This window comes from Astyanax mexicanus, chromosome 19, assembly GCF_023375975.1.
Source record: "Astyanax mexicanus isolate ESR-SI-001 chromosome 19, AstMex3_surface, whole genome shotgun sequence".
NCBI classification, from domain to species: domain Eukaryota; kingdom Metazoa; phylum Chordata; class Actinopteri; order Characiformes; family Acestrorhamphidae; genus Astyanax; species Astyanax mexicanus.
This window is the reverse complement of record NC_064426.1, coordinates 40269222-40413400: the sequence shown is the minus strand read 5'-3', so window position 1 is coordinate 40413400 and position 144179 is coordinate 40269222. Positions and strand designations below refer to the sequence as shown.

Sequence of the window (144179 nt, the reverse complement as noted above, 5' to 3'; positions counted from 1 at the left end):
TCTTAATTGTTATAAATATTTTTTATTCTACTTCTACGTTTTTTTTTAAATTATTTTTTTTATTGTTATTTTATAATTCAATTTAGCTATTATTTTTTGTCAATCCCTGTTTCTGTAAATGCTCGGCTACATGTACTTCTGTGTAAAAATAAAGGTTGATTGATTGATCGATTGATTGATTGTCTGCAGTAGCTAGTAAAAGAAAATCCTCAGAAATACAAGTCAATCACAAAATTTTGATTTGATGGCCTCGCCCACCTCGGCACACAGAAAGAGCTGAACCCGGGCTAAAGCATTAGGAGCTACAGCTAAGGTGGAGCTAACAGCTCTTTTTATAGCTTATGTTTACAGAGCTAGTTAGCGTTACCTGTCTTGTGTAAGTAACTGTGGGTTTAAATCGGATCTCCGGTTGATTCTGCATTTTACCGAGACCTTAAGTAAACACTAGGGAAGCACCGTTTGACAAGGCAGCACAACTTGACAGAACACCGGTCAAAGCGGGAGCCACTCATGTCGGATTTTATTATATAGAGCAGATTTTGAGGCTTCAATGTCCTTTTTAGTTTTAGTTTTAGGGCAATAAAATTCACTGTGAGGGGGAGGCAGGTAGGCGTTCTCTGCTGCAGTGCTGTTAGCCAATCAGAGGCGATATGTTTGCATGTATAAATATTCATGAGCAAGAGCCAAATCCTGTCTTTCTTCATAGACCGCTAATTCAGTGAACTAAAGCAGGGTTAAATAGAAACACCAGAGCTCTTTTTTTCATAAAAAAACGAAACATTTTAAAAGTAGATTTCCAAATATCAATATTTCGTCTCTTTTGAAATATCGTCTCTAAAAACACATTAAGAAAAACGTTTTTTGAAAGGATAAAAGATGTAATTATAACCGCAGGGCACTGGAAAAAACAGCAAAAAATAACCCCTCCAGTTTCCACAGTCTCCTCTAACCCAGCTGATAATGACGCTCTATAGTAAAGCTGCACAAAGGCACAAACAGCACAGTTAAAGAACAGGGACCTGCAGAAAAATGAGATTTGATATTTTTGACGCTGTTAGATTTAAGCTGACCCAGTATTTGGGGGAAAACATATCTTGTAAACAGCCGTTTTATTATTTTTTTTACACCATGTTCCTGCTGAAATTGGACTACTAGTCTTTACCTGAGGAACACTTCCTCCATGGTGGTCACAGAAGCTCCATAGCTCGCGATGCCCAGCTCCTCTCTGTTCATCTCCAACTCAGCAAAAAGCAGCTCAAACCTAAAAATAATAGACCAAAAGAACTGTTGATGGGGCTGAATTTATAAGCTAATAAATACATATATGAATGAATGAATGAATAAAGTGGTTGGTTGAGGTTTAAAAGTTTAGTAAAATGACCAGAGTTGTTTCTAAACTCTGGGGATGGACTGGGATGGATGAGAGGGATGGACTAGTGGTGAATAAATGAATAAATAAATGAATGAATGAATGAATGAATGAATGAATGGACTTTGATGAATGGATTGTATTGGATTATGACGGATGGATTCGGATAGTGGATGGATTGTAATGAATGGATGGGGATGGATTGAGATAGAAGGAATGGATTTTGATGGATTGTGATGAAGGGATTGGGATGGACAGATTGAGATGGATTGGGATGGATTGAGATGGATGGAATGGATTGGGATGAAATAATCGGGATGAATTGGGATGGAAGAAATGGATTGTGACGAAGGGATTGGAATGGACAGATTGAGATGAATTGGGATGAATTGAGACACATGGATGGATGGATGGATGGATAGGTTGTGATGAATGGACTGTAATAGATTGATCGGTTGGAAGAATTAGGAACGATAGATGGATGGATGGACAGATAGGGATAGATGAATGGATGGGGATGGACTGTAATGGATAGATAGGGAAGAACTGTGATGGATGAAAGGGGTGGATTGTGATGAATGGATTGTGATAGATGGATTGGTATGGAGTGAGAAGGGTTGTGATGGATGGATGGATGGATGGAAGGGGATGGATTGTGATGGATTGTGATGAATGAATGGGGATGGATTGGGAGAGACTGTGATGGACTGTGGTGGATGAGAAAGGTGGATTGTGATGGATGGATTGTGATGGATAAATGAATGGATGGATTTGGATGGAAGTATGTTATATGGAGCTCCACAGCACTCCCATCATTGTGTGTGTGTGTGTGTGTGTGTGTGTGTGTGAGCTATGCTACAAATATCTGTAAATAAGGTTCTTCAATAGCCTGAGGTAATGCTGAGTTAGCATAGTTAGCTACTTCAGACTGCATTTACAATAAAAAATTTGACCATAAACTATTAATAAAGATTATAAATGTAATACGTACTTGCTGGTGCTCTCTTTAGGCAGGATGTAGGAGAGTTCGGCGCCGGCGCTGCTCTCCAGGGAGGCGTTGGGGACGTACATGTGGACGAGGCGTGTGATCTCTGATACGTTACACAGAGCGTCCTTTACTATCACCATGTGATATCCAGCACCTGCACAGCACAGACAGGTCAGTGAATAAAACAGTCAAATTCATAAGTTATTATTATTATTATTATTATTATTTATTTTTACACGTAATCCCACCGTATTTGTTCTTGAGGAAGAGCGGCGAGCCGCAGCACTGGAGCTCCCCTCCCGCCATGATGGCGATGCGATCGCCCAGCAGGTCTGCCTCGTCCATGAAGTGTGTGGTGAGAAGGATGGTGCGGCCGCGTTTCTCGCCCTGCAGCAGGTCCCACGTGGCCCGTCGAGCTGACGGATCCATACCTGAGGTCGGCTCATCCAGCATTACCACCTAAAAAACAAACCAGCAACATTAAAAACTTAAATATGGCCCTATTTTACACCTCACCAACAGCCTATTGTCAATTAAATAGCAATGGTGCTTCTGGAAATTAGGTGTGTTCAGGAGTATTGCTATCTTTGCAACAAAAATAACAGGTGCTCCACTGACTGAATACAACCTAGACCAGGGGTCGGCAACCTTCAACCCCCAAAGAGCCATTTGGACCCGGTTTCGACGTAAAAGAAAACACTGGGAGCTGCAAATACTTTTTGGGCCCTATTTTAGCGTTCTATAGCGCACCGGTCATTTGCGTATTACGCAATTTGATTTAGGGCGTATCAATGTGTCTTTGGAATCGTGAGGGTGCAAAAATACGCCTTTGCACAGCTCAAAAAGGAATGTACTAATTCTCTTAATTAATAATGGGTGTTTTTAGGCGTAACGTGAAATAAACCAATCAGCGTGCCAGTCACATTCGTTTTAAGAGTCTCTGGGGTCTGGCCTACCTTGGGTTGAAAGTATCGATACATGGACGGCGTTTTGGCTGGTATACCGGCTTTCGCAAATGTGACGCTTATTTTGAGCGATGAAATATAATAAAATATCATTTTGTTTTAATATTTCAAGATTACAATAATCTTCCAATTTAGAACTTAAAAAAAAGCAAATACCTCAAAATAAAATACACTTCAATTAAATACTTATAATTTATTTTTACAAGCCACGTGGAGCCAGGTCAGGGGTTGCTGACCCCTGACCTAGACCGACGTCAACAGTCAGACGTTCATTGCTATCTTGGCAACACATTAACACGCAGCAGTGCACAAACCAAACTTTTACATCGACAATAAACAATAAACAATTTTTTGTGCATTTAAATCCACGCAAGGTGTACTTTTCCCGTCGTTACGATAGCAAAGACACACTGACACGCTGCACGGTGCACTGTAGGGGTGGGTATTATAGCCGTAAAGAAAAATAACAATATTTAAAGAATACACTACTGCAACAAAATAAAAATGTAATTGTATAATTGCATACGATATGATATGGCACACCGCTAACTAAAATATAAGAAATACAATTATTTTATATAAGATTTTAACAGAAGCCATTGATCCAGAATGTCATGATACTAATAATAATGAGAACAGTATGAATTTTTCTTTTGCTAAAAACAGTAAAAAAAAGTCGAACCCTGATGTGATAATTAGGGGTGGGTGATGTGGAACCATATTTCAGGGTATAATATTATTCATGATATTCAAAAATATATATTGTATTATTATATTGTATATAATAATTGGCAATATATGGCACACCCCTACTGCACGGTTGACAGCTCTACTACAGATCGCTAAAATAGGGGCCAATATGTTAATATCAGTTATAAAAAAGTGCTAAACAAAGTAAAGCTTATCATAAATACAGTAAAAACATAATTCTGACCTTTGAGTCTCCTATGAGGGCGATTCCAATGGAGAGCTTTCGCTTCATCCCACCAGAGAGAGTCTTGGACTGGGCGTTCCTCTTGTCCTCCAGGTTCAGGACTCGAATAATCCGATCCACCTCATCCGGAATTTTACTGCGGGGATAGCCCTTTAACTAGAGAGAGAGAGAGAGAGAAAGAAAGATAGAGAGTTATGAATATGATCTTTACTGTAAACTCTAAAGTAAAGCTCTGTAAAAAAATGAAGAGAGCACTTCAGTTTCTGAATCAGTTTCTCTGATTTTGCTGTTTATAGGTTTATGTTTGAGTAAAATGAACATTGTTGTTTTATTCTATAAACTACAGACAACATTTCTCCCAAATTCCACATAAAAATATTCTCATTTAGAGCTTTCAGACCTCAAATAATGCAGTCCTATTCATAAAGTTTTAAGAGCTCAGAAATCAATATTTGGTGGACTAATCCTGTTTTTTAATCACGGTTTTCATGCATCTTGGCATCATGTTCTCCTCCTCCACCAGTCTTACACACTGCTTTTGGATAACTTTATGCTGCTTTACTCCTGGTGCAAAAATTCAAGCAGTTCAGTTTGGTGGTTTGATGGCTTGTGATCATCCATCTTCCTCTTGATTATATTCCAAAACTCAGATTTTACTCGACTTCCCATCCACCTTACTAAAAAATAAACTACACAGAACAAAGAAATAGTTTAAAACTAGGTTTACCTGTTAAAAACATATACATTAAAACACGGTTTTCTGACTGAAAACTGAGAAATAACGCACTTAACAGTCACAGAAAAAACTTTGAAGGAGAGATTATTCTAGTTTTTCACAATAAATCACGAATCCTCACAGGAGAGCGAAGACTGCACTTGTTAGAAGCAGTGGGATTTATTTCTAGTTAAGTATATGCTTAGAATATGCAAATATATGCGTCAAAAGTGCTGGAACAGTGCTGTGAACTTTTTCCGGTACAAGCTTCTTCTCTCAGACTGAATTAATCGTGACAACTGCCCAGCACTACAACTAAGCAAAGAAAAGTAAACAATAACTTCGGTAGAATGCAATTTTAAGTCAATTTTAGGAACTTTGAGAGAACTGTCAAGTGCAGTCACAAGGAAAGACCATCAAAAACATAATAATGATGGAACTGGCACTCATCAGGAGCATCCCAGAAAAAGAATAGCAAGAGTTTCCTCTATTACACATGATTATTTATTAGTTTATTAGAGTGTTCAGCCTCAGAAACCACCTAAAAGCTTCTTTACAGAGTGATTTTGGTTTGTTTAACACTAGTTTGAGTTACTACATGATTCCTTATGTGTTCCTTCATAGTCTGGATCACTTTAATATTCTTTTATAATGTGAGAAAACATCTCCTTTGTCAGTATGAGAGCAGCACTGCTATCAGAGTGAAGCTATCTAGGACAGACGGGGTTAAATGATCTGTTGAGGAGGTTAAAAAAGGTCATATGATGGATTATGTAAATGAGAGAATGGGGAATACCTGGGTGTAGAAGAGCAGGTGTTCTCGAACGGTCAGGTTGTCGAAAAGCACATCATGCTGAGGACACAGACCCAGACTGCGGCGGATTAACGCCATGTCCTGGCAGATATCATACCCATTAATATAGGCTCGGCCACTACTGGGAGGAAACAAGCCTGGGAGGAGAGAAAGAAAGAAAGGATAACAGGATTAAAGGATGAAAACGGTGGGATATCAATATCAGTTACATTATCCAGCAAGTAAAATAAGTATTTAAATAAATAAAATCTATAATTTTGTATAAAACTTCGAAAAGTAGCTCAAGAGAACCAAATCAAACAAACGGGGCGGAAGTACAAGACCTGCATAATTATTTATTGAAGAAAATTATCCAATATTAAATACAGCTCTGGAAAAAATAAGAGACCACTTAAAAATTATGATTTTCTTTGATTTTACCAATTTAAAACACTCTGGAATATAATCAAGAGGGAGATTTTTGCACCAGGAGTAAAGCAGCATAAAGTTATCCTCCAAAAGCAGTGTGTAAGACTGGTGGAGGAGAACATGATGCCAAGATGCATGAAAAAAACTGTGATTAAAAACCAGGGTTATTCCACTAAATATTGATTATTTCTGAACTCTTAAAACTTTATGAATATGAACTTGTTTTCTTTGCATTATTTGGGTTCTGAAAGCTTTTCAGCATCTTTTTGTTATTTCAGTCATTCCTCATTTTCTGCAAATAAATGCTCCAAATTACAATATTTTTATTTGGAATTTGTGAGAAATTATGTCTGTAGTTTATAAAATAACAATGTTCATTTTACTCAAACATAAACCTATAAATAATACAATCAGAGAAACTGGAATTTTTTTTAAAAAAAGTAATGGACTCATCAATTAGAGTCACTATGTGTGAGTAAAACCCTGTATAATGGATCATATTTGGAGAAAGGAAAAAATGCGTTCCAGGATCTCATCTGTGAAAAAGAGTGGGGGTGGTATTGTCTATCTATAAGCTGAACCTCAAAAAGAACGTGGGTCATGCAACAGGACAATGACCCTAAGCAAACAAGCATTTCTAGCAATAAATTGTTCTTATTTTTGTCTCATTTGTTTGATTTTGCATCATGTGGTTCTCCTTACTACTTAATCAAAGATACTCAGAGATAAAGGAGAATCGTACCAGTCAGCATGGACAGTGTAGTGGTCTTCCCGGCTCCGTTATGTCCCAGCAGCACAGTGATTTGGCCTTCAAACATGTTCACAGTGAGATCCTTCACCGCTTTTTTGGACTTATTGCCCACTTTAAAAACCTACAGGGAGAAAACACGTCTCATTATTTTGTCTCTCGAATCAGTTATAAAAACTCAAAACAAAAAGATTTCCCGCAGTAGCACTCACACACTGACCTCGTTCTGTCTAACTACTCCCAACTATACAAATATAAATATATTTACCTATAAAGTTATTTAAACTAAAACTGTTAAATAAAATAATATGCATGTTACTAATTCCTGGCAGTGCATCCTAAAAAATATTATCCAATTTTACTCCTAATTTCATTAGCTGTCTAGCAGGTCTATGATATTGTATTACAGAAAAACAATAAAAAATAAGTAAAGAAATAACGTAATGATAAAAGAAATGGTCAGTAAGTCAGTAAGTAAATCAGTAAGTAAGTAAATCAGTAAGTCATTAAGTAAGTCGGTAAGTAAGCAGGTCAGTAAATCAGCCAGTCAGTAAGTACATAAGTCAGTAAGTAAGTAAGTCAGTCAGTCAATAAGTCAGTAAGCAAGTCAGTAAGCAAGTCAGTAAGCAAGTAAGTCAGACAGTAAGTCAGTGAATAAGTCAGTGAATAAGTCAGTGAATAAGTCAGTCAGTAAGTCAGTCAGTAAGTCAGTAAGCAAGTAAGTAAGCAAGTAAGTAAGTCAGTCAGTCAGTAAGTCAGTCAGTCAGTAAGTCAGTAAGTCAGTCAATAAGTCAGTCTCTAAGTCAGTAAGTCAGTAACTAAGTCAGTAAATCAGTAACTAAGTCAGTAAGTCAGTATGTAAGTAAGTAAGTCAGTAAGTCAGTAACTAAATCTATAAGTCAGTAAGTCAGTAACTAAGTCAGTAAGTCAGTATGTAAGTCAGTAAGTCAGTAAGTAAGTCAGTCAGTAAGTAAGTAAGTCAGTCAGTCAGTAAGTAAGTCAGTCAGTAAGTCAGTCTCTAAGTCAGTAAGTCAGTAACTAAGTCAGTAAGTCAGTAACTAAGTCTATAAGTCAGTAAGTCAGTAACTAAGTCAGTAAGTCAGTATGTAAGTCAGTAAGTCAGTATGTAAGTCAGTAAGTCAGTAAGTCAGTCAGTCAGTATGTAAGTCAGTATGTAAGTCAGTAAGTCAGTATGTAAGTCAGTATGTAAGTCAGTAAGTCAGTATGTAAGTCAGTATGTAAGTCAGTAAGTCAGTATGTAAGTCAGTATGTAAGTCAGTAAGTCAGTATGTAAGTCAGTATGTAAGTCAGTATGTAAGTCAGTAAGTCAGTATGTAAGTCAGTATGTAAGTCAGTATGTAAGTCAGTAAGTCAGTAAGTCAGTATGTAAGTCAGTATGTAAGTCAGTAAGTCAGTATGTAAGTCAGTATGTAAGTCAGTATGTAAGTCAGTAAGTCAGTATGTAAGTCAGTATGTAAGTCAGTAAGTAGGTATATATGTATCTCTATCTCTCTATGTATCGCTCTATCACTGTTTTATTAAATTAATAATTATAAAATGTAATTAATTATAAAAATAATAAAATGCTGGTGATGATGTCACACGCTTGTGATGATGTCACACGCTGGTGTATAGCGGTACCTTGGCTAGGTGTTTGATCTTGACTCCGGACACCAGTCCAGTCGGCTCTTCTTCTATAAACTCTCCCTTCAGCGCTTTCTCTGCATCCTCCTCTTCCTCCTTCTCCATCACCAGAGCCACGCGGGGGCTGCTGCACCAGTACGAGGGCTGAGGAGACACAAACACAGCTTATATTACACACTGCAGTTAAAAATCTAACTGCTCCATGCATTACTGAAGCATTATACAGTATTTATGTGTTTACATTAAGCTGCGGGTTTAAACAGATAAGCCTGGTTCTGAAACCTGTATTTCCAGTCGTTCAGGCTTTAGCAAGACAAGCAGACAGCTATAAATGAAGTCTTTCATTTGACAAATGAAATTTCACAAATTTAAAAGTGTTAAACAAACTGATGAACTTTTCCTTTCCCGTGGCACTCCTGATGAGCGCCAGTTTCATCATTATAACGTTTCTATAACATTTGAATGATATTTTATTAAAGAATTTGATCAGATTTGTAACAGAAGTCAATGATCCAGAATATCATGATCCTAATAATAATGCTCCAAATATCTCCATATATCCAGGATTAAAATAAAATAAATGATACAGTACAGATATAATCTGCCTCTAGTAGATATAAAATGGGAATTAGAACAGTAAAAAAGTAATTCCCTGATGTGATAATTAGGGGTGGGTGACATGGCTCAATATTTCAGGCTATAATATTGTTTAGGATATGCAAAAATGTTGCCGATATATTATAATAAACCTCATAAATCTGACTAAGAAAATTATTTATAAAGCTGTCATCTAAGCAAGAGATGCTACTTTAAATAATCTAAAATATAAAACATATTCTGGTTTGTTTAACACTTTTTACGTTTTTTCTTTATAGTTTGAATTACTTTAGTATTAATCTACAATGCTGAACATTTTAAAACAATATAAAACTGAATAAAACACTGAATTTATGTATTTATTTATGAAATGCATAGACCACCTACCAGCACAAAAAAGTACCATGGGCGTGGCATCCCGTACTCCCCAGGGAACACAGCCTCCACATACCAGGCCACCAGACCGTACAGCAGCGTGTCCAGCAGCAGCAGACCCAGAACCTGAGCTATCGAGAAATCATCGTCCACAGTTACCGAATCAAACAGGTTACTCCACTGGATCCCAGTACCTGAATACCAAACACACAGGACAGGAGTACAGCAGCTCAGCTGAGATATAGGACTAAAAAAACTCACATTTCAACATAAATAAAACCGTTATATTGTGATTATATATTATTATATAACAAAAACCTTAAAGAAGTATAATGTTATAAGTACCAGTATTTATTTATAGCACCAAAAACATCAAACACAGCATGCTATATATTTAAATAGTATTTTTTTTTTTTATGTTATTGCAAATTTTCTCCCATATTTAATTTTTTTTTTTTCTCAGAACAAGATCCAGGAAGGTAGCAAGGCCTTTATAAGTTATGGGATGGTTTAAAGCGTTTGACTCCATAATGGCCAAAAAATACATGATTTCTCGGCTTGCTTTGAACACTGTGCTTACGCAGATCTCCATGTCAAGGAGGGCGAGGCTTCCCTACTAATTTTATAGGACGGCGATATGTCTCTCATATTGTATAAAATAATTGTTTTAAATAATAATAAGAAGAAGAATCAAAATAAAATAAAAAAATAAACAAATAAATAAAATGAACACTGTTTTATTAATGTAAAAAGTAAGTGAAGAAAAGGATTTTAATTTTATTGGGCTGAGACATGTCTCTGATATTATATTAAAAGATAAACAGTAAAAAATATGCGAAGAAATGGTGTAATAATTCCAAACAGTGACCCAACTGCATAATGTTGCCTTGAGGCAATACTTTTACCTATAATTTTATTAGGCTGATAAAAATATGCAAAAAATGGTGTAATAATTCCAAAAAGTTGCCTAGCTGCATAAATAAAAAAAGACTGTTTTAGTAAAAAAAAAGAAAAAAAAAAGAATTTAAGAATTTTATTTTATTGTGCTGAGACATGTCTCTGATATTACATGAAAAGAAAAAGAGTAAAAAATAATTAATAATAATTCCAAAACTGCATAATAAATTTTTTTTTTTTTTTTTTTTTTTAATATTTTAATTTATCTTGACTGAGACATGTCTCTGATATTATATTAAAAGAAAAACATTTAAAAAAAGTAAAGGGATGGCATAATTAACAAAAAGCTGCACCATGCACCAGAGAGTTAATGAAAATTACACTGGCATGCCAACAAGCTGATTGGCTCCTTTTGGTGAAGGGTGGGACTTTACTTTTAAATGAATGCTCAGTCGTATTTTTTTTTAACACAGTTGCTGGTCTCTAATGCTAGTTTTATTATTAAATAGTTAAATTAAACTAAATTAAAATTAATGACTAACAGAAACAGAGAGATAAATGATGTACATAAGAAAACAGGGACTGACCTTTGCCCTCAAACATCCCGATAAGCTGGGCTCCCATAGCCATGGCCACGTTGGAGATGAGACAGGCGGAGACCTTCTGAGAGTGAGACAGCAGGTCGTAGCGGGGCCACAGGAACAGGTACGGCAGGTAGCTGAAGAAGTAGATGAAGCCGCCGGCTGCTGCGCCTACATTCGCTACGAGAGAGAGAGAGAGAGAGAGAGAGAGAGAGAGAGAGAGAGAGAGAGAGAGAGAGAGAGAGAGAGAGAGAAATAAAATAAAGACAACAGAAAAGACCACTGACCCTGAAATCCTTCCAATAATACACTGACAAGCCAATAATATAATATAATAAATATAAGTTGTGGCCTTCAAGCATGAAACATCTGGCCGGTGAGGTTGTTTGAACTATAATGAACGATAATTAAAAAACATTAATTTTTTCCTTTCTTCTTGGGTTTATTTCTTGGCTTTGAGATCAATTGTTCTGCAATTGGGTTCAACAACCCTCTGGGCTGGAGAGCTACTAATCTATAATCCATCCAAATACACTTCATTTTACAAAACAGATCTTTTTTTGTGGCCATGTAATGGCTTGGAAAATATCTGACTCACAGCCAAATTTTATTTGCCGACCCCTGGTTTCCATTCTTTGCCCCGAATGCGAGCCCGACCTGAACTCGGGCGAGTTTGTTATATTTATTTTATATAAAGCTATAGCGTGATCATCACAATACAGCAATAAAGTAACACAAATAAAATTGTGTTTTTAAAAAAAGAACACAGTGGAATATTTCAGGGAATTTTCGCAATAATAATACATAATGCGACATCACAAAACAGACTTTTTATATCAAATTAATTAATTAATTAAATAATTAATAAAAAAGAATACTGCAATAAAATAAATATTTAAGTTTCATTTAGTACAGTCTAACAGTGACTTACCAACACCCTGATTTTGTATTAAATAATAATGAAAAATGGACAAAAAAATGGACAAAAAATGGACAAATAAAAATGTTAAAAATTTGTTTTTTAGGGTTCTTAAGAACAGAATCTGCAGAAAAATATGAATATGGTTCAGCAACTCTGAAACACACCAACAACACTTTAAAAGCTTTTCTCCGTTTTGTTCTGTTTATACTGTAGAAGCACAACATTCAAAAATGCAGCTTTTCTTAATAAACACTGGTTTTAAATAACAGGTCTATGCTTCTTCAGTGCTGCAATGTTGCTCTACTAACTTAAAAAATGCGGGGTTTAAATCAGGCTCGGGCTCATAATGACCGTTTATGGGGCGGATCGGGTCGGGCTCAGCCAGAACTCCAAATTAAAGGTGAGAAAATAATTAGTGAATATAAGGTATAGCATCGGTAAGCAGTGTGAACACTACACTCTATCACTCGAAGCTCTTCACTACAGACCACCACCACATCCTGTTAGAGCTGCTGTCGTCACAGACCCTCACAAATACAGGACTTAAAAATAAACGACTGAGAAAGAAAAGAGGAGAAAAGGAGTGAATAAAAGAATGAAAATGACATGCTGGGCTATTTTTACTGCATCGTGTGAGAAGTGCTGGATAATGTGCGGCTCTGAGCTGAAACATGGTGTACTGAGAGAGTGCAGAGAGATATTGATTCAGCTCCATTTTCAGAGACTGCAGGGTGGAGGGAGGGTTTAAAAGCTCCATGTTTTTTTCATGACTTTTTCATGCCTTAAAGGCAAATTTTCATGACCATACGATTTTTAACCTTCCTATAATCTTTATTTGTCAGGAACAGCAATGGTGCTTTGGGGTTAATTTGAAACGGTGCATGTTTAATTATCCAAAAATCCTTACAAGCAGTGTGAATATATTTTTACTAACTCATTACTAATTATTTTATCAATATTTAGTGCACTAGTGTTCCTTACCTCTAACAGGTAATGATTCAATTAGGATAATTCACTCATTTTTCATAAAAAAAAATACATATTAAATTTTTTTTTTTAATGCTTCATTACTTTATTACTTTTAAAAAAGCAATATAAAAAACATTAGTTTTACATAACACTAAAACATAACATTGTAATTTTGTTTTAGTTTTAGTAGTGTTTGCAGGGGCATATTTGCAAATATGTGAGATGAACCATTTTCATATTATACTGCATGTTGATTACACTGATTAAGGTGAGCAAAAGACGTTTTATACTGAAAAAAATACTTTTAACTATTTTTCCTAGATCCTAAAACATAACAATGAAACCAAATAAACCAAATAAAACCAAAAATCAACTGAAACTATCATCAAAATTGATAATAGTAGGCTTAAAATTAATCAGATACACAATTTTAATACTAAAATGTCTCCATTGTTACGCTCCATTGTTTAGGACTAAATTACTGAATTAACTCTGAGCTGATGTATTTTTTTTTTAGCTCAAAATAGAGTTTTTCCCATTAACAGACCAAATTTTCATGACTTTTCCAAAATTTTCTGGGTTTTTTAATTTTTCCAAAACTTATCCAGGCCTGAAAATTTTATATTTTCAGTTTCCATGACTTTTCCAGGTTTTTCATAACCGACTACTTTAAGCATTCTCTCAAATCTCTTAATTTTTTTTATTTAATTTATTTTCTACATTGTAAATGAATATATATATATAAAGACAAGTGTTTGTCCTCCACATTAATCCCCGTATCTAAACCTGTTGATTGCATTTATATTTATATTAGTGGTGTCTAAAATTAAAATACTAGTGTATACTTGTATGTTTGAGGGGAGATAAAGCCCTGGACGTGGGGCGCTGGAATAAAGAATGCATGATACATTGGATAGAGGAAACTTGTTTTTAAACTTTGTTGTAAACTTCTCAGCTTAGTTGTGAGGATTACTGATTTAAAACATAATTTACATAAATATAAAAGAGCGTTTTCACACCTGTAGTTGGTTTCTATGGCCCAGATCAGCTGAACAGTGTTAGTCCTCCCCATTAATCCCCTGATCTAAATCTGATGAACTGAGATGTGTATATTTCTGTAGAGATTAAATATAATCTTCAATATTAAATTAAAAATTAAGAAAAAGAAAGAAAACTCTGAAAGGGAAGAGGTGTAACTTTTGACTGGTGCTGTATTTGGCGGGCAGGTAGTGGGTGAACAGGGCCGTTTCCTGTCTGCAGTCATCATGTGATTTGTAGTTTATTCACCACAGTTTATTCACGACACCAGTAGCCCCAACAAACAGAGAACACTTACTCAACTAATTTACTACTAGACCGTTATTCTCAAAAATCAACAAAAAAAGTTAAAGTTAAAATATAAGACTTGACTACATAAAATTTAATCTGGCCCTTTTTAAAGACTTTTTTCAAGACCCCACTTTTTAGGAACACGGTGGGCAATATGGTTATATAATAATAATATCACAATATTTCAGGGAAATTTCACAATAATAATATTTATTTTATATCAATTAATTACAAAAAAATAATGCAATAAAATAAATATTTAAATTTTATTTAGTATAGTCAAACAGTGACTTAAAATAAAAATAAAAAAGTTTTTTTTTTTGGTTTCTTAAAGAACAGAAACATTAAAACACACCTACAGCATTCTGAGCGTTTTTTTTTTTTTTTCTGGTTACAAAATGCTAACACTGATAACAACAATGAACCATGCCATTACTCCATCAGCAGCCGGAGTCAGAGAGAGACTCACAGGTGTCTGTTAGCTGATGTATCAGAGCAAGGCTTAGGTACAATACAGAGAAAACATCTACTAACTTTCATCAGCAATTAGCAATATAAACCCATTATTAACAAAACAACATGCAGTTATCTTATACAGTTAGCATGTTGATTTCTTCTAGTCTGCAGATTAATCTGCCTCAGAATTCACTCATCCTTTTAAAGCTCCTTCTCCCAGACTCCCAAAACACAAGATCTAACCTGTAACCTGATCTAATCTCATGAATTATTCAGCTCTCAGGAGGAACATTAGCTCACCTGGTGGAAGTAGAAAGAGGGAGGGGTAAAGGGAGGCAAACAAAACCAACAAAACAACAAAATAATCTCTGTTTTAACCTATTCTACATTTTCACAACATTATAATAAGCTAGTGTTAACACAATGTTAGTGTAAGTGTGAGGTTAAAGGAGAACTCTGGTGTAAAATAGACTTTTGGTGTAATAAAACATGATAAAAAGTACTTCACAAAGTTTACATCCCATTAAACTAGCTTTTTCTCCGTGATAATGTCATAGACATGTATATACATAGACTCCGCTTAGCCTGCATCCTGGTGCCAGCTGCTATGCTATGCAGAGTCTATGTGTATATATATGTCTATGTCATTATCAGTACAGTAATGGCGGCGCTCGGAGCTGAAGCTAGTAGCATTACAGGATGTAAACAGAGGTTTTAAATAAGCTTCTTCTGCACTTTTTAAGTTATTAATGCCTCGTTTTAAATGTCAGGGCTCTCCAGATTCTAGTAAGGAGGTGTGGAGCTACTTTGAGCTGGATAACGGTGTAAAAAGTGATTTATCAGGGTAAATTATGCCTCGTATCACCCAGTCTGAAGGGTGTTAGGACTGAACTGTTAAAATGTCTGGATCTCTGAACGCTGTGGGAGAACGGAGGTGTGCTATTCATCAAAGGTAAATACATTTTATCATGTTTTACTACAACAAAAGTCCATTTTACACCAGATTTCTCCTTTAAAACAACCTGTGCAATAATGTAGGGTTAGCTAGAATCACTTCTAGATGATTAGCTTAGCCTAGCTTAGCTAGCCATTCAACATATTAGTGCCAGTTCAATCAGCATATAAATGTAAATCTGTATCAAATTCCAGTTTTCAGCAAAATTACACCTTCTATATTGCTTAAAAGATGTACAATACTGTAAAAAAGTTTTGGTTACCTGCAAAAATGCGAATTTTAAAGCTCCTTTTTGAGCAAGAAGTGTTAAGATATTTTAAGACAAATTTTAGTAAAACACTAAAATTATTAAATTATTAAATACCAATACAATTCAGCCAGGACAATTCTAGCCAGAAACTGCCAGTCACCATCATTATCACCCACTGCACTGCACTGTCCACTGTCCACTAGTTTCCCGTGACTTTTGGCATGTCAGTGTATGTATATATATTGTGTTATAATGCTGAACAGCCTGAATATAATAAGAACACAATGATATTAGATTTTATTACCTCTGGAGAAGAAGGAGCTGATCATGAAGCTGAAGCTGATGGTGGACACGGCGAAGACCAGCAGGAAGACGAATACGAGAGAGGGGTCACTGTAGGTCAGAACCGCTCCGTTTGGACTCACCTGATCAGAAAGACAGATCAGAAATAAATCACGACCAGATACAGCTTTTCATATTCATTTTTATATTATATTATATTATATTCATTCATATTCATTATACACTGCAATTTAAAGTTGCCCAGTTTTGTCCAAAAGATTCATTAAATAAATTGGGACTTCATTTTTGCTTAATAGATAATCAGGATCTCATTTAACTAATGAGATAAACAAAAAATAACTAAAAACAATGAAAAGAAAATGTGTTGCTAATAGGGGTGGGCGATATGGCTCTAAAATAATATCACGATATTTCAGGGTATTTTTGTGATAACGATATACTTGGCGATATAGGAAAACTAAAATAATTCATTCATTTCAGGAATATAGAATAATAGTATAACAACATAATCATAATGTGGCAAAATAAATAATATAGCATAAAATAATATAATACAGCAAAAAATACTGCAGAATATTTACTGCATGCATATAAACTGCAAACTAAAACAATTATACAATAAATACACCTAAAGCTTCACAGTAAATAATAGACTAAGTTTAAGACAGAACAGCCCTGTTATCACGATATGGATTTTTAATATCACAATATTTCTGTGTCACGATATATTGTATACGATATAATATTGCCCACCCCTAGTGGCTACCAACCCTCTTTACCAGTACTCTATAAAGCAGGGGTTCTCAACTGGTCTTAGCCCGGGAACTACATTTTCTCAAGCTCAGGTTTCTCAGGGTTCCACTTTTATACATTAAAAATCTAACTTTTTTTTTATTTAAAAAAATATTTAATTTTGTAAGAAACTGGAACATAACAGTTACTAAAATAAAATTAGGGCCACAATATTTCATTTTTCTGTATATCTCAGCATTCAGTGTACATTAGTAAGAAACTCTCTCTCTGCCTCTTTTCCCCCCCTAATATAAAAAGACATCCACAAAATCAGATGAGCATTAATTATTTTTGTTATTATTATTTTTTAAATGTATATATATATATATATATATATATATATATTTTTTTTTTTTTTTTTTTTTTTTTTTTTAATTTTTTTTTTTTATACAAGCTGTCCGTGACCCTCTCAGATCTCAGAATGTGTCCACAATCCATTTTTGGGGCCCGACCCACCAGTTGAGAATCGCTGCACTATAGCCCCTATAGTGAAGTCTTACTTTGGAATAACTAGGATTTAATCATTAATAAATGTGCTGAATCCAGTAAGACCAGCAGGACTCACCCAAACACACAGCAGCACTGTGACGAAGATGATGGAAATGGAGAGGAAGAGGAAGAACATGAGGAACCAGGCACTCCAGTGCAGCCAGTTACTGAGACCCATCATACGCATGTACTCCTGCAAGACACACACACACACACACACACACACACATTAAAACAGTTGACTCGCATTGTCGTGCTCCCATTAGGAATCAAAATTTAAGAAAAGAACTGAGTCATTCTTCAGCATTTTGATTCACTCGATCACTGAAAAGTTGAAGTAACTAAAAAATAAGGCACTTAAAAGCTGGAAGACATTAAAAGTCTAAAATCCGCCACTTTTTTGTGAATTATCATGTGACCTGTGTGATGCTCGGACGCTTTCAGAAACTTTGGAACACAATAGGTTGAGTGTAGAGTTTAGAGACTCAATAAGTGAATCGGTTCACAAATCGAGTGCAAATTGGAATCAATGATTCAAAACACTGTTTAGAAGCCCATGTGTTGATATGAGGCTCTGAGACTCAGAGACGACACAGAGCTCTCCTAAAACACTGGATTGTAATTCAGAAAGCGGGTTTGTGCTAAAAACTGAGAAATAAAGCAGTAAACCAGTCACAAAAATTACTGTGGAATGAATTTTATAGCAGATATTATAATTGAGTGTTTTCCACAATAGATTAAATCAAGGATCCTCACTGGAGAGAGATGCTGCTGCAACTTTTATTAGCAATTTTTTACTGTGGTGTTTCTTTCTAGATCTTTCTAGAGATGTATTTGCTTTATACTGATGTATATGCTTTATACTTTCTTAAGTTATTAAGCTGAGAAAAAGGCAAGGTGTGATAAGTGTGCGAAATGCGGTGTCTGGTGCTGATTGGTTAAAGTATCTGTATTAGATAAATACGGTATTGTAAAATTTTAATGACAAAGTATTGAGATACTTTTCTAGTACTGTATATCGGAAACATATTGGCGGAAAGGCTTTGCAGTTGGGGACATATCAAGACGTTTTATTATAAAAAAAAATAATAATAATTACTTTAGGTAGAATTATAGATACTATGGTTTAATAAAACCATGGGGGGGCGTGTGCAGGTGTGATGGATCACAGTATGAACCAATAGGGAGTCGGAATGGTATATGTTTATACTTCTCTACATCCAATCACAATCAGGTTCACTCTATCTGGATGGAGAGATTTATCTGGATAGGGGTTTTATTGAACGATGAGAAGCCGAAACGAAAACCAGCTGAAATTAAATAGGAGTAACGAGGCTGTTTTTATTAAGATATAAGGAGTAGAAAGTTTATATGGGGTCTCCGCCCTCACCTTGAGCTTCCGCTCCTTCTCCTGCACCACGGCGCGGACGATGTTGAGGGAGGTGTAGGTGAAGCTGAGCACCAGCAGCAGGGGCAGCTGGTTCTGAATGGCCAGAATGAAGACGTCGTAGATGAAGGCTGGGTACGGGAAGCGGGAGAGCAGCACTCGGGTCTGGGTGAGGAGGGTCGACGCTGCCGTCCTGTTATACGCCTTCATGATGGCTCGGTTCACGGCGTGCTGAATCGCCAGGAAGCCCTCCCTGTAGTAACCTTTTATCACAGAACAGAAAGGAATTAGAGGATAAATCTTCATTTATTAAAGATGCTCATACTGGAAGCTGCTTTAAACAGCATGAGAACAGATTTATGTATTCATTAGGATTTACATTCCTCTAAATAAATATTATTCCTTTAACTTCTGCTCATCTGTTTGGTAAAACAAAACAAAAAATCCACTAGAGGGCGCTAGTATTCCTTTTTTTTTTTTTAGTTCCTTTCGATAAACCGCTGAAATAATGTCAGATTATACACCAATAGAAATGCTCTAAAACTAAAATGATTTTGCAGCAACTTGTTTCTCCTGTATTGTTTTTTTGTTTTGGACTTGGACAATATGAATTGTTAATGAATTAGGACATTCACAAATCAAAGAAAGCAAGTTATCGCTACCACACTCTGTCTCGCTCTACCTCCAGCTTTGTTATATACATATCTTGTGTTAAGAAAATCCCTGCAATTTGTGATTCACAACTAGGAGTGGGCGATATGGCTCTAAAATAATATCAAGATATTTCAGGGTATTTTTGCGATAACGATATACTTAGCGATATAGGAAAACTAAAATAATTCAACAGTATAACAATAATGTGGCAAAATAAATAATATAGCATTAAATAATATTATGCAGCAAATAATATTGCAGAATATTTAGTGCATGCATATAAACTGCAAACTAAAACAATTATACAATAAATACACCTAAAGCTTCACAGTAAATAATAGACTACTTTTAAGACAGAACAGCCCTATTATCACAATATGGATTTTTAATATCTTGATATTTCTGTTTTTACGATATATTGTATACCATATAATATTGCCCACCCCTATTCACAACATTAAGAAAGTCAGCAGAAACGATTCAAAACGATTCTCATGGATTTGTGGAATAATGAGACGGACAGCACTTACATATTAGCTCACACAGCACACATGTTCAGAGCATTTCTATTGGTCTGTTCATCATTACTAACAAAAGAAAATTAAAAAGACATACTAGCGCCCTCTAATGGAATAATTTTTTTGGTTTATCTCAGAGACTGTAAAAAAAGACGGACGCCGTGTCGCCGTTCCCATTCATTCAATGAAAATGAAGCCAAAATCTTCCGCCATGTTGGCGATCCTGATACCCGAGTCTGCGCAGTAGAGACCAGAGGAGAGAGAAAGACTGTGGAGAGACAGCCTACTAATTTAAATAACCCCGCCCCTGAGGGCTGCCTCGAGGTCACAGGCTGCAGAGCAGAGTGGAGCCGAGCTGACGGTCTGTTATTGGTCCCGCCCATAACCAGCCCTTTTACAATAACCACACCTTTTTTGAATAGAGCTGAATAACGTTTTTAAAAACGAATTCTGTGGGGATATAAAAATATGACAATATAAGCAGAGGTTACACTAGCTGCTGCATTTAAATAAAGGAGGTAGAATTACAGTATATTAGAAAAAAACGTGATTGAAAGTTGTCTTGTTGTTTTGCCATTGAAACCTATGGGGATGGGTGGGGTTACACAGCTTTCTGAAACCGAACAGCAGGGGGCGGCCGACCTGTGGTGGCTTCACTTTTGAGAGACGATGCTCTGTCCAGCTATACACAGTCTATGGTTTACCTTAACACACTTCTGTTACTGGTAATTGATTAGTAGGGACGGTACAGGTTAAATAGGTTGAATTCACAGCATTTTGAACAGAGATTTCCCATTAAAAGGAAAATCAAGGATAAGTATACATTAATTTCTGTTCATAATATGAAGATCGACCCAATGCCCAACACCACAGATGGCTGTATGATCAGGAAACCTCAGCACAGGAATAACCTGCAATATGAGGAGTAATGCACAGTTCAGCACATTTTAATAAAGGCTCAGTAAAATGATATGAATACGTCTTGCTTCATTTCCTAATGGAGAGCATGTGATGTAATGGGATTCCTTCAAACAGGAATAGAGATTCAGAGATTCACTGGGAATCAGCACAGATCATATCATCTGTTGAGATCATCTTACTATCTCACGCCCATCTCACAGAGCTTTATTGATCTCCTCCTGTGGTGTGTTTTCTTAGAAAAATGATGATGAGCACTGGTGGCTGTTTGCCCAGTTATCACCAGAGCATGAACAGAACTCAGTAAGCCCCTATAAGCCCCCTGTAGTGGCTTACTAACAGATTACTGGCAACCAAACATTATCTTTACTGATTTACCACTGATTTACCTCATGTTGTTTACAAAACAAATAATAATGTTCTTGGAGAAAACTAGAACTAATGAAAACTAATTCTTCAGGTGATAAAATGTCCCAGAAATGATTGTGATGAACCATATGATTGTTATTTTAAGACTATTATAAATGACACTTATATGTAGGGCTGTATCCAACTTATAGGATTATCTTGAGATAAGAAAATCCCTCCAATCTGTGATTCACAACTTTAAGAGAATCAGCAGAAATTATTTAAAACCATTTTGAGCACATAATTAATGATCTGTTTAGTTACAGACATGTTATGTTGGGCTGTCTAATGAATTTGTGGAATAATGAGACGGACAGCACTCATGCACTTGCTTCAAAAAAGCTCATATCGAATACTTTTATAAACATACATGCAGCTCTGGAAAAAAACCAAGAAATCACTTAAAAATTATGAATTTCTTTGATTTTACCAAATTGAAAACCTGTGGAATATAATCAAGAGGAAGATGGATGATCACAAGCCATCAAACCACCAAACTGAACTGCTTGAATTTTTGCACCAGGAGTAAAGCAGCATAAAGTTATCCAAAAGCAGTGTGTAAGACTGGTGGAGGAGAACATGATGCCAAGATGCATTAAAACTGTGATTAAAACCAGGGTTATTCCAACAAATATGGATTTCTGAACTCTTAAAACTTTATGAATATGAACTTTTTTTCTTTGCATTATTTGAGGTCTATAAGTCATGCTGCTTCTCCCTCAGCAGCCGGAGTCCGAGAGAGAGAGTAGAGTAGACTGTGCTGTTTCTCTCTGAGTTGGTATAGTATCTTCCTTCATCACTCCTAGTCTGATGCTGATCAGTACCGGCGTCTGTTATCTGACGTATCAGAGATGGGCATCTGGCGCTTTCCTAATAGAATAGAAAATTGTGATAAAATGTGATAAAATAGTGAGACAGACCTGGAGTGCCTCCTTTGATATCATGCTGCTCTCGAGGTCCAGGCAGCTGGAAGAGTGGGAAAAGGCTGAGCGTGTGCCAGTCCAGGTCATTGTTGGGATTCAGCTCGAATTTCTCCCTGGCGGGAGCGTTTCTGGGGCTGTAGGTAAAGCGCAGGTGATAGCTGACCTGCAGGAGAAATGATGTACATTAAAATCACATGGTGAATAAAAGTAATGATGGATAGAACAAAAACGCTAATACACTGTAAACGAGTGAACTACTGACAGGGCCGTTTCATGGCATGTGGGGACCCCCAACAAAACAGACTATATGACATTTGTGATTTTTAATTTGTGGAATAATGAGACGGACAGCACTCACATATTTGAACAAAATAAGCTCATACAGACTATATTTTCTTTCTAAACAATAGATTCGACAAAATTGCAAAGATGAAGATACGCATGTTGCTCTGGACAGCGACAGTATAACGTACGCCTTATACTGCAAAAAAATACAGTAAATTGTTGCTAACTAAGCAAATTTTTCCAAATTATTTTCATTTACAGCCGTTTTTGTTTCTGAAGGTTCATATTTTGCCGGCTGCAGGAATGACGAACCTGTCTGTCTGGCTTCTGTCAGCAACTAGTGGGAGGCAGCGCCCCCTTGAGGGGGCATTGTGATAACAGCAGGGTTCTTGCACCATTTTAAAAGTCAAATTTACTGCTTTTTAAGACCTTTTTAAGACCTCAATAAATATAATTTCAGACCCAAAAAATATTTTGTCATAATTTTTTTCGTAGAAAATAATTTATTGTATCGGAAATCAAAACCTAAGTTATTTGTTCTAATTTATTTGTTCCATTGTGATGCAGACCAGAGCCAACATAACATTTGTAAAGTTGAATTACGTTAAACAACACACTGAACTGCATGTGGAAACCATAAAAAAAATGAAACAACACTTAAAGCAGTCTCTTATAAATAAGCTCAAAATGAAAAGCCTGTCCCAAGCCAATACATTGAAAAAAATATGTGCATATATGTTTGCAAAACATATATAAACAACACAAATGTTTCAGCCAGTCTTGTCCAGAATCTCTGTGTTTCCCCAACGGCATTAAATTCCATCTAAAAAAAATGAATTCCTACAGCAAATTTACAGAAAATGTAAGACTTTTAAGTAAGACCTTAATTATCCAGATTTTAATTTAAAACATTTGAAGATTTTTTAAGGACCTGTGGAAACCCATCACAGAATTTAAAGGGGCGCTCACACAGTTTTTTTCACTGTGGGCCCCAGGCCAACTCAGGGCCCTATAGGCAATTGATTGGTTTGCTTGCCCTGTTGAAACGGGTCTGACTACTGATGCTGAAGACCCTACATCATACACCGTATAAGAAAAACCCCTCACACTACAGTATACATGCCTTTATTTCTACACAAACTCTACAAAGGCATGGAATTCCAATGTAATTACAGGTATTACTGGGGCGCTGAAATAAATAGAGTAGAAGCAGCACCGGCTGAGCAAGTAACAGTCACTCTTAATGCACACAAACAAATTCCACCAAACCCGTTCAGCCAGAACTGGAGCACAGTGGTTCTACAGGCTGTAGGTTAGAAATGTGCTTCTGAATGGAATTTATGTTCTTTCAATGTTATCTCATCAACACACATGATTACCAATAAGGAATTATGCAGTAAACTTAAATGTGTTAAATAAACTAAAATTCTTATCCTGTGCAACAGTGGCACTCCTTTTCTGGAGTGGTCCTGATTAGAGCCAGTTTCATCATAACTTTTCCTTTTTACTTAGTTGAGTAGTTCTTGCTTCTCATAATCTGGATTAGAACATTACTCAAATATTCACTATTCACTGTATACCTGTAACTCTACCTCTTCACTACTTTACTTTAACTGATGCTCTCAAACCTTTACATTAAGAGACAAGAAATTCAAGTAATTAACTCTTGATAAGTTGATATAACAAAATACTTTGATTTTATTAATTAGAAAAATATACACTGCTGCAACCAAAAACTGTTTTATTTATTATTTTATTAACAAATTTGTATAAAATTATAAGAATCTAGCTAAATAAATAATGTACCATAAAAATAAATGTAATGCACAGTAGAGGTGTGCCATACGGTTTAATACACAATAATATTGACATGTCAATATACAGGGGTTGGACAATGAAACTGAAACACCTGGTTTTAGAGCACAATAATTGCTAGTGGTGACGGACAGTTCTGGTGGAAACAGGAGAGTTGAGGTGCACATTGAATTCTGCGTGATTTGATCAGCCGTGGTTTTATGTTTTTTGGGTACAATCCGGGTTAGCACCCGAACATCCCTTTCAGACAGCTTCCTCTTACAGCGTCCACAGTTAATCCTGTTGGATGTGGTTGGTCCTTCTTGGTGGTATGCTGACATTACCCTGGATACCGTGGCTCTTGATGCATCACAAAGACTTGCTGTCTTGGTCACAGATGCTCCAGCAAGACGTGCACCAACAATTTGTCCTCTTTTGAACTCTGGTATGTCACCCATAATGTTGTGTGCATTGCAATATTTAGAGCAGAACTGTGCTCTTACCCTGCTAATTGAACCTTCACACTCTGCTCTTACTGGTGAAATCCCACACTAAAATTACAGGTGTTTCAGTTTCATTGTCCAACCCCTGTATATCAGTAGTTTATATGCTGCATAGTGTTTTTATAATTAAACACAGTCCAAAGGATTTTCCAGAGATTTCTACAGTGCATTATGAGTCAGATTTAGCTCTTACCTGCAGTGGGAGAGGTTCATCATCATGAGTGAAGGAATGCTCAAACACCACTGCCGCCAGGATCTTCTCTGATTCAGGATCTGTCTTTACAAACTGCTCAAACTTCTCCTCAGTCTCAAATCCACGCACTGCAGATAAAACACACAAACACCCCAAATTATATTTAAATTATACCCATATTATATAGATGTATTACACACACAGTGATCTATTTTAAGCGTTTATTTATTTTATTGTTGATGATCATGGCTTAAAAAAAAAAACAAAATCAGTGTTTGAATATTATATAAGACCAATTGGAACTTTTGGCAGTGTGGGCAGTGTGCCAAGTCCTGCTGGAAAATGAAATCTGCAGATGACATGTCTCTCCAAACCATCACTGATTGGTAGAAACTTCACACTAGACCTCGAGCAGTTTGGACTGTGTGTCTCTCCACTCTTCCTCCAGACTCTGCTCCCTTGATTTACTTTAAATGAAATGTAAAATTTACTGATGATCAGTGATGGTTTGGAGAGACATGTCATCTGCTGGTGTTGATCCACTGTGTTTTATCATCAAGTCTAAAGTCAGTGCAGTTTTGTCTTCCCACAAAATCTTACAGCACTTCATGCTTCCCTCTGCTACTGACAACTTTTATAGAGGTGTGAATTTTTCAGCAGGACTTGGCACACTGCCCACACTGCCAAAAGGACCAATTGGTCTTATATTATATTCAAATTTTTCTGAGACACTGATTTTTAGGTTTTCACTGAATCATTGAATTCACAGATCACTCTGTGTTTAATACATCTACATAATATAGATGTTATATAGATGTTTCACATTAAATAAAGCAACTTTTTAATGATATTCTATTGGTTTTTATTGGTTACATGAGCAACCATGGTGCTGCTAATGATGCTGATTCATAAGCTACTGCGAACATGGAGATATCGGAACAACATACACATCTGCTTTATCTGCTCATTCATGCATTCATGCATAAACCAAATACATAGAATTAGAACTAAGGAGAGAGAGATATATAGATATTTTTTATATTTTTTGCTAAAAATCACCAGGTTCTAGTATAAACTAGTTTCAACACTGGTAATATTAAAGTCCCACAGGGTTCTATGTTGGAACCTATGAAGCTGGTGTTAATAATGAACTGAAGTGTATGAAGACTAATCTTAAGGGTTTAAACTGGTTAAACAAAGACAGACAGACAGATAGACACACAGAGTGGACAGACAGGTTTTTCCAGTCTATCCACTCTCTATCTGCCTGCTAGCTCCGCCCACTGCACGGTCCTGCCTGTTTTCCCTGTGGGATCTTGCCAACAGGTAAAATCAGTGGCAGCTGGAAGCATTGCTCAACCGTGCAACCAGCCTAATCCACAATCACATGACCTGCACGGCTCTCTCTGATTGGACAGGACTAAACGATACAGCAAGAAAAGAAGATCAGCATTCTGAATTTTCTTCCTCTTTCAGCCCAAAACAACAGAATCAGCTAAACGGAGATCAGCTGACCTGGATTCCTCTTTCCCACGAGCTAAAAACATCAAAAACAACTGAGCACACTTTAACTGTTCAGTAATCTCAGTAAACACTCTGACTGTAAGCAGAACTGATATTGTGTGGATCAGTTCTGGTAGGATTACAGCTCTAGAATAAGTATCTAGAATTAGGGGTTCTAGATTCAGATGTTCTGATTATGGGCGTTTTAATGAAAAACACATTAAAAAAGCTGTGATAACACTGTAAATAACAGCAATGTACTCATGTGCTCATGTAACATAACGAGACTGGAGGCAGAGTGAGGCAGAGTGAGGTACAGTGAGGAAAAGTGAAGCAGTGTAAGTTAGATAGATAGAGTTAGGCAGGCCACCATTACTCTACCTCAGTCTGTCTCATTTTTACTCACTCTACCTCATTCGCCTTACCTCGCTACTTCAGACTACCTCACTCCTTCTGCCTCGTTCTACCTCACTACTTTGCCCTATGTTGTGCTGTACCTCACCACTTCACTCTACCTCACATTGCCTTACTTCACTCTGCCTCACACGCTCTACCTCACTACTTCACTCTACCTTGCTGTACCTCACGACTTCACTCTACCTCACTTGTTCTAACTCACTACTTCACTGTACCTCACACGCTCTACCTCACTACTTCACTCTAGCTTGCTGTACCTCACATTGCCTCACTACTTCACTCTGCCTCACACGCTCTACCTCACTACTTTACTCTAAATCACTACTTCACTCTACCTTGCTTTACCTCACAACTTCACTCTACCTCATTCTTTCTAACGCACTACTTCACTCTACCTCACTACTACACGCTACCTCACTCGTTCTACCTCACTCTACTTCACACGCTCTACCTCACTACTTCACTCGCTCTACATCAATATTCATTCTACCAACCTCATTCTACCTCACTACTTCACTCTGCCTCACACGCTCTACCTCACTACTTCATTCTACCTCACTCATTCTACCTCACTACCTCACTCTACTTCACACGCTCTCCCTCACTACTTCACTCGTTCTACATCAATATTCATTCTAACATACTCATTCTACCTCATTACTTCACTCTGCCTCACCCATTCTACCACACTAGTTCACTCTACCTCACTCGTTCTACATCACTACTTTACTTACCTGGCTATACCTCACATTGCGTCACTATTTCACTCTCCCTAACTACTTTAGACTACCTCACTCATTTTGCCTTACTACTTCACTCTAACTTGCTGTACCTCACGACTTCACTCTACCTTACACGCTCTACCTCACTACTTTACCTCACTATTTCACACTACCTCCCTCGTTCTACCTCACTACTTCACCCCACCTTGCTGTACCTCACTAATTTAATCTACCTTACTCATTCTGCCTCACTACTTCACCCTCCCTCACGCCGTGCACGGTCACATCAGTGTTCAGTGTGAAGAACTCTCTCTGTAATTTTACTGCAGTTTGATTTAGCTGTTTTTCACAGTGTTACTGCAGCTCTTTTAATGTATTTATCATGAAAACTCAATTAAAATATGATTTATCTTACAGCCCTAATCAGAACAGCACCGTGTGTTTAGTTTTTGGTATCTCCAGTGTTGGTCTCACCAGCGCTGATGAAACCCTTCATCTGACTGAGCTGCACGTCCTGCGCCACCTGTCGCACCACGCTGGAGTTGGCGGGAACGTACGCCAGCTGCAGGCCATAGAGGTCTAAAGGCAGGTTCTCGGGAGTGAAGCTCCTGAAGTGCGTGGCGTTGGGGTAGTTGGTGAAGGGCACTATCTGACGCAGGTAGATCAGGATGGCGGAGAAGAGGAGGGGCAAGGCGATCTCCACAATCGTGACCAAGATCTGACGCTTCTGCAGGAGAGAGAGAAAGAAAGTGTAAAGTGAAAGCTGTAGTAAATCATAATGTAGCATAGCAATAATTGATTGTGGTGACGGACAGTTCTGGTGGAAACAGGAGAGTTGAGGTGCACATTGAATTCTGCGTGATTTGATCAGCCGTGGTTTTATGTTTTTTGGATACAATCCGGATTAGCACCCGAACATCCCTTTCAGACAGCTTCCTCTTACAGCGTCCACAGTTAATCCTGTTGGATGTGGTTGGTCCTTCTTGGTGGTATGCTGACATTACCCTGGATACCGTGGCTCTTGATGCATCACAAAGACTTGCTGTCTTGGTCACAGATGCTCCAGCAAGACGTGCACCAACAATTTGTCCTCTTGAACTCTGGTATGTCACCCATAATGTTGTGTGCATTGCAATATTTTGAGCAGAACTGTGCTCTTACCCTGCTAATTGAACCTTCACACTCTGCTCTTACTGGTGCAATAATGTGCAATTAATGAAGATTGAACACCAGGCTGCTCCAATTTAGCCGTGAAACCTAAAATCCCACACTAAAATGACAGGTGCTTCAGTTTCATTGTCCAACCCCTGTAAATCTTTTAAAAAAAAGCCCTAGTCTGAATTGACCTTATTTAATTCTACACTCTGAACTCTTGACCCATGTAAACATGTTCTCTCCTGGTCAAACACTGAGTCGATGGTTTTGACCGTAATGAGACCATGACAAGACCTTCCAGGTTTCCGCAGCATCCTCTGGGTCACGTCTCCTAGCAACCGTGACTGCAGCAGCAGCAGGAGGGTGGAGGACAATCATCCCACCCCGTCCCAGGAGAGCTGGAATATAGAGAGACGTCTTGCAACACTTCTGAGGCTATCTGACTCTGCACGTTCTGCTCACAGAGCGTAAATACTGTCTGTGTGATGCACGAGCCAGCAAAAACCACAGGACAAACATACAGGACAATACCAGCCAAATACACATCCCCCCAGTGGGCCTTGAGCTCGTCAGAGTGGGTGTTACGATGGCATTGTGGAGGAGGATGGAGTAATTCTCTGACTAATGCCCAGTTTTTTTCACACAGAGTATGATTTCTTCATTTTTCAACTCTGAAAAAAACTAAGAGAGCACTTCAGTTTCTGAATCAGTTTCTCTGGTTTTGCTATTTATAGGTTTATGTTTGAGTAAAATGAACATTGTTGTTTTATTCTACAAACTACAGACAACATTTCTCCCAAATTATAAATAAAAATATTGTAATTTAGAGCATTTATTTACAGAAAATGAGAAATGGCTGAAATAACAAGAAAAACCACAGAGTTTTCAGAAGTTCAGAGTTCAGAAATATACAATATTTGGTGGAATAACCCTGGTGGTTTTTAATCACAGTTTTTTTTTTTATGCATCTTGGCATCATGTTCTCCTCCACCAGTCTTACACACTGCTTTTGGATAACTTTATGCTTTACACTCCTGGTGCAAAAATTGGCTTCAATAACACCATATTGAAAAATGATATTAAACTTTTCTAACTTGTGAAATTGAGCTTTTAAGAAATATATATTAAAAAAATAAATATATACATGTATTTTAGGTCTGTTTGTAGTCCCTATGGAACTATTTATTAAAATATTTGGTTTTGTAAAGGAAGCCATATTAAAATGTTAAAGCTGTTGGTGTATGTCTTTTCAAGGTCTATTGTTTATATTCTTCAGCTGTTTTTTCTGCTAATTAAGTCAGATTTCTTCATATATTGTGTATATATTTTGTAGGACAAAGTGAACCCAATAGTAATCAAAGCCTTAATTTAAAGCCCTAATGTTTTATATTATATGTACTCCTAACAGTACAGTGACTCACAAAAAAAAAAATATATATATATATATATATATATATATGCATATATTTATATGTTTTATGTTTTGTATATATATATATTTTTTTTTTTTAATATATATAAAATATATTCAATATATATTTTAATATTTATTAAAGCCCAGTCATACAAAACATATAAATAAATAAATTATACTAAAAATACATTGAAACAGTTAGAACCTTGCAAAATACTGTGACATACATTTTTGGTCATACCGCCCAGCACTACAGTGACATCATTGTGATATTTAAGACTCATAATCATGATTTTTGATTTTATTAAAAAATAATATAAAGGAAAACTTTTTTCAATAAACAAACAGGAAACGTTTAAGACCATATAGGATCCATAAACTGAATCTATGTATATATTTCTAACCTGTGAGCAATCTAAAAAGAAAACTATTGCAGCATTATATCTCTATAACTCCAGTTAATAATTTACCCACAATTAACCCACATTTCACCCCAGTACTCCAGCGTCTGTACGCTGTAGCTCTGTGTTCCTGATTCCTACAGTGACCCAATACAGAAAACATATATATACTTTGGACGGCTGCTGATAGCGAGCCTTTACTCTTCAATAGATCAGAAAAAAAATCAAAGCAGACCTTTGCTTTTCTTTTCTTTTCTTTCAGGAGGGTAAAAGGGTTTATACTGCCGGGAATGACATCATTCCTGAATAAACTGTGTTCCAGTTAAACGTTCAGATATCAGCAGGTCTGTCACGATCGCCTTATTGTACAATAAATCAACATGTCTTTTTTTTTTTTTTTTACTGCCTTTCATGTTTAATCAAGCAATGCTCAAACATATCATATCATAACTTCAGTTTCAACGCAAGACCAACCAAAACTTCTTTCTGCTCACGTGTATGTTTCATATGCAACCAGTGATTATTTTGGTAGTCGACTAATCTGACGATTATTTTTTCGATTAGTCGATTAGTCAACGCTTTTTTTCTACCATGTCCTTTATCTCTTAAAACAATAGAAATAGCGTGAACAGTAAAAACACCACTAAATCCAATATTTTTTAATTCCGATTCAAATCAACTTCAATACACTATAAAAATTCTAAATGTATCCTATTTGCAGCAATACAACATAATCTGAAGATTTAACCAGATTTAAAGTCACGCAACTTCTGCGTTAAGCATTAGGGCTGCAACTAATGATCATTTTGGTAGTCGACTAATCTTATGATTATTTTTTTGATTAGTTGATTAGTCAACGATTATTTCTGCCTTCTTTAAAAACGATAGAAACAGCAGAACATGAGATTTAAATGGCATTTACAAATCTGAATGTTGTTTAAACATGAGAAGTTCTGATATTTAGTGATTAAATATGTAATCTGTTGTGTTTGGGCACTTCTGGAGACACAGACTAAGTTGACTGTAAACTGTGTGAGCAAACCATTTACTCATCTCCCATTGAGCTTTTGTCCCCAGCACTTTGTGTAATGTGGTAGCGTTACAAATAAACGATTAGTCGACAATTACATTTTTAGTCGACAAATTTAAATAATCGATATTGTCGATTATATCGACTAATCGTTGCTGGCCTACATGTATGAAGACCCAGAACTTCAGAACTTCAGGAAAGCAACGTCTGAAATGTTCTCATTCATGCACCAACACCAGACTGACCTTCATTTAGAACCACTGAGATCACACTGATCACACTGATATACAGACACTGTATAAGACACAGTCTAATAATAATATATCGCCCAAACAAACAAAAAATAGTAGTTGTGTCAATCGATTTTTTAAAAAAATGTAATCCGATTAATCATGAAAATATTCTGTGATAACCTGCGATTAATCTCTCTTGTTCTTGTTCTTTTTAAAACCCTAAAAGTTTTTATAGTGGATATTTAAATGTAAAAAAAGAATGCATGTAAAAAATGTGAAATGCAATTATACATTTCTGGAAAAAATAAAAATAAGAGACCACTTAAAAATGTTGAGTTTCTTTGATTTTATCAAATTGAAAATCTCTGAATTATAATCAAGAGGAAGATGGATGATCACAAACCATCAAACCACCAAACTGAACTGCTTGAATTTTTGCACCAGGAGTAAAGCAGCATAAAGTTATCCAAAAGCAGTGTGTAAGACTGGTGGAGGAGAACATGATGCCAAGATGCATACAAAACTGTGATTAAAAACAAAACAGGGTTATTCTACCAAATATTGATTTCTGAACTCTTAAAACTTTATGAATATGAACTTGTTTTTTTTTTTTGCATTTTTTGAGGAATAGTCTGAAAGCTCTGCATCTATTTTGTTATTTCAGCCATTTCTCATTTTCTGCTAATAAATGCTCTAATCCTGATGGGATTAGTTTCTCAGGGGGGTATTCTGAGGGGTAATTTTCTCTTTTATGGGGGGTTTTTATCCTCTGTGATTTAATTCCCATCCAGAACGACCATGTACATATTTTTCTCAGACGTCCTCCGCGGTAAAAAATTACAGGCTGAATTATTTACTGTTTTTCTCTAAACTCCGTGCTCCTCTGGTAATTTTAGTCCCGTCCGGACACACATCTCTGAGTTTCGTCTCCTCGCGTTATTACACTTTGGACGCGTTTCCACGGAGATCCACGTTAAAAACATAACAGTATGTGGAAATGGAGGAGCTACTGAACGCTGTAATGTCATGTGACCGAGAAAAAAAAAGTAAAAAAAAAAAAACTCACTGATCCTCCTGTTTTTTTTTAATTGCAGTCCAGATGCAAGAGTTTTATCACTGAGTAGAAGTGTGAAATATGGAAATATGGACTTGTGGCGGCGCTCTGTGTGCACTGTGATGCGATTACGGCAGAATATGGGGTAAAACTTGGTTGCGTAATTAATTAAGCAATAATACACTCAAGGTTCACGCTATAACGTGTAATATTGGCACTGCTGTGCTGCGATCGTAGACACGAGGCCAATGCAAGGCAGTATGCCAATATTACACGTTATAACACAAACCTCGAGTGTATTATTGCTTGTGATTATACCACAGTTCCCTTATCATTATTGAAAGATTTTGTGAGTTAAAGAGGATGAGAAAATAGGATCTGTTTGGTTATAAACACTCCGCCAGTTAAAATAGTTCCATTGCTGCTCTGTTTGTAGCTGCGCAGTTTGGCTTGTAAATGCTGCATCGTTGCTAGAGTACCTGTGTGTAGTGCATTACCGGCTGATAATGGCACTCACGGAACTCTTCTCAGCCAATCACATTGCAGGGTCGAAACTAACTGTGCTATAATTTGCGTTTAAAAAATAATAACACACTTCTGATTCCAAATTAATCACGTGTTAATGGTTCAACTTTGACAGCACTAAAAAAATAGCTATTAAAACAGGCCTACATCAAAGGAACGGACGTGTACCGTGAATAAAAAGGCCAAAATGTGTTGAATTGATCCTCCTCAGGTGAAAATCAGGTGATTCCCTTTTAGAAACACACTAAACTGGTTTAACCTGAATAACTAAAGAGTCAGATCAGCAGGCCTGCAGGTCCGACAGCGTGTTGTTCAGGATGAAGGAATGCAGCGGTTTCAGGAGAACTCTGTTTACCTGCTGCAGGTAATTCTTCCAGAGAAGGAGGCTGAACTGTCGCAGCAGCGCCATCCTGATAATCACAGCGTCACAACCTGGAACAGAGAGCAGAAACACAGTGGAGTTACTGAAAACAGCCTGAGAAACAACTCTATCTATTTATCTCAGTACAATTAAAAATATATATATATCATTTTATTTGATATTTTATAAACTCTTTACTTTTTATATCTTACTTTGTTTACGGTCATTTAATTTAGATTTTCCTATAAACATATATGAAAATTGATTTATTTAAAATTTGTATCTTTTTTCTTATTAATTTTAATTATTTATCTAATGTGGCTGCATTGTAAATAAGGATCACCCACAACATACTCCTGAGTAAAAATAAATGCTGATTGATGGATTGGTTAAATAATTAAATAAGTATTAAACCAATTATAAACCAAGTATTATATTTATGTACTTTTTGTTTAACTGAGTTCTCTTCATCTACTTCTATGGCTTTTTAGTGTAAAAATCTGATGATGTTTTGGAGTCATATTTATGCAGAAATATATACAATTCTAAATGCTTCACTAACTTTTAAGCTCCACTGCAAATGATTGCTTATCCTATTATTGTTACAGAGCGAGTCCACGCCCAGAGTTACATATCTTATCTATCACATTACCCATTTACCCTCTGTGCTTCCTCCTGACACACTGTAGAAATAACTAGATCATTTAATTTACTTTATTTAAGTTTAGGTTTTAAACTAAAACATTATTATGCCTAAATTGTAAAAAAAAAATAATAATAATAATAATAAAATAAGAGAGCACTTAAAAATGATGATTTTCAATTTTTCCAAATTGAAAAACCTCTGGAATATAATCAAGAGGAAGATGGATGATCACAAACCATCAAACCAAACTGAACTGCTTGAATTTCTGCACCAGGAGTAAAGCAGCATAAAGTTATCCAAAAGCAGTGTGTAAGACTGGTGGAGGAGAGCATGATGCCAAAATGCACGAAAACTGTGATTAAAACCAGGGTTATTCAACCAAATATTGACTACTGTACTCTTAAATTATTATATGAATATGAACTTGTTTTCGTTGCATTATTTGAGGTCTGAAAGCTCTGAATCTTTTTTTTTAATTTCAGTTATTTCTCATTTTCTGCAAATAAATGCTCTAAACGATAATATTTTTATTTGGAATTTGGGAGAAACGTTGTCTGTAGTTTATAAAATAAAACAACAATGTTCATTTTACTCAAACATAAACCTATAAATAGCAAAATCAGAGAAACTGATTCAGAAACTGAAGTGGTCTCTTATTTTTTTCTAGAGCTGCATATCATACAATATATCGCAATATCAATATATTGTCCCACCCCTATTTCTATTTTTGACACATGTGTTTTAGCTAAAGGGGCTTTAATTTGGGCCTTTAGAAGGAAAAGGTTTGAATACCTCTGGTTTGACTGGAATCATTACGCCAGTAGTTTTCTATGGAAAGCCCATTTATCCTAATAATGATAAAAACATGAGTAATTTCTCTGTTCTCTAAATTTCCCACACAAATTCCCCTTTATTCTGCGTTTCGATTAGAGTAACACTGGTCACTCAGACAGCAAAAGGACTATGCTGAATCAACATTCATTTATTTTTTATTTTATTTATTTATTTTTTACATTTTTTACTTGGGCACAACGATTTTACGTGGGTTTTATCTGTATGGTTTGTATTAAACTTAATACTTAATACATTAAATATGTATCTCTATTTTGTATTCTATTCATACAGCCCATACCTGGCCATTTTACAGCCCTTTACACTTTTACACCTCAGAAACTAAACCGGACTTATTGCACTTGTCTTAAAATATACAATGCATCCAAAATATTAACATTGATTCAACATCAGATTTTTTAATGCCTATTAGACAAAGTTAAATACAAGTTTGTTCCATTATCAACCTTGAAAGATGTAATGCAACCAAAACAGGAACGTTTATTCAACGTCTGATTGTCTGAATTTCAACATTAACCAATGATGCCTATTAGACAATGTCACATAAATGTGGTTTAAAGGTTGTTTTCCATCATCAACCTTAAATAATGTAATGCAAACAAAACATAAACGTTTATTTAACATCTGATTATCTAAAGTGGTTAATGTATAAAATTTTAATGTTAAACAGAAGTTGTTTTAAGGTTGCTTTTTAATAATCAACCTTAAAAGATGTAACTCTAAAAAAGCATTATTTAGAGACGTAATCCAAGCAAAACATTAACGTTTAATTAATGTCAGAAATTCAGCATTACCCGATGAGGACAAAACTAATTTTAAGGTCGTTTCTAACATTAACCTTAAAATATTTAATGCAACCAAAACAAGAACGTTTATTCAACGACTGATTGTCTGAATTTCAACACTAACCAATGATGCCCATTAGACATTTTCAAATAAACATTGTTTAAAGGCTGCTGTTCCATCATCAACCTTACATGATGTAATGCAAACAAAACATTAACGTTTATTCAATGTCAGAATTTCAACATTAACCAATGTTTGCCCATTAGAAAAATGTTACATAAACGTTATTTTAAGGTTGCTTTTCCATCATCAACCTTAAAAGATGTAACTCCAAAAAATGCATTATTTAGAGACGTAATCCAAACAAAATATTAACGTTTATTCAACGTCTGATTGTCTGAATTTCAACATTAACCAATGATGTTCATTAGACAATGTTAAATAAACGATGCTTTAAGGTTGTTTTTTTTCCATCATCAACCTTAAATGATGTAATGCAAACAAAACATAAACGTTTATTCAACGTCTGATTGTCTAATTTTTAACATTAACCAATAATGCCCATTAGACAATGTGAAATAGGCGTTGTTTAAAGGTTGCTTTTCCATCATCAACCTTAAAAGACGTAATGCAAACAAAAACGAACGTTTATTGAACGTTAAATTGCTGGTTCAGGAGGAACCAGGCCTCCAGGGATGGAGCTGCACACGGCCTGACAGCTTTAATTCCTGCTAAAAACACGGCTATAATGAGTCTGCGGGTATCTTTGTGAGTATGATCACATTATTAGTGTAATTTTACTGTAATAAAGAGAATAAAACAGCAGATTTCAGCTCAAATCTAAACCAAGAACAAAAGCAGCAGCTGAGCCTCAGCCTACCTTATAAACAAAGCGAGGATCCAGCTGATAAAACCCGGCTCTCCGGAACCAGAACCGACCGGTAAACCCGCTCTAATCCCGCTGTAAACCCGCTCTAGACCCGCCGGATCATCGGGCGCTGTGTCTGAGCGCTGACCGGGCGGAGTGCGGGGAGCTGCGGGTCCGGACCGGAGAACAACACCGCGGCGCTCCGGCCATTCTATTCTACTAACACACACACATACACACACACACACACACACACACACACACACACACACACACACACACACACACACACAGTCAACAAACACTGTCACGTGACAAATCCATGGTCACATGATCGTGCATCGTTTTATGTCATAAATATACTTAATTTATATAAATATAAATTACATGTACCAACAATTATTTAGCATTATTGTACTTATTAAAAGCATTTAAGGTGGGATAGTAAAATAATGATCAGAAATTAAAGTAAAATGGTACATTAGCGTTTAAGGTGGAATGGTAAATTAGCAGCATTTAAGGTGTGATGGTATTAAGCAGTATTTAAGGTGGAATTGTAGATAAGCAGCATTTAAGGGGTGGAATAATAAATTAACAGCATTTAAGTTAGGATGATAAATTAGCATCGTTTAAGATGGGAAGGTAAATTAGTACCATTTAAGTTGGAAATGTATATTAGCAGCATTTAAGGTGGAATTTTAAATTAGCAAAATTTAAAGTGGGAGTGGGGATTAGCAGCATTTAAGGTGGAATTGTAAATTAGCAGCAATTAAGGGGTGGAATAATAAATTAACAGCATTTAAGTTAGGATGGTAAATTAGCGTCGTTTAAGATGGGATGGTAAATTAGTACCATTTAAGGTGGAATTGTATATTAGCAGCATTTAAGGTACAATTGTAAATTAGCAGCATTTAAGATGGAGTAATAAATTAGCAGCATTTAAGGTGGAATTGTAAATTAGCAGCATTTAAGGTGGAACTGTACATTAGCAGCATTTAAGATGGCATGCTAAATTAGCAGCATCTAAGGTGGGATGGTATATTACATTACATTACATTACATTACATTTGGCAGATGCTTTTGTCCAAAGCGACTTACAATAGTCAAGTACAATGTAAAATAAGTTTAAAGGTAAAACATCTTTGGATAGGGATAAAAGGAGGTCAAAGGGGAATAATAGGATAGAGGAGTGAAGGAGGGGAAGAAGGAAATGAGGTTAGAAGTAGTTAGTGTGTTAGAGGTGTTAAGAGAGTAAGTGCTCTTTGAAGAGCTCTGTCTTCAGGAGTTTCTTAAAGATAGTGAGAGATTCTCCTGATCTGGTAGTGGAGGGTAGTTAGTTAGAGGTGTTAGGAGAGTAAGTGCTCTTTGAAGAGCTCTGTCTTCAGGAGTCTCTTAAAGATAGCGAGAGATTCTCCTGATCTGGTAGTGGAAGGTAGTTTGTTCCACCATTGGGGAACTCTGTATGAGAACAGTCTGGATTGCTTTGTGTGAATGTTTGGCAAAGCGAGGCGACGTTCATTGGAAGAGCGCAGCGGCCGGGAGGTAGCGTAAGCCTTCAGGGAGTGCAGGTAGGAAGGAGCCTGTTCTGTCATCACCTTGTATATGTATAGGATTTAAGGTTTAAGGTGGAATTGTAAATTAGCAGCATTTAAGATGGAGTAATACATTAGCAGCATTTAGGTGTGATGCTATATAAGCAGCAATTAGGTTAGAATAATAAATCACCAGCATTTAAGGTGGAATTGTATATTAGCAGTGTTTAAGGTGGAATAATTTATGAGCAGCATTTAAGTTGAGCTGGTACATTAGCAACATTAAATGTGGAATTGTACATTAGTAACGTTTAAGTTGGCATGGAATAGTAACAACATTTAAGGTGGATTGGTAAATTAGCATTTCAGGTGGAATTATAAATTAGCACTATTTAAGGTAGGATGGTATATTAGCAGTATTTAAAGTGAAATGGTAAATTAGCAGCATTTAAGGTGGAATTGTAGATTAGCTGCATTTAAGGTGGAATGGTAAATTAGCAGCATTTGAGGTGGAATCATAAATTATCAGCATTTAAGTTGGGATGCTAAATTGGCATCATATAAAACGGAATGGTAAAATTAGCAGAAATAAAGGGGGAATGGTAAACTAGTAGCATTTAAGGTGGAATTGGAAATGTGCACACAGATTCAATGTCATGTTTCTTTTCGCAAGGTTTCGCTATTCTTGTGTAGAGCATTAATTGTGAGTTGAATCAGAGCTCAAGCCAAACCATTCAAAACCTTTTAATACATAAATGTTGATTCAGTGTTAGACTTTTAACGTTAACCAATGATTATGACTAATAGACAATGCTAAATAAAGGTTGTTTACAAAAGGTTCTTAAAAGATTTAATGCAACCAATACAAAAAAACAAGTGAGCTACAGACTGCAGTATTTTATCATCTTTATTTACAAAATCGACACAGACAACTATTGTTTTCAAGTAGTGGAGGCTTTTCACAGTTTTCATCCCTTTACAGACGTACATAAACAAGCATGAACATTATATTTACAATCAGGACGTTACAGTACTGCCAAGATCCATCCAGTAATAATTTAATGCTTAGTGTCGACTTCCGTTTCAAAAGCTCAGGTAAACCTCTACCTGCAGAGCACAGCACTGAATATATACACTTAACTTGTTAATATACACTTGTGTTGATTGCTCCAGCAAATGTCACGTGACATTAGATAGATAGATATCGCACTTTTACAGCGCATGGTTAAAATAAAAAAGTGCTTTTTTTTGATTCAAGGTTGAGGAGAAACGGCACATCCAACAGCTCACATTAAATCACATTTAAACTGTCGCAACACAGATCTGTGTTAAATTCACACTAAAATATAAAGCACATGCTTCTTATTCTTCTTCTTATCGTCATTATAAGTCAGATCACAGCACCAGTCTCAAGCGTTCAAGTGTCTCAAACGTTACAGTACAGGAATCACTGTTTCAGTCAACTTCAGTTCACGAGAATAGCGGCTAATGCTAGCAGCTAATGCTACTAGCAGGGTTTAAGAAAGGGACCTTTGGCATTAGAGACACACACACAGGAAACGCTGGAGAGCATACAAAAATATATGTATATAAGAAAAATATATATAAAAAAAAAATACACAATCAGTGCCCTGAAAAAGTGGAGTAAACCAGTTCTGTTCAGTTAAACCAGTTTTTGGCAGCAAATACTACACAGTACCAGAATGTCGGAACAAATTTCTGCATTTTATGAAAATACTTGAAATACATGGATATTTGTTTTTGTAAAAAAAAAAAAAAAAAAAAAAGTAAGTAACAAAAGATATTACACAAATATACATATTAATGTACATATATATACATAAAAAAAAAAAAACTTCTTATACAAGTCCTTGATAGTCTTTTCTTTTTTCTTTTTTTGTCTTTTGGGCAGGATGATGTGAAACAGGTAGAGTTTAGTAAAGTTGAGGTGTAGATTTATAGCACAGGTCTCGTACAGAAAGAGAGGCTAGAGATATACTTGCTGTTTGCGTAGACAACCTTTCTACATTGTATGAATGTAACAGTCCATATACTTTATATACTCGCATAATGCTTATATGGCATGTTTGGTACTGGAGGCTTCCACTAGGGGGCTCCACTTGCCAACATGGAACAGACTCATATATATACACACACATATAGATATGACTTATTAGTCAGACACAGGTAGCCATTCTTTAAAGCAAATTTCCATCATGCTGACATTTTTGTGCATACTGCACCTTGCATGTGTATTACGTTCATTTCTAAATGGTGCGCAACACTCGTGCATGCAAAAATGCGTAGTTAACAGCAAGAATATCTCTAGCATAACATATTTCCAGTGGTTTGATATGGTTTGAGGATTGAGTTGTGTTTTTTTTTTGTCGTCAATGCTTAAAGCCTTAGTTATTCAACATTCATCCTTTATTCTTCATTAACTACACAGGAACGAAGTATTTAAGCATGGCAGCATTGCACTGCATGGTGGTCAGGTTTCCTCTTATCCTGTTATACATTAATAGTTAATTATATAATTCCCCTTTTCTGTTCTTATGTAAATGTGATGCTAATCACAAAATAAAAGCTAATAGAGGTCAATTAGGCTATTAACATAATGCTAAATGCCAATTACCGTCTATTAGCGTGCTTTTCTTCATATGTTTACGCATTTTTTGAAAGTTCAGTGAATAATCAATAGACTGATGTAAACTTATTCAGTTATGGAGTCTGTTAGCTGAGAAATGAGGCATTACTGACGCCCATCTCGATTTCCTCTTCGTCCACTTCCATCCCTTCTCCACTATGTGCCGCCGTGTTCTTCCTCTTTACCTGCCGGTGGGCGGAGTCACAGGGGCGCTGCATGGGCACCAGGAGGCGGAAGCCGGGCGAGGCGGAGGCGGACCCCAGGGTAACAGGGGAGAGCGAGCACGGCACCAGTGTGGATCCGGTGGAGGTAGAGGGGCTGCTGCTGCTGCTCTGGACGGAGGAGTAGCCGGAGCTGTGGAGGTCGATGCAGAGCAGCGGTTTGGAGTTGAAGGAGGAGGAGGACCCGGGCTGGCGGAACCGAGGTCTGCTGCAGACGCTCTCCGCAGACGCCGCATCGACGGTGGCGGTTGTTTCCTCTTCGCTCATGCTGTCGTCGCTGGAGAGAGCCCGGCAGTGCAGGGAGTCTGTGAACGGCTGCAGCTGGAAAGCGAGAGCTGAGGCTGAAAAAACAAGAAAAATAAGAGGAGCAATACATTAAATTCGAGAATACAAACAAATTTTTATATTTTAAGTTCTTTCAAAATTTCAAACAAATACATAAAAGCAAAGCATGCAATTTGAGGAGAATTGAAGATTGAATGCAAAAAAAAAAAGGCAAAAAACTGGTATAGTTGATACAGAACCCCTTTTCTCTGCAGTAAAATAAGTTATTTACATTCTAAAACCATTGCAGGATATGGACATCATCCTACAGGACACTTAGAGAAGCTGCCTGTTCACTCTACTCCACCTAATTTCAGATCAGTAAGAGAAATCAACCCTAAACACTGCATGTTTGATAATTAACAAAAAAAACTAGACAACTGTGGCCAAACGAACTGTTTGAAGGACACAAAATGTTTGTACTCAGGAAAAGGAGTGTTAAGCGGTTAAATCAATACTTTATTTTTTGCCTACATTGTAAATGAATACTAAAGTCATCAAGACTACGAAAGAATACATAAGGAATGATGTAGTAACTTAAGTGTTAATTTTTTTTTTACTTTGAAACATTTAGGTGCTTTTAATCGGAAAAGCTGTTAACTTGATGAAACTGGCACTCATCAGGGCTAGCCCAGATACCCACATCATAACATTTTTCAAGGTATTTTTCGCAACTGCACTTGAGGACACTTCCAAAGTTCTTGAAACTGACTTTCAGAATAACTGATCTTCATTTCTTCATTTTTTTTTTACTTTTCTTTATTTAGTTGAGTAGTTGTTGCTTCTCATAATCTGGATTAGAACATTACTCAAATATCCACTATTCACTGTATACCTGTAACTCTACCTCTTCACTACTTTACTTTAACTGATGCTCTCAAACCTTTACATTAAGAGACAAGAAATTCAAGTAATTAACTCTTGATGAGTTCAGCACAGCTGTTAACTGAAAGCCTGAATTCCAGGTGACTATCTCATAAAACTGACTGAGAAAATCCAGCAGAGATGTAAAAAACTGATCTGAGCAAGAGGTGCTACTATGAAGGAAGCAAAATATAGTTCTTGGAAGTTTAACATTAATTTTGTTCATATCGATATAGTAATATCATTTAAAAATTGATATATATTGAGATACAGGCCATATCGAACATATTGTAATTCTCCTTTCATATTTTATGCATTAATTGTACTGTGTATCATATGACCATGACGAACCGTAATTCAATATTACACTGCAATAGAACAGTTTCGATCACTTTAAAAAAAGACTTACTCTCAGCATCTCGCTCTCCTTCACTCTCTTGGTCGCCCTCATAGCCCGAGCATGAAGCGTCCAGACTCCAGTCCAGGATGTCTCCCAGCAGAGTCTCCTCCTGAGTGGACAGTTCGGCTGTAGGCGTGGCCATGAAGCTGCCCCGGTGATCCTGCAGGCTGTCCTCTCGCCTCCTGCAGTGAACAGAGACAGATTTTACAACTTAGTAACAGTGACAAAGATACAGGCTCTATACTGGCACAAATAATTGAAAAGAAAAAAGAAAAAAATTAATAAATAATGGAAAGAAAGAACCACGTAATAGAAAAAAATTGAAAAAGAAAATTGAACGATAAAGAAAGAATTGAAAGAAAAATATAAATAACTGAAGGAAACAAAAGAACGAAAATTTGAATGAAAAATAGACTGAAAGAGCAAAAGACAAAGTGAAAAAAAATACAATTTATGAAACAAATAAAATTGAAAGATAAAAAAAAATGGAAAAATAATTTAAGGAAACAAAGAAAATTGAGGGAAGAAAGAGTGAAAGAAAAAGATTGAATAGAAAAGAAAAAATACAGAAAGAAAGAAAGAAAAACAACAAAGGAAAAAAAAAGACCAAAAGAAAGAAAAATAATGGACCAAAGAAAGAGTGAAAGGAAGAGCAAAAGAAAGAAAATTGACAAAAAGAAAGAAAAATTGAAAAAGAAAATTGAAAGCTAAAAAAGAAAGTGAAAAAGACTTGAAGGAAACAAAGAAAATGGACTGAAAGAATAAAAGACAAAGAATTGAAAGGAAAAAGAAAATTAAAAAGAAAGAAAAGATATGAAAACAGTTCCTACCTCTTGCTGTTGCTCCCGGGAGAAGACAGGAAGCTGTGGATGTCGGCTGAGTGGCTGCTGGAAGTGGGAGGATCGATCTGAGGTTCTACCTCTGGAACCTGCAGCACCTGACACAGCTCCTTAAACCCAATCACCTGCAAATCACAATCAACCAATCAGTAATCAGTAACTCTATATTACATCTTTATGAGTTCTTCCTTAGATCCTCATATTACATCCTAAAATCCAACAGGACATAAAAACACCTGCAATTACACCAAATACATCTTAAACAACCACAACAGGACTGCAATGAGAACACCTCTGTTGGGATGGTTTGTGTGTGTGTGTGTGTGTGTAATATCTAAATTTGCATGTGACTCCTTTCCTTAGAAGAGCAGTCAACATTTACATAATGACAGACTAAAAGACCAAGAAGATTCAACTGTAGAGCTGAACGATATGACCGTTTTATCATATTGGTGATACAGAATGTGCAATCGTAATAGGAGTGCTGAATAATTGGATGGAGTGAAACTAGAGGTGGACAATATAATGATCTTTTATTGTATCGTAATAAATCTTTAGTGCATTGAAAATATACTTATTTAAGCATTAAACAGTGCTTTAACACCACTAATCTAACTGTATACTTTAATGCAGGGAGTGTTTTTAAATAAGTAACTAAAAATAAATCAGTTATATTGGATGATGTGCAGTAAAAACTGAACAGAAATCACTGTACTCACTGTCTCTTTGCTGATCTGATGATAGGCGTCGTTTTCAAACCTCTGCTTCACACCGATTAAGGAGACGTGCCTGTAGTCTTTGGGAGCATCTTGACTGAAACTGATAAAGAACAGGGGGAAAAAAAATCATAAATTATTTTGGTGACTGACCTTTTAGGAAATTATACATATATTTAATACATAAAAAATATAAAAATAAAAAGAAACTAAATCGGCAAAGAACCTACTTCTACAAGCGGCAAAAAAGCACTCAGTAACAACAAAAGCAATAATGCTTAAATGATATATAAAAAATAAATAAATACATACATAAAAAAAATAGTATTGCTATTAATCTCAAATTCTGTGGAAAAAAAAAAATCATGTTCTTTATTTGGTATGCCAAATGTATCATTTTGTTCAGTTTTAGCAAAAAAATAAAAAATAAATAAAATACTGTGACAAAAAAATAAATAAAATAAAAATAAAACAAACAGAATACCTATAGATTACAAAATCGTGAACATCCTCTACAGTCATGTGTATCCATCAAGTCAGTTTATCAAAAAGCATTAGAACTCACCACTTAATATAAAGCAGCAAAGCAGAGGACACCAGATCCTGTTTAGAGAAGCCAGTGTTCTCCACAAGCTGTACCGGCCAAACAGGAGCTGCGGAGAAACAGAGGAAATTAAGTACAATAAAAATAAATATATAAATAATAAAAAAAAAAATTATATATATATATATATATATATATATATATATATATATATATATATATATATATATATATATATATATATATATATATATATATATATATATTTTTTTTTTTTTTTTTTTTTTGAAAATGCAGGGTGTTATAGTTATATATATATATATATATACACCTGTTTAGCAAAAATATTAACGTGCAATAATATTATGGTCTGCAAAAAATAACTAAGGTCATGTCCAAACATCTTAAATATAATAGTATGGTAATATCCAGATATTTTTAAATAAATCAATAATATGAAAAGCATGAAAGGCCTTGGCACACCCAATTAAAACATTACATTTTTATGTACCATAATTGTGTATTGCCCGGGTGAGCAGCAGGATGGCACAGGCGAGGTGGGCAGGGCTGGGAACAGAGAGGGGTGAGCAGAGCAGAGACAGTTCACAGATGTAGCTGTAGAGATGGGTGCTCCTCCGTTCCATGGGCAGGAGAGACTGCAGCACCTCGCCGTAATCCAGCAGCGTGGGAATCTGAGGGATAAACAGCATTTCACACATTACATACTGTACTGGATTAGGGAATTAATTGGATTTATTGTTGTTTCAATGTAACAGAACCTAACCACCAATATTCTTCACCGCAGATTTATTAACCCTATTCATTGGATTATAGCACCACAACGCTCTTTTTGAAAGTTTAATATGTTTTTATTTAAAATACTGACCCTGATCTTCCCCTCCAGTACAGAGATGACCTCCCCCATCATCCGGACCAGATCCTCATACTGATAAGTGTTATCAGTGAGCCACACGGCCTCTCGGATGGTCAGAATGTCTTTACTGATATACCTGGAGAGAAGAGAGAAAAAAAAGAAAGAATAGTTAGTTTAAAATGTATTCTGTAAAATGTTTAAGTGTTTGAGTAATCAGTAATAACACATGAATGAACAATAACTGAATTAATGACTAAATAAATAAGAGAAAGGGAAAAATGTAAATCAATGAAAATATAGAAAAAGAAGTGGATGCAGAAGTAGAAGTAGAAGAATTAGAACTAAAAAAAAGAAGCAGAAGTAATAGAAGCAGAAGAACTAGAAGTAGAATTAGAACTAGAAAAAGTAGAACTAGGTGACAAACTGGAAAGCAGAAGAAGAAATAGAACTAGAAGAAATAGAACTAGAAGACAAAGAAGCAGAAGTAGTAGAAGTACAAGAAGTAGAATTAGAACTAGAAGGAAAACTAGAACTAGAAGGCGAAAAAGTAGAACATAGAAAGCAAAGTAGGAAGTAGAAGTATAAGAAGAATTAGAGCTAGAAGAAGCAGAATTTAGTTGAATTTGTTAAAGAAAAAACAAAATCCAGACTTCATTGGGCCCACACTGTAAACAAACCAAGACCCGACCATTTAAGCACATATTAGAAGTCTATCAAAAAAAACAAACAAAAAAAAAAACACACAAACACAGCTGCCCTAATAGCCCCCCAGGCTAGAACTCAACCATCAACCATCACTGAAAGATCTACATGTCCCTGGCCATTGATCATCGCTAACCACATCTCCACTGATTAAGTAGTAACTCAAATTACTCAAATTTAGGGGGAAAAAAACATAACCAAAAATAAAATACGCCATGCTGTGAGTCACAGTAAGGCAGAGATGTTTTGAAAAAAAAAAATGGAATTTGTAAATTCAGTGGAAAATGGCCATGCCAAATAAAGACAATGGCTCAGTCCCAAACCGGACACAATCATACCTAAATCATGGCATCTGTTAAATAGGATAAATGATAAATTCCAGCCCTTTAAGAAGAAAAAAAAAAAAAAAAAACAGCAGAGGAGATTCAGCATGTTAATGGGGTATCTGCGCAAGTGCAGCAGCCAGTACAAGCTGTTAAACATTTTTTTATGCCTTATTGATTTATTATCACTATAAATTGTTAATTATGTTTGTAGTGGCAAATCTGGCGGTGGCAATCTGACATTTGATTTTTCAGTATGTGTCTCTCTCCCTCTCTATTTAAGCAAATAAAAGGCTGGTGTTGCATGACTGGAAGTATGCGCTTGGTCATGTTAATAGTGAAATGTTACCTGAGAGACAGAGCTTTAGAATAAAACCATCTTTAGAAAGTTGACAAATTAATTTTTATTTTTATTTTTTTTTCCCACCACCACCCCCCCTCTTCGGAGGACCAATTTAACTTATTGTTTATTAGTGTTTATACAAAGTTTTTGGTACTGTGGGCATTGTGAGAAGAAAACAAAAATATTTAATAGAAAAAAAAGTAATAATAGAAAAAAAAAATAAAAATAAAAATAATAATAACAATAACAACAATAATAATAATAATAATAACAAATATATATATATATATATATATATATATATATATATATATATATATATATATATATATATATATATATATATATATATATAAAATAAAAAATAAGAAGTGGTGGATATTGGAGAAATGGGGGAAGAGAAAAATTTAATACATAGAAAAAAGAGAATTAATAATAATAATAATAATAATAATAATAATAATAATAATAACTGAACAATTTTTAAACCACAAGAGAAAAAGGAGAGGGGAAGAGAAAAAAAACAGATTATAGCAAACAAGATATATATTAGGAAACAACAACAAATAGATCTGAATATTTACAGAAAAAGAATGGAGAAATAGAAAAGGAAGATATATACATATATATTTGTTTCTTGTTTGATGTTATGTGGTAATAGATAGAGAGAGAAGAGAGACAAAGAGAGAGATAGTAAAGGTAGGTATCTGCCCTAAGTGTGTGTGTGTGTGTGTATGAAAGTTGTCAAATTAATTATAATAAAATATATATAAAAAAAAAAAAAAAAAAAAAATCAAGGTTGGTTGGTTTTATTGCCACTTTAGCATAAATTTGTCTATTTGGGGCATACACTTGGTTTTACATGTCTAGATAAAGTACAATTGTTCAAAGGTTATAGCATAAGGGAAACAAGCTGATGTGATAATATTAAAATCTTCCCTGGTGGTTTTTTTCCAAAAAGGTCTTTTATGTTCTTTTCTTGATAGTCAAATTGCCTTATATGGTTATAGGCAGGACAGTCGATAAGGATGCGTTTCATTGTTGGCGGGATGTTGCTTCGTCATGTGTTCATAAGGTGTGTGTTAGTTGTGAGTAACCTACGCGGCATCTCTTGTGTAGATTGTCCAATTTGATCTGGAGTTGTGCTTCTTCACAAGATTGTCCGTCTTCACAACGGCTGAATTTTTAATGCCGTTTATTTAAAAATCAAGGTAAAATGTATAAAAATGAAGGGAGGAAAAAAGCCATAGTGATCAGAGCCTCACCTGGTGCAGATCACCATGCAGGCGATGCCCAGCAGCTGCAGCCGAGTCTTAGCTACAGAACAGCGGGACAGGTAACGGTCCACACAGCCGACCGTCACGTGCAGAGCCAGACTGGAGAAATCCTTCATAGTGGTCACTTCCACCAACCAGTCCACCAGTATATACCTTACATAGGTAAAAAGGGGCGGGGTTAACTCTAGTCTGTGGTATGCAATAATTAAATCCAACCGTTCCCATTAAAAACACTTATACAAATCTGAAAGGATCAGAGTGATGAAGATTGAGAGGGTGAGGATGTACCTCATGGTGTCGTTGATGCTCTGTGTGTGCAGGTCACCGTTCTGTCGCACGCGAGAGGGGCAGGAGCGAAAGAGCTGAGCCACCAGTTCAGCACGACCTCGGGTCTCCAGACTCAGAGGATTCCCAGTAGCACAAGACTTCGCTAAAGACAGCTGTGAAAGTAGAGCAGAGATGAATGAAGTCATCTGATTGAAATATAATGTGGTTTGGAAAAGAAAAATAGCCAAATGCCATAAAAAAACGTAGCTAAAAATAAATACTTCAATCTTTGATACGCAGAGTGCATTATTAATACTTGGGAGTGTAGCCCAAGTTTGTTAACTAAGGCATTTCATTGTTGCAATCGAAGCTCTGATCAAAATATTATTTATTTTATTTCTATTTTTCCCCCCTTTTTTTTCTCAATTTAGCTATACCGACTGTCACCCATTCAGCTGCTACTCAGCTGTATATCCCCCCCTATCACTAGTGATGCCACAACACAAGGAGGGGGAAGACTAGCACACGCCTCCTCAGACACATGTGAAATCAGACTCCACCTCTTTTTTTTTTTTAACAGAGTACGCTTGGAGGAAAGCGCAGCGACTGGGTTCTGATACATCAGCTCACAGACGCAGCCTTGTGCTGATCCACATCACCCTAGGAGTGATTAAGGGAAAGAGTGCCATCTACAGTACCCACCCAGAGAGAGCAAGACCAACTGTGCTCTCTCAGGGCTCCAACAGCTGAAGGCAAACTGCATCACTGGGATTCGAATATAATGTTATGTTTTTCTGTCATGTTCATGTTTGGCTTTTTTTTTTTTTTTGGTAAAGACTAAACGTTCTAATCTGTAAACGTGCACCGTTTCATTAGTTGTAGACACTGAAGAAATTACTTAGTTCAGTCTTTGTTTTTAACCATAAAAAAAACCTATGCAAAAAAGCAAACATGTTCCTTTAAGAACACACATACTGTTAAATAACCAATCCAATTTTCCCTAATCCGATTTTTCCCACCCACTAACTAGAACTCCCCAATCACTCCAAAGCATCACTACAGCTTCAACACTCTCAGAGGAGGAAAGTGCTGAATCCCCAGCACTGATACACCAGCTAACAGATGCCTGCGCTGACCAGCATCACAATATGTGTGATGAGGGGAGAGAGGGCGCCACCTACTGTACCCACCCAGAGAGAAACAGCATGACCTACTGTACTCTCTCTCGAGCTCTCAGGGTCTGAACATAAAGATTTCCAAATTTAGAATGGTCATATACTGACATGTTTTAGCCAAAACTCAGTAGAGAAACAATAAAAAATAATATAATGGACACATACCTGAGCTTCCCAGCAGCCCTTGGCTGCATAGTCTCTGAGAGTTCTCAAACACTGCAGATATCTACCGGGGTCACTCATCTGTAGATCATAAACACAGCAGGTCAACAGAGGACTAATTTTGCACAACAGAAAAGATGATGATCAAGAAGTTCCTCTTACTGCTGAGCTGCGATTCTGCTCCCACAGCAGATACGAGCTCTGCACACTGCCACAGTTAGACGACTCCTCCAAAATCCTCACAGCTTCTGCCTGCTTTTCCTCATCCTTCAACAGAAAACATACAAAATGAATATACAATATAATATAATAGATACAAGAAACCTGGCACAAAACACTTAATCATAAACTTGGTGTTTTTTCATGATTCATTATGAATAACTCTTAATTAATTATGCTTTTCACACCCCTGCGTTTTCACACAACGCAATAAAAAAACAGGAACAGCATTCATCTACCAATGGTCTAATCAGAAGATACAGAGAAAGAGAGAGAGATTAACTGTATAATAAAAGGAGTTTTGGTCACAATATCTGCTGCTATTTGATTTAAGTCAAAAATAAGTCTTAAATACAGGGGTAACCTATGTGAATTTGTATTTTTTTAAAAGTTAAAAACAATCCAAATGTAGTTTAAAGTCTAAAGTCTAAAAACAGCTCAAAATTTAAGGTCTACTACCACTATACTGACTTTGGACCTGATAAAACACAGTGGATCAACACCAGCAGATGACATGTCTCTCCAACCATCACTCATTGGTGGAAACTTCACACTAGACCTCGAGCAGTTTGGACTGTGTGTCTCTCCACTCTTCCTCCAGACTCTGATCCCTTGATTTACAAATGAAATGATAAATTTACTGATGATCAGTGATGGTTTGGAGAGACATGTCTGTCATCTGCTGGTGTTGATCCACTGTGTTTTATCATCAAGTCTAAAGTCAGTGCAGTTTTGTTTTCCCACAAAATCTTACAGCACTTCATGCTTCCCTCTGCTGCTGATAACTTTTATGGAGATGCAGATTTCATTTTCCAGCAGGATTTGGCACACTGCCAAAAGTACCAATTGGTCTTATATAATATTCTAATTTACTGAGACAGTGATTTTGGGTTTTCATTGGCTGTGAGCCATAATCCTGTAAATATTGTGATAATATTGTGCCATATCGCCAAGCTCCATTAGGCGTGATTATGTATACCAATTAATTGTTTTTTTTTAAGTTCAAGAATAGTGACAAAGAAATATATTGTGATATAAATTTTGGCCATATTATCCATCACTATTGGACCTCAATGATTGCCACTCACAACATAGCCCGAAGTGAGATAATCAGCTGTGTTTTTTCACACCAATCCACCAAACTCAACATTTTTTTTTTACTTATACTCACATCAAACAGCCGCAGAACTCGAGCGAGGCAATGCAGTAACGCTCCTCTCCTCTCCTACAAAACAATAAATAAAGATCAGACAGAACCTCAGAATCACATTCTAATAACAGATTGTAATTTAGTTTAAATGTGATGATTCATGAAATGTTCATCTTGTTACCGAAGAGGATAAAATACTCCTCAATAAGCAAATACCAGGAATTATGGATTTATTGGTGTTTTAGTTTTACAGAAATTAATGACCAGTATTCTTCATAGCAGGTTTATTGCCTCTATACATTTTATTATAGCGCCACCATGTGAAGTAATGAAGCAGTAACTATAATTCGTCTAAATGGGCAGTGAATCTCAACGTTTATCTACTCATCTGCATTTTATACAGCAAAGACTTGGATTTTAGCCATTTTTATAAAATTTCATAGTTTAATTTCAAGCAGCTGATGAAAAAAAAAAAGAAAAAAAAAACAGAACCTTTTTCTGATTTTTAAATTTTTTGAATCTTGTAACAAATTATTAAGTAATTAAACCTACTTTTGTTACAAGATACAAAAAACATAAAAACAAAAAGAGATTGTTTTTTAATCTTCTTAAAATCCTGTAAGCAAAGGGCAGAAACAAAACAAAAAAATTAACATGAATGAAAACTCATTATCTGAAATAAGGTTTTCCATGACTTTTCCATGCCTTCAAGGCAGATTTTCATGACCATACGATTTTTTTTACATTTTTAAAACAATAAAACCGAAAATCAACTAAAACAATTACCAAAATTAATCATAGCAGGCCTAAATTTAATTTGATAAAAAAAATATATATATATATATTAGGGGTGTAACGGTATGCAAAAATCACGGTTCGGTACGTACCTCGGTTTTGGGGTCACGGTTCGGTACATTTTCGGTACAGTATAGGAACAAAATGCAGAACCATTTTCTTCCACAGCATGTTGTTTATTTAACCAAAAAATTGGCAATATACAAACTGAAACAGTAAACAAATATAAAGTGCTGCTTGGTACCATTAAGTTACCAGCCTTAAGCTATATACCATATTTGCACTACTGATATATACTATTTATACTGTCATTCCATCTCAATCACCATCAATATTGCACTATTGTCTTACGTATGTTTATTGTGTCTTGTTGTTTTGTACATATAGTGTCTCCCACTCTATTATATTATATATCTTTTTCTTTTTTTTACTTATATTTATATATCTATTTCTCCCCACACTACTGCACCTTGTTTTTGTCTAATGTATGTCTATTGTGTCCCTGCTGTATTGTACTCATAGTGTCTCCCATTCTCTTTTATTATATCTATTATCTGTACTTGCTGTAAAATTGGGAAGGAGAGTAACGTAATTTCAATTCTCTGTATGTCCTGTACATATGCAGTATTGACAACTACTTGACTTGACTTAAATGAAATATTCTCAAATGATTAACCAATGTTAAAAATTAAACAAAATAAAATTAAAAATAATAAATTGAATTCCCTTTAAACAGTAAACAAAACTTTCCACATGTAAAGTGCAGCACTCAGTTCCAGAATTCTAGTGTTACAGTATTCATTTTTACTCAATCTTCATATGTTTTGCCAAGAAAATCAGTTTGTCCACATTGTCAGCAGTGAGGGCAGATCTGCTGGCAGTTATAACGTCCCCAGCGCTTGAAAATACCCTCTATATACCCTCGATGCTATAAAAGCCCCAATGGATGCTGTAATGGCTTTTGCCCGATCTGAATTGTGATTGTAATGATGCCTGAACGCAGATATCAGTGGCGTTTGCACAACAGGGATTTTCTTTTTTGTCGCGGTAATTTTAGCACTTGGGTGGCTCTGTCTCAGATGACTTAGCATGTTTGAAGTTTTGCCCGAAACATAACCGACCTCAGCAAAACAATAACGACATACCGCTTTCGTTTTATCCACTTGTCTTTTTCCGTCGCAGGTTTTCACTGGGAAACCGCAGTGCTCCCAAACGGGAGATTTTAAAGACAGGGGAGGATTTTCTATCTCCGTTTGGTCGCTAGCTTCTGCCATAATGTCAAAATAGTCTCCACCATTCTCTGATACAGCAGACGCGTGCACCTCGCAAATGTGTTTTGAAGAGTGGTTAGGAAAGGCTCGACTGATTGGTTCGCCGTGCGACGTCGCCCCCACATGGTCACAAGAGCACGAATCACGAAAGAGTTGCTTTAAACATATCAAAGAACCTCCCCTTTACTACTACAATCACGTACTGGCATCTAATGAATATTAGATAGCCACATGTCGCGACAGCCACAGACCTAGGGTAGAACAGGCGCTGTGTAGAACATATAAACTGACTGTATTCGTTCGAAGGTCTGTTCGGTACGGTTCGGTACGAATACATTATACCGTTACAGGCCTAATATATATATATATATATATATATATATATATATATATATATATATATATATATATATATATATATATATATATATATATATATATATATATATATATATATTATTTTTTTATTTAAGCAATGTTGACACACAATCTTCAATAATAAAACGCATCAAATTCTGAGAGCTCCATCATGTACATCCAAAATACTGAACTAACTGAGCTTTTCTCCATCAATAGAAAGAAAAACAAACAAAACATTTGTAGACTGCAAATTTCCATGACCTTTCCAAAAGGTATAATAGCCTTTCCTAGGTTTTTTTTTTTCTCCAAAACTTAATTAGGGCTGAAAATTGCTATTTTGAAATGCCATGACTTTTCCAGTTTCACATTTTTTTTCTTCATGACCGTCCGAACCCTGAATTTTGCCCAAAACAGACAGAAAATCAAACTGAAACATTACTGTGACCTAATAATAATAATAATAATAATCTGATACTTACCAAGTTGGTATCACACTCTGCTTTCAGATGGTCATACACCACGGCCTTGCAGCAGCTCCCAGAGACGGACCAGGGCGGCCGGATGAAGAGCCAGATGAAGGGGTCGGCCAGGCTGGAGCGAACGCTCTCCGCCACGCTGAAGAACCGAGCCGCCATTTTTCCACACAGATCAGCCCGTCCCTCATCACTCAGCAGCGCTGGAGAGAAACAGCAGCAGAAACAAGATTTAACCAACTTTAACAGAACAAAAAACACAATTTCTTTCATTTTAAACACCTTTAACCACATGACGAGCCTTAAATCCATTCATTCAGATTCCTGACTGTTCACCTTCATAAATATTCTGTAAGTGAGCTCCATCTGTCTTTAAATGTAAGCTAAATTCACATAACAGGTAGAAGTGGCCCAAATTTGAGCTTCTGACCAAAAAAAGATATTTAGTATAGGCTGTCCACACTGTTAATCTTTTTATTGTACCCATATCTGACATCTGTCTTAAGAATTCATGTTTGGTAAGTGGCACATATGCTCTGCGACAGAGCCATGCTTCCCATTAAGTTTCACTTTAATTCTTCTTTCAGAATCTCAAGAGTGATTAATGAGTTCGGGCTGCAGCTGAGATTATCACTGAGAATTCATTCAAGATCACTGAAAAGGACCTGTTATTCAGCCACAGTCAGCTTTTTATTCATTTTAATTTTTTCTTTTACACCGCAGCCACATTTGGCCAATTCATTAGGAACACAAACATTTATGAGCTCTATTATCTTATTTTTCTGCCTCTGCAGCCATCACTTACTGCTGTTGTCCATTTTTCTGTCTACTTGCGCTCATTTTCCATTCTCTTCAAAGTGTTTTTTCCAGTTGTTCGTCATACAATTTCCAGATGTCGTGATGCCACACATCTAACTTCACACATGTAACTAAAAATTTCAGATTCAATGTGTTTTTTTTGCTGTTTACAAAACCATACAAACCACACACCTGTGTCACATATGAGGCAAAATATGGAATTTGGGCCACTTCTATATGCTGTGTGAAGGTAGCCAAATAGACTGCTTATTGGGTAAAATATGAATGGGAATTCCCAAAGCTCATCCAAATCCAATACAATCCAATAATGAGGTCAGGAAATCATATTTTATTAGTGACTCAATATTTTCAGAATTAATATTTTGATCTTCTGTTTAGAGTGTTTTGCTCTCTCCCCATTCAAAGAAATACAAGTCTGGTTTTGTGACTGGAAATAATAGCCAATCAGACCTAACGTAGGAACACGTATGGAAATTACTTGAATTGAAATTGAATTCTGGTAAAGTAAATATAGCTTCAATCTCATTTACATAAAGCTAACAGGCCTAAAACAACTTCCATTCATTAGTTGCATCATCAACAAACTACGATCAAACCAATTATAACTGATCTACTGCAATAATACTGCAGTGTAGACACTGATTAGAAACTTACGTCCTTCATTGTACAAATAAGCAATTCCCAGTTTCACAGCAGCCTCAAAGTTTCCTTTCTCTGCAGCTCTGAGGATAAAAAAAATGCAGGTTTAGAAGGACCAACAAATAAATTAAGATGAAACTATATTAATTTGTTGTGATAAGTAATTATCTGCATACTTCTCAAAAAGCCAGACAGTATCTGGAGCTGGCCAACGTTCCTTGAAGCTGACCCGTGCCCAGACACTCGAGTTGTTGTCGATGATATCACGGAGCTGAGGGTGCACCTACAGGAACAAAGCAACCCAAATTAAACATATAAACAGGCCTTTAGCAAGAATTATATATATATATATATATATATATATTATATTATTTTAAATTATATTACATAATATTATATTAAGCAAAATATTGGTTCTTTACACATACAAATATTTTCTCAAGTCAGGATATGGGAGGATAATATATAATCAATATATAATACAGGGTTCCTGCCGGTTTCAGTGAACTAGTGAATTTGTAAAATCTTTTAAATCAGTTCATCTTTAGAGCTGAGTAAAAAAGTAAGGTTTCGAATTTGACATTTTAAGAGTTCAAGACTTTGCAGAACCCTGTAACAGAAAAGGTTTCAATAACAGTGATGAGACATTTAGGCACATTTTTGATATTTAAACAATATAAAATATAACATTTACAGTAGTCACAGACCAACATCCCATATCAGCGTTTTTAACCCTTGTGTGGTGTTCATATTTTTGTTACTCGTTTACTTTGTTACTTGTATTTAATTCAGCAAAATTAAGCAATTTTACATTAAAATGCTTTACACATGCTTGCTTCACCTAAATTGCAGGCAATATAAACAGCTTACATGGTTAATATTTGCCCTTTACCTTTCTTATGTTACATTTCTTTTAAAAAAAGTGCTATTCTTTTTTTTTATTAGTTTTTTAATAAAATGTAAAAGAAAATGAATTTAACTCAAGATATGAGTAGAAAATTTGTTTAGTTTCAAATTTACAAATGAAGCAATGTTTATTAGCCCTTGGCCAAACATACTGTATGTAATATAAATGTGTAGGGGGGGTGTGTGTTTTGATATGTTTTTCACAAAAAAATGAGCCAATGCCAATGAGTTTGAGTTAGAAAAAATATTTTTTAGTATCATTTGATGAAAATGAACACCACACAAGGGTGCAAATGTTAATTTTAATATCTGATATTTTTTTAGCGATCTAAATTAGTAAAAAAGCTGATTAATATTGCCCATATTGTGCCTCCTTAAAACACCAGTTTTGCTTTGTTTCGCTTCATGTCTCCACTCACAGCTCGGACAGCCAGCAGATCCTCGGCGGAGAGGGACTGCAGAACATACAGCAGAACCTCCTCAGGAAGGGACAGCAGGGTCAGGGAGCGGGTCTGCTTTCGGACCCGTTTCCTCGCAGGCAGAGAATAACATTTAGAGCACCGACAGTGAAGCACTGGAAATTAAAAATGAGAAAAATTAGATTTAGACATTAATAAACATATATTAAGATTTTTTTTACATACAACTGAAATAGTTTTGCCATAGTAAACCATCAGCAGTAATAGCTTGATATGACATTAGTTCCCTAACTAGAAAAAGTCCTTCTGTTAAAAAAAAAAAAAAAAAAAGTTTCTGAAGAGACTTCATGATAGCCAAGTTAGCAAGGTTTGATTAACAAACTAACTACTTTTAACTACTTCCCTTCCTTCACTCCTCTATCCCATTATCTCCCTTTGACCTCCTTTAGGCCCTATATAAAGATGTTTTTAACATCTATTACTTTTGTACTTCACTACTGTAAGTCGCTTTTGGAAAAAAGCATCTGCCAAATGTAATGTAATTAATACAAGTTTTTATACGTTGTAAGTACTTCCTAATAGACGTCACAATAAAGAACTCCTATGATTTACAGGCATTCAAGGAAACTTTGTCACTCACATCACATGTGGTAAATAAGGTGGAACGAAATTGTAATCTTACAATCCAGTTCCACCCAAAAAACTATTTTTAACAAAATAAATATATAATAGAATGAAAGTAAAATAAGAGCAAAATATATATATATCAAGATGAATATACAAAATAAAACACATAATAGAAGTGTAGGGAAATAGCATTAACATGAAATCCAGAGTGTTAGTTTTGCCCTAGCATCATGGACAGACAGATATACAGATAATGTTACTTTATTGATAACGAAGAAAATTTAGCAATGATGATGGATGATAACTAACACAAATCATAGTTACCAACTGGATGAACCACCAGTTATAGTTCTAGATAGCTAGCCTGTATGTGTGAAAAGTGTTTGTTAGTTAGTTTAACTAAGTTATATAATCGGAAGTCATATGAAAAGTCCCTCCTTAAAAACAAGGCCTAGAGACTTTTAAAGCATTAGTTATTATATTAAAAATTAGTAGCTATTTATAAATTCTGGAGCGACTCCATAGCTAAACTAAGAAATACTCTTGTTTATTTCATATAAATATATGAAAGTAGTTAACTAGCTATGAAGCTACTTAAAAAAAACTATTATACATTATTATATTTTAACAATAAGAAAAGCATATGACTTAACGACTTAAAACACATTTACACTGCCTGTATTTAGTAAGATACCAACAGCTTTAGTGAGCTATAACTGGCTCTCCTAGATAGCTAGCAAGCTAAGCTACTTAGTTCCCTCCTTAAAATCTAGGGCTTAAGAGTTTTAAAGTATTACTTATTATTATATTTAAAATAATCAGCTGGTTATGAATTCTAAAGGAGACTCAATGACAGCTAAACTAACAAATACCCTACTTGGGGTTATTTCATAAAATGTTGCTTAGAAGCTTTAATATTATGCAAGATATAACGTTATTTAGTTCAGCTTCTTAAAGTCACACAGTCACATAGCCTGTTAATTACATCTCCCTAGCCATACGAAGATATAACTAATAACTACATATTCTAGTAGGTTATATTGTTAAAAAACATTTGAGTTAGCTCAAGTTATATTTAAAATGGTAATTATTGGTATTATTTGGAAGTTCCTGGCTGGGTTTTGGGTCCTTAGCTAGCTAAGTTAGCTAGGTTAACTAACAAACTGTTGCTTAGATCATTTGAAAAGTCCATCCTTACAAAAAACTAGGGCTACAGTGTTTTAAAGCATTAGCTAACTATCTTTATATCACTTAAAATGCTCATCTACTTAACCGAATTTTCATATGATGAGAGATATTTAGCCACATATTTAAACATAGTCACTTAGCCTGGATAAACCAACAACAGTTATAGCTAACTTACTTAGCTATGAAGCTGCATAATTAACTTAGTATTCCTTAGCCCACTTTAATAATAAGAAAATCATATGATTTAACTACTTAAAACACATTTATACAGCCTGTAATTATATGAACCAGCGGCAGCTATAACTTAGTTAGCTAGCTAAGCTATAGTTAGCTTACATCATTTGAAAAGTCCCTCCTTAAAAACTAGGGCTAAAGAGTTGTGAAGCATTAGCAATCATTATATTTAAAATGATTAATTTAATTTGGTTATAGTATTAGATTTCGATAGATTTTAAGAAAATTTCATACAAGTAAAAGTCTTTATATGATGTGGGATATATTTACTTATTTAAACCACCAACAGCTAACGTAAGGTTAACCTATAGCTTAGCTTCCTGGTTGAGAAGCTATAACTAGTAGGTTAACTATATTTGCGATTATATTGATTAGTATATTGTTTTAAAAGATTTGAGTAAGCTAAAGCTTTATTTAAAGTCATTATTTTTATATTCTTGGCTGTTTCTGTTTGAGTTTTGAGTCCTTAGCTAGCTAGTTAACGTTAACTACCTAACCTAGGTTACTTGTATGTTATCTGTAACCTACAATATAATGTTAGCTAAACAAAATCAGACCTTAAACAGAGTTATCAGCAACCCACATTAACAGAAATATGTTTTTGAAAATATAAACAAATACATAAATAGGCAGTTTGACTAAATAACACTAGGCATTGGAGCTGAATCAGTGCTAACGCTAGCTAACCTAAGCTAACTGTATCAACATAACTCAGATAAACTCATCTGAATCACTTACCGCCCGCTTTCATTTCAGTAGAAGATGAGCCCTGTTGGTAACTAGTCCCCGAAACTAGTGAATTATACACAATTTTCAGTTAAATTCTGAATATATATAAATATATTTATAAATATATTAAACAGTATAAGCTACAGGGAGCCGCTAACCCCAGTGCTGGGCTGTTGATTAATTTTAAGCACACCGCCTGAGCCTCAGATCCTGCCCCAGGCACTTAGCCCCGCCCATGCGCAAAGGTTTAAACATCAACCTCGGGAGCTCATAGGCTACAATCCGGGCCCGCCCCTCAAAACCCCGCCCCGCCGATTTGCGCAGACGCACAAGTCGGCGTACAATTGGTGTATGCCTCGAATACTGAAATCCGCTCCTCTGATTGGACAGACGGATGCTATTTCGAATTGCGCGTTTCCCATGTTGTTGCTATTGGTCGATACATTTAAAGGTATATTTTTGGGCGGGATTTACATTTGAAGTTTAAAAAAAGTTGTAAAAGTGTGTTGAATATAGATTTTAAATAGTAATCAGGATATTATAGAGCCTGAAACACGATGGATAGTTTAGATTAGATTACATCTATTGATCCATTCTTGATGAATGGACCAATAGAAATACTTTAAAATGGAAAACAATATTTTTACATTGACATCCAATGAAAGTTTAGACGTTGCTGTTTTGGAGATATTTGTTTTGCATTGGACAGTGACGATATGCAGTTATGAAATGAACAAAAAAGTCAAAACACACCAAAATATGTTTAATATTAAATATTATAGATTATAGATTAAAATCTTTAAGATAAGATTGGACCTTTTGCTTTGATGCCAACTTTGTCCACTCTTGGCTGATTCTATCAGTTAGTTTTATGAGGTAGAACCTGGAATGGAAACTTCCAACTGTTCTAGAGATGCTGCCTCTTTATAACTGCTTTTTCTTTACTCTATGCTCCAACTTTAATAAATTAAATACAGCAATACAAAAAAAGGTTGAACAAGAATATGTGTCTAAATTTTCGACTGGTACTATATGAGCTGATTTAATGGTAAATATACTAAAGCCTTAAAAGTGAGCTTTAACATGTTAAATTCATTAAAGTGCAGCAAATATAATATAAATAACAATAATAATTATACTCATTCTTTTTTTCCAGTTTGGGTGGAATTTGGCTAACATTGAATGCATGAGTTAAAATCAAATCATGAAATCCTGAGTTGAATTGGTTCTTCTTGTTTTATTCAACTTCTATATTACTGTGTATCCAGTCATTTCATTTGGTCTGAGTAGGAAATCTGACATGGGTGAAGAATTCCAGCTAAAATTCCCTCCTGGGAACTTGGAATTTCCAGATCTGAATTAAAATGGAATTCAGCATGAGTACTAATGAAACAAATGTTACGTGTTAAGCGATCTTGTGTTAATTATTGCTGATAGTTTCAGTATACAATGCTGTATAGTTAACTTTACATATGACAATATCAATTAAATTAACCTTTACAGTCTTATATGAATCTATAATATATGATGTTTGACTAAGTCTTAAACTATATAACATATGTATGGACTGTGCACTGTAATCTGGAACCCTCCACTCAGTTTACCACAACCCACCACAGGAAGTTGTCCCCTCGGTTTCAGACAGTGTGACTTTTAGCAAGACAATCAAAAACTGCTGACGGCTCACTTTCACAAATGCACCGCCAGCAAACTGCACATTTCTCCCTTTGCAGCCCATAATATAATATCATTAAACCATTTAAAGAATTGGGAGATTTTTCAGTGCATAAACGTGTGTTTGTTCAGATTAATCAGTATTTATTTATTTTTATTTTTATTTTTAGAAATTGATACCATCCAGATGCTAGTATCTGTCATTGTATGGATGAAGCAGCATATTATGTAAAATTTACTTTTTGCATGCTTTTATATTTTCATTTGGGTCACAACAGCCCCTATAAACACTATAAACACTCCAATCACCAAAAAAATCCAGCCATTCGTTTTCTGTGAATCAGCTGAAAGAGTTTGGGTCAGGAATCATTTGCTTCTATGAGCTGTTTGGGTGGCTGACGTCACAATAATGAAACCAGCATAGAACCACCCTGGCTCCACCCCTCACCGATCTACCCACTCACTAGATCAGTTAAAGAAACACAATTTCGGTCTGAGGGAGGGATCTGAACCTACCGTCCGCTGTGCCCACACCGTTTCTATCTTGGAGGTGGAAAAGGAGCTCCACTGACTGATTAAACCCTGACAACAGTCAATTAATGACCTGTGAACACGCAGGTCAGTATCCTCTGATAAGATACGAACACGCCAAAGTCAGAGCTCACCTGCCTCTTAATGGGAATGACAACTGACACACTGATTGGTCTATTTCACATTACGCCCAAAACCCACCCATGATTAATTAAGAGAATTTGTTCATGCCTTTTGACAGTTTCGAACCACGAAAGGCGTATTTTTTGTGCCCTCACGATACCAAAGACACACAAACACGTCCTATAGATCACTATGCGCTATAGATCATTAAAATAGGTCCCATGTTTTGCTGTTTAGCACAAGCTAACTATAATGTGTGGTAAACAATCAGCGTAAACATGGCTCATTCTAAAAGGGACTGAAACTGGTAAGAATAAAGCTGGTGAGATCTCTTTATCTTTATGTGAGAGTGATTTTGTGCAAAGAACTTCATGATCGTGTTTTGTATAGAGCATAGACCTGTTCTAACCTATTATAACTAATAATTAAAAAAAAGTATAATACAGCTCCGGAAAAAATAAGAGAGCACTTAAAAATGATGAGTTTCTTTGATTTTACCAAATTAAAAACCTCTGGAATATAATCAAGAGGAAGATGGATGATCACAAGCCATCAAACCACCAAACTGAACTGCTTGAATTTTTTGCACCAGGAGTAAATCAGCATAAAGTTATCCAAAAGCAGTGTGTAAGACTGGTGGAGGACAACATGATGCCAAGATGCATGAAAAAACCTGTGATTAAAAACCAGGGTTATTCCACCAAATATTGATTTCTGAACTCTTAAAACTTTATGAATATGAACTGGTTTCTTGTCATTTCTCATTTTCTGCAAATAAATGCTCTAAATGACAATATTTATATTTGGAATTTGGGAGAAATGTTGTCTGTAGTTTATAGAATAAAACAACAATGTTCATTTGACTCAAACATAAACCTATAAATAGCAAAATCAGAGAAACTGATTCAGAAACTGAAGTGGTCTCTTATTTTTTAATGCAGAAAAGTGCATTGAGATCAACAATGTAAAACCACATGCTGCACACATTCTTACAAAAGCGTGGCCATTAAAGAAGGGGGTACAGATACTATACTGGCCTGTTGAAGCCATGCTCACTTCCTAAAAGAGATGTGTAATATGCAGGTGATTTTAAAACAGAAAAAAACAGGACAGTGAGACCCCGTACTGTTGTTCAACACTAATGCTCTGTAATAATGCCATAAAATCCCTGGATCAGAAATATGACATCAGGTCAGATTTTCAGTATGAACCCCATGTGAAAACTGCATTAACACCAACTGTGTCTCAAAAGCCCAACAGCCATTTAAAAAAATTGATTAGAGGATTGATTTCCTTTCATGCTGTGCCCGCGAGGCCGGGTCAGTGAATTAAAGCCCGGGAGAACAGAACCGATCCATCAGGAAGTGCTGCCTCTGTTTCCAGGTGCTACACAAAAGCAGCATGTAATTAGAGGCAGTGCGATTCCAATCAGGGTTCTCAGCATCCCGACCAAATGACCCGTATTTACTAGGACCGTGAGTGTGTGTGTGTGTGTGTGTGTGTTTGTGTGGACAAGACATGCCAAATTAGGATTGAAGGCACTGCTCAAGCGTTTCCATGGCAACCAGAAACAGCATGGCAGTAAAGGGTGTCCGTCTCGTACAGAAATTACACTTTCATTACTGTTCTCCGATCCTTTACATTCACATTTATTCAATTTAACCAGAGGCATTAATATAATACAGTGCATGCGTGACACATATTTAAACAGTGACACATTCTTTTGCCATTATTATAAGATATTAAGTCATAATTATTAGGTCCTCAGTCATTATTATGAGATTATGAGTAAGTCATAATCAGGATAATATCCCATTATGATGGGATATATTATTAGAAAGTATGCTATTATTATGACACAGTCATATTTGTCATATTTGTGGTAGTAAGTCATTATTATGAAAGACCAAGTCATTATTATAAGATATTAAGTCATAATTATTAGGTACTCAGTCATTATTAAGGCATTATTTTAAGATTTTAAGGCATTATTTTAAGATATTAGGTTAGAATTAAGTTGTTTTAATGAGTTAGTAATAATAATGAGATAAGTTATAATCATAATAATAGTAAGTTATAGTAAGTTATAATTATTAGAAACTAATTCATTATGATATAGTAAGTCATTGTTATGTAAATAATTATGACATATAGTAAGTTACAATTATAAGATAGTAAGTCATATTTATGACATAGTAAATCAAAATAAAATTGTGTGGTAGTAAGTTATGATTATTAGATACCTAGTGATTAATATGTGATAGCAAGTATTTATTATCAGCCATTACGTCATTATTATAAAATAGTAAGTTGTAATTATAAGAAAGTATGCCAATATTATGATACAGTAACTCAGAATTATGAGATTGTAACTCATATTTGTGGTAGTCATTATTATGAGATAATACGTCATAATTATACAATATTAAGTCATAATCACAATTCACATCATCACTAAATCACAATTATGAGATATCATGGTCATAATTATTAGAAACTTCATTAGGATATAGGAAGTGATTGCTATGTAAATAATTATGAGACAGTAAGTTACAATTATAAGATAGTAAGTCATATTTATGAGATAGTAAATCAAAACTATTCAAAGCTAAGTAATTATTTGTGTGATAGTAAGTCATAATCGTGCTGTAGTAAGTTATAATTATGTGATACTAGGTCATAATAATAACTTTGTATCTTACATGTAGCATTATTACATTCACACATATAAAGCTTAATTACATTAAAATTATAAACTTTTTGGTGTGTTATTCTTTCCATATATTCACTACTACTACCCCCGGATATAGGCTTTATATGGATAAAAGGCTGAAAGACAACAACAGTGGTGTGATTAAATCCATAATGCCTGTATATTCCTCATATGTCCCCCATTAGTGACCTGTGTTCACGTGGAAGATTGTGAGTATATGAGTGGTGGAAGCGTTTGACTGACGGTGAAATGAGGCTTTAATTATTCATTCATTCTTTAACATCTGCCTCAGTGACCTGATTCTCATGAAGGGGGTTTTGTGCAGAAGAATAAAAGCTTTCTGTTTTTCAGGAAATGTGTTCTACTCACTGGGCGGATAAGAGCCTGAGAACATCTGGCCGAGTTCAGTCCTGAGTACAGTCCATTTAACACCAGTGTTCCCAGTTTAGACTTTGATTACTTTTAGAGGGGCTCATTACTCCTGTTTCATCCATTTAAACCCACTAACGGTAGCACATGTGTGAGCATTTTTATTTTTATTCATAAAGGTAGGTTCCATTATTGTGAATTTTGGCTGTTGTTCTTTATATTGTCAGAATCAGAACTCTGTGATGAAGCTCTAAAATTACACTTTATTCAACATGGCACTTCATGGCAAAGAACTCTCTGAGGATGTGAGAAACAAACTTGTTGCTCTCCACAAAGATGGCCTAGGCTATAATAAGTTAGCTATAACACCCTAAAACCCAGCTACAATCCAGTGACCAAGGTCTTACAGCAGTTTTACAGGACAGGTCCCTCTTAAAACAAAGGCATCAGTCAGCATTGACCAAAGAAATGAAGTTCACATGTTCAGTTTAATATCCAGGCATATACTTGAAGGTTGGTTTTAAAAATGGAGTAGGTATGAGTGCTGCCAGCATTGTTGCAAAGGTTGAAGAAATAGTAGGTCAGCCTGTATTGCTCAGACTCGATTCTACATACTGCATCACCTCTGTCTGCATGGTCATTGTCCCAGAAGCAAGCCTCTTCTGAAGCTGATACACAAGAAAGTTTGCAAACAGTTTACTGTTGGATTGCTGTCCTTTAGTCTAACAAGAAAAAAATAACTCTTTTGGCTAAAATGGTGTCCAGCATGTGTGGCGGCAGTCTATAAAGAGTGCAAAGACAACTTGTCCCTTGCCTATAGTCAAGCATGGTGGTGGTAGCATCAGGTTGTGGGGCTGCATTTCTTTAGCAGCAAAATCCACAGAAAATCCACAAAAACAGATAAATGAAAGGAAAGACTGGCAAAATTCAAACTGAAATAATTTTCAAATAACTACAAAGAATAATAAAGCAGCCAAATATATTTAAATATATATATATATATATTGGCTATACATTTTTTCTCTTTTGAATTTGCAACATATACTTTTTTCTTTTGATTCTTAAAATTTTATTTGTGGGTTTTATTTTTTAGCATAAAACTTTTGGCACAAAATTCACTCCATAATGTTGGGTCGAGCTGAACTGTACTGGAAGTTTGAAGAGCTCTTGGTGCTGATCTGGCTTTGACCATCACCATTAAGTATAAAGGAGCTGGTTTGTCTTCGGAAAACTGAAGACAAGTCTAGCTCTCGTGTTCTGAATAAGATGCAAACATGGCTGGATTACTGACTGGGTCAGTGGGGCCAGGGCCCCCTGGGGCCCCCTGACCTCGAGACAAAACATTTTGAGATGCCTATCAACGGATATGATACAATATATATTTTTTTCTGAGGGCCCTCCATTTTAAGGATCCTCTGACTATTAGGGACTTTGATCCCAGGGCCTCTTGGGGGCCCTAGCCATGCTTTTGGGCCCTAGCCATGCTTTTGGGGGCCCCTTATGAAAATAGAGGCATTTTGGAACTGCTCTGACTTCGACTTCTGGCTATTAGGGGTGCTAGGAAAGAGGGGGGCATATTTTAGAGGGCTCTGGTTATGAGAGCCCCTACCAAGGAGCTCCAGAAAAGAGAAAGGCATACCATTAAAGGGCCCTTGACTTCCATAAAAATGGGGGTTAAGTTAAGTTTTGAAATGACAAAAGAGAGTGACTTGGATATAACAAGTTTTTTTTATTACAAACTGTACTTCTGTATCTGTTTCTCTATATACTTTATTATTATCCTCCTTATTTTCACCCTGTTCTTCAAACCCATGACCCCACAGGAGAGAAAACCACCACAGATCAGCTATTCTGATTGTTTGGGTGGTGAGTTCACTGGTGCAGTGATTGTGAGAGAGTCAGTGCAGGGCGTGTGATGTTGTGCTGCAGAATCAGGACTTGATGTAAACGGAGGGAAAGGTCAGCGGGTCAGTGCTGACCGTCACCTCCTCTTCCCCGCTCTCGCCCATTTCCTCTTTCCCTGAATCAACTTCCTTTTCTAATGATCACACGCCACTCAGACACGACCTTCATCACCAGTTCATCACATCACCACAGATCACTGTCTCCTGGAGTTCTGGGAGAGACGAGGAGCTGAACATTTAAAGGAGGACTTGGGTTGTAGTGAAACACTGAAACATGATCTGTCTGAACTTTGGTGGGACAGCCCACCTCCATTCTCCCACACCATTCACAAATACAGCTCTTTTAGACAGACAGATATATTTGTTGGTGGACAGACAGACAGACAGACAGACGGATAGATAGATAGATAGATAGATAGATAGATAGATAGATAGATAGATAGATAGATAGATAGATAGATAGATAGATAGATAGATAGATAGATAGATAGATAGATAGATAGATAGATAGATAGATAGATATTCAGAATGACAGAGAGACAGACAGCCAGTTGGATATATAGATTTGTTGGTGGACAGACAGACAGACAGACAGACAGACAGACAGACAGACAGACAGACAGATAGATAGATAGATAGATAGATAGATAGATAGATAGATAGATAGATAGATAGATAGATAGATAGATAGATAGATATCCAGCCTGCCATCTTGAAATTAAGTCATGATAATTCGACTAATTTTTAGCCTAAAAGTTAGTTTTAGCTCTGTCACATTTTTTGTAGGCTAATTCTGTCTTATTCTTTATACAAGCAATTTATCTAACAAATATTATATATTTTTGGTACATTTATAATTTTTTTAACAGTGCAATGTCACCCAAAATTTAGCATATCATCTACAGTGGTGGTTTTCGTCCGTTATGATTTACAGTACCATTTATGATTTACCATCATTTTTAAACACTTTAAATTGTTCTAAGTAGCACATGTATTTTTGAGGACAGATCTGCAGAGTCTTGGTGAGATTTTAATCTCAGGGTCTTCATGAGGGAGAGTCACCTGGAATAGTTTTCTCAGCATCTTGAAGGAAGGAGTTCCTGGAGGTGCTGAACAATAGCTGCTGCTTTTCCTTCACGCTGTGAAGCTCCAGCTCATCCCAATTAAATCACCTCAAATCACCATCTCAGTTCATCAGGTTTAGATCAGGGGATTAATGTGGAGGAATAACACTTTTTTACTGATTACTATGTAATTCCATAGGTGTCCCTTAACTGTTTTAATGCATTTAAGTTTAATCTACAATGTAGAAAATACATGAAATAAATAAATACAGAAGAAAAACACTGAAACACTGGTTCTGTATTTTCCATGGTAACAATAAATCTAATTTTCAATCAGACCTTCAAAGCATCCTTTGATCTCTCTCAGCAGGTACCTGTATTTCATTGCTATCAATCAAAGAAACAGATCCATGGAACCAGCAGAACCGTGAGTGAATACTGACTCTCACAGTAAAGCTTCATGTTTTATATATATATATATATATATATATATATATATATATATATATATATATATATATATATGTGTATGTATTAATTTATTTGTAAGAATTTATTGACAAATAGTTGATCATGTTTATTCGTATTTACCTCCCATAAAAATAAACATACCCGTCAGACCATCTCACATGACATATTCTTTAATACAATGTCAAAATCTGCTCACATATGCATATAAATATATAAATACTATATCCGAGTGGTAATTACAGTTACATATATAATACACAACACATATGGGCAGACATCTGCCTCAGGCTAGTGACAGTCTTCATATTCTGCAGCATACAGGCACCATAATGCCCTGTCAGATTACAGAGAGAGAAAGAGAGAGAAAGAGAGAGAGAGGGAGAAAGAAAGAGATAGAAAGAGAGAGGTAGATTTTACCTTGTTTTTTACTTTTTTTACAGAAGAATAAACATATTTCACATAATAGTTTGTGAAAACCCATTACTGTCTTTGAATAAATCTGTTATAAGGAATCCAATGACTGTATAAAAGCAGGGACATCCCAACCCAACATCTCTTAAAAGTGAAACAGCTAGAGGACTAGTGCCCCTACTGGCTGGTTGCAGTATGACGCATTAAGTGTAGCTCCGCCCATCCCCATAAGTTTCAAGGACAAAACCTCCCCACCCATTTTTCATCTCATCTCTTCCTAAGAGTCCTATTTTAGGGATCTACAGGTTAGCCGTCAATAGTGCATCGTGCAGCTTGATTTAGCGTGTGAGTGTGTCTTTGCTATCGTAACAACAGGAAAAGTACACCTTTTGCGGCTCGAAAACCACAAAAGGCATGTAGCGGTACTAATTCTCTTAATTAATCATAGGTGTGTTTTGGGCGTAAAGTGACATAAACATAAATATTCAGCGTGTCACTTGCTCATCATTCCCTTTAAGAGCCAGGTGTGCTCTGACTTTTGCGAATTGCTATTTTAACAGCACAGCTACCTGGACGTGTCCAACACTTCTCGGCAGAGGAAACTAACCTACTCATTTACACAGGGTTTTGCTCATTTAAGGGAACAGCAATGTTATTTTATTTAGTATTCTATTTATTGTGGATGTAAAAATTCAAAATCAGTGGAGCACCTGTGTTTTCTGTTGCCAAGATAGCAATATGCCAGAAATTGATTTGAACCGAACGGCCATCAGTGTAGATATATTTACACGCACTGTTGCTATTCAAACTATGCAGGAGGAAGGAGTGAATATAGACTGTTGGTAGGGTGTAAGATAGCAATAAGAATCATTACACACTTTGCACAAGGTGTAACATAGGTCTTAATGTCATTCTAACTCCAGTGTCCCAACAATTCCAAAGCTTTCTCTGTGCTATATCACCACATTTCATTCTTGCTCAGAAATCAGTTTATAAACATTATTCTGCTATATTATCTACAGTATTAGGGCAGGGCTTTATTTAGGAATTGATAGGATTGATTGATTTATAGTGATTGGCAGGCAGCCTTGATTGGAACTGATCAGTTATCTGCATTAACACTTTTAGACCTGAGTTATTACCAACACTTAATTTCTGCTGTAAACTGAAAACACTTGGGTTTGATGATAAATCAACATTTTAGATTTTATTTCCAGGTATTTACATCTGGATCTGATACACAGTTCAGAAGATACTTTTACTTCTGCCCTCTGGAGGTTGTTGCTGATGTCACTTACAGTTGTTTAAGGTCTTTATGGTCTTTCTTTACAGAACTCACAATGTTTCTGTCATCAACTGCTGTGGTTTTCCTTGGTCTGCCCATATCAACATCTGTTACCTAGTACACCAGTGACGACTTTCATCTTCTTCAGGACATTCCAAACGGTTGCACTGTGTAGAGGCTCCCTGGTTTTCATGTTGTTTACGCCTCTAACTATAAATGCACAGTCTGCACAAATGAAAACCCAAATCTGAAACTGATGTAATAGATGTAGCTTGTAGTCTGATGTAGTCTTTAGTCATAAATCGCACATTTTTCTTGTGAGCAAAATATTGGAACTTGTGATTCTCAGATGTGTTTTGTTGCCCAGGTGTGTCTTGATACATAGATTATTCAAACAATAATTATAGTAAGAGGAGTATGGAGGCACTCTATAAAGTAGATGTATTTTTCGTAAGCTCTCATCCAGCGTTGAAAATGTTGGTTAAAAATTGAGTTTTTACGTGCAGTTTGCTGTTATATGCTTGAGTTGTTATTTTTAAGGCACAAAGTTTTTTAAAAAAGTAGGAGAAATCAACTAATGAGACTGTGTGCAGGGGGCTAAAGATGGCAAGGCTACCTCACTAACATCAGCAGCTAATCCAGGAATATCAGACATTCTCTCGGTAATCTATGAAATGAGCAGCAAGATAATTGACCACTTCAACAGCTTGGAGTCTATGTTATAGCTACACTGTAAGCCCGGATAAGTTGAATTTACTTTTAAAAAAAATTGAGGAAACTGGTTGCCTTAAAAAGTAATGGGGAATGAAAACTTGAGTTAGCATAACTTAAAACATCAAGTTATTATAACTAAAGGCGAAGTTGATATAACTTTTTTATTTTTGTTATACTGTAAGACCAGATAAGTTGAGTTTACTTAACTTTTTTAAGGCAGCAGGTTTGCTCCATTTTTTTAAGTAATGGGAAATTAAAACTTGAGTTAGCATAAATTAAAATATCAAGTTATTACAACTAAAGGAGAACTTGATTTATTTCTAAGGTAGCCCAGGGGGAATCACTACACACTGATGAGTAGTGAGTGTTAGTGTGGCAGAAACTGTTGGACACACCCAGTATGCAAATAGATTGTGACAAAAGCCAATGGAAAATAAGACTTAGTTATTATAAGTTGGTTCAACTCAAAGATCTCAGTTTGAATAGTACAGTATATGTGCCCACAAATGTTCAACTAACTCAAAATAGTTGAGTATTGTTTAGAAATATCCAATTTTATGTCAAACAGACTTAAATCATTTGAGTTAAAACAACTTCTGGGTTTTTAAAACCAGAGAACCTTTGCATAGTACAACTGTTTGGAATGTCCTGAAGAAGAAAGTCATCACTGGTGTACTAAGTAACAGATGACGATACAGGCAGACCAAGGAAAATCACAGCTGTTGGTGAGAGAAACATTGCGAGAGCTGTGAAGAAAGACCATTAAGAAACTAAAATAACTGTTAGTGAAAACTATGATCTTTAGTCTCATTTTATTTCTTAATGTCAACTCAAATATTTTTTACAGTCTACAGCAGAAATAAATAGATCTGCCTTTCTGTTCCAATACTTTTGGAAGAGACTGCATACAGTATTTCATCTGAATAAACAGTTTTTTAAACACCTGGATCATTAAAAAAACAGCTTAGAGCATCCAATCCTAATACAAACATAGGTCTGAGCTGTATTTTTCAGCAGGGTAAGGGCAGCGTTAATCACATTTTACAGCGTTTACATCCAGTAAAGGCACTACTACATCTGAGATCATACTGTGATATGTGTAGTTTCTGCAGTATCAAACCCATCATAAAGAGAATTAGACAAATATGGCACACTCCAACCATTCAACACAAACTCCTCCAGATAAAAGAAATGAACCATGACCTGCTATCCAGATATACAGACCCTTAACTACTGTATTTCTGTTCCAAGGTAAAGCCCATTATCATTCTCTCAGTCTTAAGCAGTGCTATTCTTAGCGTGCTCTCTGTTCACGTAATTTCACACTTCATTTCTCTTGCTGTGCAGGAAAAAAGGTTTAAGCACCGAATCCTCTGTTCTACAGAATTCAGTTTAACTACAACAGAGTTTCACCCAGAGATCAGAACATTAATATGTTAACCCTTTCAGACCAATGCAATTTTTTATTTTTGTTAATCAGAATAGACTGTAAATGAGCAAATTAAAATATATATATATAAGACAATGAAACAATAGCTTAGAAAAAAGCACTAGAGCTGAAGAGGCAAATTAAAACAGCTTATTTTTACTAATTGTGTTTTATTTGTATTTTAGATTTTTTTTTCATGTGATAGCTTCCAATCCAATAGACATAAAAAAATTGTTGCTTATTTTAGTTAATTTAGTAGATTTAATGTTAATATAGACTTATATTAGAATGTTAGAGTCTTACTTTGTGTGCATTACAGACAGAAAACAGCATTATTAAACATATTATTTATATTTTTCCAACACTGGCACATAACTCAGGTCTGAAAGGGTTAAAATGGTCTATATCAGGGGTTATTAACTTTTTTTATTATGCGATTTTCTTTTTAGGGACCTGATCAGTGCTTTCTAGCACTTTAGGGAGCGTAGAAAAAAAATACCGGACAAAATGAATAACGAATAAATCAATTTAATACTATTTTTTCAAAATGTTACCTCAATATTGTGTCAAATTAACAGTAAAATATAAAGGGACAAACATACTGTATATAACATACTGTTGGTTTGACATCATCAGGTTTAGAGAAAGTTAAATAGATTCATCATTTATTTGTCTGGTATTTTGTATTTTTCATACAGTCCCTAAAGTGCTAATCAAAGGCTGAAGATTGACGTGGGAGTGTGGCGGTATTGAACTTTTGCTCCACATTACATAATGACATGCCAAAAGTCATGGGACAGCAGTGTGTATTTAAATGTATAAGTTATGAGATGTTATCTTGTGAATGAGGCTGATTGAACACTGGCCAGTGTGCTCATAGCAAGGCAATGTAAATTTAAAAGCCGAATTATTACACTTCTTCCGTTTATTTTCACTTCTATCTATTAGCGTCTCATTGAACCAGTTCTACACTCACAGTACTGCTGTTCGGATGTGCAAAATACTGTATAAAGCATTTTTATCAACCATTAGCATTAGCATAGCATTGCTAACCAGGGACAATGCTAGACAATCATAACCCAGGGCTGTACAAATTTATATGCCATTGAACACTAGTAAGAGACTATTAAACCAGTTATAACGTTTTTAGATTTAACATTTTTGGATTTTTATATATTTTTTAAGAAAAACGTAATGTAGCATACATCATAGAAGGTTAATATTACCATCCACAGTGGGGTTCAGAGTGGTTCAGTGGGTGGTAATGATGGTGCCTGGCAGCGTCTGGCTAAAACTGTCCAATAGAACAGACAAAATGACTCCAATGCATTTAATGCAGGAGACCTCGTCCACATACTGTATATTTCACAGCTCTTTAGTGTTATTTAGGTTGCATGGCAAGTGGCAAAAGTCATGGTACACAATACTAGCTCCTGTCCCATAAAATGTAGCATGTCAGTGTACTAGTGAATATATAGTGAATTGTATATTTCTTAGTTCAGGGCAAAACCAACTAACCCACCAACAGAACATCCATACAGCTCTGGAAAAAATAAGAGACAATTTCAATTTCTGAATCAGTTTCTCTGATTTTGTATAAAATTAACATTGTTTTATTCTATAAACTACAGACAACATTTCTCTCAAATTTACAAATAAAAATATTGTCATTTAGAGCATTTATTTGCAGAAAATGAGATATTGCTGAAATAACAAAAAAGATGCAGAGCTTTCAGACCTCAAATAATACAAAGAAAACAAGTTCATATTCATAAAGAGTTCATTTCATTTTAAGAGTTTAAGAGAAATCAATATTTGGTGGAATAACCCTGTTTTTATAATTACAGTTTTTATGCATCTTGGCATCATGTTCTCCTCCACCAGTCTTACACACTGCTTTTGGATAACTTTATGCTACTCATTCCTGGTGCAAAAAATCAAGCAGTTCAGTTTGGTGGTTTGATGGTTTGTGATCATCCATCTTCCTCTTGATTATATTCCAGAGGTTTTCAATTTGGTAAAATCAAAGAAACATAATTTTTAAGTGGTTTCTTATTTTTCTTCCAGAGCTGTATAGGAGCATACAGTACATTAATCTGTAAACCAATTAATTATTGACTATTAGTCACTTTCCTTCCCAATATCCAACACAATATATAAGAACAGCATTTACAATCATATGAGTTTTACAATTCCGATTCTTCAATCCAACCAAACCAAACCCAACCCAACCCAACCCAAAGGCATGGACTGCAGTGAACCTCCTGCAGGGGCCAGGCTGGGGCAGTGCCAGTGCTGAGGGGTTTATGGGGGCTGGGAGGGTATTTAATGACAGAGTAATGGGGCTTAGCCTGAATGGAAAAGCTTGTGCTGGCCGACAGGATAAGGGGCGAGAGGGTACACACCGGAGCCCCACTCGCTTCCTCCAAGGCACTGGACGGGTCAAACTCGGACACTCTGAAGAAAGTTCGGACATCTGGTGTTCAGTCGCGGGTTTTTCATTTTTTCCTCCAGTAATGCCATTTCTGAGCGAGAGGGAGGAAATGACTCAGGTTCTCTGGAGACATTGATCATTGAGGCTCATTGTTCACATGCTAACATGCTAATCCAGAACACAAGGGCTCTGACTTTGGCTCACTGGTTCATCAATGAAACTATTACAAGGAAATTAGAATCGTTTTAGGCCAGGTTCACACTACACCATGATGCGTCTACACTGGGTCAAACACTGATGTGGCTGCAGGTTTTCAATTTCAACCAATCAGAAGCTTGTGTACTGATTAATTAGGTTTGGAATTAAATTTCACTGCTGGTTGTTTAGAATAAAAACCTACAAATTCGCCAAATTGGCCCAATGTGGTCCCAGAGTTTGATGCTCTAACACTACACGATTGTAGATACGATTTTCCCATCTTAGACAAAAACTACATGAGTAATATATCTCAAGTGACTGAGATCAAATATTTAACCTGATTGACAGCGATCAGATTTGTTGACATATCAAGAGTCACTTTTCCTACGTGGTCCTAAAATTTGGGCTGAAATTTGAATGGTTAGATTGGATTTCATGCATTATTTTTGACTGTATGGCTGCACTTACTGTTAACTACACATCAGTGCATCCCTTATAACAGAAAACATAATATAAAAATGTTTAGAAACTAGTTTAAAAAAAAGCCTAGTCAGATATCTAGCAGGTTTGATAGCTGGACCTGTTGGCATCTCTATATCCGGCAGCGTAAAAATTGTTGTGACTAGAAGTTAGTGCACTGACTAGCTACAGCCAGTGAGAGGCACATTTTTATGTTATTTTCTGTTACTTCAGTACGTCTTTTCTGTGGGGAAATATCAAACAAAGTATTTTTAAAACAAATTTGAGTCACTCTTCCTATTTGGTGTTGCAATTCCTTTAGAAATGAATGTGATGCATACGTGAGATGCGCTACACACAAAAGCGCTAGGGGGCAGTGCAGCACTCCAACTCAGCAGCTCCTGAATGGGGAAAAGTTTTGAGTAGCATATTTGGAATTAATTAATGAGGATTATAATGTGAACCTAAACAAAAGCCTTCAATTGGCTATAAATTGGAATTTGCTCACTCGCTATGATCAAATATCTGCTGATCTTCTAGTGATTGTCAACACCTTACAATTATCTAGCCTCGTGAAATATCTAGCAATTTAATATCTGGACCTGCAGACGGCTTTGAAAAATGTTGTGACTAGAATTTGTTGTAGCGACTAGCTACTAATGCTAATGCTAATGAGAAACATGTCTTTGCTGCAAATCAGTGCATTAAAACACTTGTATTAATGTTTTATTTACATACAACTATTTCAGAAGAAAAAAACATGTCTTACGCATGGCAGCTGATCATATCGCATCTACTCTTGTAATGCTTTTTTAAAATTTATGTACATCAATTTTGGAAGAAAAAAATGTCAAGTCTTATTTTTAAATGTTTTTTGAGACTAAACTCAATGGATTCCTCCTGGCAAAAGACCACACCTTCTAAAACCTTCTCCACTACAATACAACAGGTTGTGTAGTGTGAACAATGAGTTCACAACCATTAGAGCAATCTGATGGAGCTAAAATCATAAAGTCATGTAGTGTGAACCTGGCACTATTAGACACTAGTGCATGAGTCTGCGGAAAACCTGCCCGACCCATGAAGCCCCGTGCACTGCCTGAACTGCTCAGCGAAAAACTCTGAGCGAGAAAAAAAGAAGAGGAGGGTGAGCAGATGCCATGCCTGCTCGCTGGCTCTCCTCTATCTTCCTGGCCTCGTACTTGTCTACTCCTCAAACACACACACACACACACACTCTTTCGTACACACTTGTGCACACACTCACACACACATACATACAGACATTAGTGACCTCCTCTCCAGCCCATGCCCTCTCTCTCTACTGATCCACAGCTGCCAGTAAGGACTAGCAGCACGTCGGCTCGGGTTCCACTCTCCCGTTGCGTAAAAAAGCTCGCACATTGCTATGGTGTCACAGGACGGGAGAATGACGTGCGACGCTGACGGGGGTGCACTCCTCTTTCGCCGTGGTGTTCGGTTGCCCACCCTGGCCCACTTCTTCACTGCCGGTGGGGGAGGCAGCCCCACTGGCCTGACGGCAGGAATGCCGGGGACTTGATCTCGATGGCAGTGGAGACTCCAGCAGAGGCTCGGTGTAACCGGCTGCAGGTGTTAAGTGTCCTGGATATGTGTGTGCGTCCAATTGGCAATGGCGCGACGTGTCATCTCCACAGTTGTTTTGACACTAGACACCAGCTGAGCGGCAGAAAACTACGTGCGGGACTACATTGACAGAAACCTTCGGCATTGCCTGTCCGGCGGGGTCCACCGTCCGTCCCTACCGAGAATCACAGTGCACGGCGCTGCTGCCTGACCTGAGTGAACAAGTCGTCGAAAGTTGTCAAAAACTCCTCAAGAACTCCTCTAGAACTCCCAAAACTCCAAGAACTGTAAAAGAAAAGACCTGGTTGGTGGATCCTTCCAAGTAATCAAGAACTACCACAATCCAGAGTGAATCCTCCTCTTCCTCCTCAAAGGGGACACTGCTCGCCACTAAACGGATCGCTCTCCTTCTTTTTCCTTCGCTTCTTCTTATGGACTGTCCAGCAGGAAGAAGCCAGAATGAGTAGGATGACCCCAACGATCAGAAGAACCACCGAAACCACTTTGGTCTGAGGGAGGTCGTTATACGTGTAGGTTACACCAGTTCCAGCCACTCCGATTACCAGGGAGATGATCCCGAAAGGGAAGATGCAGCGGTACCAGGACTTCTCCATGCCTCCTGTGGCCTGGGAGAGTCTTTCCAGAGAAGACAAAACCTCCGGGACTTTGGCCGGCCCTTCCTGAGGCTTGCCTTCCTCCTGGCTTGGAGCTCCAGGGTGCTGGGGCTGAGGCTGGCAAGCCAGGTGCCCTGCGGTGCAGCCCATCTTGTCTTGAGAAGATCTGAAGAAGATCTGGAGAAGCCTTGGAGAAGTCTGTAGAAGTCTGTCGGGCTGTTGCGTTATGTTGCGCAGGGACTTGTTGGAAAAGTCTTGGTGCTTAGAAGGTGGTTCTAAGATCCAAATAGATGGGAAGAGCTTCTTATTGGTAAAAGCAAAAAGAGCAAGAAGAGCAAGAGGAGCAAGACGATGGCTGTGATGACTGTGATGGTTGTGTTGAATGTGTTGGTGAATGAGATAAATAAGATGAGCTAGATCCACGGAATTCCCATGGAAATCCAATCACAGTCCCTGTGCCTCCGCTGTCCAATCTCAGAGTTCTGCATTGTGAATCAGCAGCAGCAGCAGCAGCAGCAGCACATTCACCACTCTTCTCCAGCCCGGCTGTGTGTGGGTATATAATGTGCCAATGGAAGGAGGTGGAGTGAAAGAGAACTGAGGGGGCGGGACAGACCGGCCGATTGGTCGCAGCGACAGCGTGACGTCAAATGCCAGAGCAGGAGGATGGGAGGTTGGGGGTTAACCATTTCAAAGCCATTATCTCCTCAAGCTTGCCTCAGGGGGGTTCTGGGGGTCCTCGCAGCTGCCTTTTACAGCAAGGTAATCACTGGGAGATTACGCAAAACAAACAAGAACGACATAAAAGAAATATTGTAAAATTGTCCACGAGCATATTTCCTCCATCGCTGGCCGAGGAACTGAACTCAGGGGATTCCATGCGAGAGCTCTGAGCTCTGAGCTTTACGAGAGAGTGGGGTTTTACTGTCTATTACTACAGCACTGCAGAGCACAGCCCAGCTTCCCATCATCCTCTCCGTTTCTGTTTAATCCCTCCATAGCTCACACACATGCACCCACACACCCGCACCCACCCACGCTGCAGCACACAAAGGCAGACTGCCAACCGCCTGCAAAAGCATCCGTATGGACATCCATGTGTACTCCCCACCAACTCCCCAGCCTCCACCGCCGCAAATCACACAGGGATTTTTCTACAATAATGATAAAGAGATAACCAATTAACAGCTCAGCACACGAAACACCACAAATCACCACAAACCACACAAATAATTACAAACTACACAAATCACCACAAACCACACAAATAATTATAAACTACACAAATCACCCAAACCAGCACGATTACCATAAATCACATAATTCACCCCAAACACTGTAAACTACTGAAATCACAATAAATCATCACAAACCACACGAATCAACACAATCACCATAAACTATACAAATTACCACAATCACCATAAACTACACAAATCATTATAATCCACACAAATCACCATAATTCACAAAACAAATCACCACAAACCACACAGAGTAACAATAAACTTTCACAAATCACCATAAACCACACAATTCACCCCAATTACCACAAACAACACAAATCACCACAATCCCCATAGCTACACAAATAATTATAAACCACACAAATCACCATAATTCACCACACAAATCACCACAAACCACACAGCTTAACCATAAACTTCATGAATCCCCTAAAATTTACACAAATCATTATAAATCACACAAATGACCACAATCACTATAACATACTTAAATCAATATAATCACCATAAACTACTTAAATCAGCATAAATCTCTACAAACCACACAAATCATTATAAACCCACACATTACTACAATCTCGATAAACTACAAAAATCAGCACAATCGCCATTAACCACACAAATTACTACAATCACTCTAAACTAATCAACACAATCAGCATTAGCTAATCAAATCACCACAAACCACACAAATTACCACAATCACCATAAACCACACAATTCACCCCAATCACTGTAAAGTACACAAATCATTATAAACCACACAAATCACCATACCTCACCACACAAATCACCACAAACCACACAGAGTAACCATAAACTATACAAATCATTATAAACCACACAAATCAATGCAAACCACATCACCACAAATCAAATCAGTCTTAAAACACACAAATCACCACAAACCAATACAAATCACAACACATTACCATAAAGCACAACCACACAAATGACAAGAAATCTCACAAATCACCAAAAACTACACAAGGTAAACCACATAAATCACTACAATCCAATACAAACCATACAAACGAAAATATCAGATTTTAATAAAAAGATAATTATACAGAAAATCTGCCTGTCATGCAATTTCCAATCAAACACTGCATCTTCCTACATCCTCCATTTATTATTTTATTTCCTCTCTGGCTATACTGAAGAAAATTGGCAAACACATTGGGCTTCCACTGGCTAATTAATTACAGACTGAAAAAAACTGTGTGTATGAAGCACAGGTCTGAGATCTCTAGGAGACAAAGTTCATATTAATGAGATGAAGCAAAATGTTATTTAGTTTGCAATAAATCTTGATATAAATGGTAAACATGCTCTGCTTTTGGTACTTTTTGGCTGCGCTGTAAACTCAATGAAGGCAGTCTGAGACGTTAGATGTGGGAGAAGGGGTTGGGGCCACTAAATGAGTAGGCGAGGTTGGAAATTGGATACGGCAGACATTTCTGCTGTCCCATGACTTTTGGCACGTCTGTGTATGTGCAGACTCATGTTGCTCTCTTGCTGTTGGAACTCCTCCACTGATTGGCCGTGAAGGCTCAGCGCTCTGCTGACGGAGTAGAGGGAATCTAATGATGGGCACAGATGCAGGGTAATTGATGAGCGCGGTGACTCAGCGCTGGCATCTTTAATTCCAACAGCAGAGCCACAGAGTAAAGAGGGATGAGGAGGAGGAGGAAGAGGAGGAGGAGGAAGAGGGGAAACAAAGAAAGAGCAAACGAGGGACGGGAGGGATAAGATGAAGAAACAATGGAAGAGTGTATAAAAGCAGAGGGTGTGCTGGTGGATAGAAATAGGGATAAACTGCAATTAAGAGTAATTGCGTGATTATACTGCAGGAACTGTTCACCCAAAAAACAGTAAGAGAACTTTAAATAGTTTAAAGCATGTAAAATAGCACCTACAGTCCAATTTTAAATTAATGCAGAGAGTTGTTTGCCCCGCCCCTTCCTCCCCAGACACAGAGCTCACCTGGGTTGCCAGGTTAAGGACACTTAACCTACACAAACGAGAATAAGGCGAGTTTTTTCAATTTTTTTGTTAAAATGAGCATACAGAATGCCAGTTGTTGCCAAGTTGGTGTTGTCCGGTTAGCCAGCACTAGTCTGGATCACTTTACCTCACCTTTATCTTAAATACTCACTGCACACCATGATAACCCAGCTGCATAAGTGTGTATAAATGCAAGCCTTGAATGTTAAAATGACTTAAAATGCCCATCCCTAATAGCTAAAGATTTTGATTTATTTAGCTACCCACTCTGTCTTGTAGTCCTTCTAGGTTCCAAGCTGTCTCCATTTATTAAACTGCTCAGGAAGCTTTTTAGAAGGATGCTGGGGCTGCAACAAACACTGTGCTTACCTGCTTTTGTGTTCCATAGCTGGCAACCAGGGGTGTGGAAATAGCACTGAGAAATGGGTGTGGCAGTGGGTGGAGTCAAAGGCTAAAACACAAACAGATTTCCACTCTGTAACAAGCAAGTTTCCTTAATATCTGATCATATTTCTCCATAATCTTATTAGCATATATTACACATACTATTTATCACAATAATAAGACTTCAGACTGCACAGAAAACATATTTTCCATCTTTATCACTTTTAATTATAGTGAAAATGATATTTGAAGGAATTGTGGTTGAGCTAGAGTTGTAGTCATGAATGAATTCTGTTTCAAAAATATATTTTGATTTTCTAAAATGATGTACTAAATACTATATACTAAAATTTTACCACGATATGATGGAAAACCTAAGCTTTTGCATATTATGCAAAAAACACTTTTTTTGGCATGCTTTTTTATTTCCACATAGGTCTTGACTGCTACAAGCACCAAAAAATCCATCCACTAGTTTTCTGCAAATCAGCTGAAAGAGTTTGGTGTCAGGAATCATTTGCTTCTATGACCCGCTTGGATGCTCCTCCCTTATAGTGACATCACAATAAAAAAAACACCATGGCTCTATTCCTCACCATAGCCCCTCCCACTAGATCAATTAAAGAAACACTATTTCAATCACTATTTTGGTCTGCTGGTTGAGAACCTTAGACAGTACCAGTACAGCAGGATTAGCCAGCAGACTTCCTCTGAGGGAGGGATCTGTACCTACTGTCTGTGGCAATACAGCAGATGAGTTTTGTGCTTCTATCGCAGTTAAGCATGAAGAACTAGCTTGTTCGTGTTTTGTCATTTATAACAATCAGTGTAAACATGGGGTGTGGCCAGCGACATCTTATTTGCATAAAAGTGACAAGAGCCCTTAAACGGCTTATTCTGAAAGGGACTGAAACTGGTAAGAATAGAGCTGGTGAGATAGATCTCTTTCTTTATGTAAGAGTGATTTTTTTGTGCAAAGAACTTGTTTTAACCTGTAGACCTACAGTATTCTAATAAAATCTATATATATATATAATATATATGATATATATATATTGACATTTTTTATAAAAAATAGCTTTAATTAACACTGAAATATGTTTGTAAGAAAGTTAAACAACTACGCTGCAGACACACAAGGCACGTTATATAACCCGAGGCATAAGTATAAACGTGTAAACGTGGCATTTCGCAGTGGGCGCTCATCTCTGTTAATTGATTTGCTTCATATTTGTCTTATTTTTTCCTCTCAGTCCAAACTGGGAGGTGTGCGCTCCCTGGTCCGGGCCTGTGGGTGAGTCAGTGCATGCGGAGCAGAGTGGGTGGAGGCTGGAGGAGGGCACCCACCCACGGCCGCGCTGTGGGAACCCAGCGCCACCTGTGCCACCAGTCTGGAGCAGATTGTGCCACCTGATTGTGGGCACAGTGCATTATAATAACCCAGAGAGCCACAGTTTAATTTTCTCATACTGTGGCTTTGCGTAAATAAGTAACGCTGGCACCAAACCCAGCCCAGCACTCATACCAGCCTGGCACAGAACTGCCCGCACCGCATACACACCACAGCGATGCCAAGCACACCGTGAGTCATACTGGTAATGAGCTGGCAACACTAAACTCACTAAAGTCTGACGCAGGACATACGGTGTATCATACAGCTCAAGTAACATACGTACGTAAAGGACACGCCCATATAAGGCTTGGCAGAGTGTATCGCTACAATGAACACGTATCTAATTTGATTATTATCATATAGTATCCAGCCTAAAATCGTTATTTGCATATCTAGATCTAATTTAATCTGATTAAACTTTAATTGGATTATTCAAAACAAGATTATGACAAAAAGATCAATGTTGAAAAATTGACATTGACAAATTATGTTTATAATATAATAGTGAGCTCAATCTCTTATAATAATTGATTATTAATCTTGACTAAAATTAAAATAATGGATCCCTTTATTTTTTAGATTTTCTTCATCATACAAATCAGTATAAACCTCTTTAGGCTTCACTGCTGTTTTCCAAAAGCACAGCAGAAACTCCAGCAGCTGTATATTATTTACACACGACTCTCTCTGATGAAGATGAATTTCCTGCTTGTTCATTGGTCAAGCATTTAAGCAGAATATTTTCGACAATATTCTGAATTAGAACTTAATTTGCGTATAAAGATTTGAGTATAAAAATCTCAGGAAGTGTTTTGTATTGTTGAACACATTCTCACAATGGGGGGGTGGGGGGATGAGCATTTAAATGGCCTAGGGGAAATATATGTTGGCCAGTATTCAGTAATGTGTACACTGTGCCTTTAAGAGATCTTTACAAGCTCCTTTGGTGCTGCATTAGTTCATGTATAAACGAATAAATAAGTAATTGGTATACCGCCAGAGCGAGCCCAAGTGTTCTATCTGCTCCATGTGCTTCATGTTTCACCTGCCCCAAGGCTCACTATCAGGGCCGTAGCTGGAAGGCTGAACAGAGACCGGCTCCGGAGCGTTACAGCTGGACACCGCACACCGGGTAATCAGATAATGCAAAAACTCGTAATCATATTTTTCCCTTGCAACCGGACAATAATCTCAAAGAATAATGTAACGTTTTTAACAAATCGAGCCAATTCTATTACTATGGTTTGTTTTAACTCATGAACAGACTGAGACTCAAATTAAATGTATATCGTCGCTGTCCAATGAAAAACAAGTATCTCTAAAAAAGCAACTTTACAAGACAGAGAAAAAAACTTCCAAGCTTTCAATGAAAGTCAATGTAAAAAGAGTTTATTTCAGGTCATTTTGAAGTATTTCTATTGGTCAGTTCTTCAAGAAATTTCGGCACAGTGTAAGGATATGGATTGTCTGTTCAAATTATATAATAAACTAAAAATAGACCAAAATGGACAGCGACGATATACAAGCACTGAATACATGTATTGAGAGATCCCATTACTGATCTAAAATCAGCTCTTTATCAGATTTTGTTAAAGCTCACCTTCCGCGAAAATCCGATTTTTCTTGTTTTTTGTGGAATACAGTAGGTCTCTCCGAGTTGAATGTGTACACCTGCACATTAAACTGTTTTGCAGCCCCCATTGTCTGCAGGAGCTAAGCAAAGAAATCCCCCCTCCCCCCCTCCGAAAAACGGGTGAATTTTGAATCATCTTTCTGCCTACGTAGGCAGAAACTCACAGACCAGCCCACCTTGGCTCGAGAAACTCCCAGAGGCGGAGCTGAAGCGACGCAACATCACCGCTCATCAGTTAGGAGGTGGGAGGCAGTGAGCGGCAGAGCGGCGGAGGGGCGTCGCAGTGCTCCTAGCCAATCAGGGGAGAGATATTTGCATGCTGTTTGCATGTATGAATATTCATGAGCAAAGCTGGAATCCGGTCGTTTTGGACACACCCCTAAAACAGTCCATTAAAAAAGAGCTATACAGAGACACCTGAGCACTTTTTTTTTTTACAAAAACGGCTCACATGTCATTCATTCATACTAGAGACCACAACTAGACATTTTAAAATGAAAGAAAAAACGACGGAAGGTGAGCTTTAATAATTGCATTAAATTCGGAGTATGCTGTTTCTAACTAAACTTAATGGAACTGAATTTAACAAAAGTGTGCTTGGATACATGGTCCACCCATGGTCAAGCACATGAGCTGAAAACGAAGAAGGTGATGATAACCAAGTACAAACAAGTCATTTTAAACCACATTTATTTTGCAGTTTTAATGCATTCTCTCCTTTAAAACTCAAAAGGACCATTCACATTAGCTTATTAACCAGTCAAATCACTCTTTAAGGATGTAAAACAGAAAACAACACACACGCACCACAAGAGAACTGGCTTTTAAGGACTGACCAAATAAGTACTGATAAAAACAGTAATACAGTGGCCTCTACTGGTGAAAACCTACCATAAAAATACATAATATAAAGCATCACTGATCTCCCTGAGCTACAAATTCAGTTCTGGTCGTCAGTAACAGCTGTTAAAAAGCTGAAAAGCCTGAAAATTATCTCCAGCAGTGATTAAAACCCGCAGTGAGCAGAAGAATGAGCCATTAATGACAAAAGATGAGCAGCTGGCAGATTTATTCATTCTGCTCTATCAGAACAGCTGCAGCTCTCAGATCGAGCGTTTATCACAGCAGATAACAGCCTTTCCGCACACACAGCTGTCTCACACACTTACACACGCAAAGAAAGAAAGAAAACTGCAAAAATAAATATCTTCTAGTTCAGCGTTTAAGATGATCCCCTCCCATCACATCTCAGGGTCCTAAAACGGTCCATTTTTTGTGTTAATGGTTCACATAATCACATTAATCATATGTGACCTGAAGTCCAGCTGCTTTACTGACCATCAGTCTTTATTTTTTATGTCTGTTGAGGTTCAGAGTCCAGAACTAGTGTAGGAAACTGTGCTCCTCCCTCTCCAAGCAGTGAATACAGACCCCGCAGTGAAGCAGCACTCAGAGAGCCAGGTATGGAGCACTGAGGATGTGTAGGGGTGTCAGACATGGCCTGCAAAAAAGAAAAACACACAGAAAAAAGACAATAATTAAAATTGCCATATATTCTAATGTACAGCTCTGGAAAAAAGTAAGAGACGACTAAAAATGATGAGTTTCTTTCATTTTACCAAATTGAAAACCTCTGGAATATAATCAAGAGGAAGATGGATGATCACAAGCCATCAAACCACCAAACTGAACTGCTTGACTTTTTGCACCAGGAGTGAAGCAGAATAAAGTTATCCAAAAGCAGTGTGTAAGACTGGTGGAGGAGAACATGATGCCAAGATGCATGCAAAAAAACTGTGATTAAAAACCAACCAGGGTTATTCTACCAAATATTGATTTCTGATCTCTCTATTGATTTCTAAATCATTATAAATATGAACTTGTTTTCTTTGCATTATTTGAGGTCTGAAAGCTCTGCTTCTTTTTTGTTATTTCAGCCATTTCTCATTTTCTGCAAATAAATGCTCTAAATGACAAAGTTTTTATGCGGAATTTGGGAGAAATGTTGTCTGTAGTTTATAGAATAAAACAACATTGTTCATTTTACTCAAACATAAACCTATAAATAGCAACATCAGAGAAACTGATTCAGAAACTGAAGTGGTCTCTTATTTTTTTTCCAGAGCTGTTTATATATTTATAATATTGAGTCTGCTATGAACCTTTAGAGCTGTGTATTTTTTAACTTTTATAGATTCATGTTCACAATTCAGCATATTGCAATATATTCAATTAAAAGTGTTAAACATCCCAAAATACTCTGTAAAGCATTTAGCTGCTCTTATCTGGGGAGCTGTTAACTTGCGGTTTCTGAGGATGGTAACTCTGATTAATTTATCCTACCTAACAGAGGAATGCGGCCTCTAACAGAGACTTCGGCTGCTGATGCTGAAGCAGCATGACCCACTGTACTCTCTCTCAGACTTCGGCCGCTGATGGAGAAACAGTATGACCTACTGTACTCTCTCTTGGACTCTGGCTGCTGATGCTGAAGCAGCGTGACCTACTGCACTCTCTCTCTCTCTCTTAGACTTCGGCTGCTGATGCTGAAGCAGCATGACCTACTGTACTCTCTCTCGGACTCTGGCTGCTGAAGCTAAAGCAGCAGGACCTCAGACCATAGTGTCAATCTATACTATAATAAATATATATGTCAATAATAAATATATGCCATCACTCAGTGAACTGGACATGGTGCTGGATGTTAAGAGGTGTATGAGGTGCTGGTTCTGACCTGGTGCAGGTGAATCTCCAGCTGAAGCTGATTTACTCTCAGCTGTAGCGTGTTCAGCTCCTCCAGCTCTGCTTCAGTGCTGTAGGACAGTAGAGGGGGCAGACAGGACCACATACTTCTCCTTCGGACTGGAAATAATGCCCCCCCGGTGTTCCTCTCAGACTCTGAGAGACATAAAAGTAATTTCCTTAAAAAAAAAACAATAAAAAAAAACAAACAAACGAATAAACAAGTTTTTTTCCTGGACCACTCAGCGCCCCCAACTACGTACCTTTTTTAAGGCGGTCTCCTTCTTTAATGACTCCGATCATCATTCTCTCCAGTCCCTGCAGCATCAGCACCGATTCATACTGCCTCTCCAGTGATGCTTCTGTACACAAAGCATCAACACAAATACATGGCAGAATATTAGAGGAGCACACAATATGATCTGTTTGGCATTAACAAACCTTTTTACAATTACACTCAAGGCACAGCCAATTGCCCACAGCATACTCTCAAATGCACAACATTTCTCCCAAATTCCAAATAAAAATATTGTCATTTAGAGCATTTATTTGCAGGAAAATGAGAAATAATGCAAAGAAAACAAGTTCATATTCATAAAGAGTTTTATGAGTTCAGAAATCAATATTTAATGGAATAACCCTGGTGGTTTTTAAACACAGTTTTTTTTCATGCATCTCTGCATCATGTTCTCCTGCACCAGTCTTACACACTGCTTTTGGATAACTTTATGCTGCTTTACTCCTGGTGCAAAAATTCAAGCAGTTCAGTTTGGTGGTTTGATGGTTTGTGATCTTCCATCTTCCTCTTGATTATATTCCAGAGGTTTTCAGTTTGGTAAAATCAAAGAAACTCGTCGTTTTTAAGTGCTCACTTTTTTTCCAAAGCTGTATTTTTAGTTTAAGCACCAGCAATAATTTTGTTTTTAATAAAGAGCCGCAAACAAATATGCTCATTGTTTGTCTTTCATGGTGACAGTATAAAATGAGATTACTATGGAGGACCAAGACTGCCAAAATTAAAAATAAATAAATAAATAAAAACTTTAGTAACTCACTCAATAAAAGTAATATGGCGATTAAAATGGCAAAGAATGATTATAATTAATATAAAAATAAATAAATACATACAAATAAATATCTTAATAATTTGTTATATATCTTTATTAACTATGTTTAATTTTTATTTTGATTGATTTCTTTTATTTATTTACATAACTACTTATTTCTGCATTCATTTATTCCCCAATCGATCTAGGGTATTTGACATCGATCAACCAATAGGAATGCTTAGACACTGTGACATCAATGCTGGACAGCCCCTTCATTATCATTGAAGAACAAGGAAAAACAGAAATGAATAAATTGGAAAATAAATGAATGCAGGAATAAATACATCAGGAAATAAATAAATACAGAAATAAATAAATGTAAATAATTTTTATTGATTTATTATGTAAATCAATAAAAAAATGAATAAAAAAATAAACAATTTTAATAAAGAAACCCATAAATAACAATAAAACAATAACAATAACAAAAACAATAACAATATTTGTTTTTATGTACATTTATTTATTTTTCTATTGATTTTTACAGTTTTTATCACCATATTACTTTTATTGAGTGATGTATATACATTTTTTATTTATTTTTAATTTGGGCAGTTTTGGTCTTCCATTGATTACATGTCGGCTGTTAAATAAATACATTGTGTGGGAACAAAGTATGTAAGAAAGTTATGTACAATGTAGTAAGAAAGAGTTATGGAAAAAAGTATAGTTCGGTTTTTGATACCGAATTAAAAGTATCATGTCTGTACCGGTAACAAAAGTTTTAAAACAATACTCAGCCCTAAATGCAGCAATGCAGGCCAGCGCTGGATACTTTTTAGGAAATATATTGCACGAATGTATCTTTAATGTACTGCTAAGTTTAATTAATACTATAACCAGAATGATACAAACACATCAGAACATATTATCCACAATGCTCATCTCTCAGCCTCTCCTCCTACACACTCCTGCTATATTCGTTCATTCATTCCTTCCTCCCTCTCTGATGGATTCAGTACCTGGATCGGTGCCCGGCCCGCGGGTTGATAGCGGCTGCTGGTTCCGGAGCGAGGCGCGGTAGCACTGACTCAGGTCCAGTCCGAGCTGCGTGAGGGAGTCCAGCTCCGCCTGTCTGACTGATACCTGTCCAGAGAGCCAATCCTTCGGGAACTGACACAACAACGGGTCAAGGAGCCAAAGCACACCAGCTGTTATTCAGAACAACAATAATACTTACTGTATACAGTTCCAGCCAAAATACTAAATACACTTTAAATGGACGCTTTACACGTTTTACACACAACCATTTACCCTCAACACTCATCCACACACCGGTGAAAAGCGTCAGCCAACAGAGCACAGCATACTCTCAACCGGAAATTATCGTCCACCTGGAGGACTGCATCGGACACTATAGCATTAACCCAGGACAAATATGGATCTGGGCACACAGTCATACATACATTTTATACACACACACACACACACTCACAATCCTTTAAAATACACATACCTATACATACACATACAAATCAATTTAGACTAATACATTTTTCTGGGCAATTTAGAATATTCAATTTACCCGAATTGGTTAATTGGAAACTCCACCCAGATAGGGACTTGAACCCATGACCCCAGTGCTGGGTGGTGAATGTACTAACCACTAAGCCACCGTGCCGACCACAAAAAAAAAAATTATATGGGGGAAAAAAAAAACATATGGAATTATTTATTAGACAAAAAAGTGTTAAACAAACCAGAATAAGTTTTACTTTTTAGATTCTTCAAAGTAGCGCCTCTTGCTTATATGATCAGTTTTGCACATCTCTTCTGGATTTCCTCAGTCAGTTTTATGAGGTAGAGTCACCTGGAATTCAGGCTTTCAGTTAACAGCTGTGCTGAACTCATCAAGAGTTAATTACTTGAATTTCTTGTCTCTTAATGTAAAGGTTTGAGAGCATCAGTTAAAGTAAAGTAGTGAAGAGGTAGAGTTACAGGTATACAGTGAATACCCCTATTTGAGTAATGTTCTAATACAGATTATGAGACGCAAAAACTACTCAACTTTACTTAAGTAAAGAAAAGTATATATATTTAAAAAAAAAAAACTTTAAGAAATTAGGGTCAGTGCAGTCACTAAAAAAAGACAATCATATACATTATAATGATGATGAAACTGGCTCTCATTAGGAGTTCCCTCTGTTGCACAGGATAAGTTCATCAGAGTATTTTGGTTTGTATATTTGGCCTTATATGTTCCTTTATAATCTGGATAATTTCACTATTCATTTATACTGTAGGGCAAAATATGTATAAATACTTTTGACAGGTACTGTACAACCCTGCTACTAGTATTAAACAATGTAATTTTAATAGTAATTAAATTAAATTAATACACACTTATGTATTAGGTAACAATATTTGTGGCATTATTAAGAAAGAGAAGCTAAAGATACCGGCCAATAATAAGGTTGGAGCTTCTCCTGATTAAATTTGCTAGGATTTATAGTTAATAATATATTTTTACCCAAACCCACGAATGGAAGGATACAGTGCTGCTGAGTCTCTCTCGAAAGTGAGTTCGCTCAGGTACCGGCTTGGAGTGTCGGCTCAGAACTTTATTCCACAGTCTGAGGATAAGGAAATGAAAATATTAAAATAATACACAAATAGAAATACAGTACCAGTCATTTTTCCCTAACATTGTAACAGTGTAGTGTTAAACACACTTGAGGATGATTTTAAAGTTCTTGAAATTGACTTTCAGATTGACTGACCTTCATTTCTTCAATGAAGGTCAAGTTCTTCTTATTTTTTTCCCTTTTCTTTACTAAATTGAGTAGTTTTTCCCCATAATCTGGATTAGAACATTATTCAAATATTCACTATTCACTGTATACCTGTAACTCTACCTCTTCACTACTTTACTTTAACTGATGCTCTCAAACACTTTATTAAGAGACAAGAAATTCAAGTAATTAACTCTTGATGAGTTCAGCACAGCTGTTAACTGAAAGCCTGAATTCCAGGTGACTCTACCTCATAAAGCTGACTGAGGAAATCCAGCAGAGACGTTCAAAACTGTTCATCTAACAAGAGGTGCTACTTTCAAGAATCTAAAATATAAAACATATCCTGGTTTAAGACTTTGTCATTACTAAATAATTTCATATGTCTTCTTCATAGTTTGAACATAATAGTAATAACATTTTCACATAAAGAACACTGCATTTAAGATGTGTCCAAACTTTTGACTGGTACTGTATTATCGCAAAGAAATATTTAGAATATTCAGAAGCCAGTCTGTTGTCATGCATGCAATCCCAGAATACTCTGGTTATACATGCACTGAGAAATCAGCTCTCTTTATTAGATTTCTTAATCATATTTTAAGAACTTACTCTGATGGAAGAAATCAAACAGAGTATGCTGATTATTTGATTACTTATAATAATCAGATAAGTGCATTAATCTGATTATATGAACTGATCATTGAGTGCTTGTAAACACAATGAACTCAAGGACTAAAAAGTAATACATCCACTGGTATCTCTTTATATTATATTTATATGTATTTTTATGCAGAACAAACACACTGTAAACACACTGACCTGTTCTTTTTGGTCCTTTGCGCTTGCCATACTGGAAACCAGGGAGAAAGCACCCTGAAAAAAACAATAAAGCACCATTTAGCTCCTGATACACAATACGATTAATGCTTTTTATTATTTTATTTATCCCATTTTCTCCCCAATTTACACGGCCAGTTACCCACCCACTCATTAGGACTCCCCCTATCACTAGTGATGCCCCAACTGCTGCTGATGCAGCATTGCCGAGTAGCATCACAGCGCTAACGCTTGGAGGAAAGCGAAGCGATTTGGGTTCTGATACAACAGCTCACAGACGCAGACTTGTGCTGATCCACATCACCCTAGGAGTGATGAGGGGAAAGAGCGCCATCTACTGTACCCACCCAGAGAGAGAGCAAAACCAATTGTGCTCTCTCTGGGCTCCGGCAGCTGATGGCAAGCTGCATGACCGGGATTCGAACCAGTGATCTCTCGATGATAGTGGCAGCGCTTTAGTTTGCTGGACCACTCAGAGTCCTAATGCTTTTTTATTAAAATAAGGAATAGACTCACATTGGCTCTTTTAGAAGAGACACTTGTCCTGCTGATTTTAACTGCATGTCGTCAGTCGGTGGTCCAGCTATAATCTTCTCCTCAGTGGAGGTTTTGGAGTCGGTGCTCTGGCTGGAAGACTTTTGAACAGCAGTACTGGAGATCTGTACTGTCGCAGGTTTCGCTACCAGTGGTTTCGCTCTGACGGTGGTCTGAGCTGAAGGTCCTCTCCTGGCAGGACCAGTCTGTGTTGATTTTTTGGGTTTTATTTGAACAGAATCTTTAGCCGTGGTTTTGATAGAGACTGGTACTCGATTGCTGTTTTCTACAGGTTTCTTTTCTTGTAATTGTGCTCCATGGTTTTTGAGCAGGGCAGAGCTGCTGCGGACTTTCACAGCCTTTTTTAGAACTTGTTCCAATAGATCGATTTCTTGCAGTTCTTTTACAGGAATGTCTGAGAAATTAATAGAAAAAAAAAACAAAGTGTATATCGTAACGACAAAGTAAAGTAATATATTATGCCCAATATTGTGCAGCCCCGCAATGAAGCATGCTTAATTTTCCCCATTTAATTTGTTCTTACCTTCATTTTTTACACACACACTTGCTGATCTGTCAGCTTCACTAATATGGATCACAGGAACCTTCCTGCAAACATGAGGAAGAGGAAGATGGATGATCACAAGCCATCAAACAAAACTGAACTGCTTGAATTTTTACACCAGGAGTAAAGGCATAAAGTTATCCAAAAGCAGTGTGTAAGACTGATGGAGGAGAACATGATGCCAAGATGCATGAAAACTGTGATTAAAAACCAGGGTTATTCCACCAAATATTGATTTCTGAACTCTTAAAACTTTATAAATAAGAAATTACTTGAGGTCTGAAAGCTCTGCATGTTGTTTTTGCAAATAAATGCTCTAAATGACAAGAAAATATTTTTATTTGGAATTTGGAACAAATGTTGTCCGTAGTTTCAGAATAAAACAACAATGTTCATTTTACTCAAACATAAACCTATAAATATAAAAAATCAGAGAAATTGATTTATAAACTAAAGTGTTCTCTTTATTTTTTTTCCCAGAGGATGTCAGAGCTGTATATATACATGAAAAACTGAAACAATGAAATACTTAATAAATGAAAAAAAAAAAAAAACAACAACATAGAACCCATTTCTTTTTCACTATGAACTAAATAAAAAAATATTAAATATTAAAGTTTTACACCCAATTTATTATTTTCAAAAGGTCAGAAAACTGATAAAAATACACTGACATGCACAACATTTACAAAATATGATAGCTACATGTAAATCAAGCTTGAGATGAATAAATCTTACATGGAGTGTAGGATATCTCTGCACTGTTTGATGGTTTCTGTGAGTTTTGCCTGTTGTGTGCAGCACATTTTAATAACTTCATCCAAAGAAACTGACATTATCAGAGAGCTGGCCTGCCTGTTAACAGGAAAAAATAAATTTCACGGTTATTCAGCGGTATATTTATTAGTGTATATCACAAAAAAACCTTTTAGAAGCTAACTATGGAAGAAAACCTAGCTTTAAATACATGTAAATAACTTTAAACTGCATTTCCAGTACAGGTGGGTAATCCAGGTCCGAAAAGTAAAAATCCATCCCAGGATTTTGTTCCACCTGTGTGACTGGCTCTGCTGCAGCTCCGCTCTATACATAGCCAGCCCTGCAGTTGTAAGGAAATACCGGGTTGGATTTTTACAGCACTCCGGATCTGAATTAACCCACCGCTATTTTCCAGCAGGTCTGGTTTAAACTAACCTTCCCCGGACAGCGAGCTGCTACACACCGACCCCGCGCGTTTCTGTGTAAATATGAAGGTTATATATTTCTAGAACTGTAATACTTCGCTTTTAACGCTATATAAACAGTTTATAACTATAAACTAAGCTAGCTGCGCTAAAAACACAGCTTCTGCCGCTCTAACGGAAGCTCACTCACCGCTCAGATCTCGCGAGGACAGCTGGTTGCTAATGGAAACGGGGACGCTCTCGCGCTCTGAGACTATGGAGATAAGAGGTGTGGAATATTGAGCTAGTTTAGTATTTTTACATAAATTTCTGCTTTTATCTGTGAATTTCAGCATGGATACTCAACAAGCAGCAGCTGGGGTTCCAGTACAGATTACTGTGGAACGAGGAAATAATTTGGTAAGGCTAATTAACTAAATATCTGCCTAACTAGCAAACCTAGCTAATTAACTATTTATTTAAGTAGCTAATTAACTAATTAACTAAAGTTATCTGTCTATAGTTAATTAGCTAGGTTAGCTAGTCTGTTAATTAACTACGTAGATAAATCGTTGGTTTATTAGCTAACTAACTATTTATCTAAGTAGCTACTTAACTAATTAACTATCTGCCTAACTAGCTAGCTAATTAACTAACTATTAATCTTAGTAGCTAATTAAATAATTCATGAACTAGCTAACTATCTAGGTATCTAATTAACTAATTAACTAGTCTAACTAACTAGCTAATTATCTAACTATTAATCTAAGTAGCTAATTAAATCGTTCATGAACTAGCTAATTAACTAACTGTGTAGGTATCTAATTAACTAATTAACTGGTCTAACTAGCTAGCTAATTATCTAACTATTAATCTAAGTAGCTAATTAAATAATTCATGAACTAGCTAATTAACTAACTATCTAGGTATCTAATTAACTAATTAACTAGTCTAACTAACTAGCTAATTATCTAACTATTAATCTAAGTAGCTAATTAAATCGTTCATGAACTAGCTAATTAACTAACTGTGTAGGTATCTAATTAACTAATTAACTAGTCTAACTAGCTAGCTAATTAACAAAATATTAATCTAAGTAGCTAATTAAATAATTAATGAACTAGATAATTAACTAACTATCCAGGTATCTAATTAACTAGTCTAACTAGCTAGCTAATTATCTAACTATTTATTTAAGTAGCTAATTAGCTAATTTATTATCTGTCTAACTAGCTTGCTAAATAAGTAAATATTTATTTAAATAACTGATTAACTATCTGTATAACTAACTAGTTACTTACCTAATTAACAATCGACCTAATTAGCTAATTAACCAAACATTTCAGTAGCTAATTAACTAATTGACTATCTGTCTAACTAACTAGTTAATTGACTGTTTATCTATGTAGCTACTTAACTAATTAACTATCTACCTAATTTGGAAGCTAATTAACTTATTATTTATTTAAATAGCTAATCAACTAATTAACTAGTTGTCTGTCTGTCTGTCTAATTAATTAATTAACTGTCTGTCTAGCTAATTCATTAGTTAGGTAACTAATTAACTCTTTTAGGGATTAGTATTGATGAGTATAGTGAGTACACTGTGAATAGTATTTTAGCCAGTCGTGCAATAAAACAATATATATGTTTCACAACCACTATGATGTGTGAACGGTTTGTTATGCTATTCTATTATTATTATGTCAGTCACATATCATCCACAAAAACATGTTGTCTTTTTGCGCAATGGCATAATTGGGCCATTTTCTCTTAAGGGGTGAAGTCACTGTTGTTGCCAGCAGTTTAGACACTAAAGGGTGTGTGTTGAGTTATTTTGAGGGCACAGTAAATCTACACTGTTATACTGTAGCTGCACACTGACTACTTTACACTGTATTAAAGTGTCATATCTTCAGTGTTGTCCAATTAAAAAATCAAAAAATGTGAGGAGTGCACTTGTTCTGTTTCCTTGTTCACAGTTTAAAATGTTATTTTTACTGTATTTCAGAGGAGTAATAAAAGTGAGCCATTTCTAAGTTTTGTGCGAGCTGAGTTTAACGGGACAGTGCTGGGAGACTCTCAGAAGCTGGACGTCCCGCTGGACGACTGTGTGAATTTCAGCTTTACCTGCAGCTTTCAGTGCTCAGAAACGGAACATACTCTGAATGACCTGGCCAAGGAACCTGTCATACGTGAGTTTCTGATCCGTTTATTTTTTTTAATTATTTTTTTATCCAATAAGTCAGTCATTTACTGATTTTTTATTTCAGTTAGAATGATACAGCACTATGATATGATATGGTTTTAAATATATTGGCCTTCCCAATAGAAATGAATCCCACTATTTGGTGCATCTGAATGTTACTGAGCTCTACTAAAGCCTGAGTAGACTGATAAATCACTGCACTGATCAATTATTGTTTTTTAAGTGTTCCCAAGCCCACTTACGGTATATTGACATGCCAAGTGTCACAGGACAGCAGTATGTAAACCAATCATCAATGTTACCTCAGGGAATGGCTTGGGAACAACTACACCTGTATAAGTTGTGAGGTATTATCTTGGACGCTGACCAAAGTTCAGCTATTTCTTGATGTCAAATCAGTCAAACATGAATAGCAGTTTCATATTTTCTAAAAAATAAAAATGAAAAACTTTACAACTATATAATCACAATTCTACATAATTTTACACAACTTAAGCTTGAAAAAGAAACATATCTTTATTTGTGTCCCATCAGTAACAGTAACAGAAGTCTTCCCCAAAGAGAAAAAGCAGAAACAGGACAGAACAAGTGTTTTGGGACAGGCTGTGTTGGACCTGATTCCTCTATTGCATGGTGAGAATTCAATATATATTTTTCTAATTTTATTAGTTTTAGCCATTCACACATTTACTCTTTTACATTTCTGTATGTGATGAGTGTAATAAGGAATGATTACTGATGTTTAGCAGTTTTAAATTAAAGCTGGTAAGCATTTATTAAAAAAGTAATTTTATTTTCTTATTACAGGTGAGAGCAGATTCTCCTCCACCGTGACGCTCCACCCTGTACCTGAATCATCCACTGAGACCAGCACACAGACTGGAGGAGTAACAGTAAGAGTGTAGGGAGGGATGAGTGTAGGCGGTATTAAATGCATATAATATTTGCTATTAGATTAAACAGAAAAGTGTTTTCGCAATTAAATGTATTAAAATTTAGATACATGTAAAATGAAAAAATCCTGCAAATGAAATTATATTTATATTAGCTCGTCTAGCTCCATATTTCACCACCAATATACAGTATGCATATATACATACATAGAAAGAGAGAGAGAGAGAGAGAGAGAAATCCATATACAGTATCAGTGGTTTTTCAATATTTAAAAAGGAACTGCATTGTAGATTAATACTAAAGTCATCAACAAACCAGAATATGTTTTACTTTTTAGATTCTTCAAAGTAGCATCTCTTGTTTAGATGACAGTTTTGCACATCTCTGCTGGATTTTCTCAGTCAGCTTTATGAGGTAAAGTCACCTGGTACTATTCACTTGGTATACAGTGAATAGCTGTAGTTCTAATTCACATTATGAAAAGAACTACTCAAATAAGTAAAGAAAGTTTAAAAAATGACTTTAAGAAATGAAGGAAAAAAAACATCAAAAACAATGTGATGGTGAAACTGGCACTCATCAGGGCCACCCCAGGAAAGGAATAGCAAGAGCTTCCTCTGTTGCACTGGATAAGTTCATCATTGAGTTACCAGACAGAGTATTTAGCTTTGTTTAACACGTTTAGGTTACTACATGATTCCTTATGTGTTCCTTCATAGTCTGGATCACTTTAGTATTAATTTACAATGTAGGAAAAATAGACAATATATTGCGTTAACAGCACTGATTTTTTTTCTAATTATATTCTTTCCACAGCCAACACTGGAGGTGACGGTCAGCGTCCCAGAGCTTTTACTCTCAGACTCCCAGCTCTCCCAGTCCAATCTGCTGTCAGTCACAGTGGAGACGGCGTACTCTGTGCCCGACGCCTGGAACCCTGCCACCCTGCCACCCTCCATCTACACAGCAGCTCTGCAGATCCCGCTAACCGCTGAGGTAGGACAGAGCAGGGTGGAGGGTCATATACTGTTCTTCTAGGCACTGGCGGACTTAGGGTGGGGCAGGAGGGAGCAACCGCCGCCCCAATGGTGCCCCTATGGTGCCCCTATGGTTGGAAAGGTATCATTAAAGTACCTTCTAATGTGGCAGAATAGAAACAAATCCCCTTCATGTATTGAAGCATGACAATGTGTTTTAATGAGTGTCATCTATAGGTACCATTTTGCCCTTTAGTAGAAAAGGGTGCCGTTATGAAGTGCCTTCTATATGACCCCTACCAGAAAATCTCTATTCCAGTAGAGAGAGTGGTATGCTGTGCTCTATAGAGTTAATGTTCTCCTACAGGTGAGAGAACATGATGAAGTTCTTAGTTAGGTACAGTACAAGTGGATTATCACCTCAGTGGATCAAATGTCTACATGTGGGCTGAATATATGAGACAAATAAAAAAAAAAACTCATTCACTTTCTCGTTTTAGCCACGCCCCTGTAGAATTTACACTCCGTATGTGCCTGATCATTTTTTTCTCTGACTTCCGATTTAAATACATTATTTATAATAAATTCATCATTGTTAATGTTTTATTTTACTTGTATGTTTTTTTTGTTTCAGAAAGAGCAGATATTACTGTTCTCTAATGGAATATTAAAAACGGGCGGTGAGAGAGAGACAGCGCCGAGACCCAAAAAATGGCCTCTGAGTCCTCGCCTCGCCCCGGACGCCCAGCCCATTCCAGGGGTCTTCATCGAACGAGAGCCCACAGATTTTGAGGACGGAGATCTTACCAGCGTAGAGGTACGTACCCAGATATAGAAAAAAAAGGTTCCAGTGATCAGTTAAATAAGATAGAGGACTGAATAATTGACTAAATTATACTATATAAATTATACTGCTCCAGGGCTCCAGACTAGGGCTCTAGAACGGTCACAATGCTTTCTGTCAACTAAAAAAAATGTTTTTTTTTTCACATTATTGTTGTATTTATTTGTGTATTTTTTACTGCCATTATTTTAATCTAAATATTTGTGCATGATGACAAGCATTGATATAACAACGGCACAATTATACAGGTGGAAATTAAAAAATTACATTTACTCACGTTACTGTAATTGAGTAGATTTTATGAGTAATTTGTAATTTTTAAAGTAGTTTTTTAAAATAGGTAATTTTACTTTTACTCAAGTTCAATTTGACACAAGTTATTTACTTCACTACATTGGAAAACTCCCCGTTACTGAGTAAAAAATAAAATGCTGGGAAAAAAAACTGTCTGAATTAAAAAATAAAAAAATAAAAAAATAAATTGCCACGGATGCGCCGGAGCACGGATTTATATGAGAAGAATATATGTGAAGGAACATAATCAGAGTGTCATGTATGTCAAATCTGATCACTTCCTGCGTGTAACAGGACAGGGAGTTCAGGGCTGAAGCAGAGTGCAACCAGAAAAGAGTGAGTTGGGATACGGAGTGCAGATGCTTTTTGGACGCAGGAGGAGCTGCTGGGTAAATACTCATATTTTACAAAGCACCTACTCCAGTGAAAACGTTTGGACACATCTTCTTCTCATTCAGTGTGTTTTCTATCTTTTTATGATTTTTTACATTGTAAATTTAATATTGAAGACTATATTAAAGCTCTACAGGAACACAAAAAGTGTTAAACAATCCAGAATGATGTTTTATACTTTTATACATGTATCTTTGAGTTCAGATCTGCACACTCTTGGTGAGATTTTAACTCTTCTTAAGTGTCTTCATGAGGGAGAGTCACCTGGAATAGTTTTCTCAGCGTCTTGAAGGAAGGAGTTCCTGGAGGTGCTGAACAATAGCTGCTGCTTTTCCTTCACGCTGTGAAGCTGCAGCTCATCACAATTAAATCACCTCAAATCACCATCTCAGTTCATCAGGTTTAGATCAGGGGATTAATGTGGAGGAATAACACTTTTTTACCGTTTACTACAAAATTTCATATGTGTCCCTTAATTGTTTTAATGCATTTAATATTAATCTACAATGCAGAAAATAAAAAAAAACATTGATTAAAAAGAGATGTGTGCAATTTTTTTTACTGGTAATGTGCATACTGCTGTCCCATGAATTTTGGCATATGAGGTATCATATTTTTTTTTCCGTACATTTTTTATTATTACTGCATTTTGTAAACTGGTCCTGTGTTTCAGTCTGACCCGCAGGATCGCAGAGTGCAGGCTGTGGCCGCTGGAAGTGATGAAATCTCCTCAAGCCGCCAAAGCAGCCGGAGGAAAATCAAGCAAAGAGAAAGCTGTGAGAAAAAAAAAACACATCTACAGCTCTAGATAAATGAAGAGATCACTTCAGTTTCTGATTCAGTTTCTCTAATTTTGCTATTTATAGGTTTATGTTTGAGTAAAATGAACATTGTTGTTTTATTCTATAAACTACAGACAACATTTCTCCCAAATTCCAAATAAAAATATTGTCATTTAGAGCATTTATTGCAAAAAAATGAGAAATCTCTGAAATAACAAAAAAGATGCAGAGCTTTCAGACCTCAAATAATGCAAAGAAAACAAGTTCATATTCATAAAGTTTTAAGAGTTCAGAAATCAATATTTGGTGGAATAACCCTGGTTTTTAATCACAGTTTTTTTCATGCATCTTGGCATCATGTTCTCCTCCACCAGTCTTACACACTGCTTTTGGATAACTTTATGCTGCTTTACTTCTGATGCAAAAATTCAAGCAGTTCAGTTTGGTTTGATGGTTTGTGATCATCCATCTTCCTCTTGATTATATTCCAGAGGTTTTCAATTTGGTAAAATCAAAGAAACTCATCATTTTTAAGTGCTCTCTTATTTTTTTCAGAGAAACCAGACAATCTGTTTCTATTTATTTATTTATTTTTACTGTTTGAACTTGTGACACAAGTGTGGTGTGGGGTTGCAGTGCTATTTATAATGAAGATAAAATAGGCTCTGTGTATAAAATGTACCTTCTTCTGTGTTTGTATAGAGGACCAAGGATCTGTATGTGGAAGCTCACACACAGATTTATTGATAAGTTTGTTGTGTACAGCAGGTAGATGATGAGATCCAGATTCCCTTCCATGGAGTGGCGTATATGGACCTGACACCACTGCTGTACCCTGGTGTGAAGCGTATCCGTGGGGCATACAGGCTCCACCCATTCTACGACTCAGAACTTCAAACAAAGGTAAGTAAGGTGATCCATCAGAAAAATACAGAATATGGGCCCTAGTGTACACCCTGCACAAGGCTGTTAAAATAAGAGTCTGAGTTTAGGAATAAATCTACGCTGATGGGTGTGGTGCTCTGCTGGAAGTGAGGTGTGTTCAGGTAAATTTCTGACATATTGCTAACTTGCTGGTGGAAAACACAGGAGCTCCACTGACTGATTAAAACCCTGACAACAGTTAATCATCAGAGTCCATTCTTATAGGTGCTTCCAGTGCTTGTATACCCACACAGAGGCACAACAGAGCACAAACCCGACTTTTAACTAAACAATAAACAGAATAAAGACTAAAATAACATTACTGTTTCCTTAAATGAGCTGCTGGTGTATCTTCACAGTGTGAAAGCACAGGTCAGTATCCTCTGCTGAGACGCACAAAAGCGCTGCACTGTTAAGATACTAATGCGCCAAAGTCAGAGCTCACCTGCAGGAGTAAACATGAGGTAACTGCCTGATTAAAGGGCCGATTACTGTTTTTTTGCTATTTTCTCGGGTTTTAGGAGCTCGGCGCTGACTCAGCTCTTGATCGGTCCGGACGTGAGACAGCGGGCGGGTGGGCGCGGGGCTGGTGACGCCATGGGCCCTGCATTGTTTAATATCGCGATATATATTGTTGAAAAAATTGTGCAGCCCTAGTGTCAGCCCACTGATCCTGGCCTGTCCCTGAAGACACCTATATCAGACATGTCCAGAAAGATCAGATTAGGGACACTTTTACGTGCTGTGGGAAGATAGCCATATTGTTTTTGATGCTTTAAGAAAATTATTTTATACCTTGATGTTCAGACAAAGCGGACCATGAGTGTTCTGCGGGAGAGTCTGAAGACCTCGGCTGCACCGCCACGCCTTCGCCGGTCCTCCTCTGCTGCCTCCTATAAAGCTGCAGCTGGTAAAAAGGTACAACTTGTAAAGCTTTTGTTTATCTTTGATTATTCAGTAGTATTGAAATATAACAAAACGATCAGAAATGGTCTGAAAATGACAACAATATTATTTATTGCAATTATTTCTGTGACAAAATTAATCCTTTTGGATTGTTAAACACAGCTTTGCACAATTCAGTCTGACCTGCAGAAATCACTGCTGATATTAGGGTTTAAAATATTTCTGTAGAAGTTGAAGTATCAACTCAAGTAAAAGTGTAAAAGTACTGGTTTCAAAACTATTTAAAGTATAAAAGTAAAAGTAACGTAAGAGGAAAAAATAAAGCCATTAAGAACAAAAGCTTAGGACACGCCCACAGAGTCCTATAGTGCATGGTATATGTTTATACTTCTCAACATCCAATCACCAATCAGATTCTCTCTATCTGGATGGAGAGATTTATCTGGATGGGTTTTTATTGAACGATGAGAAGCCGGAATGAAGTAACGAGGCTATTTTTAATAAAATGTAAGGAGTAGAAAGTTCAGATAATTGTGTGAAAATGTAAAAATAGTTACTACAGTAAAGTATAGATAAGCTACATTTCTACTTAAGTAAGGTAATGAAGTGTTTGTACCTCATTTCTTGATATTTCTGGTCTCCATAAGAAAGCAGTTTCACTGCATCACACACTGCTTGATTTCTGATGCCCTTTATGATGGGATCCGGATAAGAGCTTCCTAAAGTAATTATCTATAATAGCAGCAGATTGGTGGGCTGAATGTGGGGGGGTTGGGGTGTGTGTGTGTGTGTGGCGGGGGGGGGGGGGGGTGGGGGGGGTTGACTCATCCCTAAGTCATCCCACCCACCACCGACACCCCTATGACCAGCAGCAGATGGAGCGGGCAGTGCCCGCGGTGCTACACCACCAACCAGCATCTGAGATCTGAGACTGAGAATACACACACACACACACTTTCACACACTTACACACACTGACACACACATACACACACACTCATACACATACATATACATACATACACACACATACACGCATACACACACACAAACACACTCACTCACACATACACATACGTATACACACACACACACATACATACATACACACACTTACACACATACATACACTGACACACAATCTCACTCACAAACATGCACATACACATGCACACACATACACACACACTGACACACACACACACATACACACAAACACTGACACACACATACATACATACATATACACACACACACTGTTACACACACAATCTCACTCACAAACACGCACACACAAACACACTTACACACACACACACACACACATCTCACATCTCATTCACAAACGAGCACACTCACACGCTGCATTATAAATCAATAATTCAATGCTTAGAAATGTGTTATGAAGCCCCTATGTAGATACTCTTCAACTAAAATCTTATTTAATTTATAATTAAACTTATCATATTTCTTATAAAAAATTACTTTCACTTTTCATTCTTATAGGACTGTTTTGCTATCGCTATTATTTTTTGCATTTTATTATGTTATAATTCTTTTTATTAGTTATTAGCTTGTGATTACTTTCTGCTGTGCAGCAATTTGGCCTAAAAATATTATTATTATTATAAAAACTAATGTTTTTATTAATGGTATTAATGGTGAATAATATTCTGTGTTTCCAGACAGTAAACCAGGTAAAAGTGTCTCAGACTGAGAATATAACAGACGCTGAGCCACAGGTCAACACAGAAGGAGAGGTCAGTTCATAAATAAATCAATAAATTATTTAAAAGAGATGATCTGTAATTTTTCTGAAGCTAATGGAGATGTGTCTTCTGATGTCAGATGTATGCAGATTCAGGATCGTATATTATTATTGAAATCACCCTGGAGAAACCACTGGTTCCAAAGAGACCGCTGGAGGAGCTAGCTAACCGGTAACAGGAATTCATATAAAACAATATATATTATTTAATGTATATTTATATTCATTTTTAATAGAACTCGTTTGAGATGTATTCATGTTAATATATATATATATATATATATATATATATATATATATATATATATATATATATATATATATATATATATATATGTTTTGTGGCACAGAGTAAAGGAACTGATTCCGCCCAGACCTGCACTACCCCGCCGACCAGCAGGAGCAGAGAGAGTGAGACGCACACACACATTTAGAGCCACACACATTTATACACACACACAGTCATATAATCTGTGTTCATAAGCCTAGGCTGGATTTAACCAAAAGCTTTATATATAGCAGTATATGGATGAGCATTGTCCTGTTGGAATAATGCGCTGGAGTGTGACTTCAGAAAAGTTAGAAACACTAGTTTTAGGACCACATTAATGTGATATTAGACTGTTAATTTACCATAGTGAAAAACGCTCTGTTTAAAGCAGTATGTGGATGAGCATTGTCCAGTTGGAACAGGGCACCCGAATATGCATTTAGAAAAGGTAGAACCACTGCTTGCAATACTTCATTAATGCAGTGTTGGGCTATTAAAATTCCAAAATGAAGAATACTTTAAGCGTTTAAGGGTTAACGCATGCAAATAATTTGAAATCAGTAATGCATTTTTTTTTTTTAAGGCAATAATTACGCCCCCTCAGATTTCTTTTCAGGAGTGGTTCACTTGTGGTGAGAACATGGTCTGGTCTCAATCCAACCCAGCTATCAAATATACTCATTTTTAATTAAGGTAAACTGCTGATAAGGCGTAGTTTAATCTGATATATTATTGCTGCTCCATGCTGTTTACACGTGGGCTCTGTGCAGTATTCACAGTTCACATCTGCGCTGCACGTCCCATAGAAAACACTGTGTTTAAAATCGCAGCTCCTAATTTTCAGCTTTCGGTGTTAAAGTACGTTTACACTGCACAGATATACGCGCTGGAACACAGAATCCTCTCACTATATTTACTTTCTTGGTCTTGGTCTGTAATTATACCACATTTAGTTTTAACCCTGCAATGTGATTGGCTGAGAGGCGTTCTATGAGTACCGTTATCAGCAGGTAATGCACTGTAACCGAAGCTCTCCATGTATTACTCCGCCAACTATGCAGGTAACTTAGCAATGATGCAGCGCTTACAAACCAAACAGCGCAGCTACAAACAGAGCAGCAATGGAACTATTTTAACTCACAGACTTTTTATAACCAAACAGATCCTATTTTCTCCTCCTCTTTAACTCTTTAAAATCTTTCAATAAACAGCGATAATGGAACTGTGGTATAATCACAATAATACACTCGAGGTTCAGAGAAGTTAGAGCTAGTTCTATAGTTTATAGAGTTCTATTAACTATGGAACATTTTGTATACAGCTGAGAAATGCAGGAGGGGGAGCTTTAAAGGAGAACTTTGGTTTAAAATGGACTTTTGTTGTAGTAAAACATGATAAAAAGTTCTTATCTTTGATGAATAGCACACCTCCGTTCTCCCACAGCGTTCCGAGATCCAGAAATTTTAACAGTTTGTCCAAACACCCTTCAGACTGTGTGATACGGGGCATAATTTACCCTGATAAATCACTTTTTACACCGTTATCCAGCTCAAAGTAGCTCCACACCTCCTTACTAGAATCCGGAGAGCCCTGACATTTAAAACGAGGCATTAATAACTTAAAAAGTGCAGAAGAAGCTTTTTAAAAACCACTGTTTACATCCTATAATGCTACTAGCTTCAGCTCCGAGCGCCACCATTACTGTACTGATAATGACATAGATATATATACATAGACTTTGCATAGGATAGTAGCCAGTGCCCGGAGGCAATCTATGCGGAATCTATGTATATATGTGTGTCATTATCAGTACAAAGATGCCGGTGGAAGAATGGAGGTGTGCTATTTATCAAAGGTAAGAACTTTTTATCATGTTTTACTACAACAAAAGTCCATTTTACACCAGAGTTCTCCTTTAAAGCTCGCCTTCCTCTCTTCATATTCCTCATGATTAGATTTTAAATACTCTATTACGCTGTCTATATCTCTACCTTGTGGTCAGAACCTGAATTACTGTATGTATATAACTTATGCTGAACCTGTTTCTGTACAGGCCGTGCGAGAGTATCAGGCTCAGATAGAGAGTGTGGCGTCTCAGGTGTTGGATCAGTACCAGCAGATGTTTGGAGCGGCGTTCGTTCCTGGAGCTGAACCTCTGGACCCGGCCACCACAGAACAGCGCAAGAGCCGGATCTACGGAGAGCTCAACTGCTCCGGGAAATACTTCGCCTTTAAAGAGCAGATGAAGGTGAGCTAGAGATAGAAAGCTTTAAAAACTGCTTTTACAAACTTTTTGCATTTTTATGTGATGTTATTGAGGTCATATTTAAGTAATTATATAAGTATGGTATTTTATAAGAAAATTTTATGAAGCAGAAAGGAAGAGTATGTATTCGTAAAGCTGGTTGATGACTGTCTGTCTGTCTGTGTGTCTGTCTGTGGTGGTTCTTGTTGCCGCAGTACGCAGTAGTGAGAATCGTGCGAGAGAAGATGCTGAGGACCAAGGCCTTCATTGATCCAGAGCAGCTGCAGGCCTTCCTGAGCCAGCTCTACGTCTTCCTGGTGGACGAGATGCACGCTGCTCTCAACAAGGTACTGTAGACAACACCTCAACACAACTGCAGCTAACCTGTTCTCACCTGTTATTATAATGTAATGTAATGTAAATATCCTGTATTTAGTAAAACAGAAGGCAACAGATTGAATGAAGGCATGAATTTTGAACATTAGAGAGAAAGGATGAGTTTTAAAAGACAAATAGTGTTGATCGACTGTCGTATAAAGTGATGGCACCATAGCAACACCTTAGCAACCACCTAGCAACACCTCAGCAACCACCTAGCAACTGCTTAGCAACACCATAGCAGCCACCATAGAAACCATTACAGAAACCATAGCAACACCTTAGCAACACCAAAGCAACTGCCATGGATACCATAGCAATGCCTTAGCAACCACCTAGCAACCAGTGAACAACACCATAGCAACCACCACAAATACTATAGAAACATCTTAGCAACCACCCAGAAAACACTTATTAACACCATAGCAACTACCACAGATATAGGAACACCTTAGCAAACACTTAACAACTGCTTAGCAACACTATAGCAACTGCCATGGATACCATAGCAATGCCTCAGCAACAACCTAGCAACCTGTAAGCAACACCAGAGCAACCACCACAAATACTATAGAAACATCTTAGCAACCACCCAGAAAACACTTATTAACACCATTGCAACTACAACAGATACCATATGAACACCTTAGCAACCACTTAACAACTGCTTAGCAATACTATAGCAACTGCCATGGATACCATAGCAATGCCTTAGCAACCACCTAGCAACTGCTTAGCAACACCATAGTAAACACCATGGATACCATAGCAATGCCTTAACAACCACCTAGCAACCACTTAGCAACACCATAGTAACCACCATGGATACCATAGCAATGCCTCAGCAACCACATAGCAACCACTTAGCAACACCATAGTAACCACCATGGATACCATAGCAATGCCTCAGCAACCACCTTGCAACTGCTTAGCAACACCATAGTAAACACCATGGATACCATAGCAATGCCTTAGCAAACACCTAGCAACACCATAGTAACCACCATGGATACCATAGCAATGCCTCAGCAACCACCTAGCAACCACTTAGCAACACCATAGTAACCACCATGGATAGCATAGCAATGCCTCAGCAACCACCTAGCAACCACTTAGCAATGCCATAGTAACCACCATGGATACCATAGCAATTGCTCAGCAACCACTTAGCAACTGCTTAACAACACCATAGTAACTTCCATGGAAACCATAAGAATACCTTAGCAACCACCTAACAACCACTTAGCACCACCATAGCAACCACTTTTCTAGTTTTTAACGTCTTTTTGTGTCTAATCAGACCACACATGTAATCATTTACGCATCTGCCATAACTGCAACTGATACATAACTGCAATCCAGGTGTGTAGTTGTGTTAGTGATGAAGTGTTCAATATATATGCTGGTGTTTCTGCAGACCCTGTCAGCCAATGGTGAGGAGGTTCAGGCTCAGACACTACTGGACTGCTGCCAGCTCAAACACTTCGCCAGGGAGGCTCAGCTGAACGAGGACTATCAGCTAGCTGCTCATTATTACCAGGAGGTACAGTATCTACTGTATAATAGTGTTTGTACCTCGTGCTGATAGTTTTTGGATCTTGAATAAGAACTAAAAGCCTCCTGTCATTTATTTACTGCAGCGTCTGTCTCAGGATCAGAGCCCCTCCCACTGGTTTGATTACGGAGCGTTTCACATGCTGATGGCTGATTATCTGAAGGCTGAGGAGTGTTTTCAGACGGCTGTGGCCATCCATCAAGAACACGTTCCCAGGTAGAGTAGAGTTTAAACCATTGAGAGAACCATACAAGTCCTGTTTCTAATATTCTATCATTACAGAAATGAACTATACTTAGATAAAAGACACTTTCCACATGTATTTTATCCATGGATTTCAGATTATCACATATAAATGAATGTGTGAATAAAAAAATGACTTTATTACTGCAGTTCTTCACCTGCCAGACTAACTCTAGACTAATTCTTTTCTTCTCTGCTGAAACTGAGACTCAGTCTAATCATGTTAATCTGAGCTAAAGGCTAAAACTGCTGTTTCCATGTGGGTCAGCCAGATGTCTTCCTGTAGCAGATTTTTCTCCAGTTTCTAAGAGTCTTTATTTGAAGGTGTAGGAAACAGTACTCACCGCTCTCTGGCTTAATCTGTAATTTCTCTAAAAAAAAGAACTTCTACTTTTAATAGTTTTAACATAGTTCTCTGTGTTTTTCTAGTTATTATGATGATGAAAGTATGAATGTGCTGTAAGTGTGTAAATGATGCAGTAGAGAATAACAGCAGTAACACCATCTGTTCCAGCTTTACTGCTTTACTACAGATAAAGAGTTTGGAAATTGACATTTTTGACTTTGGAAAAATCCATTTCCAATTGCTACTTACATTGTGCTGATGTCTCTTTTGATAATAAATGGATCAAAATCAAAATTGAACAGTTGACTGATAAGCATTTTATGGCCATTTCTGGTTTACTCCCATGTTATTTTGTACAAAAAGGCTTTTTGATCATGTTCTCCTCCACCAGTCTTACACACTGCTTTTGGATTACTTCATGCTGCTTTACTCCTGGTGCAAAAATTCAAGCAGTTCAGTTTGGTGGTTTGATGGCTTGTGATCATCCATCTTCTTCTTGATTATATTCCAGAGGTTCTCAATTTGGTAAAATCAAAGAAACTCATTATTTTTAAGTGCTTTCTTATTTTTTCCAGAGCTGTAGATGCTAATTGTGCCTTTCTCTGTTTGTAGTTTGCTGATGTGTGGGATTCTGGCGGAGATGAGCAGGCGATACAGGGATGCTGAGACGTTTTTGGAGCGGGCCACATCTATAGAACCCAGCAGTGTAGTCGCCTGGACCGTGTTCGGTAAGACCAGGATGAAACAAGACACAGACTTTATACTATAAAACCTTAAACTATAAAAGCTGGTTTGTCCAAAAGCTCCTCCATGCACAGACAGTGTTCGGAAGAAATGGAGAGAAAGGTGGGAGAATGTTAATATGTGGGAGAGAACAATATAAAGTGGGGAAAATGTTTTAGTTTTTGTTATAATTTAGTTCATAATGCATAAATCTACGCTATTAGTTCTAGAATAGTCCTGAATTTGGTGATTTTTGCTTAAACAGAGTAATCTGTAGAGGAATTTTGGTTTAAACTAAATGGGCAAATTGGATATTGGATCAGTGCACTAACTTTTTTTATATATATAATTTTTTTACCCAACTTTCCAACCCACTCATTAGGCCCCGACACCAAGAGGGTGAAGACTAGCACATGCCTCCTCCGACACATGTAAAGTCAGACTCCGCCTCTTTTTGAACATTAGCTTGTAGCATCACAGCGCTAACGCTCGGAGGAAAGCACAGCGACTCGGTTCTAATACATCAGCTCACAGATGCAGCCTTGTGCTGATCCACATCACCCTAGGAGTGATGAGGGGAAAGAGCATCATCTTCTGTACCCACCCAGAGAGAGCAAGACCAATTGTGCTCTCTCAGGGCTCCGGCAGCTGATGGCAAGCTATATAATGGAACACTCGGAGCTCTAAGTGTACTAACTTAAAGAAAAGCTATAGACGAGCCCATGTGTTATTATGATGTTATTAATATGACACACAAATCAAAGTTGTCACTGAAATATTAAAAAAATTGTGAGATTTCTGTAAGCAGTCATTCTATTATTAATAATTGTATTATTATTGGCCCACGGGTTGCCTGTTATAACACTTATTTACCTGTTTTAAATAAAGCTTAATTAATTATTATCACACTAACTGTATTATATTGGTACAGGTCTGTTCTACCTGGCACAGGAGAACCCCATTCGAGCAGAAATGGCTTTCCTCAAAGCTACAAAACTCCAGGCAGCCCTGACGCGTCTTCCAGAGGTGGACAGCACTCAGACCCAGGTGGAGGGAGGACAGGGACAGGAAGTGGGGGACAGTGAGTCTCTGAGTAACACACCAGGTGAGATTCTTTTATTCATCTGTGCTGAATTGTATACTACTGCTTTTACTACTGTTGATGTGTGCAGACAGCCATAGCTATTTTATTATGAGGAAAAAGTTAGAGCATGTCCTCATTTATCTCATTTATTATTAATTATTTTAGAATTTAGTATGATTTCAGCTGTATGTGTATGTGTATGAATCATCAGATGATGTAAAGTACCAATAAATGTCTGGACACACTTTCAATTCAGAGTTTTTTTCATTATTCTAAAATGTTCTGTATTGTAGATTAAACTAAATAGTTTTAAACAAACCAGAATGTGATTCTTCAAAGTAGCTCCTCTTGTTTAGACAACAGTTTTACACATCTCTTCTGAATTGTCTCAGTCAGAATTATGAGGTAGAATCACCTGGAATTCAGGCTTTCAGTTAACAGCTGTGCTGAACTCATCAAGAGTTAATTACTTGAATTTCTTGTCTCTTAATGTAAAGGTTTGAGAGCATCAGTTGTGAAGAGGGAGAGTTACAGGTATACAGTGAATAGCCCTGTAAACACATAATGTAAAAAACAATCAAAAATATTATGATGATGAAACTGCCTCTCATCAGGATTGCCCCAGGATTGGAAGACCAAGAGTTTCCGCTGTTGCTCAGAATTCCCACATTGGTGCATCTCTACTGTGCTATAGCTGATGTGTAATTGTATTATATATATATATTATATATAATTTTATATATATTATATATTGTATTTTGCAGCTCTGGGTGATCGGACAGAGGAACATAGGTCTTCCACCATCCAGGAGGTTAAAACAGGGCAGGGTTACGCTGCAGATTCTGATACTGAGCATCCTGTCGTACACCAGCCCTTTACCAGACCCAACACCACCATCTATATGGAGGCGGTGAAGTTTCTGCTGGAGAATAATGCATTACAGGTGAGGCTAAAAAAATCAAATAAAAAAGAGTTTTGGTATATTTACTATTTAATTCTGCTAAAATATTTATGTGCTCTGTTTTAATTTATATAATATATTAGGAATTCTCCACCTGTTCCACACCACAGCCTACCTGTTTAAAACTAAAAAGCAAAACGGTGCACAAGACAACAAATAAAAACCCTACAAAACTTTTTGTGTAAATTGTTTTTTTTTGTATTATACAGCTCTGAAAAAATTAAGAGACCATTTCAGTTTCTGAATCAGTTTCTCTGATTTTGCTATTTATAGGTTTATGTTTGAGTAAAATTAACATTGCTGTTTTATTCTATAAACTACAGACAACATTTCTCCCAAACTGTCATTTAGAGCATTTATTTGCAGAAAATGAGAAATGGCTGAAATAACAAAAAAGATGCAGAGCTTTCAGACCTCAAACAATGCAAAGAAAACAAGTTCATATTCATAAAGTTTTAAGAGTTCAGAAATCAATATTTGGTGGAGTTTTCATGCATCTTGGCATCATGTTCTCCTCCACCAGTCTTACACGCTGCTTTTGGATAACTTTATGCTGCTTTTTAAAGTGGTCTCTTATTTTGTTTCAGAGCTGTATATATTATTGTCATTGATGGAGCCAGTGACTACGACTGATAAAATTTAATATTAATTCTCATATGGATTTTTATTTGTAAATTTCTATAAATTAACATGATTGATCTCTATGTTTTTAACTCATGCTATATTCCATTAAATACATTTCTGGGTTATTACCAGCCCACTACAGACGTCTGCCTCTCCCTCTCCCTAATTTGTGTGTATGTGTATGTGTGTGTGTGTGTGTGTGTGTGTGTGTATGTGCTGAAGATGGCCCAGAGAGCTCTGGCCCAGGAGCTGCTGTGTCCGGATGGAGGTCCGAGCAGCTGGTATTACCTGTCGCTGGCTCACCTGCAGTTCCTGCAGGGGCAGTACAGCAGTGCTGAGATCAGTCTGCAGGAGGCTCTCACCGACCACTTCCAGGTATACCCATGTCCTGTATTCTCACAAACTCAACACAACACTGTTTAGTGTAAAATTAATTAGTACTGATCACTAGTCTTCCTCGATATAGAAAGATTTAGGGCCCTATCTTTCACACTGTGCAAGGCTAGCTGTGATGCTCATTGCTCTCTTACACCCCACTAACAGTCTATTTTTACGCCTTCCACCTGCGTCGTTAAAATAGCAACAGAGCTTCTGAATGTATCTACACTGATGGGCGTGGTGATCTGGAAATTAGGTGCTCAACTGACTGACTGATTACTAGGTAGACAGACATCAACAGTCAGATGTTCATTGCTATCTTGGCAACACAGGCGCACATGGACATAACATTGCTGTTTTCGTAAATTTGCTCACACACCTTCACAGCATAAGGATATTTAATATATATAATATTTAAACTTTGAAACAATTAAACTTTTACTGTATAGCTGATTAAGATTATATATAATTTTATATTGTTTTTTATCAAATGTCTCAATGTTTTACCATCTATTAAAACTAAACTGTCATTGTCAATACTAATACAAGTAGCTTATACAAACTGGTTGTTATTTTTAGGGTTCAAGCACCGAAGGTGCGTAGAACCCTATTGTTTTTGCTAAGATTTTTCTTCTTCTTCTTCTTCTTCTTCTTCTTCTTCTTCTTCTTCTTCTTCTTATTATTATTCTTTTTCTCCTGTAAAAACAGTTGTGCAGCCTAAACCGTAAGTCATAGAGAAATGAAACTTGGTAGGTAGATGTAGGATCAGTGCATCTCGGTGGACAACAAAAATGGCACCGATTGGTCAAGTGGTGGCGCTATAAACAAGGAAATTCATTTTTCACAATTTTCTCAATAACTCAAAAACCATAAGACCTACATTCAAAATTCTTTTTTTGATGGATTCCTTGGGTCAATACCAACAACTTTCCAATTTGGACCATGCACTTCCGTCTATATAGATTTTGTGCTAATTTGCATAATATGCAAAACCTACTTTTGCAAACTAGTCCTAGGAATTTTGACCAATCCTGGCATGTTTGGTATCAAAACACTCGTGAGAGCATGCGCTTCAATATTCATTAAGAAAAAGTTGAAATATGTAAACAATATGGCCGCCATATGCAAATTAGTCCTTCCGGATATATGCCCCATTCACATTCACTGAAACTTTGCATGCAGAATCTATCATACAGCCTCTAAAGGATGTTCAAAGGGCAACTTAATCAATCAACATGGCTGAACACCATCAGCCAATCAGCATTCAGCAGACATTTTGGCAGGCTGAATGTTGCCCAATCTGGATGATATTTGGCAGTTATGTTCAGGTGGAGACACTGTAGTGACCTGCAAAGTGCTGAAACAATCCGCCCACTGGGGGGCGCTGTTCCAAAAAAAACGAGTATATGTCAATCATGCTGTACTATTTTGACATCTAATTGTTTTTGCCATATTTAGTACAGTGGCTCTGACAAATTTCTCAATACAACTATGTTTAAAAAGTGCTTTGTTCATTCATAATTGCTAATTGTTTGAAAATAGCTATATTGAAACTACTCTCTGGATATTTGGCCTATCACCTCCATTTCAGTCTTGCTGCACACTGTAGAGTCTCTAGGTAAATGTTCATTAAAAACATTTGTGAAAATTTCACATACAATACTCTCCAGGCATCAAGCAATCTGTGCGTCCTTGGAATTTCTAACCTAAATTGCTGTAACTCTGCAGTATTTGCTGTAATCTCACAATGTTAAAGACCTCTGTACAATATCACTCTGATGAAGCGCCATTTAATACAGAACTAGATTAAGAATAACTTGACATTACATGTCATATCAGAACATTCACTCCTTTGTGCCTCTTCTCAACATTAATAACAGGTGAAAGACTTTTGATCATTTTAAATGTGACAGAATGTCTCCAATTGTGTTAGACCTTCTTACACATCACCATCCTATGCTCTAGTAGGCACCATTGTGCTAGTTGGTGCTTGATGAAGCGCCATTTAATTCAGAACTAGATTTATAATAACTTCGTAATTACATGTCATATCAGAACATTCACTCCTTTGTGTTAATTTAAACTTGTTTGGTCAAACATTTCAGCTTGTTCTGCAAAGGTTCAAAGGTCAATCTGAATACCACTTTGTGAACATTCTGGTTGAAGCCACCTGATCAATACCAATAACATGTAGACACCTTTTGACTAGTTCTAACTCACTTAATGAATATCCTACAAAGTTCACTAGATTTACATGTGAATTTAAGCACTGATCAGGTTGAAAGGCCTCTGCTCAACATTAATAACAGGTGAAAAACTTGATAATTTCTAAATGTAACAGGGCATCGCCAATCATATTAGACCTTCTTACACATCACCATTCAATGCTCCAGTAGGCACCATTGTGCAAGCTGGTGCTTGAACCCGATGATTGCCGCTTGCGGCTATATTTTATTATTATATTTGTTTTAATTAAATAGAGCTGTGTCTTGAGAAGAATTTGGCGATATGATACACATATCGATATTGATATCGATATTGTATCATATTGCGATATTTGTTTTGCAATACAGTATTAATTTCCAGAAACACAGTCTAGATTTTAAATTATTAGTTTACATGTAAATATTGGTGTCAGAAGTGGTTCATATAGATAGCAGTGTTGTACTCAGTCGTTAGATCCCACTGTCCTGATTGTATTTAATACCATTTTTTTAAACAATTGCTATATATTGTCATGCTTACAGCATCGCAATGCATTGAAATTGTTTCGATAAAATTTTGTTAAACCTAATCAGGACAGTGGAATCTAACGACAGAGTACAACACTGCTATCTAGAAGAACCACTTCTGACACCAATATTTACATCTAGACTGTGTTTTTTGGAAATAAATACTGTATTGCAAAAAATATATATATATCACAATACAATACGATATTGATACTTTCATACACATCTATAATCATATTACCCCTGGTAAACAAGGTAAACTCTCATTTTATGAATTTAGGGTAAGAGCTGTTTTACTCTAAAACTCAAATGTTAAATTAAAATCTTAAATAACATTATGACTTTTAACTTGCATTCTCCATATTGTACCAACTTTTTAAATTTAAACGACCTTTAAACTATTTTACCTAGAACCCGGATGCGTGGGCGCTCTGTGGTCACCTGTATTACCTGATGAAGGATAATAAACAGGCTGTGAAGTGTTACGAGAGAACGCTGGACTTTGTGACGGATTCCTCGGACCCTCATCCCGTTTACCTCCGACTCGCCTCCATCTACCTGCAGAACCGAGAGGTGAGGTGGGGTTTGGATCGTGAGTTTTTTGGGTTTACTCTCCTATTAATTCATTTAACTATAAGGCAGTCCGATCTGTTTCAGTATGAAAAAGCCAAGAGCACGTATCTCCGGGCCTGCAGGAGCTCTCCATCCTGTCGGACCTGGCTGGGTCTGGGCATTTCCTGCTACAGGGTGAGTTCTTCATTGGTTCTTCAGTCCTATTTCATCCCAAAGCCCTACCACTTTCAATGTTTCTTTGTTATTTTCTTCATAACAGCAAAAAAGAAAACACTACTAGTGTGTCTCAGTAGCTAGCTAACACATTTTTTTCATTCCACCTTAAAAAAAGTGGAACAGACAGTAGAGACTGCATCATTTAAGGTGGAATGGAACAGCACACAGTAGCCAACTCTCCGGCTGCTGAGTATAATATGGGAATTAGGCTTAGCTGCTTGTGCCAACGCCCCGGTTGCTGAGTATAATACGACAATTGGTCCGATTACTTGTGCCAACGCCCCGGTTACTGAGTATAATATAGGAATTGGCCTAAGCTGCTTGTGCCAACACCCCAGTTACTGAGTATAATATATGAATTGGCCTAAGCTGCTTGTGCCAACACCCCGGTTGCTGAGTATAATACGACAATTGGTCCGACTACTTGTGCCAACGCCCCGGTTACTGAGTATAATATAGGAATTGGCCTAAGCTGCTTGTGCCAACACCCCAGTTACTGAGTATAATATATGAATTGGCCTAAGATGCTTGTGCCAACACCCCGGTTGCTGAGTATAATACGACAATTGGTCCGACTACTTGTGCCAACACCCCGGTTACTGAGTATAATATAGGAATTAGCCTGAGCTGCTTGTGCCAACACCCCGGTTGCTGAGTATATTACAAGAAATGACCTGAGCTGCTTGTGTCAACACCCCGGTTGCTGAGTATAATATGGGAATTGGCCTGAGCCACTTATCCAACACCCCGGTTGCTTAGTAGAATATGACATTTGGCCTGAGTTGCTTGTGCCAACAGCCCGGTTGCTGAGTATAATATGGGAATTGTGCCAACACCCTGGTTGCTGAATATACTATGGGATGGGGATGTATATAATTGATACAGATAACTTTTGCTCCTGCTGTGGTTTAGCTCGGAGAGATGACTGAGGCAGAGGACGCCCTGGCCGAGGCCAACATCCTCAATAATCAAAACCCAGAGGTCTGGGCCTACCTGGCACTGGTCTGTTTACAGGTGAGTAGCTAATATCCATATACAGAATATGATTAATACCAGTTAGACTATTCTTATCTAAAAGTGATTAATAATCATTAGCATGCCGTCTGTTTTTTTTAGACTGGGAGAAAACTGGAGGCGGAGCAGTCCTATAAATACACCCTGCAGGTCAGTCCTCTTTAAATTTCAGTACAGTGATACACAGAGCTTATTAGTGCTCCTTATATCACTATATACCAAATCAATAATCATGCTTTAATATAATAAGCTTATAATATACTGTTGCTGCTTTCCATTTACCGATTTGCAGATATTGTAGCTGGAAATAATGGCAAACCAGAGTTGAATGCCGACATCTGAATTTTCTTATTAATTAAACAAAATATTGGTAAAATAACACTAATTACTAAAATTATTGGTAAAATAGGCTTATTATGTTGTTATTGTTATTATCATAAGTTGTATAGAATAGTGTTAAATAGGGATTTACTGAATATTCAACAAATAAAACAACCAGCGTGGAGTGAGGTGCTCTTTGTAAATGCAAAAATTGTAAATATATATATATATATATATATATATATATATATATATAATTGCAAAATATTCTGTTTGATATTTGGTATCATTATTTGCTTACATTTAGTTTTGGCTGAAAATGTTTATTTCAGTGCATCCCTGGTCTTTAAGTAATGTAATTTATCGCAATATTATATTTTAGAAATATTTTTTATGCCAGGGGTACATATATTTCAGAATTACATGCACAGGAGCAAAGCACAAACCTTAATTAATTAATAATATGAATATTGTGAATAAGATGAAATGTGAATCATCTCTTAAGATTTTTATATGTAAATGAAAGAGAAATCTGTTTTGTTTTACAGTGTAAATTATCAGATGAGGCTCTGCTGCAGGAGATCAGACAGCTGCAGGAGCGGTTCGGATTTGGAAATCCTTGTTTTCCATAATATCCAACTTGTTTGAGCATCCATTCAGCACTAAATGCAGATGTTTAGGCCACACTCACTTGTGTTTAATTTTTTTTTAAATATTTGAAATATGTGATGTATTCATGTATTCATTCATCCAAATTTTATGAAAATCAGTCAAATAAAATTGTATTAATAAGTATAACCTGAAGTGTATTATTGTGATGAAACCACAAACCATCTATCTATCTATCTATCTATCTATCTATCTATCTATCTATCTATCTATCTATCTATCTATCTATCTATCTATCTGACTGTCTGACTGTCAGTCCTTTTACCTGTCTATCTATTTGTCCATCCGTCTGTATGTCCATTCATCCTTTTGTCCATCTCTGTCTGTATTTCTGTCTTTGTCCATCCATCTGTCTATCTATCTCTGTCCAACTATCTGTCACGTATCTGTCTGACTGTCTGTCTCTGTCTGTCAGTATCTGTCATCCATCCATTTGTCTATCTATCTATCTATCTATCTATCTATCTATCTATCTATCTATCTATCTATCTATCTATCTATCTCTGTCCATCCATCTGTATATCTGTCCATGTATTTATCTGTCTGTCAGTCTTTGTCAATGTGAATCCATTTGTCTGCCTGTCTATCCATCTGTCCACGTATTTATATATCTGTCTGACTGTCCTTTTGTTCATTTGTCTATCTGTCTGTCTGCCTATCCATCCTTCTGTCCGTCTCTGTCTGTCTGTCTCTGCCCATCCAACTGTCTGTCTATCTATATGTCTGTCCATCTATCTGTCCATGTATTCATGTATCTGTCTGTCCGTCCATCTACCCGTTCATCCATCCATCCAATCAGCGTCACAGCTCGGGTAGCGTCACTGAGGAGGATCACGTGGTGTAAGATGGTGAATCAGTGTGTGTGTATGAGCTGAGCTGAGATCAGGAGAAGCTGGAGGTGCTGCTGATTTTAACTTCATATTTACCTGTTATTATTTATGGAGGCTCTTCAGCGGATTATAGCTGATTATTAGCACCTGTCTGGAAGCTGTGATTAGCTGGTTATCTGTGTTAGATGGTTAGTTAGCTCGTTGTTGTTAGCTAACAGTGCTAATGCAGTATAAAGCAGAGCTTAGCCTCAGAGCTAACAGGGGTTATCCTGGGTTATCCTGAGAGCTAACAATTCTAATGCAGTTTAACAGCAGGGTTAGCCTGAGAGCTAACAGTGCTAATGCAGTAACTATAACAGCAGGGTTAGCCTGAGAGCTAACAGGGCTAATGCAGTAACTATAACAGCAGGGTTAGCCTGAGAGCTAACAGTGCTAATGCAGTAACTATAACAGCAGGGTTAGCCTGAGAGCTAACAGTGCTAATGCAGTATACAGCAGGGTTATCCTGAGAGCTAACAGTTCTAATGCAGTAACTATAACAGCAGGGTTAGCCTGAGAGCTAACAGTGCTAATGAAGTATAAAGCAGAGCTTAGCCTGAGAGCTAACAGTTCTAACGCAGTATAACAGCAGAAGTTTGCCAGAGAGCTAACAGTTCTAATGCAGTATAACAGCAGACGTTTGCCAGAGAGCTAACAGTTCTAATGCAGTATAACAGCAGAGGTTAGCCTGAAAGCTAACAGTGCTAATGCAGTATAACAGCAGGGTTAGCCTGAGAGCTAACAGTGCTAATGCAGTAACTATAACAGCAGGGTTAGCCTGAGAGCTAACAGTGCTAATGCAGTAACTATAACATCAGGGTTAGCCTGAGAGCTAACTTAAGCTAGCTAGGTTAGTATGTTGTTTTGACCAAGTTTAGCACAGCTAGCTGCTAATCTACAGCCTCCAAAGGTTATTTAACTAGGTTAACTAACGCTAACTAGCTAACTAACTAACTGATTAACTGAATAGGTAACCTAGCTAACATGCTAATTCACACACATGTAATTTTAGCTCTATAGCTAGCTTGGGCTAAGCTAGGTTAAGTGTTATGAATTCCTAGCCAAGCACTTTGTAGAATACGTGAATATTTAGTAGTAATAAGGAGTATTATTTCTAATTCTAGGATTTTCCCCCTGTTAGACTAGTTAAGTCTAGACCTTTGACAGATACTAGAATTATCTGTATTATTATCTGTATTTTTGAGCCCATTTGTGATGAATGCCCCTTTGTTCAGCTATAGTAAACACACTGTGGGAGCTAGTACTATTGTTTCAGCTTAAACTAAAGAGTAAAAAGACCCTTTTCTGACCAGAACCACAGTTTAGAGTTTAACATTGTGCTCTGTGTTGTTATTGAGGTTCATTTTGTGCTATAATGTACTATACTGTTCCAGCCACTCTCTGTTTTTCCTGCATGTTTACAGTATTGTATCTCTCCCTGTAGGGAAGGGGATCTCTGAGCTGTCAAACCTTCCTCCACATAAAGGACAGACCTTACTTTTAAAGGCCTTAAAACTACAATTAACTTCATATATCAGGTAAATATAGTGGTGGTAATATGTGTATACACTTGTACTAATACTTACTAAATCTTTTAACTCAGTGCTCTTATCTGGGGAGCTGTTATCTTGTGGTTTCTGAGGCTGGTAACTCTGATGAACTTATTCTGGGGTGGTCCTGATGAGTGCCGCTTTCATCATAATCAGGGGTTTGATGGTCTTTTGTGACTGCACTTAAGGATGCTTTCAAAGTTCTTGAAATTGACCTTCAGATTGACTGACCTTCATTTCATAAATTCATTTTTTTTACTTTTCTTTACTTATTTGAGTAGTTCTTGCCATAATCTGTATTAGAACATTACTCAAATATTCACTATTCACTGTATACCAACTCTACCTGTTCACCACTTTACAACTGATGCTCTCAAACTAACATTAGAAGACAAGAAATTCAAGTAAGAAAGAGGTGCTACTTTGATTAATCTAACATATAAAACATATATCTGATTTAACACATTTTTGTTTATTAACAAAAATATCTGCTCTAATGATTGTGGTGACTAGTTTATTATTTATTATTAAATCTTTGAACTTTTGTTTATATAATGTTGATAATTTTAATACCTATTTAGACATAATCTGTTTCAAGCTAAATGTTGACCAGTATTGGATTTAAAAATAATATGCTAATTGTATCGTATTTAACACTATTGAAATTGTTCATTTGTTCCCTATAGACTGAATGACGGACAGAGAGATGTCGGAAGTGAAGGCAGAAGACTCTGCCAATGGGGTGATGGCAGCAAATGGTGGTGGTGTTGTATACGAGGACAGAGAGGTCAATGAGAATGCCAGGTACTGCCATATATTTTTTTTGACTGCTTTATTATGAAAATCATGCAACACATGAAGTTTGGAGGTGTGTAGTGATGAACCCTGCTGAAGCTACATGAAGTTTTGAGGTGTGTAGTGAGTGATGAACTCTGAAGCTACATAAAGTTTGGAGGTGTGTAGTGATGAACTCTGAAGCTACATGTAGTTTGGAGCTGTGTAGTGATGAACTCTGAAGCTACATGAAGTTTGGAGGTGTGTAGTGATGATGAACTCTGAAGCTACATGAAGTTTGGAGGTGTGTAGTGATGATGAACTCTGAAGCTACATGAAGTTTGGAGGTGTGTAGTGATGAACTAATCTGAAGCTACATGAAGTTTGGAGGTGTGTAGTGATGATGAACTCTGAAGCTACATGAAGTTTGGAGGTGTGTAGTGATGATGAACTCTGAAGCTACATGAAGTTTGGAGGTGTGTAGTGATGAACTAATCTGAAGCTACATGAAGTTTGGAGGTGTGTAGTGAGTGATGAACTCTGAAGCTACATGAAGTTTGGAGGTGTGTAGTGATGATGAACTCTGAAGCTACATGAAGTTTGGAGGTGTGTAGTGATGAACTAATCTGAAGCTACATGAAGTTTGGAGGTGTTTAGTGATGATGAACTCTGAAGCTACATGAAGTTTGGAGGTGTGTAGTGATGAACTAATCTGAAGCTACATGAAGTTTGGAGGTGTTTAGTGATGATGAACTCTGAAGCTACATGAAGTTTGGAGGTGTGTAGTGATGAACTAATCTGAAGCTACATGAAGTTTGGAGGTGTGTAGTGATGAACTCTGAAGCTACATGAAGTTTGGAGGTGTGTAGTGATGATGAACTCTGAAGCTACATGAAGTTTGGAGGTGTGTAGTGATGATGAACTCTGAAGCTACATGAAGTTTGGAGGTGTGTAGTGATGAACTAATCTGAAGCTACATAAAGTTTGGAGGTGTGTAGTGATGACCTCTGAAGCTACATGAAGTTTGGAGGTGTGTAGTGATGTATAGTGACTCTGCAGAAAGTTGGTGAACTCTGTGCACTATGCTCTTCAGCATCCACTGACCCCGCTCTGTTATTTTACACTGACAGAGCACAGAGTCGCTGTCGGTCCCAGTCTCTTCCACTGTGTTATAATATTTTTTTGGCCAGACTACTGATATTTATTAATGTATTATTCTTTGCTAATGGGTATGTTTAAACAGACAAAAGCATCAGCTGTGTCCGTTTGCCCACGCTTTCTCCTGCAGGACAGAAGATCTGTCTGAGATGTTGGCTGCAGGGACCAAAGCCGTTCACGAGAAGGCTGAGAACACACAGTTCGTCAAAGACTTCCTCCGAGGACGCATCCGTAAGGAGCTGTTTAAGGTTAGATTTTCACACTCAATTACCACAAAGTTCATTAACCTTACAGGAGCAGATTACAGTTCGTTACACTGTGGGTGTCTTTGCCAGCTTCACAGGGATCCAATAAAGCTGGCTAGACAGACTAACAGGGAATTAGTAGTCATGTGATTCAGCTGTGTGAAATAGGGAAGTGAAAATCTGAGAGTCAGACTAACCTTTAGTGTCAGTGTGAAGATTAGAGTGTTTTCACACATTTAGTTGGTTTCCTGTGGACAGGATTAGTTAATGAGTTTTTTAATGAGTTTTTTTTTTTTTTTTTTGGTTGGAACATTTTTTCCTGGTTTGGAAAACTTTATTTGGCAGGGATACTGAAATAAATCGTAGCTGTCCAAAGTCTAAAACAGCAGCTTTACAGGAGAGATTTTTTTTTTTTAACTTTTAATATAAGTCAATGTAAAATATTTTTTTTCAGGTCATTTTTAAGTATTTCTGCTGGTGCATTAAGCAATTTTGGCACAGTGTGAGCAGTGTTGGGTACGTTACTTTAGAAAAAAGTAATTAGTTATAGTTACTAGTTACTTCTCCAAAAAAGTAATTGAGTTACTAACGAAGTTACTCCACTATAATAGTAACTAGTTACCAGTAAAAGTAACTATTGCGTTACTATTGGATTTTTATTTATTTAAATCAAGCAACAGGTGTAGTCAGTCGTAAGGTTAAGATTTTTTTAGTTCTATAAATGCGTTTTTAGCTTCTCCTCCGTGGTTGAAAGGCAGCTGGTCTCTGTGTGTGGGGCTCGTATGTGCCTCTCTCACACACAGCTGAACTTTTCTGCCGGAGGGCGGGGCTGCGCTCATGCAGCGGCTCTCTCTATTGTAATGAATAGGATGCGCTGTGCTGGTGGAACGGGGAAAAGGATGCGTGTTTCTTGCGTGAAACTAAAATTTAATTTCAAGAAGCCGGCCACAAAATATCGGTTTGTGGGCCGCAAATTTGAGATCCCTGATTTAAAGTGCTCACTAGAGACTACTGTCTTCCTCTGAGGATGAGCCTGCGGACCCCTAGAGAAACCCTGGTCTCATCCTCCCCTCCCTTGTGACTCACACACACACACACTTGCACCTTTGCCTGTTTGCACGAAGTTACCAAAAAAAGTTAATTGAGTGGCTAAATTAACGTGCAGTAACGAGGTGTCGGAAATGGTAACGGTGTTATAGTTACAGTCAGAGTAATAAGTTAGATTACTCTTTACTGAAAAAAGTAACGCCGTTAGGAACGGCATTTATTTCAACGCCGTTACTCCCATCACTGAGTGTGATGGGAGTAAAATCAATAAAAATGGAGATAATTGTTTTTCTTATAGTAAGAAGGTCTAGTGTATATTTCAGTTTAAGATGGAACAGCAGAGATGGTATTAGTTTACTGCTGCAGTATTTATTTGGGTAATAGACCAGCTTTGTTTTTTTGTTTTTTTTAGGTAAACCTAGTTTTAAACAATTTGATTGACCATTTGAACCGTTTGATTTTTAGGGAACAAAAAAAAAGATTTTAATCGAAAATCGATTTCGCCCAGCACTAATCCATCCATTGTCATAATGTCGATAATAGTCACAGGAAGTGATCAGGACCAGAAGACCAGAAGTCTAATTGTGTGTTAACTAGAGTCTTTTTTTTGAGTTTTAGAAACAAATCCCCCCTGTTTCTCTCTCCTCAGCTTGGCGCGGTGGCGCTGTACTACACGTACACAGCCATGGAGGAGGAGATCGAGAGGAACAAGGACCACCCCAGCTTCGCCCCGCTCTACTTCCCTAACGAGCTGCACCGTCATGAGGCCCTGGCGCAGGATCTGGAGTATTTCTACGGGGAGGACTGGCAGAACCAGATCAGCTGTTCTTCAGCCGCTCAGCACTACGTAGACCGTATTCACGAAGTCGGACAGACGGACCCCGTCCTGCTGGTGGCCCACGCCTACACCCGCTACATGGGTGACCTGTCAGGGGGTCAGGTGCTGAAGAAGGTGGCGCAGCGTGCCCTGAGGCTGCCACCTACTGGGGAGGGGGTCAAATTTTACGAGTTCGATAGCATCCACAGCGCCAAGGCTTTCAAGCAGCTGTACCGGAGTCGCATGAACGAGCTGGAGCTCGACGCCCAGACCAAAGAGAAGCTCGTCCAGGAGGCCGTGTTAGCGTTTCAGTTTAACATGGAGGTACGAGGAGCTAAAGAAGCTTTTTGCTTGTCACTAATGTTATACACTACATTGCCAAAAGTATCCACTCACCCACCCAAACAAATAATAATAATAATGAATTCCTGCATTGTTCCAAGTGTAAAGTTTGGCTGAGGAGGGATAATTATTACCATTATGGTGTGGGGTTGTTTTTCAAGAGTCGGTCTCATCCCCTTAGTTTCAGTATAAGGAACACTTAATGCTTTATCATTCCCATAAACACATTCCTAAACATTGTGGAGAGCCTTCCCAGAAGTAAAGGGAGGAACATCATATTAAATCCTATGGATTAAAATGGGTTTATATGTGTGCGAAAGCAGGCGAGCGAATATACTTTTGGCAATATAGTGTTTATTAATTTCAGAGACTGGATTGTTATTATAAAAACATTCAAAATATTTAATTTTTTTTATTTAAAATATTTTATTCGTTTGACTTTAAAGGGAGTCTGCGTTGGTAAAAGTTACAAGACCTCAGATCTAATGAAATGCTCTGACTTTTGCATGATAAATGCATTAATTAATAATACCAACAGAATTAGTACACAGATCCACCATGTAATTTTGTGGGGAAAAAATTGTTAAATCTTTAATTTTGTGCCATTTGGAGATTAGTCCATCTTACAATTACTTACACCGATGTTCCAAAAGTCATGGGATAGCAGTATGTGAATTCATCATAAATGGTTACCTCAGAACACAGCACATACCTGTATAATTTGTGAGGTGCTATCTTGTGAGTCATAATATGACCTTTGGCATATCAGTGTACTGTACTTGCTTGTGTACTTGAACATTTCAGAGAATACCGCACCATGTAGAAGTGGCTGTAAGTGGTCCTCTGCTTTAAAAAAAAAAAAAAAAAAAAAAAAATATATATATATATATATATATATATATATATATATATATATATATATATATATATATATATATATATATTCTGTGTTTTATTGCAGGTTTTTGATGAGCTGGAGGAGATGGGAAAAACTATTCAGGACGATGTAATGGATGCAGGTCCGATCCACGGGGACATGCAAGGAGACATCAGTAAATGCCCTTATTATGCTGCTAAGACAGGTAAGCCAATTCTGACAGAGTTCCACATACATTTAGCTCAGAACTTTTCACTACTAAATATTCCACAGCCAACTGTCAGTGATATTAAAACACTGTGGAAAAGACTGGGAACGACGGCAACTCACTTTGTCAGCATAGCGCACAGAGAAACCAACTTTAAGTTAGGATAAGTAAACAAAACTGTAATTCTTAGAAAAAAACATTTTCTGTTAAAGTCAATCGAGTGCAGGATGTTAATCTACACATTTCTCTCCTGAAAACTGTTTATTTGGGTGAGTAAAGTGCTTCCGTTTATTTACAGTAAGCTTAGATTTCCAATATTTTCAACAGCATGGCTAACAGCAGCAGCGCTTAGCGTTAGTAAATGCCACCCGACAGCGCTACACTGAGGAACGCTAAATGTTTGGGAAACCCAAGGTTCGTCCCTTGTAGCTTGTTTTAACACGGTAAACACGCAGACTACAGTCCAATATACTCACCTCTGAATGGCGAAAGAGCCAGCGCTGCAGTTAGCAGCTAATGCTAATACTGCTCCAGTCTTGGTGCTGGAGAAACTTGACTGAAAACTCGCCCATATAACTCTGTACTTCAGTGGAGTGGCTTAACTGCTCCTTAATACCTGACTGGAAGAATTTATACATAGGGCGCACTGGATTATAAGGCACACTTTTTTAGATTTTTGGGAAAATTAAAGGATTTTAAGTTTACCTTATAGTGCGAAGCTTCAGATTAGATCAAGAACAGTAGAGAGTTTCCATGGCCGAACAGCTCCATCCAAACCTCACATCACTGAACCCTGCGATTCAGGTCAGCGCAGGATACTTTTAGCAATATTCTGTGTGTGTATATATAGAAAAACATTTACAGATAGATATTATTTTTTAGTAATTTAAAACTGAATAAATATATATCTGCTAAACCTGCGGAAATGTTGTGTTTTCCTCTCTCTCTCCTGCTGCAGCTGCCAGCGGAGGATCGGCATACGTTTGTCAGATGGCCAAAGCTGTGATCAGACACCCTACAGGCCAAGTTCTATTGGCTGCGTGGATCGCTGCTCTCGCCGGATTGGCTGCCTGGTACCTCATTTGATCAGCGGATTGGTCAGTGAAAGAGGAAAAACCTGCGTAGACTTTAAAGTTTGCGCCTCCCTTCAAAAGTGGTGAAACTCTTTGGTTCTGCTTTATTTGAAGGCTACCTACATAGAGGCTTCATAAGACATTTATAAGCATTGAATAATGGATTATAAAGCAGTGTTAGGGTACCATATTTTTTAAACTATAAGGCACACCAGATTATAAGGTGCACTATCGGTGAACGTCTATATTCAGGTCTATTTTCACACATAAGGCGCATCCGATTATAAGTCTCATTAAGCGACACTAGTTAGGATGCCTACATTGAAGTTAATAAGGGTGTCGCCATGTTTCCCTTCTAATGCCTAAATAAACAAAACTGTAATTCTTAAAAAAAAAAGAAAAACATTTTATTTTAAAGTTAAACGAGTGCTGGATGTTAATCTACACAGTTTTCTCTCCTGAAAACTGTTTATTTGGGTGAGTAAAACACTTTTGTTTATTCACAGCAAGCTCAGATTTTCAGTATTTTGCCCAAGGCTTAGCGCTAGTAAATGCTGCCCGATAGCGCTAGACTGAGGAACCTTGAGTATTCCAGTAAGTCAGGGTGCTATAAACTAGCATTTCTTCCTACGTAGCTTGTTTTAGCATGTTAAACATGAAAAAATACAGTCCAATATACTCACATCTAAACAGCGAAAGAGCTAGCGCTGCACTTAGCAGCTAATGCTAATGCTGTTACTGCTCCCTCACTGCTGCCTTAGTGCTGGAGAAACTTCACTTAAAAAAATTCACCCTTATAACACTGTACTTCAGCAAAGTGGCTTTACTGCTCCTTAAAATTGGATAGATAGGCGCAAAACTGTGGATTTCTTGGACAATTAAATGATATTAAGTGCACCTTATAGTCTAAAAAATATGCCCCTACTAATGTAAGTATCCTTAAAATAAGTGTTACTCTTCTTAGATTAGCATGAAAACAGCTTTACTCCCAGACTTGGACCTGAACTTGAAAAGTTCAGTAAAGTTCATCACTCTTGAAACTCCTGTAAAAATGCTCTCGGTTGGCTCAGTAATTTCCATATTCATGCTTTTTATGCAGTGTCTTCTGGAGTGTCTGTGTACTTTAGATTATTTTACCTTAATTTCTTTTAGTTAATGGTTACCAGAAGTTATAGAGTGTAGAGCAAGGTCCACTTAACGGTTTTACAGTAACAGTTTTTAGTAAATACGTTAAAGATATATTTTTTCTCTAGTTTAATTAGATTCACAGTATTTCTTTCCTTTCTTGTATCTTAGATTTAAGATTTTTTTTTTTAAATAAATGTCTGCAGGGCAGATAAATAGATAAATAAATAGTTTTTGAGTATTCCCAGCTGTTGTTTAACGGTTATCAGAAAAGAGAGGATTGCACTGTGGATTGCGATTGTTGTACAGTTCAGTTTATTTACTTGAAGTCTTTTCAGATGGCGATTTAGTGACCAAACTTACAGACATTTACAGACATTTAAATCTGAACTCCACTCTGCCTGTTTTAGTTCTTATTGGCTCTTTCGTTCATTTTCCTCGTGCTTGATTAGTTAATACAAGGAAATATGGAATACTGCTACACACACCATTATTAACTATTAATTACTATAGATCGCTTGTGAATAGAATGGCTGTGTTTTGGAAGGGAACACTGTTTAAAGTATATAACTGTGGGGAAAAAAAATCTTTTTCCAAGCATCATTTCAATAAAAAAATTATATTTTTTAATATACTATAATATAATATAATATACTGGTTGTGCTATGCAGTTACTTCTTACTGAAACTGTGAGGGCGAGACATTTAAATTCATTTTAATTCATTTAAGTCGTCTTATGCATTTCTATTTCATTTTTTCTCCATTTTTACAGAGCAGTTGACTGTGTATCCTGTATGACATGACTGACGTTTAGCACACGCACATTTTTTAAATAAACAACGTCCTCTTGGTCATGGTCATGCTGCTTTATTTGCTATACTGTTACAAAATTAAGTTCATCATGCTGTTCTGTTCAAACAGTATTCAAGTAAACCTCTAGACCAGGGGTTTCTTAACCTTTTTTCGCTGTTCCTCCCTCTTATTTAGTGTTAAAAATATTTCACAACACCACTCATTTACAAAAACAAATAATTGGCTGTACTGCTTTCTAATACCGGTAAATATAAATGCTTTCTAATAATAATTAATAAATAACGCTTTTAGCCAAGATCGATATCGGCAATTGGATGATCAAAATCGGCCCCAACATCTTTGCATGGGTAACTATATGCCCTAATCACCAATTGGTACTTTCTGCAGTGTGTGCAGTGTGCCAAGTCCTGCTGGAAAATGAAATCCTCATCTCCATAAAAGTTGTCAGTAGCAGAGGGAAGCTGTAAGATATGAAGTGCTGTAAGATTTTGTGGGAAAACAAAACTGCACTGACTTTAGACTTGATAATAAAACACAGTGGATCAGCACCAGCAGATGACATGTCTCTCCAAACCATCACTGATTGGTGGAAACTTCACACTAGACCTCAAGCAGTTTGGACTGTGTGTCTCTCCACTCTTCCTCCAGACTCTGATCCCTTGATTTACTTTAAATGAAATGTAAAATTTACTGATGATCAGTGATGGTTTGGAGCACTTCATGCTTTTTCCTTCTGCTACTGACAACTTTTATGGAGATGTGAATTTCATTTTTCAGCAGGACTTGGCACACTGCCCACACTGCAGAAAGTACCAATTGGTCTTATATAATATTCTAATTTTCTGATACACTGAATTTTGTGTTTTTATTGGCTGTGAGCCATAATCATGAACAATAAAATAAATAAATGCTTAAAATTGATCACTATGTGTGTGTAATACATCTATATAATATATGAGTTTCACATTTTTAACATTTTTCAAAGATATTCAAATTTTTTTGAGATGGCCCTTTTGACAACCAGAGTTAATTTCACACTGTACTTCTCCTTTAAATTCTTTAAACTCTCTAAAAATATGTCTAAACTGCCTCTATTGTTTTGCACATTGAGTTTTTAGGACTTTTTAAAACTTAAATAATGGAATAAGAACGGATTTGATTTTTATTTTTTTGAAAAATGATTTTGTTACAAAGTGTGTGGAAATAAATACTGTATTAGTACTGATATTCTGACACCAAAGGATGGCTACTCCAAGCCTAAAGACCTTAAGCCTAAAGGTCTGATGGATCTAAATATAATGCACATTAACTTGTAGTTTGTGTTACTGCCATGGAAATGCTACTTTTGAAAGTGAGGAGTATTAAGCTTTTAAGAGAATTCAGCATTTTATTGCTGTACAGCTCTGGAAAAATGAAGAGGCCACTTCTGAATCAGTTTCTCTGATTTCGCTATAAATAGGTTTATGTTTGAAAAAAATGAACATTGTTGTTTTATTCTTTAAACTACAGAACAGGAGAAATGGCTGAAATAACAAAAAAAGATGCAGAGCTTTCAGGCCTCAAATAATGCAAAGAAAACAAGTTTTAGGAGTCCAGAAATCAATATTTGGTGAAATAATCCTGTTTAATTGCAGTTTTTTTCATGCATCTTGGCATCATGTTCTCCTCCACCAGTCTTACACACTGCTTTTGGATAACTTTATGCTGCTTTACTCCTGGTGCAAAAATTCAAGCAGTTCAGTTTGGTGGTTTGATGGCTTGTGATCATCCATCTTCCTCTTGATTATATTCCAGAGGTTTTCAATTTGGTAAAATCAAAGTTTTGAAAACTCAATTTTTAAGTGCTCTCTTATTTTTTTCCAAAGCTGTATACAACGAGATATGCAAAGTAGAGGATGAAAGCTCAGGTCACATGGTTTATAAAGGAATAAATAACATGTTACAGATGTTCTACAGAAGATGAATCAATTAATTAAACAGACAGGGACAGATTAAAGGGTAATAGTATTTTATTACAACACAGTATGTTACTCCTCCTCCGCAGCGTTCAGAAGCTAAAGACAGCAGTTCATTCTTTCTGTCGTTTTTCTACATATTGCACATATTGTTTATTAAAAACGAGGACTATGTTTGTAGTTGAACAGGGGGGACTTTAACATCTGCAACAGTAACTTATTGCTAACATAAGAGTGAATCAGACTGGGCAATAATAATAATTTTAATAATAATAATAATAATAATAAGGAAATATGTATTATTCTACACCACTCTACCCAACTCTGTAAATTTTCTTTTTGATCTGTGAGGAATAAAACCATAACTGAACTGAAACTCTGCTCTCCTCTTTGTGTTTTTTGTTTGATCACAAACTTTAACACACCTTTTATATAATTTTATATAATCTCATCTTCTATTATTAAAGATGGATGTACATTTTCACACACTGACAGCTTTATAATAGATAATAGCATAATGGAGCTACTGTACAGAGCTAATCAGACAGAATCGAGCCTATTCAGCCATGTTTTCAGTAAAATCTGTGATCTGAAGATGACACCAGGTAGGGCTGCACGATATATCGTTTAAGCATCGCCATCATGATATGTGCATGCACAATAGTCACATCACAGGATGTGCAATGTCACTTTTAAGGCAATTAAATCAGACATGTCATGTTGCAATGTCTTGATTCTTGAGACAAGAAGTAGATACACAGCGCTGTCTCTGTGTCTGTGTGAGAGACAGGCTGCTGCTGCCTGAGAAGCGCAAGTACGAGTAAATTTAAGGTAACCAAATGGCCTCCATCCACATGGTTGGGCACGTGCTTGTAAACGTGAGCACGTGTGGAAAGCTGTGCCCTTCAGTCCAGCACAGTTTAGCAGTGCAGATATTTCCAGTTACAGCTGAATTCACGCTTTTAATCCCAGAAAAAACACTCTTTATTTACCTATAAAAAGCCATTTAAATGCCTGATTAAAGGGCCGATTACTGTTGTTTTGCTGTTTTCCTCGGGTTTTGAGTTGAGCACGGCCCTGACTCAGCTCTTGATTGGTCCAGACGCAAAAAAGCGTTTTGCAATTTGCAATGTAAATTTTTCTTCAATAACGTGCAGCCCTAGCATACTGTACACACAGTAATATCACAAAAATTCTGAGGATCTACTTTGTCTACTCTGTAATTGTTTTGCAATTTACTGTATTTACTTTTAATAGTATGTTTGTTTGCAGTTTACAGTACCAGTCAAAGTTTGCACACACCTAATTCAGTGTTAAGACATGAGAAAACAATTAAGGGACTCACTGTATTGTACTGTACTGTACAGAATCCTGGCATCAACTGAGTACAAGCTCCGCCCACATGCACTTGTTTTCCCTCCTCAGACAGATAGAGTTTATTAGTTTAATCAACAGTGTGCTGCATAATCAATGGAGAAAATAGAAAAGTAGATTTTCTGTACTGGAACATCATGGCTGCGTCCCAATTGTGTACTATTACACTAGACACTATTGACACTAGAATGTATAGACCCTATACTCATATTAAATAGTGCAGGTTTGGTATTACTTGGTATACTTAAGCAATAATACACAAGAAGAAATGCTAGAACGTGTAATACAGGCACAAACCTCGAGTTCCACAGTTCCATTATCAATTATCAATTGTTTATTAAAACAATTTGAGTTAAAGAAGAGGAGAAATTTGGAGAAATCTGTTTGGTTATAAACACTCAGCCAGTTAAAATAGTTCCATTGCTGCTCTGTTTGTAGCTGCGCTGTTTGGCTTGTAAGCGCTGCATTGTTGCCTGTAGGTTACCTGTATGTGGCGGAGTAATACATGGTTCGGAGCTTCGGTTACAGTGCATTACCGGCTGATAATGGCACTCATAGAACACACAGCCTCTTAGCCAATCACATTGCAGGGTCGGAACTAACTGTGGTATAATAAATATTAACACACTAACCTGTTTTTTGCTAACACACAGTGATAAAATGTGGATATATTTCAATATATGTGACTGCTTCTGTTCTCTTGCTGGTGTGGCACAGTGGATAACACCACTCATCACTACCTGCCAGTGAGCTCTGGGTGCGGAATGCTAAGCTGTAATAGATAAATGTATTAAAATGTAAAATGCTACAGTGCACTGTTATCCACCATGCTTTTGTTACACTATTGTTACAGATGCGAGTAGCTCCTCCCCTTCTAGTGTCCACTGTAACCAATATTAAATAATCGATCAGTTGAGTCGTTTGAGTATGTATTGTGATATTTGTGCATACTCAGCTTTATATACATACTTTTGTATTTATAAAATACACACTACATACTCAAACACTAGTAATTAGTATTAGTAATTAGTACACAATTGGGACACATCCACTGTCTTGTTCCTAGAAGTCCTTTTTAGTTTATTCCAGACTGGAAAGATACTGCACACATTTACATACTCACATAATAATCTAAAATAAGGTTGTGATATCGAGGCTTTTATTAAAACAGCATCTTCCTCTAGTGAACCGGGAACAGTGTATCCAGAAGGTATCCACCTCTTCTGTGCTGTGATTGGCCAGAAGCTTGAGGATACTCAGTCTTGCCACACACTCTCTTCCGTGTCCACGTCCGAGTCTTCTGTAGACTTTCTGCTGCAGCTGCCCTGATCCTCGCCATCCCTGATCACCTGAACCTGCTCTCTCAGTTTCCTGTGTACCTTTTACCTGAAATTACAGAGAGAGAACAGGTAAAAGTTAGACATATACATCTCTAGAAAAAAATAAGAAACCACTTCAGTTTCTGAATCAGTTTCTCTGATTTTGCTATTTACATTTCTCCCAAATTCCAAATAAAAATAGTCATTTAAAGCATTTATGTGCAGAAAACACGCAGCGCTTTCAGACCTCAAATAAAGCAAATAAAACGAGTTCATATTGATAAATTTGAGAGTTCAGAAATCAATATTTGGTGGAATAACCCTGTTTTTTTTATCACAGTTTTCTTCATGCATCTTGGCATCATGTTCTCCTCCACCAGTCTTACACACTGCTTTTGGATAACTTTATGCTGCTTTACTCCTGGTGCAGAAATTCAAGCAGTTCAGTTTGGTGGTTTGATGGCTTGTGATCATCCATCTTCCTCTTGATTATATTCCAGAAGTTTTTAATTTGGTAAAATCAAAGAAACTCATCATTTTTAAGTGATCTCTTATTCTTTTAGTGCTGTATAGTATAAACCAGTGGTTGTATTTTATTTATGGTTTATTTTAAAGGAGACTACAACTTTGATATTACAATTCCAATGTTCAAATCTTAATACTCTTCATTAGCTTCATATTTCATTTGGATGTAAAAGAGATTTTTTTTTAGAGAACTAATTTTGCAAATGTAAAAGATACATTCCTATTTGGTTTATATCGATAGGTTTTATATGTCTAGATAGAGTACAGTTGATTCAAAGATTACAGCATGATAAGGAAAATGTAACTTGCAACAGAGTATTAAATTAGGTGTTTGAGGTTAAGATGTGATTAAAAAAAAAAAAAAAAAACTATAAAAATCTTCCCTGGTGTTTTTTTCCCCAAAAAGGTCCATTAAATGTTCTTTTCTTGATAGTAAAATTGTCTTATATGGTTATTGGCTGTATATCAATAAGACAAAGTCTGGTAATTGTTGGTCAAGTCACTACAACACTGGCTGACTACACTTTACAGAAACACCTTTCTTTTCTGGGATTATGGTTATAAACATGTTGGGTAAACGTATATTGCCATTTACAGGGTTCATACACTATTTAATCGATAGATTTATGATTTTTTCATGCCTTTGCGGCAAACTTTAATGACCATACGATTTAAAACCTCACTTCAGACATGGCAAGAATAAAAAAAAATTAAATCCATGTAAAAACTGGTTATAATAGGCCTATTTCTCAGCTAGAATTAATTTAAAACATCATAATTTAAAATGTCATGTTTTACAAGCTGAATAACATTTCTGCATATTTTCCATGTTTCTGCCTTATATAGGTTTCTGAATGAAGCCAGACAGCATCAAATCAGCATTTTTCTCTCACTGTGTGAATTTACAGTTATAATTGAAGCTGAAACTTATACAAACGTTAAATTATTATTATTTTTAAAAAGTCAATAAATTGCAACATTTTTTTCTAATTTCCATGATTTTTCAAAACTTTCTGGGCATTTTTTATTTTATCAAAACCAATCCAGGCCTGGAAATTGCAATTTTTAACCTCTATGACTTTTTTCATTTTTTTCCATGAGCGTACAATCCCTGCATTTATAAAGTGTGGAAATATGCTATATGTGTTACAGCAGTCTTCTAAATATACAAAAATAAAGTAAGTAGTAGAAAAATACAGTAATGATCCTGGTTTATGGGGATGAGGTGGTACCTGCAGTGGTTGTGGTGACACCGTTCACAGTTCCTTCCACTTCTGTTTCATCTTCTGCATAACTCATAATCAGGGAACGCTGTCGATCACTCAGATTCCTGCAAAAATACAAATAAATATATTACTCAATTATCCCTGAATTCTACCAATATATTAATAATATTCACATCCAGGTTAATTTGAAATATAACACAGGGGTGTGAGGGTAAAAACGGCTGACTTACTTTGGGACTTTGATCTTTAAGTGGATGTAATGATCACCGTAACCATATCCACTCACTCGCGGGATGCCTTTCCCAGAAATCCTAATTTTCTGATCTGCCTGGACGCCAGCAGGAATCTAGAAGACATAAACACATTTATATAATCTGAACTATTACTTACTCTCCTAACACCTCTAACAAACTAACTAATTCTAACCTCATCTCCTTCTTCCTCTTCTCTACTCCTCTATCCCATTATTTCCCTCTGACCTCCTTAAGGCCCTATCTATAGATGCTTTATTTTTAACTTCTATTATTTTTGTACTTAACCTCTTCTATTATTTGCACTTCAATATTGTAAGTCGCTTTGGACAAAAGCGTCTGCCAAATGTAATGTAATGTAATGTAAACTATCCCTATCATTTCTACAGTAATTTAATCAATTATTCATGCAAATATATATAAAGTAGGCTATGATGAAATTTATTGGCATGGTCACTTTGCATAAACTCAGTTTATATAAGTAATAATAAAGTAATAATAAAATCTTCTCAAAAAAATTGATGTGACGCTGCTTTACGTTATTTGAGGGTCATGCGAGGACACGCCGGTTTGCGACGTGCTTTATGTTATTAAACTCATGAGAGCTAAACAATGGAGACGCATTGTTTTTTTTTTTTAATTAGCTACTGCATCTACCTCATCTGTTTTCATTTGATACATATATATTGCTGCACTGAAAGGTAGTCATTCTCATTTGTGAAAGTTTGCTTTAATGTTACTTTAAAATAAAGTTGAAAAAAAGTAAGCAAAGTGATCATTTTGTCATATTATTCTAAAAATAACTGAAAACAAACTTAAATGTAGTATATTATGATATATTTATCGTTATCGTGGTACCGTGATATATGATTTTTCCCATATCGCCCAGCACTAGTCTGAACTAAAATAAAACTTTTCACAAGCAGGGGTGTCCAGTACCTAAGTACAAATAATTTGTTACCTTCCTTAAGTAGAAATGTTGGTTATTTATGCTTTACCGTAATAATAATATTACATTTTCACACAATTATCTGAACTTTCTACTCTTTACATTTTAATAAAAACGGCCTTTTTACTCCTATTTAATTTCAGCTCGTTTTCATTCCAGCTTCTTATTGTTCAATAAAACCCCTATCCAGATAAATCTCTCCATCCAGATAGAGTGAATCTGATTGGTGATTGGAAGTAGAGAAGTATGAACATATACCATTCTGACTCCCTATTGGTTTATACTGTGATCCATCACACCTGCACACGCAGGTGTGATGCATATATGCATATATGCAGCTGAAACAATAGCGAATAGCCTAGTGCATCTCAAATTATATTGTCAGCATTAACAAGTAAAGAAAAAAAGAGTAAAGAGCTTGAGCTGATACTTCAACCTCTACAGAAGTATTTTGTATTTTAAAACCTAATACTGTACTGCTGGGGAAAGAAATTACTCACAGAAAGATTGACGGTCTCGTAGAGTCCCTGCGCTCGGACTGTCCCTCCTAAAATGGCTTGAGCAACAGAGATCTGAACTTCTGAATGGATGTCTGGCCCATCTCTCCTGAACACAGGACTCTTCTGGACCTGTAAGACAAAGCAAGCCAACAAAATTAACACTAAGAAATCCAGCTGTACCAATGAGAAATCCACATTTCTCAACAACATCAACAAGCCCTTAAAATTCAGCTAAAAAAACGACAAAAACACACCAAAATCACTCTTAACTCAATAAACTAAATATATTTAATATCACAAACAAGCCTACTGACCTTTATTTTTCAGTTTTTCCAAATTAAATCAGGAACTCACCCTAAATGTGATGAAGATTTCTTTATTTCCCACCGGCATTCTAACAGTCTGTCCATCCTCAATACCTACAAAACCAAAGCAAAACCGTTAGGACTGAGTTTTAATGATAGTAAAGAGAATTCAAACACTTTTGAACCTGTAAAGTGAGCGTACAGCTAATTTAAAAAAAAAAAAAAAAAAAAAAAAAAAAAAAGCTTAATAACATTAAAATCCATGACTTCAACTGTGTGTGTTACTCTGCACACTTTAGGCTTTGGTGATCAGGCTGTAGGTGTGGAAGTGTGTCCGAACTAAGAGTGAGCGATATGGCCTTAAAATAAGATTGCAATATTAGTACATTAGTAGTACATTTTAAAACTTTTAGGAAAAAAAAACACATCAGTGAACTTTTTTCTATTTTGTAATCAACATCAATTTATCAAGACTTTGATTTTGTATAAAATAATAATAACATAATGTAGCAACAAAATCTACCACAATACTAAAGTACTGAATTTTAAGTGCATGCACATTATCTGCTAAAAACATACAATTAATACCCTTAAAAGCTTTACAGTAAGTAACTGGCTGCTAACAAGACAGAACACTGCTATTATCACTATACAGATTTTTTAATCCTGATAATAGTGTCATGATTAATCGTGTATTAATCGTGTAAAATATAACCGAACATCCACATTTTATCACTTTTTTTTAGTATTTGTCTTACATGTTCAAATCGAAAATGTTTAATAATACTTTATCAATGACTAATGGCTACTGATGCTAATACTAAAGTATACAACTAAAAGGGTGTGACTTCATGAAGGCTGATGTAGTTATGTTATGTTATTAACAGAAACATCATTTATAACATTTAAGCATCGCTAATGTCATATTCCTCACCAGCTGGCACAGGTACCATAACGGTGCGCCTCTGCTTGGTCTGGCCCGTCCCGCGGCAGGACGTGCATGGATGGGTGACCACTGAGCCCCGCCCCCCACACCTCCGACAGGTAGAGCGCATCACAAACGGCCCGGTGTTCACCGTCTCCTGCACAATCACAACACACACAAACACACAATATTATACAGCCTCGTTTTCACAGGAGGATCAATGGACATGATCAGACTGCAGACAAATCAGATGTATACAGGGGTTGGACAATGAAACTGAAACACCTGGTTTTAGAGCACAATAATTGATTGTGGTGACGGACAGTTCTGGTGGAAACAGGAGAGTTGAGGTGCACATTGAATTCTGTCATGATTTGATCAGCCGTGGTTTTATGTTTTTTTGGATACAATCCGGGTTAGCACCCGAACATCCCTTTCAGACAGCTTCCTCTTACAGCGTCCACAGTTAATCCTGTTGGATGTGCTTGGTCCTTCTTGGTGATATGCTGACATTACCCTGGATACCGTGGCTCTTGATGCATCACAAAGACTTGCTGTCTTGGTCACAGATGCGCCAGCAAGACGTGCACCAACAATTTGTCCTCTTTTGAACTCTGGTATGTCTCCCATAATGTTGTGTGCATTGTAATATTTAGAGCAGAACTGTGCTCTTACCCTGCTAATTGAACCTTCACACTCTGCTCTTACTGGTGCAATGTGCAATTAATGAAGATTGAACACCAGGCTGCTCCAATTTAGCCATGAAACCTCCCACACTAAAATTACAGGTGTTTCAGTTTCATTGTCCAACCCCTGTATATCAGATCAGCTGAGACAACTGTCTGCACTGTTAACAGCAGTGATCAGACAAGATTTGCATGTCCGGATTTAGCAAGTGGATCTGCAGGGGTTGCTGTGTACGGAGGTCAGTGTCAGTAACTATTTGACGATAGTTTCCACCTTTCACAGCTGTCTCTCTCTTTGTCCGTCTCTCTCTTTCTCAGTCTGTCTCTCTCTCTCTCCCTCAGTCTCTTTTTGTCTCTCTCTCTGTCTGCATCTCTTTTTCTCTCTCTCTGTTTCCCAGTCTGTCTTTCTCTTTCTTTCCAACCATGTCTCTATCTCTCTCTCTGTCTGTCTGCGTCTCTATCTCCTTCTCTCATTCTCTGTCCATCGTCGTCTCTCTTTTTTTCTTCTTCTCTGAGTTTCTTCTTTCTCTCTCTTTCTGTCTGTTTATCTCCCCATGTCTCTCTCTGTTTCTCTGTCACATTCTCTCCCTCCGTGTCTGTTTCTCTCTCTTCGTGCCTCTTTCTCTCTGTCTGTCTGTCTGTCAGTCAGTCAGTCATGTATCCAAAAGCGGGTCTAACCATTCCTGAGCCGTTGCACTGGTGGCAGTGCTGGATCTTGGAGCCGGGTTCATGACCTTTGCCATCACAGCGTTGGCAGGTTCCGTCAATATTAACTGTAATTTCTTTATTTACTCCTTTAGCAGCCTGGGTGAAGGTCAGCTCCATCACATACTGAGGAGGAAAAAGAAATAAAACAGATGAAAAACAGTGTTAATTAACAAAAATATTAATAACAAACAGAGATACAAAGGGCTAAATAATTAAACTTCATATACTAAATATATGTGGGTCTAGTAATATATATTTCTTATATTTTTGTGAGTGTTTTAAAGCTGTTCCTTTAATACCAACCAAACCAAATGAACTTAAATGCAATTATATTTTAAATCCCAGCTTTGTCTAATAGAACGTTCTGGAAATGTATTTTACCTACATCCAGCATAAGATGCATAACAGTTACAAGCAAATCAATGTTTTCCAATATCTCCAATATTTATTTTTTGTTGTCAGTGTACATTAACCTTCATCAAGCATTGTTTAGACAAATCACCCTTATTTTATTGCATATTTTTAATTACTAAATTCTACAAATTAACTTTGTATTTAAATTATGTAAATAAAAGTTAAAACTCAGATTTTTTCATTTAAATTTTACACTTCTAATTCTAACTCCATAATGATCAATCAACACTATAAGCACCCAATGATGTCAGCATCAGACTGACCTCCTGAGGCTGACCGAATATGGAGCTGAAGTCCCCAAACCCCTGCGCTCCAGAAAACTCTCCGAAGATCTTGCGGAAGAGCTCCTCCGGATCCACGCTGCCCCCGCCGCTCCAGTACTGCTGATTCGCTCCGGCCCGTCCTCCATCAAACCCGGCCGACCCGTACGTATCGTACTGCTTCCTCTTCATTTCATCACTCAGAACCTGGAAGACGGGTACAAGAAGAGAGAGACACAAGCTTTAAAACTGCTTTAAAAAACTGTCCAATCACACAGGTATAACCTAACCCCCTTTAAAAACAACAAGACTGAAGAGAAATAAAGGTAAAACCTCGTAAGCCTCAGCCAGCTGGGCAAACTTCTCCTTGGCCTGAGGGTCGTCTTTGTTGGTGTCTGGATGATACTTCTTTGCCATCTGAAATAATAAACCAAACAAAGATTGCAGTCATTTGCAGAAAAAGTCCCAATCCCATCTCTATTTTGTATCCCTACCCCTTGATTTCTAGAGTTAAACGAGAAAGGGATAAAATCCTTCCTCTAACAGAGGAATTTGCTCATTTTTTTCATGATGTTTAATGTCTTAAAAAGGGGGGCAGGTGCTGCAGTAATTTAATAGTATTGTCCATTCCTTAATTCCTGTGGGATGTGGAGCTGAAATTGACTTTTAATAGCTTTTTTGTAATTTATTTATTTAGTACCGCCTTAAAGGTCTCATTCCATCGTCCAAAATGTCCAAAATGTCTAGTTGCTCCGTTGTTTCTATTTAGCCCTGCTTTAGATCACTGAATTAGTGGTCTCTGAAGAAAGACAGGATTTTGGCACTTACTCATGAGAATTCATACATGCAAACATATCGCCTCTGATTGGCTAACAGCACTGCAGCAGAAAACGCCTACCTCAAGGCAATTTTACAGCTCTAAGCGGCCAAGCAGATCTTGTAATATAAAATGGTCTTAAAATTTAAAGTAAATCTGAAACGTATGTACTGAAGTTCATATTAATATCAGCATTTCCCTGAATACAAATCAAACATTTGTCACAAGTCTCCAAAGCCCTCAAAGTTTTCAAAATGTAAAAAATGTATTTTACTGCAGAGAAAAAGGGTTTTGTATCACCTACAGCTGTAGCCTGTATACAGGGTTTTCCTTTTAAATAATTACAATACAAAGAGAGCCAGTCACACACTGGAGAGAACTGACCCGAATCCACAACTCCACAACAGCATCAGAAGACTGAGAAGTTTCTGAGATAAGCTGCTCACATGATGAACCCCTGAGTGCTGATTAACACTGATCCAGGTCTCAGTTTCAGCTAAACCTCATCTAAAACAGTGAGTATTTACCTGGTAATAGGCCTTTTTAATCTCTTTCTGTGAAGCTGTGCGTGGCACCCCCAGGATCTGGTAGAAGTCCTGTTTATTACTGGCAGCAGCACTGGTGTGGAATGATAGCCTGGGGATGGACTGAAGTGAGCTCCCACCTGTGGAGACCAAGAAAAACAACATAGTTATGATGATTTAGTCCAGCCATCATTTTAGAACCTTTTTAATATAAAGTAAAAAATAAATAAATAAATGGTGCCCATAATATTGAAATGCATCATGTTCTGAAATATATGATATATGATATGATGTGTTCTATTGTTAATAAATGAAAAATGGAACATGATTGTTTTTTGTACAGCTGTCAAACAGTAGTCTTATAAGAAGGCCTGTCATTTATCACACAATATGCACATATGATTTCAATACTCAATATTGCATATTGTGTTTGCGTTTATGATGGTTTATGAATGTAAATGATACGAGGCCAAAAAAACAGGTAAACATTTTTAATTCAAAAATATTAAATTAAAAAATGAACAGACATACTCCCATTATTAATAATTTAAATTGTAAACGCATTATATTGTTTATACGCAAAGTAAAGTGCCAAAAAGTATATGTGCCACAACGTAGTCTTAAAATTAGCTAAACTACGTTACCAAAATAATCGTTTGTTGCTAACCTCCTGGTCAGAAATGTTGGCATCATGGTAAATTAATACATTGAGTTTTAGAGTTAACGTTGGGCAACTAATCTTACTGCGATTAATCGAATTGATTACTTTATTGATCATATTATTCTAAGGTCACGTGGGTAAAGTTGTTTCACATAGGTTAGCCAACGCTGTTAGCTAGCTAGCTAATTAACAGATTTAGCTGGTTATAACGCTACGTTACTGTTCTAAACACATTTTATCGCTAAAACAAGCTGTAAATCTCAGTTTAACCCTCGTTAGTTTGGTGTTGTTCTGCTGTCATTAACGGTAAATGTTGAGGTAAGCCTGTTAGCTCCTATAAGTTAACGTTAAATCAGTATAGCATTATTTAGCCTGTTAGCCTAGCCGCAGTCTGCAGCCTCTTACCCGACAGCCAGCTCAATGTCACCGCTCTCCGCGCCCCGTCCTGAGGCGTACCAACCCCGGACCAGAACCACCGGCTCCCGAACCGGACTGCAGTACCCGCCGGTCCATTAGAGCAGGGCGTTAAAGCGGAGCCGGTCCGCTGAGGGCAGGAAAACACCGCTACAGAGATCCAGCGCGCAGAACCACGAGCCGCTGAGCACGCCATCATTACCATCCCCTGGCCGTTCCGCCGCCAACACTGCGCATGCGCGGGGAACGTCTAGTGTAATCTAGTCTAGGCTGTGACCGATATGACTCCCTACTCCCTCGTTAGTGTGCACTCCGTAGGGAGCGACACTACTCATCATTAACATGCGCCCGGACCAACCCGCCACACGCTCTTCCTTTGAAAATAAATTATTTTTTATAGTTAAATATATATATTTGCTGTTGAAAAAATGAGATGAATAATATTACAAATTTTAAAAATTCAGATTTTTTAAAATTCTTCAAATTACAGCAAATGTCTTCACCTCACACATCCAACACACAAAAAGCATTATTACAATCATGCCATAATACATTAATCTAATAGACGTAATACAAGCAAAAAATAAAAAGATGCTTCTCTATAATAACGTGGCGTTGAAGAGGAAGGAAGACCTGCGAGACTCATGCTGAATGTTCAACAGTTCCTTTATTGAACCGGCTTGCCACTCACTTGCAGTCTTTAACAAG

General features: G+C 36.8%; 6 protein-coding genes and 1 long non-coding RNA gene across 10 annotated transcripts in view; 3 read left to right on the top strand and 4 right to left on the bottom strand.

Annotated features, from left to right (window-relative positions):
* Positions 1-37294, bottom strand: part of abca3b (ATP-binding cassette, sub-family A (ABC1), member 3b) — a 66957-nt gene extending 29663 nt beyond the window's left edge. Inside the window, exons 1-17 of the mRNA XM_022665108.2 lie at positions 37063-37294; positions 33893-33969; positions 28200-28452; positions 25084-25211; positions 22306-22471; positions 18891-19150; positions 17577-17693; positions 16221-16341; positions 11042-11215; positions 9570-9751; positions 8583-8729; positions 6936-7065; positions 5768-5922; positions 4257-4412; positions 2606-2816; positions 2361-2511; positions 1163-1261 (exon numbers count right to left, since the gene is read on the bottom strand). Of these exons, the coding sequence (XP_022520829.2) occupies positions 1163-1261; positions 2361-2511; positions 2606-2816; positions 4257-4412; positions 5768-5922; positions 6936-7065; positions 8583-8729; positions 9570-9751; positions 11042-11215; positions 16221-16341; positions 17577-17693; positions 18891-19150; positions 22306-22471; positions 25084-25211; positions 28200-28452; positions 33893-33946 (2504 nt within the window). The 5' untranslated portion in view covers positions 33947-33969; positions 37063-37294. The remainder of the gene's footprint in view (positions 1-1162; positions 1262-2360; positions 2512-2605; positions 2817-4256; positions 4413-5767; positions 5923-6935; positions 7066-8582; positions 8730-9569; positions 9752-11041; positions 11216-16220; positions 16342-17576; positions 17694-18890; positions 19151-22305; positions 22472-25083; positions 25212-28199; positions 28453-33892; positions 33970-37062) is intronic.
* Positions 37295-40351: 3057 nt separating this feature from the next.
* On the bottom strand, positions 40352-60306 carry ccnf (cyclin F). The gene is made up of 17 exons (XM_007232186.4): positions 60099-60306; positions 57312-57466; positions 56163-56269; positions 56002-56069; positions 54535-54731; positions 51651-51704; positions 50423-50527; positions 50264-50341; positions 48945-49096; positions 48645-48809; positions 46024-46147; positions 45649-45829; positions 45159-45246; positions 44597-44696; positions 43869-44002; positions 43048-43220; positions 40352-41791 (listed from the first exon to the last, which is right to left on the bottom strand). The coding sequence occupies exons 1-17, from the start codon at positions 60109-60111 to the stop codon at positions 41316-41318; spliced, it is 2370 nt and encodes a 789-aa protein (XP_007232248.3). The 5' UTR covers positions 60112-60306; the 3' UTR covers positions 40352-41315.
* Positions 60307-74715: 14409 nt separating this feature from the next.
* LOC125784350 (uncharacterized) lies at positions 74716-131989 on the top strand. Its single transcript, XR_007427136.1, has 2 exons — positions 74716-74782; positions 131455-131989. It is a non-coding gene; the product is annotated as an uncharacterized LOC125784350 (long non-coding RNA).
* Positions 85425-94701, bottom strand: LOC103033323 (tubulin epsilon and delta complex protein 2). 3 transcript variants are annotated; one of them, XM_022665056.2, is made up of 10 exons: positions 94648-94701; positions 94012-94128; positions 93253-93317; positions 92691-93123; positions 92157-92210; positions 91097-91175; positions 89565-89715; positions 87757-87855; positions 87486-87649; positions 85425-86252 (listed from the first exon to the last, which is right to left on the bottom strand). In XM_022665056.2, the coding sequence occupies exons 2-10, from the start codon at positions 94107-94109 to the stop codon at positions 86106-86108; spliced, it is 1290 nt and encodes a 429-aa protein (XP_022520777.2). In that variant the 5' UTR covers positions 94110-94128; positions 94648-94701; the 3' UTR covers positions 85425-86105. The 3 variants fall into 3 exon arrangements, 2 of the variants coding, with proteins under 2 accessions (XP_022520777.2, XP_049323602.1); XM_049467645.1 differs by lacking the exon at positions 94648-94701 and adding an exon at positions 94468-94641; XR_007427089.1 differs by lacking the exon at positions 94648-94701 and adding an exon at positions 94468-94641 and having other exon boundaries at positions 86142-86252; positions 87486-87672.
* Positions 94680-118889, top strand: cfap70 (cilia and flagella associated protein 70). 2 transcript variants are annotated; one of them, XM_049467625.1, is made up of 26 exons: positions 94680-94856; positions 96448-96631; positions 97180-97278; positions 97453-97538; positions 98356-98535; positions 99151-99333; positions 99949-100043; positions 100721-100823; positions 101598-101732; positions 102561-102671; positions 104345-104419; positions 104508-104599; positions 104778-104838; positions 106752-106946; positions 107159-107290; positions 108739-108864; positions 108962-109092; positions 110078-110193; positions 111120-111293; positions 112037-112215; positions 113080-113232; positions 116379-116540; positions 116625-116714; positions 117669-117770; positions 117873-117920; positions 118640-118889. In XM_049467625.1, exons 1-26 carry the CDS (start codon positions 94791-94793, stop codon positions 118721-118723), a joined length of 3162 nt encoding a protein of 1053 aa, XP_049323582.1. In that variant the 5' UTR covers positions 94680-94790; the 3' UTR covers positions 118724-118889. The 2 variants fall into 2 exon arrangements, with proteins under 2 accessions (XP_049323582.1, XP_049323581.1); XM_049467624.1 differs by having other exon boundaries at positions 101595-101732.
* hmox2b (heme oxygenase 2b) lies at positions 119585-131100 on the top strand. The gene is made up of 7 exons (XM_022665084.2): positions 119585-119658; positions 121074-121167; positions 121866-121983; positions 123242-123359; positions 125053-125544; positions 126524-126644; positions 127606-131100. The coding sequence occupies exons 3-7, from the start codon at positions 121871-121873 to the stop codon at positions 127731-127733; spliced, it is 972 nt and encodes a 323-aa protein (XP_022520805.2). The 5' UTR covers positions 119585-119658; positions 121074-121167; positions 121866-121870; the 3' UTR covers positions 127734-131100.
* Positions 131650-143710, bottom strand: dnaja3a (DnaJ heat shock protein family (Hsp40) member A3a). The gene is made up of 11 exons (XM_022665083.2): positions 143463-143710; positions 142400-142536; positions 141389-141472; positions 141059-141262; positions 140352-140504; positions 138997-139144; positions 138112-138176; positions 137758-137886; positions 136288-136403; positions 136064-136161; positions 131650-134373 (listed from the first exon to the last, which is right to left on the bottom strand). Exons 1-11 carry the CDS (start codon positions 143674-143676, stop codon positions 134351-134353), a joined length of 1371 nt encoding a protein of 456 aa, XP_022520804.2. The 5' UTR covers positions 143677-143710; the 3' UTR covers positions 131650-134350.
* Between the last annotated feature and the right edge of the window lie 469 nt (positions 143711-144179).

Coding starts and splice junctions, on each gene's coding strand:
- ccnf (XM_007232186.4), bottom strand. Junction 44,697..45,158: donor TTGCTGCTTTATATTAAGTG/GTGAGTTCTAAT, acceptor GTTCTTTATCAG/TTTCAGTCAAGATGCTCCCA. Junction 41,792..43,047: donor AGGAGAGCGAGATGCTGAGA/GTAAGTCTTTTT, acceptor TTGTTTTTTCAG/CCTCAGCTCTCGCTTTCCAG.
- LOC103033323 (XM_022665056.2), bottom strand. CDS start 94,109: ATGTCAGTTTCTTTGGATGAAGTTATTAAAATGTGCTGCACACAACAG. Junction 87,650..87,756: donor AGGAGACCGCCTTAAAAAAG/GTACGTAGTTGG, acceptor TATGTCTCTCAG/AGTCTGAGAGGAACACCGGG. Junction 86,253..87,485: donor TGGAGATTCACCTGCACCAG/GTCAGAACCAGC, acceptor TCTTTTTTGCAG/GCCATGTCTGACACCCCTAC.
- cfap70 (XM_049467624.1), top strand. CDS start 94,791: ATGGATACTCAACAAGCAGCAGCTGGGGTTCCAGTACAGATTACTGTG. Junction 101,733..102,560: donor ACTCAGAACTTCAAACAAAG/GTAAGTAAGGTG, acceptor CTTGATGTTCAG/ACAAAGCGGACCATGAGTGT. Junction 104,839..106,751: donor GACCAGCAGGAGCAGAGAGA/GTGAGACGCACA, acceptor GTTTCTGTACAG/GCCGTGCGAGAGTATCAGGC.
- hmox2b (XM_022665084.2), top strand. CDS start 121,871: ATGACGGACAGAGAGATGTCGGAAGTGAAGGCAGAAGACTCTGCCAAT. Junction 125,545..126,523: donor CGTTTCAGTTTAACATGGAG/GTACGAGGAGCT, acceptor GTTTTATTGCAG/GTTTTTGATGAGCTGGAGGA. Junction 126,645..127,605: donor TTATTATGCTGCTAAGACAG/GTAAGCCAATTC, acceptor CTCCTGCTGCAG/CTGCCAGCGGAGGATCGGCA.
- dnaja3a (XM_022665083.2), bottom strand. CDS start 143,676: ATGGTAATGATGGCGTGCTCAGCGGCTCGTGGTTCTGCGCGCTGGATC. Junction 141,263..141,388: donor AGCTGGCTGAGGCTTACGAG/GTTTTACCTTTA, acceptor CCCGTCTTCCAG/GTTCTGAGTGATGAAATGAA. Junction 137,887..138,111: donor AAATCTTCATCACATTTAGG/GTGAGTTCCTGA, acceptor TTTGTCTTACAG/GTCCAGAAGAGTCCTGTGTT.